The following is a 144,179-nucleotide window of genomic DNA, read 5'->3' on the forward strand; positions in this document are numbered from 1 at the left end:
CAAAACCAACTGTGGAATAGACAAGACCTACACCTTCCTCAGTGAAAGGGACTCAAAACCCCATATTTCCCGCAGAGGAATAGATCTGACTAGTAAGAATCTTAAAACCTATGTATTGATATGTCTCTGTAAGGGAATCAAGTGTGTCTAGACTGGCTTAAACATGGCAGAGAGAATCAGCTCAAACCCACTATAAAAAGGAATTTCAAAAACAAAACCAAAAAACAGGGAAATTCTTTCCATTTCCTTCAGGGTCTCTGATGAAACCTGGAAATACCCTGTCTACAATGACAGCTGGATGTGGCATAAGGCTGGACACTTGAAACTGAGAGGATTGGTGAGATTGGGCAAGCAAATGCAGACCCTTTAAAGCAAAAATGCATGGCCCCCATTCCATGGGTCCCAACTCTCCAGGTTGAAGGGAATATTACTACAGCTATAACATGTACGGGAAACCTAGAGAATGGACACACCGTGAATACAAAAGGTTTCTAAAACTCAACGAGTAGTCCCTCTCCTGGTGCTCCGGTTTGACTTTCCAACTGCTTTACTATCAATCTCCCAACTTGGAGAGACAGACCCTTTAACCTCCTGGTTCACACAGGTTGCCAATTTTGCAGAGGATAGAAGGGAAGAGGGAGAACCAATGAGAGAGTAGCTGTTAGGCATTTCGACGGGCACATATCACTCTAATTTCCCAGCAGGAAGAAGAATTAACCAGAGTCTCAGCCACCCACCGGGAACCAGTATAGGTCCTGAACCAAAATTTTGGACTTGCGTACAGCTCACAAAAAACGAGTTGGATAATGGAGCTCAGGGCCACAGCAATTCACAAACTGGCAGAGTAATAAAGGACAACTATCGTCCAAAAATCTGTTGATGGAAGGCAACGAGGCAGACTTGAAAGCCAGGCAGAATAGCAGGAAACAGATTTCAAGAGGTACGTTGGAATCGCCTTTAAAGCACAGGAAGAGGGGCACAACTTCGACAGTGACGCAGTTGGCCAAAAAGGGCGTATGCGTTTTCTCCTGAATATATTCAGGAGAAAACTCATACGCCCTTTTTGGCCAAACAAGCAAGCGGGCAATGCAAATCTGCACTACAAATAAGTATCACTTCCCACCGGTCAAAAGGGACATCCACAAAATGTGTAAAAAACAGAAAGGCAAGACTGGCCCTGGAGAACAGGGAGCCTTGTTATGCTGATGGGCGGGATGTAAATTGCCAACTGCCTCACTGGAGGAGTGCATTGCGTTCCCTAAAACAAGTAAACAACTGAGCTACAGAGCCAAGGGCACTTCCAGTCTAGGGAATATACATTGGGATACCTGAAAATCAATAAGACAGAGCCACCCCCAAATTTAGGGCTGCACTGCTTACAAGAACCTCAACTTGGGTACACCTTAAATATCCCAGGAATTATAAAAGTGGTTCAAAAAACTGTGGTATTTATGTCCGATGGAATATCCCTCAGCCATGAAATCAATGTCATAAGACCAGGAGCAGCAAAGTGAGTGGATTCAGGTACGATGATTCTAAGTGAAATATGTCACACAGAAAAAGAAACTTATCATAAGATATGACTTATGAAGATCCTGTAAACATGGCTACACATGAACTGAGTTAGGAAAGAGAACAGAGTCTCACATTTAGAAAACACTCTTATGCCTGCTTAAGGGGAAAGGAGAGGTGGGGTGATGCATAAAACCAGAGTTTGATATAAGCACAGATACCATTTCCAAAACCAACTGTGGAATAGACAAGACCTACACCTTCCTCAGTGAAAGGGACTCAAAACCCCATATTGCCCGCAGAGGAATAGATCTGACTAGTAAGAATCTTAAAACCTATGTATTGATATGTCTCTGTAAGGGAATCAAGTGTGTCTAGACTGGCATAAACATGGCAGAGAGAATCAGCTCAAACCCACTATAAAAAGGAATTTCAAAAACAAAACCAAAAAACAGGGAACTTCTTTACATTTCCTTCAGGGTCTCTGATGAAACCTGGAAAAACCCTGTCTACAATGACAGCTGGATGTGGCATAAGGCTGGACACTTGTGACTGAGAGGATTGGTGAGATTGGGTGAGCAAATGCAGACCCTTTAAAGCAAAAATGCATGGCCCCCATTCCATGGGTCCCAACTCTCCAGGTTGAAGGGAATATTACTACAGATATAACATGTACGGGAAACCTAGAGAATGGACACACTGTGAATACAAAAGGTTTCTAAAACTCAACGAGTAGTCCCTCTCCCGGTGCTCCGGTTGGACTTTCCAACTGCTTTACTATCAATCTCCCAACTTGGAGAGACAGCCCCTTAAACCTCCTGGTTCGCACAGGTTGCCAATTTGGCAGAGGATGGAAGGGAAGAGGGAGAACCAATGAGAGAGTTGATGTTAGGCATTTGGACGGGCACATGTCACTCTAATTTCCCGGCAGGAAGAAGAATTAACCAGAGTCTCAGCCACCCACCGGGAACCAGTATAGGTCCTGAACCAAAATTTTGGACTTGCGTACAGCTCACAAAAAACGAGTTGCAAAATGGAGCTCAGGGCCACAGCAATTCACAAACTGGCAGAGTAATAAAGGACAACTATCGTCCAAAAATATGTTGAGGGAAGGCAACTAGGCAGAGTTGAAAGCCAGGCAGAATAGCAGGAAACAGATTTCAAGAGGTACGTTGGAATCGCCTTGAAAGCACAGGAAGACGGGCACAACTTCGACAATGACGCAGTTGGCCAAAAACGGCGTATGCGTTTTCTCCTGAATATATTCAGGAGAAAACGCATACGCCCTTTTTGGCCAAACAAGCAAGCGGGGAATGCAAATCTGCACTGCAAAGAAGTATCACTTCCCACCGGTCAAAAGGGACATCCACAAAATGTGTAAAAACCAGAAAGGCAAGACTGGCCCTGGAGAAGAGGGTGCCTTTTTATGCTGATGGGCGGGATGTAAATTGCCAACTGCCTCACTGGAGGAGTGCATTGCGTTCCCTAAAACAAGTAAACAACAGAGCTACAGAGCCAAGGGCACTTCCAGTCTAGGGAATATACATTGGGAAAACTGAAAATCAATAAGACAGAGCCACCCCCAAATTTAGGGCTGCACTGCTTACAAGAACCTCAACTTGGGTACACCTTAAATATCCCAGGAAATATAAAAATGGTTCAAAAAACTGTGGTATTTATGTCCGATGGAATATCCCTCAGCCATGAAATCAGTGTCATAAGACCAGGAGCAGCAAAGTGAGTGGATTCAGGTACGGTGATTCAAAGTGAAATAAGTCACACAGAAAAAGAAACTTATCATAAGATATGACTTATGAAGATCTTGTAAACATGGCTACACATGAACTGAGTTAGGAAAGAGACCAGAGGCTCACATTTAGAAAACAATCTTATGCCTGCTTAAGGGGAAAGGAGAGGTGGGGTGATGCATAAAACCAGAGTTTGATATAAGCACAGGTACCATTTCCAAAACCAACTGTGGAATAGACAAGACCTATACCTTCCTCAGTGAAAGGGACTCAAAACCCCATATTTCCCGCAGAGGAATAGATCTGACTAGTAAGAATCTTAAAACCTATGTATTGATATGTCTCTGTAAGGGAATCAAGTGTGTCTAGACTGGCATAAACATGGCAGAGAGAATCAGCTCAAACCCACTATAAAAAGGAATTTCAAAAACAAAACCAAAAAACAGGGAAATTCTTTACATTTCCTTCAGGGTCTCTGATGAAACCTGGAAAAACCCTGTCTACAATGACAGCTGGATGTGGCATAAGGCTGGACACTTGGGACTGAGAGGATTGGTGAGATTGGGTGAGCAAATGCAGACCCTTTAAAGCAAAAATGCATGGCCCCCATTCCATGGGTCCCAAATCTCCAGGTTGAAGGGAATATTACTACAGCTATAACATGTACGGGAAACCTAGAGAATGGACACAATGTGAATACAAAAGGTTTCTAAAAGTCAACGAGAAGTCCCTCTCCTGGTGCTCCGGTTTGACTTTCCAACTGCTTTACTATCAATCTCCCAACTTGGAGAGACAGCCCCTTTAACCTCCTGGTTCGCACAGGTTGCCAATTTGGCAGAGGATGTAAGGGAAGAGGGAGAACCAATGAGAGAGTTGATGTTAGGCATTTGGACGGGCACATGTCACTCTAATTTCCCGGCAGGAAGAAGAATTAACCAGAGTCTCAGCCACCCACCGGGAACCAGTATTGGTCCTGAACCAAAATTTTGGACTTGCGTACAGCTCACAAAAAACGAGTTGGAAAATGGAGCTCAGGGCCACAGCAATTCACAAACTGGCAGAGTAATAAAGGACAACTATCGTCCAAAAATCTGTTGAGGTAAGGCAACGACGCAGACTTGAAAGCCAGGCAGAATTGCAGGAAACAGATTTCAAGAGGTACGTTGGAATCGCCTTGAAAGCACAGGAAGAGGGGCACAACTTCGACAATGACGCAGTTGTCCAAAAAGGGCGTATGAGTTTTCCCCTGAATATATTCAGGAGAAAACGCATACGCCATTTTTGGCCAAACAAGCAAGCGGCAATGCAAATCTGCACTGCAAAGAAGTATCACTTCCCACCTGTCAAAAGGGACATCCACAAAATGTGTAAAAACCAGAAAGGCAAGACAGGCCCTGGAGAACCGGGAGCCTTGTTATGCTGATGGGCGGGATGTAAATTGCCAACTGCTTCACTGGAGGAGTGCATTGCGTTCCCTAAAACAAGTAAACAACAGAGCTACAGAGCCAAGGGCACTTCGAGCCTAGGGAATATACATTGGGAAAACTGAAAATCAATAAGACAGAGCCACCCCCAAATTTAGGGCTGCACTGCTTACAAGAACCTCAACTTGGGTACACCTTAAATATCCCAGGAAATATAAAAATGGTTCAAAAAACTGTGGTATTTATGTCCGATGGAATATCCCTCAGCCATGAAATCAATGTCATAAGACCAGGAGCAGCAAAGTGAGTGGATTCAGGTACGATGATTCTAAGTGAAATAAGTCACACAGAAAAAGAAATTTATCACAAGATATCACTTATGAAGATCCTGTAAACATGGCTACACATGAACTGAGTTAGGAAAGAGACCAGAGTCTCACATTTAGAAAACACTCTTATGCCTGCTTAAGGGGAAAGGTGAGGTGGGGTGATGCATAAAACAAGAGTTTGATATAAGCACAGGTACCATTTCCAAAACCAACTGTGGAATAGACAAGACCTACACCTTCCTCAGTGAAAGGGACTCAAAACCCCATATTTCCCGCAGAGGAATAGATCTGACTAGTAAGAATCTTAAAACCTATGTATTGATATGTCTCTGTAAGGGAATCAAGTGTGTCTAGACTGGCATAAACGTGGCAGAGAGAATCAGCTCAAACCCACTATAAAAAGGAATTTCAAAAACAAAACCGAAAAACAGGGAACTTCTTTACATTTCCTTCAGGGTCTCTGATGAAACCTGGAAAAACCCTGTCTACAATGACAGCTGGATGTGGCATAAGGCTGGACACTTGAAACTGAGAGGATTGGTGAGATTGGGCGAGCAAATGCAGACCCTTTAAAGCAAAAATGCATGGCCCCCATTCCATGAGTCCCAACTCTCCAGGTTGAAGGGAATATTACTACAGCTATAACATGTACGGGAAACCTATAGAATGGACACACTGTGAATATAAAAGGTTTCTAAAAGTCAACGAGTAGTCCCTCTCCTGGTGCTCCGGTTTGACTTTCCAACTGCTTTAGTATCAATCTCCCAACTTGGAGAGACAGCCCCTTTAACCTCCTGGTTCGCACAGGTTGCCAATTTGGCAGAGGATGGAAGGGAAGAGGGAGAACCAATGAGAGAGTTACTGTTAGGCATTTGGACGGGCACATGTCACTCTAATTTCCCGGCAGGAAGAAGAATTAACCAGAGTCTCAGCCACCCACCGGGAACCAGTATAGGTCCTGAACCAAAATTTTGGACTTGCGTACACCTCACAAAAAACGAGTTGGAAAATGGAGCTCAGGGCCACAGCAATTCACAAACTGGCAGAGTAATAAAGGACAACTATCGTCCAAAAATCTGTTGAGGGAAGGCAACGAGGCAGACTTGAAAGCCATGCAGAATAGCAGGAAACAGATTTCAAGAGGTACGTTGGAATCGCCTTTAAAGCACAGGAAGAGGGGCACAACTTCGACAGTGACGCAGTTGGCCAAAAAGGGCGTATGCGTTTTCTCCTGAATATATTCAGGAGAAAACGCATACGCCTTTTTTGGCCAAACAAGCAAGCGGGCAATGCAAATCTGCACTACAAAGAAGTATCACTTCCCACCGGTCAAAAGGGACATCCACAAAATGTGTAAAAAGCAGAAAGGCAAGACTGGCCCTGGAGAACAGGGAGCCTTGTTATGCTGATGGGCTGGATGTAAATTGCCAACTGCCTCACTGGAGGAGTGCATTGCGTTCCCTAAAACAAGTAAACAACCGACCTACAGAGCCAAGGGCACTTCCAGTCTAGGGAATATACATTGGGAAAACTGAAAATCAATAAGACAGAGCCACCCCCAAATTTAGGGCTGCACTGCTTACAAGAACCTCAACTTGGGTACACCTTAAATATCCCAGGAAATATAAAAATGGTTCAAAAATCTGTGGTATTTATGTCCGATGGAATATCCCTCAGCCATGAAATCAATGTCATAAGACCAGGAGCAGCAAAGTGAGTGGATTCAGGTACGATGATTCAAAGTGAAATAAGTCACACAGAAAAAGAAACTTATCATAAGATATCACTTATGAAGATCCTGTAAACATGGCTACACATGAACTGAGTTAGGAAAGAGACCAGAGGCTCACATTTAGAAAACACTCTTATGCCTGCTTAAGGGGTAAGGAGAGGTGGGGTGATGCATAAAACCAGAGTTTGATATAAGCACAGGTACCATTTCCAAAACCAACTGTGGAATAGACAAGACCTACACCTTCCTCAGTGAAAGGGACTCAAAACCCCATATTTCCCGCAGAGGAATAGATCTGACTAGTAAGAATCTTAAAACCTATGTATTGATATGTCTCTGTAAGGGAATCAAGTGTGTCTAGACTGGCATAAACATGGCAGAGAGAATCAGCTCAAACCCACTATAAAAAGGAATTTCAAAAACAAAACCAAAAAACAGGGAAATTCTTTACATTTCCTTCAGGGTCTCTGATGAAACCTGGAAAAACCCTGTCTACAATGACAGCTGGATGTGGCATAAGGCTGGACACTTGGGACTGAGAGGATTGGTGAGATTGGGTGAGCAAATGCAGACCCTTTAAAGCAAAAATGCATGGCCCCCATTCCATGGGTCCCAACTCTCCAGGTTGAAGGGAATATTACTACAGCTATAACATGTACGGGAAACCTAGAGAATGGACACACTGTGAATACAAAAGGTTTCTAAAAGTCAACGAGTAGTCCCTCTCCTGGTGCTCCGGTTTGACTTTCCAACTGCTTTACTATCAATCTCCCAACTTGGAGAGACAGCCCCTTTAACCTCCTGGTTCGCACAGGTTGCCAATTTGGCAGAGGATGGAAGGGAAGAGGGAGAACCAATGAGAGAGTTGATGTTAGGCATTTGGACGGGCACTTGTCACTCTAATTTCCCGGCAGGAAGAAGAATTAACCAGAGTCTCAGCCACCCACCGGGAACCAGTATTGGTCCTGAACCAAAATTTTGGACTTGCGTACAGCTCACAAAAAACGAGTTGGAAAATCGAGCTCAGGGCCACAGCAATTCACAAACTGGCAGAGTAATAAAGGACAACTATCGTCCAAAAATCTGTTGAGGTAAGGCAACGACGCAGACTTGAAAGCCAGGCAGAATTGCAGGAAACAGATTTCAAGAGGTACGTTGGAATCGCCTTGAAAGCACAGGAAGAGGGGCACAACTTCGACAATGACGCAGTTGGCCAAAAAGGGCGTATGAGTTTTCCCCTGAATATATTCAGGAGAAAACGCATACGCCCTTTTTGGCCAAACAAGCAAGCGGGCAATGCAAATCTGCACTGCAAAGAAGTATCATTTCCCACCTGTCAAAAGGGACATCCACAAAATGTGTAAAAACCAGAAAGGCAAGACAGGCCCTGGAGAACAGGGAGCCTTGTTATGCTGATGGGCGGGATGTAAATTGCCAACTGCTTCACTGGAGGAGTGCATTGCGTTCCCTAAAACAAGTAAACAACAGAGCTACAGAGCCAAGGGCACTTCGAGTCTAGGGAATATACATTGGGAAAACTGAAAATCAATAAGACAGAGCCACCCCCAAATTTAGGGCTGCACTGCTTACAAGAACCTCAACTTGGGTACACCTTAAATATCCCAGGAAATATAAAAATGGTTCAAAAAACTGTGGTATTTATGTCCGATGGAGTATCCCTCAGCCATGAAATCAATGTCATAAGACCAGGAGCAGCAAAGTGAGTGGATTCAGGTACGATGATTCTAAGTGAAATAAGTCACACAGAAAAAGAAACTTATCATAAGATATCACTTATGAAGTTCCTGTAAACATGGCTACACATGAACTGAGTTAGGAAAGAGACCAGAGTCTCACATTTAGAAAACACTCTTATGCCTGCTTAAGGGGAAAGGTGAGGTGCGGTGATGCATAAAACAAGAGTTTGATATAAGCACAGGTACCATTTCCAAAACCAACTGTGGAATAGACAAGACCTACACCTTCCTCAGTGAAAGGGACTCAAAACCCCATATTTCCCGCAGAGGAATAGATCTGACTAGGAAGAATCTTAAAACCTATGTATTGATATGTCTCTGTAAGGGAATCAAGTGTGTCTAGACTGGCATAAACATGGCAGAGAGAATCAGCTCAAACCCACTATAAAAAGGAATTTCAAAAACAAAACCAAAAAACAGGGAACTTCTTTACATTTCCTTCAGGGTCTCTGATGAAACCTGGAAAAACCCTGTCTACAATGACAGCTGGATGTGGCATAAGGCTGGACACTTGAAACTGAGAGGATTGGTGAGATTGGGCGAGGAAATGCAGACCCTTTAAAGCAAAAATGCATGGCCCCCATTCCATGAGTCCCAACTCTCCAGGTTGAAGGGAATGTTACTACAGCTATAACATGTACGGGAAACCTATAGAATGGACACACTGTGAATATAAAAGCTTTCTAAAAGTCAACGAGTAGTCCCTCTCCTGGTGCTCCGGTTTGACTTTCCAACTGCTTTACTATCAATCTCCCAACTTGGAGAGACAGCCCCTTTAAACTCCTGGTTCGCACAGGTTGCCAATTTGGCAGAGGTTGGAAGGGAAGAGGGAGAACCAATGAGAGAGTTACTGTTAGGCATTTGGACGGGCACATGTCACTCTAATTTCCCGGCAGGAAGAAGAATTATCCAGAGTCTCAGCCACCCACCGGGAACCAGTATAGGTCCTGAACCTAAATTTTGGACTTGCGTACAGCTCACAAAAAACGAGTTGGAAAATGGAGCTCAGGGCCACAGCAATTCACAAACTGGCAGAGTAATAAAGGACAACTATCGTCCAAAAATCTGTTGAGGGAAGGCAACGAGGCAGACTTGAAAGCCATGCAGAATAGCAGGAAACAGATTTCAAGAGGTACGTTGGAATCGCCTTTAAAGCACAGGAAGAGGGGCACAACTTCGACAGTGACGCAGTTGGCCAAAAAGGGCGTATGCGTTTTCTCCTGAATATATTCAGGAGAAAACTCATACGCCCTTTTTGGCCAAACAAGCAAGCGGGCAATGCAAATCTGCACTACAAAGAAGTATCACTTCCCACCGGTCAAAAGGGACATCCACAAAATGTGTAAAAAGCAGAAAGGCAAGACTGGCCCTGGAGAACAGGGAGCCTTGTTATGCTGATGGGCTGCATGTAAACTGCCAACTGCCTCACTGGAGGAGTGCATTGCATTCCCTAAAACAAGTAAACAACCGAGCTACAGAGCCAAGGGCACTTCCAGTCTAGGGAATATACATTGGGAAAACTGAAAATCAATAAGACAGAGCCACCCCCAAATTTAGGGCTGCACTGCTTACAAGAACCTCAACTTGGGTACACCTTAAATATCCCAGGAAATATAAAAATGGTTCAAAAATCTGTGGTATTTATGTCCGATGGAATATCCCTCAGCCATGAAATCAATGTCATAAGACCAGGAGCAGCAAAGTGAGTGGATTCAGGTACGATGATTCAAAGTGAAATAAGTCACACAGAAAAAGAAACTTATCATAAGATATGACTTATGAAGATCCTGTAAACATGGCTACACATGAACTGAGTTAGGAAAGAGACCAGAGGCTCACATTTAGAAAACACTCTTATGCCTGCTTAAGGGGAAAGGAGAGGTGGGGTGATGCATAAAACCAGAGTTTGATATAAGCACAGGTACCATTTCCAAAACCAACTGTGGAATAGACAAGACCTATACCTTCCTCAGTGAAAGGGACTCAAAACCCCATATTTCCCGCAGAGGAATAGATCTGACTAGTAAGAATCTTAAAACCTATGTATTGATATGTCTCTGTAAGGGAATCAAGTGTGTCTAGACTGGCATAAACATGGCAGAGAGAATCAGCTCAAACCCACTATAAAAAGGAATTTCAAAAACAAAACCAAAAAACAGGGAAATTCTTTCCATTTCCTTCAGGGTCTCTGATGAAACCTGGAAAAACCCTGTCTACAATGACAGCTGGATGTGGCATAAGGCTGGACACTTGGGACTGAGAGGATTGGTGAGATTGGGTGAGCAAATGCAGACCCTTTAAAGCAAAAATGCATGGACCCCATTCCATGGGTCCCAACTCTCCAGGTTGAAGGGAATATTACTACAGCTATAACATGTACGGGAAACCTAGAGAATGGACACACTGTGAATACAAAAGGTTTCTAAAAGTCAACGAGTAGTCCCTCTCCTGGTGCTCCGGTTTGACTTTCCAACTGCTTTACTATCAATCTCCCAACTTGGAGAGACAGCCCCTTTAACCTCCTGGTTCGCACAGGTTGCCAATTTGGCAGAGGATGGAAGGGAAGAGGGAGAACCAATGAGAGAGTTGATGTTAGGCATTTGGACGGGCACATGTCACTCTCATTTCCCGGCAGGAAGAAGAATTAACCAGAGTCTCAGCCACCCACCGGGAACCAGTATTGGTCCTGAACCAAAATTTGGACTTGCGTACAGCTCACAAAAAACGAGTTGGAAAATGGAGCTCAGGGCCACAGCAATTCACAAACTGGCAGAGTAATAAAGGACAACTATCGTCCAAAAATCTGTTGAGGTAAGGCAACGACGCAGACTTGAAAGCCAGGCAGAATTGCAGGAAACAGATATCAAGAGGTATGTTGGAATCGCCTTGAAAGCACAGGAAGAGGGGCAAAACTTCGACAATGACGCAGTTGGCCAAAAAGGGCGTATGAGTTTTCCCCTGAATATATTCAGGAGAAAACGCATACGCCCTTTTTGGCCAAACAAGCAAGCGGGCAATGCAAATCTGCACTGCAAAGAAGTATCACTTCCCACCTGTCAAAAGGGACATCCACAAAATGTGTAAAAACCAGAAAGGCAAGAGAGGCCCTGGAGAACAGGGAGCCTTGTTATGCTGATGGGCGGGATGTAAATTGCCAACTGCTTCACTGGAGGAGTGCATTGCGTTCCCTAAAACAAGTAAACAACAGAGCTACAGAGCCAAGGGCACTTCGAGTCTAGGGAATATACATTGGGAAAACTGAAAATCAATAAGAGAGAGCCACCCCCAAATTTAGGGCTGCACTGCTTACAAGAACCTCAACTTGGGTACACCTTAAATATCCCAGGAAATATAAAAATGGTTCAAAAAACTGTGGTATTTATGTCCGATGGAATATCCCTCAGCCATGAAATCAATGTCATAAGACCAGGAGCAGCAAAGTGAGTGGATTCAGGTACGATGATTCTAAGTGAAATAAGTCACACAGAAAAAGAAACTTATCATAAGATATCACTTATGAAGATCCTGTAAACATGGCTACACATGAACTGAGTTAGGAAAGAGACCAGAGTCTCACATTTAGAAAACACTCTTATGCCTGCTTAAGGGGAAAGGTGAGGTGGGGTGATGCATAAAACAAGAGTTTGATATAAGCACAGGTACAATTTCCAAAACCAACTGTGGAATAGACAAGACCTACACCTTCCTCAGTGAAAGGGACTCAAAACCCCATATTTCCCGCAGAGGAATAGATCTGACTAGTAAGAATCTTAAAACCTATGTATTGATATGTCTCTGTAAGGGAATCAAGTGTGTCTAGACTGGCATAAACATGGCAGAGAGAATCAGCTCAAACCCACTATAAAAAGGAATTTCAAAAACAAAACCAAAAAACAGGGAAATTCTTTACATTTCCTTCAGGGTCTCTGATGAAACCTGGAAAAACCCTGTCTACAATGACAGCTGGATGTGGCATAAGGCTGGACACTTGAAACTGAGAGGATTGGTGAGATTGGGCGAGCAAATGCAGACCCTTTAAAGCAAAAATGCATGGCCCCCATTCCATGGGTCCCAACTCTCCAGGTTGAAGGGAATATTACTACAGCTATAACATGTACGGGAAACCTAGAGAATGGACACACTGTGAATACAAAAGTTTTCTAAAACTCAACGAGTAGTCCCTCTCCTGGTGCTCCGGTTTGACTTTCCAACTGCTTTACTATCAATCTCCCAACTTGGAGAGACAGCCCCTTTAACCTCCTGGTTCGCACAGGTTGCCAATTTGGCAGAGGATGGAAGGGAAGAGGGAGAACCAATGAGAGAGTTACTGTTAGGCATTTGGACGGGCACATGTCACTCTAATTTCCCGGCAGGAAGAAGAATTAACCAGAGTCTCAGCCACCCACCGGGAACCAGTATAGGTCCTGAACCAAAATTTTGGACTTCGTACAGCTCACAAAAACCGAGTTGGAAAATGGAGCTCAGGGCCACAGCAATTCACAAACTGGCAGAGTAATAAAGGACAACTATCGTCCAAAAATCTGTTGAGGGAAGGCAACGAGGCAGACTTGAAAGCCAGGCAGAATAGCAGGAAATAGATTTCAAGAGGTACGTTGGAATCACCTTTAAAGCACAGGAAGAGGGGCACAACTTCGACAATGACGCAGTTGGCCAAAAAGGGCGTGAATATATTCAGGAGAAAACGCATACGCCCTTTTTGGCCAAACAAGCAAGCAGGCAAAGCAAATCTGCACTACAAAGAAGTATCACTTCCCACCGGTCAAAAGGGACATCCACAAAATGTGTAAAAACCAGAAAGGCAAGACAGGCCCTGGAGAACAGGGAGCCTTGTTATGCTGATGGGCGGGATGTAAATTGCCAGCTGCCTCACTGGAGGAGTGCATTGAGTTCCCTAAAACAAGTACACAACAGAGCTACAGAGCCAAGGGCACTTCGAGTCTAGGGAATATACATTGGGAAAACTGAAAATCAATAAGACAGAGCCACCCCCAAATTTAGGGCTGCACTGCTTACGAGAACCTCAACTTGGGTACACCTTAAATATCCCAGGAAATATAAAAATGGTTCAAAAAACTGTGGTATTTATGTCCGATGGAATATCCCTCAGCCATGAAATCAATGTCATAAGACCAGGAGCAGCAAAGTGAGTGGACTCAGGTACGATGATTCTAAGTGAAATAAGTCACACAGAAAAAGAAACTTATCATAAGATATGACTTATGAAGATCCTGTAAACATGGCTACACATGAACTGAGTTAGGAAAGAGACCAGAGTCTCACATTTAGAAAACACTCTTATGCCTGCTTAAGGGGAAAGGAGAGGTGGGGTGATGCATAAAACCAGAGTTTGATATAAGCACAGGTACCATTTCTAAAACCGACTGTGGAATAGACAAGACCTACACCTTCCTCAGTGAAAGGGACTCAAAACCCCATATTACCCGCAGAGGAATAGATCAGACTCTTAAGAATCTTAAAACCTATGTATTGATATGTCTCTGTAAGGGAATCAAGTGTGTCTAGACTGGCATAAACATGGCAGAGAGAATCAGCTCAAACCCACTATAAAAAGGAATTTCCAAAAAAAACCAAAAAACAGGGAAATTCTTTACATTTCCTTCAGGGTCTCTGATGAAACCTGGAAAAACCCTGTCTACAATGACAGCTGGATGTGGCATAAGGCTGGACACTTGGGACTGAGAGGATTGGTGAGATTGGGTGAGCAAATGCAGACCCTTTAATGCAAAAATGCATGGCCCCCATTCCATGGGTCCCAACTCTCCAGGTTGAAGGGAATATTACTACAGCTATAACATGTACGGGAAACCTAGAGAATGGACACACTGTGAATACAAAAGGTTTCTAAAACTCAACGCGTAGTCCCTCTCCTGGTGCTCTGGTTTGACTTTCCAACTGCTTTACTATCAATCTCCCAACTTGGAGAGACAGCCCCTTTAACCTCCTGGTTCGCACAGGTGGCCAATTTGGCAGAGGATGGAAGGGAAGAGGGAGAACCAATGAGAGAGTTACTGTTAGGCATTTGGACGGGCACATGTCACTGTAATTTCCCGGCAGGAAGAAGAATTAACCAGAGTCTCAGCAACCCACCGGGAACCAGTATAGGTCCTGAACCAAAATTTTGGACTAGCGTACAGCTCACAAAAACCGAGTTGGAAAATGGAGCTCAGGGCCACAGCAATTCAAAAACTGGCAGAGTAATAAAGGCCAACTATCCTCCAAAAATCTGTTGAGGGAAGGCAACGAGGCAGACTTGAAAGCCAGGCAGAATAGCAAGAAACAGATTTCAAGAGGTACGTTGGAATCGCCTTTAAAGCACAGGAAGAGGGGCACAACTTCGACAATGACGCAGTTGGCCAAAAAGGGTGTATGCGTTTTCTCCTGAATATATTCAGGAGAAAATGCGTACTCCCTTTTTGGCCAAACAAGCAAGCAGGCAAAGCAAATCTGCACAACAAAGAAGTATCAATTCCCACCGGTCAAAAGGGACATCCACAAAATTTGTAAAAACCAGAAAGGCAAGACAGGCCCTGGAGAACAGGGAGCCTTGTTATGCTGATTGGCGGGATGTAAATTGCCAGCTGCCTCACTGGAGGAGTGCATTGCGTTCCCTAAAACAAGTAAACAACAGAGCTACAGAGCCAAAGGCACGTCCAGTCTAGGGAATATACATTGGGAAAACTGAAAATCAATAAGACAGAGCCACCCCCAAATTTAGGGCTACACTGCTTCCAAGAACCTCAACTTGGGTACACCTTAAATATCCCAGGAAATATAAAAATGGTTCAAAAAACTGTGGTATTTATGTCCGATGGAATATCCCTCAGCCATGAAATCAATGTCATAAGACCAGGAGCAGCAAAGTGAGTGGATTCTGGTACGATGATTCTAAGTGAAATAAGTCACACAGAAAAAGAAACTTATCATAAGATATGACTTATGAAGATCCTGTAAACATGGCTACACATGAACTGAGTTAGGAAAGAGAACAGAGTCTCACATTTACAAAACACTCTTATGCCTGCTTAAGGGGAAAGGAGAGGTGGGGTGATGCATAAAACCAGAGTTTGATATAAGCACAGGTACCATTTCTAAAACCAACTGTGGAATAGACAAGACCTACACCTTCCTCAGTGAAAGGGACTCAAAACCCCATATTTCCCGCAGAGGAATAGATCTGACTCTTAAGAATCTTAAAACCTATGTATTGATATGTCTCTGTAAGGGAAGCAAGTGTGTCTAGACTGGCATAAACATGGCAGCGAGAATCAGCTCAAACCCACTATAAAAAGGAATTTCAAAAACAAAACCAAAAAACAGGGACATTCTTTACATTTCCTTCAGGGTCTCTGATGAAACCTGGAATGACCCTCTCTACAATGAAAGCTGGATGTGGCATAAGGCTGGACACTTTGGACTTTGAGGATTGGTGAGATTGGCTGAGCACATTCAGATCCTTTAAAGCAAAAATGCATGGCCCCCATTCCATGGTTCCCAACTCTCCATGTTGAAGGGAATATTACTACAGCTATAACATGTACGGGAAACCTAGAGAATGGACACACTGTGAATACAAAAGGTTTCTAAAACTCAACGAGTAGTCCCTCTCCTGGTGCTCCGGTTTGACATTCCAACTGCTTTACTATCAATCTCCCAACTTGGAGAGACATCCCCTTTAACCTCCTGGTTCGCACAAGTTGCCAATTTGGCAGAGGATGGAAGGGAAGAGGGAGAACCAATGAGAGAGTTACTGTTAGGCATTTGGACGGGCACATGTCACTCTAATTTCCTGGCAGGAAGAAGAATTAACCAGAGTCTCAGCCACCCACCGGGAACCAGTATAGGTCCTGAACCAAAATTTTGGACTTGCGAACAGCTCACAAAAACCGAGTTGGAATATGGAGCTCAGGGCCACAGCAATTCACATACTGGCAGAGTAATAAAGGACAACTATCGTCCAAAAATCTGTTGAGGGAAGGCAACGAGGCAGACTTGAAAGCCAGGCAGAATAGCAAGAAACAGATTTCAAGAGGTACGTTGGAATCGCCTTTAAAGCACAGGAAGAGGGGCACAACTTCGACAATGACGCAGTTGGCCAAAAAGGGTGTATGCGTTTTCTCCTGAATATATTCAGGAGAAACGCATACGCCCTTTTTGGCCAAACAAGCAAGCGGGCAATGCAAATCTGCACAACAAAGAAGTATCACTTCCCACCGGTCAAAAGGGACATCCACAAAATGTGTAAAAACCAGAAAGGCAAGACAGGCCCTGGAGAAGAGGGAGCCTTGTTATGCTGATGGGCGGGATGTAAATTGCCAGCTGCCTCACTGGAGGAGTGCATTGCGTTCCCTAAAACAAGTAAACAACAGAGCTACAGAGCCAAGGGAACTTCCAGTCTAGGGAATATACATAGGGAAAACTGAAAATCAATAAGACAGAGCCACCCCCAAATTTAGGGCTGCACTGCTTACAAGAACCTCAACTTGGGTACACCTTAATTATCCCAGGAATTATAAAAATGGTTCAAAAAACTGTGGTATTTATGTCCGATGGAATATCCCTCAGCCATGAAATCAGTATCATAAGACCAGGAGCAGCAAAGTGAGTGGATTCAGGTACGATGATTCTAATTGAAATAAGTCACACAGAAAAAGAAACTTATCATAAGATATCACTTATGTAGATCCTGTAAACATGGCTACACATGAACTGAGTTAGGAAATAGAACAGAGTCTCACATTTAGAAAACACTCTTATGCCTGCTTAAGGAGAAAGGAGAGGTGGGGTGATGCATAAAACCAGAGTTTGATATAAGCACAGGTACCATTTCTAAAACCAACTGTGGAATAGACAAGACCTACACCTTCCTCAGTGAAAGGGACTCAAAACCCCATATTTCCCGCTGAGTAATAGATCTGACTCTTAAGAATCTTAAAACCTATGTATTGATATGTCTCTGTAAGGGAATCAAGTGTGTCTAGACTGGCATAAACATGGCAGCGAGAATCAGCTCAAACCCACTATAAAAAGGAATTTCAAAAACAATTCCAAAAAACAGGGAAATTCTTTACATTTCCTTCAGGGTCTCTGATGAACCCTGGGAAAACACTATCTACAATGACAGCTGGATGTGGCATAAGGCTGGACACTTGTGACTGAGAGGATTGGTGAGATTGGGTGAGCACATTCAGACCCTTTAAAGCAAAAATGCATGGCCCCCTTTCCATGGGTCCCAACTCTCCATGTTGAAGGGAATATTACTACAGCTATAACATGTACGGGAAACCTAGAGAATGGACACACTGTGAATACAAAAGGTTTCTAAAACTCAACGAGTAGTCCCTCTCCTGGTGCTCCGGTTTGACATTCCAACTGCTTTACTATCAATCTCCCAACTTGGAGAGACAGCCCCTTTAACCTCCTGGTTCGCACAAGTTGCCAATTTGGCAGAGGATGGAAGGGAAGAGGGAGAACCAATGAGAGAGTTACTGTTAGGCATTTGGATGGGCACATGTCACTCTAATTTCCTGGCAGGAAGAAGAATTAACCAGAGTCTCAGCCACCCACCGGGAACCAGTATAGGTCCTGAACCAAAATTTTGGACTTGCGTACAGCTCACAAAAACCGAGTTGGAATATGGAGCTCAGGGCCACAGCAATTCACAAACTGGCAGAGTAATAAAGGACAACTATCGTCCAAAAATCTGTTGAGGGAAGGCAACGAGGCAGACTTGAAAGCCAGGCAGAATAGCAGGAAACAGATTTCAAGTGGTAAGTTGGAATCGCCTTTAAAGCACAGGAAGAGGGGCACAACTTCGACAATGACGCAGTTGGCCAAAAAGGGTGTATGCGTTTTCTCCTGAATATATTCAGGAGAAAACGCATACTCCCTTTTTGGCCAAACAAGCAAGCAGGCAAAGCAAATCTGCACTACAAAGAAGTATCAATTCCCACCGGTCAAAAGGGACATCTACAAAATGTGTAAAAACCAGAAAGGCAAGACAGGCCCTGGAGAACAGGGAGACTTGTTATGCTGATGGGCGGGATGTAAATTGCCAGCTGCCTCACTGGAGGAGTGCATTGCGTTCCCTAAAACAAGTAAACAACAGAGCTACAGAGCCAAGGGCACTTCAAGTCTAGGGAATATACATTGGGAAAACTGAAAATCAATAAGAGAGAGCCACCCCCAAATTTAGGGCTGCACTGCTTACAAGAACCTCAACTTGGGTACACCTTAAATATCCCAGGAAATATAAAAATGGTTCAAAAAACTGTGGTATTTATGTACGATGGAATATCCCTCAGCCATGAAATCAATGTCATAAGACCAGGAGCAGCAAAGTGAGTGGTTTCAGGTACGATGATTCTAAGTGAAATAAATCACACAGAAAAAGAAACTTATCATAAGATATCACTTATGAAGATCCTGTAAACATGGCTACACATGAACTGAGTTAGGAAAGAGAACAGAGTCTCACATTTAGAAAACACTCTTATGCCTGCTTAAGGGGAAAGGAGAGGTGGGGTGATGCATAAAACCAGAGTTTGATATAAGCACAGGTACCATTTCCAAAACCGACTGTGGAATAGACAAGACCTACACCTTCCTCAGTGAAAGGGACTCAAAACCCCATATTTCCCGCAGAGGAATAGATCTGACTCTTAAGAATCTTAAAACCTATGTATTGATATGTCTCTGTAAGGGAATCAAGTGTGTCTAGACTGGCATAAACATGGCAGAGAGAATCAGCTCAAACCCACTATAAAAAGGAATTTCCAAAAAAAACCAAAAAACAGGGAAATTCTTTACATTTCCTTCAGGGTCTCTGATGAAACCTGGAAAAACCCTGTCTACAATGACAGCTGGATGTGGCATAAGGCTGGACACTTGGGACTGAGAGGATTGGTGAGATTGGGTGAGCAAATGCAGACCCTTTAAAGCAAAAATGCATGGCCCCCATTCCATGGGTCCCAACTCTCCAGGTTGAAGGGAATATTACTACAGCTATAACATGTACGGGAAACCTAGAGAATGGACACACTGTGAATACAAAAGGTTTCTAAAACTCAACGCGTAGTCCCTCTCCTGGTGCTCTGGTTTGACTTTCCAACTGCTTTACTATCAATCTCCCAACTTGGAGAGACAGCCCCTTTAACCTCCTGGTTCGCACAGGTTGCCAATTTGGCAGAGGATGGAAGGGAAGAGGGAGAACCAATGAGAGAGTTACTGTTAGGCATTTGGACGGGCACATGTCACTCTAATTTCCCGGCAGGAAGAAGAATTAACCAGAGTCTCAGCCACCCACCGGGAACCAGTATATGTCCTGAACCAAAATTTTGGACTTGCGTACAGCTCACAAAAATCGAGTTGGAAAATGGAGCTCAGGGCCACAGCAATTCACAAACTGGCAGAGTAATAAAGGACAACTATCGTCCAAAAATCTGTTGAGGGAAGGCAACGAGGCAGACTTGAAAGCCATGCAGAATAGCAGGAAACAGATTTCAAGAGGTACGTTGGAATCGCCTTTAAAGCACAGGAAGAGGGGCACAACTTCGACAGTGACGCAGTTGGCCAAAAAGGGCGTATGCGTTTTCTCCTGAATATATTCAGGAGAAAACTCATACGCCCTTTTTGGCCAAACAAGCAAGCGGGCAATGCAAATCTGCACTACAAAGAAGTATCACTTCCCACCGGTCAAAAGGGACATCCACAAAATGTGTAAAAAGCAGAAAGGCAAGACTGGCCCTGGAGAACAGGGAGCCTTGTTATGCTGATGGGCTGGATGTAAATTGCCAACTGCCTCACTGGAGGAGTGCATTGCGTTCCCTAAAACAAGTAAACAACCGAGCTACAGAGCCAAGGGCACTTCCAGTCTAGGGAATATACATTGGGAAAACTGAAAATCAATAAGACAGAGCCACCCCCAAATTTAGGGCTGCACTGCTTACAAGAACCTCAACTTGGGTACACCTTAAATATCCCAGGAAATATAAAAATGGTTCAAAAATCTGTGGTATTTATGTCCGATGGAATATCCCTCAGCCATGAAATCAATGTCATAAGACCAGGAGCAGCAAAGTGAGTGGATTCAGGTACGATGATTCAAAGTGAAATAAGTCACACAGAAAAAGAAAATTATCATAAGATATCACTTATGAAGATCCTGTAAACATGGCTACACATGAACTGAGTTAGGAAAGAGACCAGAGGCTCACATTTAGAAAACACTCTTATGCCTGCTTAAGGGGAAAGGAGAGGTGGGGTGATGCATAAAACCAGAGTTTGATATAAGCACAGGTACCATTTCCAAAACCAACTGTGGAATAGACAAGACCTACACCTTCCTCAGTGAAAGGGACTCAAAACCCCATATTTCCCGCAGTGGAATAGATCTGACTAGTAAGAATCTTAAAACCTATGTATTGATATGTCTCTGTAAGGGAATCAAGTGTGTCTAGACAGGCATAAACATGGCAGAGAGAATCAGCTCATACCCACTATAAAAAGGAATTTCAAAACAAAACCAAAAAACAGGGAAATTCTTTACATTTCCTTCAGGGTCTCTGATGAAACCTGGAAAAACCCTGTCTACAATGACAGCTGGATGTGGCATAAGGCTGGACACTTGGGACTGAGAGGATTGGTGCGATTGGGTGAGCAAATGCAGACCCTTTAAAGCAAAAATGCATGGCCCCCATTCCATGGGTCCCAACTCTCCAGGTTAAAGGGAATATTACTACAGCTATAACATGTACGGGAAACCTAGAGAATGGACACACTGTGAATACAAAAGGTTTCTAAAACTCAACGAGTAGTCCCTCTCCTGGTGCTCCGGTTTGACTTTCCAACTGCTTTACTATCAATCTCCCAACTTGGAGAGACAGCCCCTTTAACCTCCTGGTTCGCACAGGTTGCCAATTTGGCAGAGGATATAAGGGAAGAGGGAGAACCAATGAGAGAGTTGATGTTAGGCATTTGGACGGGCACATGTCACTCTAATTTCCCGGCAGGAAGAAGGATTAACCAGAGTCTCAGCCACCCACCGGGAACCAGTATTGGTCCTGAACCAAAATTTTGGACTTGCGTACAGCTCACAAAAAACGAGTTGGAAAATGGAGCTCAGGGCCACAGCAATTCACAAACTGGCAGAGTAATAAAGGACAACTATCGTCCAAAAATCTGTTGAGGTAAGGCAACGACGCAGACTTGAAAGCCAGGCAGAATTGCAGGAAACAGATTTCAAGAGGTACGTTGGAATCGCCTTGAAAGCACAGGAAGGGGCACAACTTCGACAATGACGCAGTTGGCCAAAAACGGCGTATGCGTTTTCCCCTGAATATATTCAGGAGAAAACGCATACGCCCTTTTTGGCCAAACAAGCAAGCGGGCAATGCAAATCTGCACTGCAAAGAAGTATCACTTCCCACCGGTCAAAAGGGACATCCAAAAAATGTGTAAAAACCAGAAAGGCAAGACAGGCCCTGGAGAACAGGGAGCCTTGTTATGCTGATGGGCGGGATGTAAATTGCCAACTGCCTCACTGGAGGAGTGCATTGCGTTCCCTAAAACAAGTAAACAACAGAGCTACAGAGCCAAGGGCACTTCCAGTCTAGGGAATATACATTGGGAAAACTGAAAATCAATAAGACAGAGCCACCCCCAAATTTAGGGCTCCACTGCTTACAAGAACCTCAACTTGGGTACACCTTAAATATCCCTGGAAATATAAAAATGGTTCAAAAAACTGTGGTATTTATGTCCGATGGAATATCCCTCAGCCATGAAATCAATGTCATAAGACCAGGAGCAGCAAAGTGAGTGGATTCAGGTACGATGATTCTAAGTGAAATAAGTCACACAGAAAAAGAAACTTATCATAAGATATCACTTATGAAGATCCTGTAAACATGGCTACACATGAACTGAGTTAGGAAAGAGACCAGAGTCTCACATTTAGAAAACACTCTTATGCCTGCTTAAGGGGAAAGGTGAGGTGGGGTGATGCATAAAACAAGAGTTTGATATAAGCACAGGTACCATTTCCAAAACCAACTGTGGAATAGACAAGACCTACACCTTCCTCAGTGAAAGGGACTCAAAACCCCATATTTCCCGCAGAGGAATAGATCTGACTAGTAAGAATCTTAAAACCTATGTATTGATATGTCTCTGTAAGGGAATCAAGTGTGTCTAGACTGGCATAAACATGGCAGAGAGAATCAGCTCAAACCCACTATAAAAAGGATTTTCAAAAACAAAACCAAAAAACAGGGAACTTCTTTACATTTCCTTCAGGGTCTCTGATGAAACCTGGAAAAACCCTGTCTACAATGACAGCTGGATGTGGCATAAGGCTGGACACTTGGGACTGAGAGGATTGGTGAGATTGGGTGAGCAAATGCAGAACCTTTAAAGCAAAAATGCATGGCCCCCATTCCATGGGTCCCAACTCTCCAGGTTGAAGGGAATATTACTACAGCTATAACATGTACGGGAAACCTAGAGAATGGACACACTGTGAATACAAAAGGTTTCTAAAACTCAACGAGTAGTCCCTCTCCTGGTGCTCCGGTTTGACTTTCCAACTGCTTTACTATCAATCTCCCAACTTGGAGAGACAGCCCCTTTAACCTCCTGGTTCGCACAGGTTGCCAATTTGGCAGAGGATGGAAGGGAATAGGGAGAACCAATGAGAGAGTTGATGTTAGGCATTTGGACGGGCACATGTCACTCTAATTTCCCGGCAGGAAGAAGAATTAACCAGAGTCTCAGCCACCCACCGGGAACCAGTATAGGTCCTGAACCAAAATTTTGGACTTGCGTACAGCTCACAAAAAACGAGTTGGAAAATGGAGCTCAGGGCCACAGCAATTCACAAACTGGCAGAGTAATAAAGGACAACTATCGTCCAAAAATCTGTTGAGGGAAGGCAACGAGGCAGACTTGAAAGCCAGGCAGAATAGCAGGAAACAGATTTCAAGAGGTACGTTGGAATCGCCTTTAAAGCACAGGAAGAGGGGCACAACTTCGACAATGACGCAGTTGGCCAAAAAGGGCGTATGCGTTTTCTCCTGAATATATTCAGGAGAAAACGCATACGCCCTTTTTGGCCAAACAAGCAAGCGGGCAATGCAAATCTGCACTACAAAGAAGTATCACTTCCCACCGGTCAAAAGGGACATCCACAAAATGTGTAAAAAACAGAAAGGCAAGACTGGCCCTGGAGAACAGGGAGCCTTGTTATGCTGATGGTCGGGATGTAAATTGCCAACTGCCTCACTGGAGGAGTGCACTGCGTTCCCTAAAACAAGTAAACAACAGAGCTACAGAGCCAAGGGCACTTCCAGTCTAGGGAATATACATTGGGAAAACTGAAAATCAATAAGACAGGGCCACCCCCAAATTTAGGGCAGCACTGCTTACAAGAACCTCAACTTGGGTACACCTTAAATATCCCAGGAAATATAAAAATGGTTCAAAAAACTGTGGTATTTATGTCCGATGGAATATCCCTCAGCCATGAAATCAATGTCATAAGACCAGGAGCAGCAAAGTGAGTGGATTCAGGTACGATGATTCTAAGTGAAATAAGTCACACAGAAAAAGAAACTTATCATAAGATATGACATATGAAGATCCTGTGAACATGGCTACACATGAACTGAGTTAGGAAAGAGAACAGAGTCTCACATTTAGAAAACACTCTTATGCCTGCTTAAGGGGAAAGGAGAGGTGGGGTGATGCATAAAACCAGAGTTTGATATAAGCACAGGTACCATTTCCAAAACCAGCTGTGGAATAGACAAGACCTACACCTTCCTCAGTGAAAGGGACTCAAAACCCCATATTTCCCGCAGAGGAAGAGATATGACTAGTAAGAATCTTAAAACCTATGTATTGATAAGTCTCTGTAAGGGAATCAAGTGTGTCTAGACTGGCATAAACATGGCAGAGAGAATCAGCTCAAACCCAGTATAAAAAGGAATTTCAAAAACAAATCCAAAAAACAGGGAAATTCTTTACATTTCCTTCAGGGTCTCTGATGAAACCTGGAAAAACCCTGTCTACAATGACAGCTGGATGTGGCATAGGGCTGGACACTTGGGACTGAGAGGATTGGTGAGATTGGGTGAGCAAATGCAGACCCTTTAAAGCAAAAATGCATGGGTCCCAACTCTCCAGGTTGAAGGGAATATTACTACAGCTATAACATGTACGGGAAACCTAGAGAATGGACACACTGTGAATACAAAAGGTTTCTAAAACTCAACGAGTAGTCCCTCTCCTGGTGCTCCGGTTTGACTTTCCAACTGCTTTACTATCAATCTCCCATCATGAAGAGACAGCCCCTTTAACCTCCTGGTTCGCACAGGTTGCCAATTTGGCAGAGGATGGAAGGGAAGAGGGAGAACCAATGAGAGAGTAGCTGTTAGGCATTTGGACGGGCACATGTCACTCTAATTTCCCGGCAGGAAGAAGAATTAACCAGAGTCTCAGCCACCCACCGGGAACCAGTATAGGTCCTGAACCAAAATTTTGGACTTGCGTACAGCTCACAAAAAACGAGTTGGAAAATGGAGCTCAGGGCCACAGCAATTCACAAACTGGCAGAGTAATAAAGGACAACTATCGTCCAAAAATCTGTTGAGGGAAGGCAACGAGGCAGACTTGAAAGCCAGGCAGAATAGCAGGAAACAGATTTCAAGAGGTACGTTGGAATCGCCTTGAAAGCACAGGAAGAGGGGCACAACTTCGACAATGACTCAGTTGGCCAAAAAGGGCGTATGCATTTTCTCCTGAATATATTCAGGAGAAAACGCATACGCCCTTTTTGGCCAAACAAGCAAGCGGGCAATGCAAATCTGCACTACAAAGAAGTATCACTTCCCACCGGTCAAAAGGGACATCCACAAAATGTGTAAAAACCAGAAAGGCAAGACTGGCCCTGGAGAACAGGGAGCCTTGTTATGCTGATGGTCGGGATGTAAATTGCCAACTGCCTCACTGGAGGAGTGCACTGCGTTCCCTAAAACAAGTAAACAACAGAGCTACAGAGCCAAGGGCACTTCCAGTCTAGGGAATATACATTGGGAAAACTGAAAATCAATAAGACAGGGCCACCCCCAAATTTAGGGCAGCACTGCTTACAAGAACCTCAACTTGGGTACACCTTAAATATCCCAGGAAATATAAAAATGGTTCAAAAAACTGTGGTATTTATGTCCGATGGAATATCCCTCAGCCATGAAATCAATGTCATAAGACCAGGAGCAGCAAAGTGAGTGGATTCAGGTACGATGATTCTAAGTGAAATAAGTCACACAGAAAAAGAAACTTATCATAAGATATGACTTATGAAGATCCTGTAAACATGGCTACACATGAACTGAGTTAGGAAAGAGACCAGAGTCTCACATTTAGAAAACTCTCTTATGCCTGCTTAAGGGGAAAGGAGAGGTGGGGTGATGCATAAAACCAGAGTTTGATATAAGCACAGGTACCATTTCCAAAACCAACTGTGGAATAGACAAGACCTACACCTTCCTCAGTGAAAGGGACTCAAAACCCCATATTTCCCCCAGAGGAATAGATCTGACTAGTAAGAATCTTAAAATCTATGTATTGATATGTCTCTGTAAGGGAATCAAGTGTGTCTAGACTGGCATAAACATGGCAGAGAGAATGAGCTCAAACCCACTATAAAAAGGAATTTCAAAAACAAAACCAAAAAACAGGGAAATTCTTTCCATTTCCTTCAGGGTCTCTGATGAAACCTGGAAAAACCCTGTCTACAATGACAGCTGGATGTGGAATAGGGCTGGACACTTGGGACTGAGAGGATTGGTGAGATTGGGTGAGCAAATGCAGGCCCTTTAAAGCAAAAATGCATGGCCCCCATTCCATGGTTCCCAACTCTCCAGGTTGAAGGGAATATTACTACAGCTATAACATGTACGGGAAACCTAGAGAATGGACACACTGTGAATACAAAAGGTTTCTAAAACTCAACGAGTAGTCCCTCTCCTGGTGCTCCGGTTTGACTTTCCAACTGCTTTACTATCAGTCTCCCAACTTGGAGAGACAGCCCCTTTAACCTCCTGGTTCGCACAGGTTGCCAATTTGGCAGAGGATGGAAGGGAAGAGGGAGAACCAATGAGAGAGTAGCTGTTAGGCATTTGGACGGGCACATGTCACTCTAATTTCCCGGCAGGAAGAAAAATTAACCAGAGTCTCAGCCACCCACCGGGAACCAGTATAGGTCCTGAACCAAAATTTTGGACTTGCGTACAGCTCACAAAAAACGAGTTGGAAAATGGAGCTCAGGGCCACAGCAATTCACAAACTGGCAGAGTAATAAAGGACAACTATCGTCCAAAAATCTGTTGAGGGAAGGCAACGAAGCAGACTTGAAAGCCAGGCAGAATAGCAGGAAACAGATTTCAAGAGGTTCGTTGGAATCACCTTTAAATCACAGGAAGAGGGGCACAACTTCGACAATGACGCAGTTGGCCAAAAAGGGCGTATGCGTTTTCTCCTGAATATATTCAGGAGAAAACGCATACGCCCTTTTTGGCCAAACAAGCAAGCGGGCAATGCAAATCTGCACTACAAAGAAGTATCACTTCCCACAGGTCAAAAGGGACATCCACAAAATATGTAAAAACCAGAAAGGCAAGACAGGCCCTGGAGAACAGGGAGCCTTGTTATGCTGATGGGCGGGATGTAAATTGCCAACTGCCTCACTGGAGGAGTGCATTGCGTTCCCTAAAACAAGTAAACAACAGAGCTACAGAGCCAAGGGCACTTCCAGTCTAGGGAATATACATTGGGAAAACTGAAAATCAATAAGACAGAGCCACCCCCAAATTTAGGGCTGCACTGCTTACAAGAACCTCAACTTGGGTACACCTTAAATATCCCAGGAAATATAAAAATGGTTCAAAAAACTGTGGTATTTATGTCCGATGGAATATCCCTCAGCCATGAAATCAATGTCATAAGACCAGGAGCAGCAAAGTGAGTGGATTCAGGTACGATTATTCTAAGTGAAATAAGTCACACAGAAAAAGAAACTTATCATAAGATATGACTTATGAAGATCCTGTAAACATGGCTACACATGAACTGAGTTAGGAAAGAGACCAGAGTCTCACATTTAGAAAACACTCTTATGCCTGCTTAAGGGGAAAGGAGAGGTGGGGTGATGCATAAAACCAGAGTTTGATATAAGCACAGGTACCATTTCCAAAACCAACTGTGGAATAGACAAGACCTACACCTTCCTCAGTGAAAGGGACTCAAAACCCCATATTTCCCGCAGAGGAATAGATCTGACTAGTAAGAATCTTAAAACCTATGTATTGATATGTCTCTGTAAGGGAATCAAGTGTGTCTAGACTGGCATAAACATGGCAGAGAGAATCAGCTCAAACCCACTCTAAAAAGGAATTTCAAAAACAAAACCAAAAAACAGGGAAATTCTTTCCATTTCCTTCAGGGTCTCTGATGAAACCTGGAAAAACCCTGTCTACAATGACAGCTGGATGTGGCATAAGGCTGGACACTTGGGACTGAGAGGATTGGTGAGATTGGGTGAGCAAATGCAGACCCTTTAAAGCAAAAATGCATGGCCCCCATTCCATGGATCCCAACTCTCCAGGTTGAAGGGAATATTACTACAGCTATAACATGTACGGGATACCTAGAGAATGGACACACTGTGAATACAAAAGGTTTTAAAACACAACGAGTAGTCCCTCTCCTGGTGCTCCGGTTAGACTTTCCAACTGCTTTACTATCAATCTCCCAACTTGGAGAGACAGTCCCTTTAACCTCCTGGTTCGCACAGGTTGCCAATTTGGCAGAGGATGGAAGGGAAGAGGGAGAACCAATGAGAGAGTAGCTGTTAGGCATTTGGACGGGCACATGTCACTCTAATTTCCCGGCAGGAAGAAGAATAAACCAGAGTCTCAGCCACCCACCGGGAACCAGTATAGGTCCTGAACCAAAATTTTGGACTTGCGTACAGCTCACAAAAAACGAGTTGGAAAATGGAGCTCAGGGCCACAGCAATTCACAAACTGGCAGAGTAATAAAGGACAACTATCGTCCAAAAATCTGTTGAGGGAAGGCAACGAGGCAGACTTGAAAGCAAGGCAGAATAGCAGGAAACAGATTTCAAGAGGTTCGTTGGAATCACCTTTAAATCACAGGAAGAGGGGCACAACTTCGACAGTGACACAGTTGGCCAAAAAGGGCATATGCGTTTTCTCCTGAATATATTCAGGAGAAAACGCATACGCCCTTTTAGGCCAAGCAAGCAAGCGGGCAATGCAAATCTGCAGTACAAAGAAGTATCACTTCCCACCGGTCAAAAGGGACATCCACAAAATGTGTAAAAACCAGAAAGGCAAGACAGGCCCTGGAGAACAGGGATCATTGTTATGCTGATGGGCGGGATGTAAATTGTCAGCTGCCTCACTGGAGGAGTGCATTGCGTTCCCTAAAACAAGTAAACAACAGAGCTACAGAGCCAAGGGCACTTCCAGTCTAGGGAATATACATTGGGAAAACTGAAAATCAATAAGACAGAGCCACCCCCAAATTTAGGGCTGCACTGCTTACAAGAACCTCAACTTGGGTACACCTTAAATATCCCAGGAAATATAAAAATGGTTCAAAAAACTGTGGTATTTATGTCCGATGGAATATCCCTCAGCCATGAAATCAATGTCATAAGACCAGGAGCAGCAAAGTGAGTGGATTCAGGTACGATGATTCTAAGTGAAATAAGTCACACAGAAAAAGAATCTTATCATAAGATATGACTTATGAAGATCCTGTAAACATGGCTACACATGAACTGAGTTAGGAAAGAGACCAGAGTCTCACATTTAGAAAACACTCTTATGCCTGCTTAAGGGGAAAGGAGAGGTGGGGTGATGCATAAAACCAGAGTTTGATATAAGCACAGGTACCATTTCCAAAACCAACTGTGGAATAGACAAGACCTACACCTTCCTCAGTGAAAGGGACTCAAAACCCCATATTTCCCGCAGAGGAATAGATCTGACTAGTAAGAATCTTAAAACCTATGTATTGATATGTCTCTGTAAGGGAATCAAGTGTGTCTAGACTGGCATAAACATGGCAGAGAGAATCAGCTCAAACCCACTATAAAAAGGAATTTCAAAAACAAAACCAAAAAACAGGGAAATTCTTTCCATTTCCTTCAGGGTCTCTGATGAAACCTGGAAAAACCCTGTCTACAATGACAGCTGGATGTGGCATAAGGCTGGACACTTGGGACTGAGAGGATTGGTGAGATTGGGTGAGCAAATGCAGACCCTTTAAAGCAAAAATGCATGGCCCCCATTCCATGGGTCCCAAGTCTCCAGGTTGAAGGGAATATTACTACAGCTATACCATGTACGGGAAACCTAGAGAATGGACACACTGTGAATACAAAAGGTTTCTAAAACTCAACGCGTAGTCCCTCTCCTGGTGCTCCGGTGTGACTTTCCAACTGCTTTACTATCAATCTCCCAACTTGGAGAGACAGCCCCTTTAACCTCCTGGTTCGCACAGGTTGCCAATTTGGTAGAGGATGGAAGGGAAGAGGGAGAACCAATGAGAGAGTAGCTGTTAGGCATTTGGACGGGCACATGTCACTCTAATTTCCCGGCAGGAAGAAGAATTAACCAGAGTCTCAGCCACCCACCGGGAACCAGTATAGGTCCTGAACCAAAATTTTGGACTTGCGTACAGCTCACAAAAATCGAGTTGGAAAATGGAGCTCAGGGCCACAGCAATTCACAAACTGGCAGAGTAATAAAGGACAACTATCGTCCAAAAATCTGTTGAGGGAAGGCAACGAGGCAGACTTGAAAGCCAGGCAGAATAGCAGGAAACAGATTTCAAGAGGTTCGTTGGAATCACCTTTAAATCACAGGAAGAGGGGCACAACTTCGACAGTGACACAGTTGGCCAAAAAGGGCGTATGCGTTTTCTCCTGAATATATTCAGGAGAAAACGCATACGCCCTTTTTGGCCAAACAAGCAAGCGGGCAATGCAAATCTGCACTACAAAGAAGTATCACTTCCCACCGGTCAAAAGGGACATCCACAAAATGTGTAAAAACCAGAAAGGCAAGACAGGCCCTGGAGAACCGGGAGCCTTGTTATGCTGATGGGCGGGATGTAAATTGTCAGCTGCCTCACTGGAGGAGTGCATTGCGTTCCCTAAAACAAGTAAACAACAGAGCTACAGAGCAAAGGGCACTTCCAGTCTAGGGAATATACATTGGGAAAACTGAAAATCAATAAGACAGAGCCACCCCCAAATTTAGGGCTGCACTGCTTACAAGAACCTCTACTTGGGTACACCTTAAATATCCCAGGAAATATAAAAATGGTTCAAAAAACTGTGGTATTTATGTCCGATGGAATATCCCTCAGCCTTGAAATCAATGTCATAAGACCAGGAGCAGCAAAGTGAGTGGATTCAGGTACGATGATTCTAAGTGAAATAAGTCACACAGGAAAAGAATCTTATCATAAGATATGACTTATGAAGATCCTGTAAACATGGCTACACATGAACTGAGTTAGGAAAGAGACCAGAGTCTCACATTTAGAAAACACTCTTATGCCTGCTTAAGGTGAAAGGAGAGGTTGGGTGATGCATAAAACCAGAGTTTGATATAAGCACAGGTACCATTTCCAAAACCAACTGTGGAATACACAAGACCTACACCTTCCTCAGTGAAAGGGACTCAAAACCCCATATTTCCCGCAGAGGAAGAGATCTGACTAGTAAGAATCTTAAAACCTATGTATTGATATGTCTCTGTAAGGGAATCAAGTGTGTCTAGACTGGCATACACTTGGCAGAGAGAATCAGCTCAAACCCACTCTAAAAAGAAATTTCAAGAACAAAACCAAAAAACAGGGAAATTCTTTACATTTCCTTCAGGGTTTCTGATGAAACCTGGAAAAACCCTGTCTACAATGACAGCTGGATGTGGCATAAGGCTGGACACTTGGGACTGAGAGGATTGGTGAGATTGGGTGAGCAAATGCAGACCCTTTAAAGCAAAAATGTATGGCCCCCATTCCATGGGTCCCAACTCTCCAGGTTGAAGGGAATATTACTACAGCTATAACATGTACGGGAAACCTAGAGAATGGACACACTGTGAATACAAAAGGTTTCTAAAACACAACGAGTAGTCCCTCTCCTGGTGCTCCGGTTTGACTTTCCAACTGCTTTACTATCAATCTCCCAACTTGGAGAGACAGCCCCTTTAACCTCCTGGTTCGCACAGGTTGCCAATTTGGCAGAGGATGGAAGGGAAGAGGGAGAACCAATGAGAGAGTTACTGTTAGGCATTTGGACGGGCACATGTCACTCTAATTTCCCGGCAGGAAGAAGAATTAACCAGAGTCTCAGCCACCCACCGGGAACCAGTATAGGTCCTGAACCAAAATTTTGGACTTGCGTACAGCTCACAAAAAACGAGTTGGAAAATGGAGCTCAGGGCCACAGCAATTCACAAACTGGCAGAGTAATAAAGGACAACTATCGTCCAAAAATCTGTTGAGGGAAGGCAACGAGGCAGACTTGAAAGCCATGCAGAATAGCAGGAAACAGATTTCAAGAGGTACGTTGGAATCGCCTTTAAAGCACAGGAAGAGGGGCACAACTTCGACAGTGACGCAGTTGGCCAAAAAGGGCGTATGCGTTTTCTCCTGAATATATTCAGGAGAAAAGGCATACGCCTTTTTTGGCCAAACAAGCAAGCGGGCAATGCAAATCTGCACTACAAAGAAGTATCCCTTCCCACCGCTCAAAAGGGACATCCACAAAATGTGTAAAAACCAGAAAGGCAAGACAGGCCCTGGAGAACAGGGAGCCTTGTTATGCTGATGGGCGGGATGTAAATTGCCAACTGCCTCACTGGAGGAGTGCAATGCGTTCCCTAAAACAAGTAAACAACAGAGCTACAGAGCCAAGGGCACTTCCAGTCTAGGGAATATACATTGGGAAAACTGAAAATCAATAAGACAGAGCCACCCCCAAATTTAGGGCTGCACTGCTTACAAGAACCTCAACTTGGGTACACCTTAAATATCCCAGGAAATATAAAAATGGTTCAAAAAACTGTGGTATTTTTGTCCGATGGAATATCCCTCAGCCATGAAATCAATGTCATAAGACCAGGAGCAGCAAAGTGAGTGGATTCAGGTACGATAATTCTAAGTGAAATAAGTCACACAGAAAAAGAAACTTATCATAAGATATGACTTATGAAGATCCTGTAAACATGGCTACACATGAACTGTGTTAGGAAAGAGAACAGAGTCTCACATTTAGAAAACACTCTTATGCCTGCTTAAGGGGAAAGGAGAGGTGGGGTGATGCATAAAACCAGAGTTTGATGTAAGCACAGGTACCATTTCCAAAACCAACTGTGGAATAGACAAGACCTACACCTTCCTCAGTGAAAGAGACTCAAAACACCATATTTCCCGCAGAGGAATAGATCTGACTAGTAAGAATCTTAAAACCTATGTATTGATATGTCTCTGTAAGGGAATCAAGTGTGTCTAGACTGGCATAAACATGGCAGAGAGAATCAGCTCAAACCCACTATAAAAATGAATTTCAAAAACAAAACCAAAAAACAGGGAAATTCTTTACATTTCCTTCATGGTCTCTGATGAAACCTGGAAAAACCCTGTCTACAATGACAGCTGGATGTGGCATAAGGCTGGACACTTGGGACTGAGAGGATTGGTGAGATTGGGTGAGCAAATGCAGACCCTTTAAAGCAAAAATGCATGGCCCCCATTCCATGGGTCCCAACTCTCCAGGTTGAAGGGAATATTACTACAGCTATAACATGTACGGGAAACCTAGAGAATGGACACACTGTGAATACAAAATGTTTCTAAAACTCAACGAGTAGTCCCTCTCCTGGTGGTCTGGTTTGACTTTCCAACTGCTTTACTATCAATCTCCCAACTTGGAGAGACAGCCCCTTTAACCTCCAGGTTCGCACAGGTTGCCAATTTGGCAGAGGATGGAAGGGAAGAGGGAGAACCCATGAGAGAGTTACTGTTAGGCATTTGGACGGGCACATGTCACTCTAATTTCCCGGCAGGAAGAAGAATTAACCAGAGTCTCAGCCACCCCCCGGGAAACAGTATAGGTCCTGAACCAAAATTTTGGACTTGCGTACAGCTCACAAAAAACGAGTTGGAAAATGGAGCTCAGGGCCACAGCAATTCACAAACTGGCAGAGTAATAAAGGACAACTATCGTCCAAAAATCTGTTGAGGGAAGGCAGCGAGGCAGACTTGAAAGCCAGGCAGAATAGCAGGAAACAGATTTCAAGAGGTACGTTGGAATCGCCTTTAAAGCACAGGAAGAGGGGCACAACTTCGACAATGACACAGTTGGCCAAAAAGGGCGTATGCGTTTTCTCCTGAATATATTCAGGAGAAAACGCATACGCCCTTTTTGGCCAAACAAGCAAGCGGGCAATGCAAATCTGCACTACAAAGAAGTATCCCTTCCCACCGGTCAAAAGGGACATCCACAAAATGTGTAAAAACCAGAAAGGCAAGACAGGCCCTGGAGAACAGGGAGCCTTGTTATGCTGATGGGCGGGATGTAAATTGCCAACTGCCTCACTGGAGGAGTGCATTGCGTTCCCTAAAAAAGTAAACAACAGAGCTACAGAGCCAAGGGCACTTCCAGTCTAGGGAATATACATTGGGTAAACTGAAAATCAATAAGACAGAGCCACCCCCAAATTTAGGGCTGCACTGCTTACAAGAACCTCAACTTGGGTACACCTTAAATATCCCAGGAAATATAAAAATGGTTCAAAAAACTGTGGTATTTATGTCCGATGGAATATCTCTCAGCCATGAAATCAATGTCATAAGACCAGGAGCAGCAAAGTGAGTGGATTCATGTACGATGATTCTAAGTGAAATAAGTCACACAGAAAAAGAAACTTATCATAAGATATGACTTATGAAGATCCTGTAAACATGGCTACACATGAACTGAGTTAGGAAATAGACCAGAGGCTCACATTTAGAAAACACTCTTAAGCCTGCTTAAGGGGAAAGGAGAGGTGGGGTGATGCATAAAACCAGAGTTTGATATAAGCACAGGTACCATTTCCAAAACCAACTGTTGTATAGACAAGACCTACACCTTCCTCAGTGAAAGGGACTCAAAAACCCATATTTCCCACAGAGGAATAGATCTGACTAGTAAGAATCTTAAAACCTATGTATTGATATGTCTCTGTAAGGGAATCAAGTGTGTCTAGACTGGCATAAACATGGCAGAGAGAATCAGCTCAAACCCACTATAAAAAGGAATTTCAAAAACAAAACCAAAAAACAGGGAAATACTTTTCATTTCCTTCAGGGTCTCTGATGAAACCTGGAAAAACCCTGTCTACAATGACAGCTGGATGTGGCATAAGGCTGGACACTTGGGACTGAGAGGATTGGTGAGATTGGGTGAGCAAATGCAGACCCTTTAAAGCAAAAATGCATGGCCCCCATTCCATGGGTCCCAACTCTCCAGGTTGAAGGGAATATTACTACAGCTATAACATGTACGGGAAACCTAGAGAATGGACACACTGTGAATACAAAAGGTTTCTAAAACTCAACGCGTTGTCCCTTTCCTGGTGCTCCGGTTTGACTTTCCAACTGCTTTACTATCAATCTCCCAACCTGGAGAGACAGCCCCTTTAACCTCCTGGTTCGCACAGGTTGCCAATTTGGCAGAGGATGGAAGGGAAGAGGGAGAACCAATGAGAGAGTTGATGTTAGGCATTTGGACGGGCACATGTCACTCTAATTTCCCGGCAGGAAGAAGAATTAACCAGAGTCTCAGCCACCCACCGGGAACCAGTATAGGTCCTGAACCAAAATTTTGGACTTGCGTACAGCCCACAAAAAACGAGTTGGAAAATGGAGCTCAGGGCCACAGCAATTCACAAACTGGCAGAGTAATAAAGGACAACTATCGTCCAAAAATCTGTTGAGGGAAGGCAACGAGGCAGACTTGAAAGCCAGGCAGAATAGCAGGAAACAGATTTCAAGAGGTACGTTGGAATCGCCTTGAAAGCACAGGAAGATGGGCACAACTTCGACAATGACGCAGTTGGCCAAAAAGGGCGTATGCATTTTCTCCTGAATATATTCAGGAGAAAACGCATACGCCCTTTTTGGCCAAACAAGCAAGCGGGCAATGCAAATCTGCACTACAAAGAAGGATCCCTTCCCACCGGTCAAAAGGGACATCCACAAAATGTGTAAAAACCAGAAAGGCAAGACTGGCCCTGGAGAACAGGGAGCCTTGTTATGCTGATGGTCGGGATGTAAATTGCCAACTGCCTCACTGGAGGAGTGCATTGCGTTCCCTAAAACAAGTAAACAACAGAGCTACAGAGCCAAGGGCACTTCCAGTCTAGGGAAAATACATTGGGAAAACTGAAAATCAATAAGACAGAGCCACCCCCAAATTTAGGGCTGCACTGCTTACAAGAACCTCAACTTGGGTACACCTTAAATATCCCAGGAAATATAAAAATGGTTCAAAAATCTGTGGTATTTATGTACGATGGAATATCCCTCAGCCATGAAATCAATGTCATAAGACCAGGAGCAGCAAAGTGAGTGGATTCAGGTACGATGATTCTAAGTGAAATAAGTCACACAGAAAAAGAAACTTATCATAAGATATGACTTATGAAGATCCTGTAAACATGGCTACACATGAACTGAGTTAGGAAAGAGACCAGAGTCTCACATTTAGAAAACACTCTTATGCCTGCTTAAGGGGAAAGGAGAGGTGGGGTGATGCATAAAACCAGAGTTTGATATAAGCACAGGTACCATTTCCAAAACCAATTGTGGAATAGACAAGACCTACACCTTCCTCAGTGAAAGGGACTCAAAACCCCATATTTCCCGCAGAGGAATAGATCTGACTAGTAAGAATCTTAAAACCTATGTATTGATATGTCTCTGTAAGGGAATCAAGTGTGTCTAGACTGGCATAAACATGGCAGAGAGAATCAGCTCAAACCCACTATAAAAAGGAATTTCAAAAACGAAACTGAAAAACAGGGAAATTCTTTACATTTCCTTCAGGGTCTCTGATGAAACCTGGAAAAACCCTGTCTACAATGACAGCTGGATGTGGCATAAGGATGGACACTTGGGACTGAGAGGATTGGTGAGATTGGGTGAGCAAATGCAGACCCTTTAAAGCAAAAATGCATGGCCCCCATTCCATGGGTCCCAAGTCTCCAGGTTGAAGGGAATATTACTACAGCTATAACATGTACGGGAAACCTAGAGAATGGACACACTGTGAATACAAAAGTTTTCTAAAACTCAACGCGTAGTCCCTCTCCTGGTGCTCCGGTTTGACTTTCCAACTGCTTTACTATCAATCTCCCAACTTGGAAAGACATCCCCTTTAACCTCCTTGTTCGCACAGGTTGCCAAATTGGCAGAGGATGGAAGGGAAGAGGGTGAACCAATGAGAGACTAGCTGTTACGCATTTGGACGGGCACATGTCACTCTAATTTCCCGGCAGGACGAAGAATTAACAAAAGTCTCAGCCACCCACCGGGAACCAGTAGAGGTCCTGAACCAAAATTTTGGACTTGCGTTCAGCTCACAAAAAACGAGTTGAAAAATGGAGCTCAGGGGCACAGCAATTCACAAACTGGCAGAGTAATAAAGGACAACTATCGTCCAAAAATCTGCTGAGGGAAGGCAACGAGGCGGTCTTGAAAGCGAGGAAGAATAGCAGGAAACAGATTTCAAGAGGTAGGTAGGAATCGCCTTTAAAGCACAGGAAGACGGGCACAACTTCGACAACGACGCACTTGGCCAAAAAGGGCGTATGCGTTTTCACCTGAATATATTCAGGAGAAAACGCATACGCCTTTTTTGGCCAAGCAAGCAAGCGGGCAATGCAAATCTGCACTACAAAGAAGTATCACTTCCCACGGGTCAAAAAGGATATCCAAAAAATATGTAAAAACCAGAAAGGCAAGACAGGCCCTGGAGAAGAGGGAGCCTTGTTATGCTGATGGGCGGGATGTAAACGGCCAACTGCCTCACTGGAGGAGTGCATTGTGTTCCCTAAAACAAGTAAACAACAGAGCTACAGAGCCAAGGGCACTTCCAGTCTCGGGAATATACCTTGGGAAAACTGAAAATCAATAAGACAGAGCCACCCCCAAATTTAGGGCTGCACTGCTTACAAGAACCTGAACTTGGGTACACCTTAAATATCCCAGGAAATATAAAAATGGATCAAAAAATTGTGGTACTTATGTACGATGTAATATCCCACAGCCATGAAATCAATGTCATAAGACCAGGAGCAGCAAAGTGAGTGGATTCAGGTACGATGATTCTAAGTGAAATAAGTCACACAGAAAAAGAAACATATCATAAGATATCACTATGAAGATCCTGTAAACATGGCTACACATGAACTGAGTTAAGAAAAGAACAGAGTCTCACATTTAGAAAACACTGTTGTGCCCGCTTAAGGGGGAAGGAGAGGTGGGGTGATGCAAAAAACCAGAGTTTGATGTAAGCATGGGTACCGTTTCTAAAACCAAATTTGGAATAGACAAGATCTACACCTTCCTCAGTGAAAGGGACTCAAAACCCCATATTTCCCGCAGAGGAATAGATATGACTAGTAAGAATCTTAAAACCTATGTATTGATATGTCTCCGTAAGGGAATCAAGTGTTTCTATACTGGCATAAACATGGCAGCGAGAATCAGCTCAAACCCACTATAAAAAGGAATTTCAAAAACAAAACCAAAAAACATGGAAATTCTTAACAATTCCTTCAGGGTCTCTGATGAAACCTGGAATGACCCTGTCTACAATGACAGCTGGCAGTGGCATAAGGCTGGACACTTGGGACTGAGAGGATTGGTGAGATTGGGTGAGCAAATGCAGACCCTTTAAAGCAAAAATGCATGGCCCCCATTCCATGGGTCCCAACTCTCCAGGTTGAAGGGAATATTACTACAGCTATAACATGTACGGGAAACCTAGAGAATGGACACACTGTGAATACAAAAGTTTTCTAAAACTCAACGAATAGTCCCTCTCCTGGTCCTCCGGTTTGACTTTCCAACTGCTTTACTATCAATCTCCCAACTTGGAAAGACAGCCCCTTTAACCTCCTGGTTTGCACATGTTGCCAATTTGGCAGAGGATGGAAGGGAAGAGGGAGAACCAATGAGAGAGTAGCTGTTAGGCATTTGGACGGGCACATGTCACTCTAATTTCCCGGCAGGAAGAAGAATTAACCAAAGTCTCAGCCACCCACCCAGAAGCAGTAGAGGTCCTTAACCAAAATTTTGGACTTGCGTTCAGCTCACAAAAAACGAGTTGAAACATGGAGCTCAGGGGCACAGCAATTCACAAACTGGCAGTGTAATAAAGGACAACTATCGTCCAAAAATCTGTTGAGGGAAGGCAACGAGATGGATTTGAAAGCCAGTCAGAATAGCACGAAACAGATTTCAAGAAATACGTTGGAATCGCCTTTAAAGCACAGGAAGAGGGGCACATTTTCGACAATGATGCACTTGGGCAAAAAGGGCGTATGCGTTATCTCCTGAATATATTCAGGAGAAAACGCATACACCCTTTTTGGCCAAGAAAGCAAGCGGGCAATGCAAATCTGCACTACAAAGAAGTATCACTTCCCACCGGTCAAAAGGGACATCCACAAATGTGTAAAAACCAGAAAGGCAAGACAGGCCCTGGAGAACACGGAGCCTTGCTATGCTAATGGGTGGGATGTAAATTGCCAACTGCCTCACTGGAAGAGTGCATTGTGTTCCCTAAAACAAGTAAACAACAGAGCTACAGAGCTAAGGGCACTTCCAGTCTAGGGAATATACCTTGGGAAAACTGAAAATCCATAAGACAGAGCCACCCCCAAATTTAGGGCTGCACTGCTTACAAGAACCTCAACTTGGGTACACCTTAAATATCCCAGGAAATATAAAAATGGATCAAAAAATTGTGGTACTTATGTACGATGGAATATCCCTCAGCCATGAAATCAATGTCATAAGACCAGGAGCAGCAAAGTGAGTGGATTCAGGTACGATGATTCTAAGTGAAATACGTCACACAGACAAAGAAACTAATCATAAGATATCACTTGTGAAGATCCTGTAAACATGGCTACACATGAACTGAGTTAGTAAAGAGAACAGAGTCTCACATTTAGAAAACACTCTTATGCCTGCTTAAGGGGGAAGGAGAGGTGGGGTGATGCATAAAACCAGAGTTTGATATAAGCACTGGTACCGTTTCTAAAACCAACTTTGGTATAGACAAGACCTACACCTTCCTCAGTGAAAGGACTCAAAACCCCATATTTCACGCAGAGTAGTAGATCTGACTAGTAAGAATCTTAAAACCTATGTATTGCTATGTCTCCGTAAGGGAATCAAGTGTGTCTAGACTGGCATAAACATGGCAGAAGAATCAGCTCAATCCCACTAAAAAAAGGAATTTCAAAAACAAATCAAAAAAACAGGGAAATCCTTTACATTTCCTTCAGGGTCTCTGACGAAACCTGGAATGCCCGTATCTACAGTGACAGCTGGATGTGGCATAAGGCAGGACACTTGGGACTGAGAGGATTGGTGAGATTGCGTGAGCAAATGCAGACCATTTAAAGCGGAAATGCATGGCCCCCATTCCATGGGTCCCAACTCTCCAGGTTGAAGGGAATATTACTACAGCTATAACATGTACGGGAAACCTAGAGAATGGACACACTGTGAATACAAAAGGTTTCTAAAACTCAACGAATAGTCCCTCTCCTGGTGCTCCGGTTTGACTTTGCAACTGCTTTACTATGAATCCACCAACTTGGAAAGACAGCCCCTTTAACCTCCTGGTTCGCACAGGTTGCCAATTTGGCAGAGGATGGAAGGGAAGAGGGAGAACCAATGAAAGACTAGCTGTTAGGCATTTGGACGGGCACATGTCACTCTAATTTCCCGGCCGGAAGAAGAATTAACCAGAGTCTCAGCCACCCACCAGGATCCAGTATAGGTCCTGAACCAAAATTTTGGACTTGCGTACAGCTCACAAAAAACGAGTTGGAAAATGGAGCTCAGGGCCACAGCAATTCACAAACTGGCAGAGTAATAAAGGACAACTATCGTCCAAAAATCTGTTGAGGGAAGGCAACGAGGCAGACTTGAAAGCCAGGCAGAATAGCAGGAAACAGATTTCAAGAGGTACGTTGGAATCGCCTTTAAAGCACAGGAAGAGGGGCACAACTTCGACAGTGACGCAGTTGGCCAAAAAGGGCGTATGCGTTTTCTCCTGAATATATTCAGGAGAAAACGCATACGCCCTTTTTGGCCAAACAAGAAAGCGGGCAATGCAAATCTGCACTACAAAGAAGTATCCCTTCCCACTGGTCAAAAGGGACATCCACAAAATGTGTAAAAACCAGAAAGGCAAGACTGGCCCTGGAGAACAGGGAGCCTTGTTATGCTGATGGGCGGGATGTAAATTGCCAACTGCCTCACTGGAGGAGTGCATTGCGTTCCCTAAAACAAGTAAACAACAGAGTACAGAGCCAAGGGCACTTCCAGTCTAGGGAATATACTTTGGGTAAACTGAAAATCAATAAGACAGAGCCACCCCCAAATTTAGGGCTGCACTGCTTACAAGAACCTCAACTTGGGTACACCTTAAATATCCCAGGAAATATAAAAATGGTTCAAAAAACTGTGGTATTTATGTCCGATGGAATATCCCTCAGCCATGAAATCAATGTCTTAAGACCAGGAGCAGCAAAGTGAGTGGATTCAGGTACGATGATTCTAAGTGAAATAAGTCACACAGAAAAAGAAACTTATCATAAGATATCACTTTTGAGGATCCTGTAAACATGGCTACACATGAACTGAGTTAGGAAAGAGACCAGAGTCTCACATTTAGAAAACACTCTTATGCCTGCTTAAGGGGAAAGGAGAGGTGGGGTGATGCATAAAACCAGAGTTTGATATAAGCATAGGTACCATTTCCAAAACCAACTGTGGAATAGACAAGACCTACACCTTCCTCAGTGAAAGGGACTCAAAACCCCATATTTCCCGCAGAGGAATAGATCTGACTAGTAAGAATCTTAAAACCTATGTATTGATATGTCTCTGTAAGGGAATCAAGTGTGTCTAGACTGGCATAAACATGGCAGAGAGAATCAGCTCAAACCCACTATAAAAAGGAATTTCAAAAACAAAACCAAAAAACAGGGAAATTCTTTCCATTTCCTTCAGGGTCTCTGATGAAACCTGGAAAAACCCTGTCTACAATGACAGCTGGATGTGGCATAAGGCTGGACCCTTGGGACTGAGAGGATTGGTGAGATTGGGTGAGCAAATGCAGACCCTTTAAAGCAAAAATGCATGGCCCCCATTCCATGAGTCCCAACTCTCCAGGTTGAAGGGAATATTACTACAGCTATAACATGTACGGGAAACCTAGAAAATGGACACACTGTGAATACAAAAGGTATCTAAAACTCAACGAGTAGTCCCTCTCCTGGTGCTCCGGTTTGACTTTCCAACTGATTTACTATCAAACACCCAACTTGGAGAGACAGCCCCTTTAACCTCCTGGTTCGCACAGGTTGCCAATTTGGCAGAGGATGGAAGGGAAGAGGGAGAACCAATGAGAGAGTTACTGTTAGGCATTTGGACGGGCACATGTCACTCTAATTTCCCGGCAGGAAGAAGAATTAACCAGAGTTTCACCCACCCACCGGGAACCAGTATAGGTCTTGAACCAAAATTTTGGACTTGCGTACAGCTCACAAAAAACGAGTTGGAAAATGGAGCTCAGGGCCACAGCAATTCACAAACTGGCAGAGTAATAAAGGACAACTATCGTCCAAAAATCTGTTGAGGGAAGTCAACGAGACAGACTTGAAAGCCAGGCAGAATAGCAGGAAACAGATTTCAAGAGGTACGTAGGAATCGCCTTTAAAGCACAGGAAGAGGGGCACAACTTCGACAATGACGCAGTTGGCCAAAAAGTGCGTATGCGTTTTCTCCTGAATATATTCAGGAGAAAACGCATACGCCCTTTTTGGACAAACAAGCAAGCGGGCAATGCAAATCTGCACTACAAAGAAGTATCACTTCCCACCGGTCAAAAGGGACATCCACAAAATGTGTAAAAACCAGAAAGGCAAGACTGGCCCTGGAGAACAGGGAGCCTTGTTATGCTGATGGGCGGGATGTAAATTGCCAACTGCCTCACTGGAGGAGTGCATTGCGTTCCCTAAAACAAGTAAACAACAGAGCTATAGAGCCAAGGGCACTTCCAGTCTAGGGAATATACATTGGGAAAACTGAAAATCAATAAGACAGAGCCACCCCCAAATTTAGGGCTGCACTGCTTACAAGAACCTCAACTTGGGTACACCTTAAATATCCCAGGAAATATAAAAATGGTTCAAAAAACTGTGGTATTTATGTCCGATGGAATATCCCTCAGCCATGAAATCAATGTCATAAGACCAGGAGCAGCAAAGTGAGTGGATTCAGGTACGATGATTCTAAGTGAAATAAGTCACACAGAAAAAGAAACTTATCATAAGATATGACTTATGAAGATCCTGTAAACATGGCTACACATGAACTGAGTTAGGAAAGAGACCAGAGTCTCACATTTAGAAAACACTCTTATGCCTGCTTAAGGGGAAACGAGAGGTGGGGTGATTCATAAAACCAGAGTTTGATATAAGCACAGGTACCATTTCCAAAACAACCTGTGGAATAGACAAGACCTACACCTTCCTCATGAAAGGGACTCAAAACACCATATTTCCTGCAGAGGAATAGATCTGACTAGTAAGAATCTTAAAACCTATGTATTGATATGTCTCTGTAAGGGAATCAAGTGTGTCTAGACTGGCATAAACATGGCAGAGAGAATCAGCTCAAACCCACTATAAAAAGGAATTTCAAAAACAAAACCAAAAAACAGAGAAATTCTTTACATTTCCTTCAGGGTCTCTGATTAAACCTGGAAAAACCCTGTCTACAATGACAGCTGGATGTGGCATAAGGCTGGACACTTGGGACTGAGAGGATTGGTGAGATTGGGTGAGCAAATGCAGACCCTTTAAAGCAAAAATGCATGGCCCCCATTCCATGGGTCCCAAATCTCCAGGTTGAAGGGAATATTACTACAGCTATAACATGTACGGGAAACCTAGAGAATGGACACACTGTGAATACAAAAGGTTTCTAAAACTCAACGCGTAGTCCCTCTCCTGGTGCTCCGGTTTGACTTTCCAACTGCTTTACTATCAATCTCCCAACTTGGAGAGACAGCCCCTTTAACCTCCTGGTTCGCACAGGTTGCCAATTTGGCGGAGGATGGAAGGGAAGAGGGAGAACCAATGAGAGAGTTACTGTTAGGCATTTGGACGGGCACATGTCACTCTAATTTCCCGGCAGGAAGAAGAATTAACCAGAGTCTCAGCCACCCACCGGGAACCAGTATAGTTCCTGAACCAAAATTTTGGACTTGCGTACAGCTCACAAAAAACGAGTTGGAAAATGGAGCTCAGGGCCACAGCAATTCACAAACTGGCAGAGTAATAAAGGACAACTATCGTCCAAAAATCTGTTGAGGGAAGGCAACGAGGCAGACTTGAAAGCCAGGCAGAATAGCAGGAAACAGATTTCAAGAGGTACGTTGGAATCGCCTTGAAAGCACAGGAAGAGGGGCACAACTTCGACAATGAGGCAGTTGGCCAAAAAGGGCGTATGCGTTTTCTCCTGAATATTCAGGAGAAAACGCATATGCCCTTTTTGGCCAAACAAGCAAGCGGGCAATGCAAATCTGCACTACAAAGAAGTATCACTTCCCACCGGTCAAAAGGGACATCCACAAAATGTGTAAAAACCAGAAAGGCAAGACAGGCCCTGGAGAACAGGGAGCCTTGTTATGCCGATGGGCGGGATGTAAATTGCCAACTGCCTCACTGGAGGAGTGCATTGTGTTCCCTAAAACAAGTAAACAACAGAGCTACTGAGCCAAGGGCACTTCCAGTCTAGGGAATATACATTGGGAAAACTGAAAATCAATAAGAACGAGCCACCCCCAAATTTAGGGCTGAACTGCTTACAAGAACCTCGACTTGGGTACACCTTAAATATCCCAGGAAATATAAAAATGGTACAAAAAACTGTGGTATTTATGTCCGATGGAATATCCCTCAGCCATGAAATCAATGTCATAAGACCAGGAGCAGCAAAGTGAGTGGATTCAGGTACGATGATTCTAAGTGAAATAAGTCACACAGAAAAAGAAACTTATCATAAGTTATCACTTATGAAGATCCTGTAAACATGGCTACACATGAACTGAGTTAGGAAAGAGACCAGAGTCTCACATTTAGAAAACACTCTTATGCCTGCTTAAGGGGAAAGGAGAGGTGGGGTGATTCATAAAACCAGAGTTTGATATAAGCACAGGTACCATTTCCAAATCCAACTGTGGAATAGACAAGACCTACATCTTCCTCATGAAAGGGACTCAAAACCCCATATTTCCCGCAGAGGAATAGATCTGACTAGTAAGAATCTTAAAACCTATGTATTGATATGTCTCTGTAAGGGAATCAATTGTGTCTAGACTGGCATAAACATGGCAGAGAGAATCAGCTCAAACCCACTATAAAAAGGAATTTCAAAACAAAACCAAAAAACAGGGAAATTCTTTACATTTCCTTCAGGGTCTCTGATGAAACCTGGAAAAACCCTGTCTACAATGACAGCTGGATGTGGCATAAGGCTGGACACTTGGGACTGAGAGGATTGGTGAGATTGGGTGAGCAAATGCAGACCCTTTAAAGCAAAAATGCATGGCCCCCATTCCTTGGGTCCCAACTCTCCAGGTTGAAGGGAATATTACTACAGCTATAACATGTACGGAAACCTAGAGAATGGACACACTGTGAATACAAAAGGTTTCTAAAACTCAACGATTAGTCCCTCTCCTGGTGCTCCGGTTTGACTTTCCAACTGCTTTACTATCAATCTCCCAACTTGGAGAGACAGCCCCTTTAACCTCCTGGTTCGCACAGGTTGCCAATTTGGCAGAGGATGGAAGGGAAGAGGGAGAACCAATGAGAGAGTTACTGTTAGGCATTTGGACGGGCACATGTCACTCTAATTTCCCGACAGGAAGAAGAATTAACCAGAGTCTCAGCGACCCACTGGGAACAAGTATAGGTCCTGAACCAAAATTTTGGACTTGCGTACAGCTCACAAAAAACGAGTTGGAAAATGGAGCTCAGGGCCACAGCAATTCACAAACTGGCAGAGTAATAAAGGACAACTATCGTCCAAAAATCTGTTGAGGGAAGGCAACGAGGCAGACTTGAAAGCCAGGCAGAATAGCAGGAAACAGATTTCAAGAGGTACGTTGGAATCGCCTTGAAAGCACAGGAAGAGGGGCACAACTTCGACAATGACGCAGTTGGCCAAAAAGGGCGTATGCGTTTTCTCCTGAATATATTCAGGAGAAAACGCATACGCCCTTTTTGGCCAAACAAGCAAGCGGGCAATGCAAATCTGCACTACAAAGAAGTATCACTTCCCACCGGTCAAAAGGGACATCCACAAAATATGTAAAAACCAGAAAGGCAAGACTGGCCCTGGAGAACAGGGAGCCTTGTTATGCTGATGGGCGGGATGTAAATTGCCAACTGCCTCACTGGAGGAGTGCATTGCGTTCCCTAAAACAAGTAAACAACAGAGCTACAGAGCCAAGGGCACTTCCAGTCTAGGGAATATACATTGGGAAAACTGAAAATCAATAAGACAGAGCAACCCCCAAATTTAGGGCTGCACTGCTTACAAGAACCTCAACTTGGGTACACCTTAAATATCCCAGGAAATATAAAAATGGTTCAAAAAACTGTGGTATTTATGTCCGATGGAATATCCCTCAGCCATGAAATCAATGTCATAAGACCAGGAGCAGCAAAGTGAGTGGATTCAGGTACGATGATTCTAAGTGAAATAAGTCACACAGAAAAAGAAACTTATCATAAGATATGACTTATAAAGATCCTGTAAACATGGCTACACATGAACTGAGTTAGGAAAGAGACCAGAGGCTCACATTTAGAAAACACTCTTATGCCTGCTTAAGGGGAAAGGAGAGGTGGGGTGATTCATAAAACCAGAGTTTGATATAAGCACAGGTACCATTTCCAAAACCAACTGTGGAATAGACAAGACCTACACCTACCTCAGTGAAAGGGACTCAAAACCCCATATTTCCCACAGAGGAATAGATCTGACTAGTAAGAATCTTAAAACCTATGTATTGATATGTCTCTGTAAGGGAATCAAGGGTGTCTAGACTGGCATAAACATGGCAGAGAGAATCAGCTCAAACCCACTATAAAAAGGAATTTCAAAAACAAAACCAAAAAACAGGGAAATTCTTTACATTTCCTTCAGGGTCTCTGATGAAACCTGGAAAAACCCTGTCTACAATGACAGCTGGATGTGGCATAAGGCTGGACACTTGGGACTGAGAGGATTGGTGAGATTGGGTGAGCAAATGCAGACCCTTTAAAGCAAAAATGCATGGCCCCCATTCCTTGGGTCGCAACTCTCCAGGTTGAAGGGAATATTACTACAGCTATAACATGTACGGGAAACCTAGAGAATGGACACACTGTGAATACAAAAGGTTTCTAAAACTCAACGAGTAGTCCCTCTCCTGGTGCTCCGGTTTGACTTTCCAACTGCTTTACTATCAATCTCCGAACTTGGAGAGACAGCCCCTTTAACCTCCTGGTTCGCACAGGTTGCCAATTTGGCAGAGGATGGAAGGGAAGAGGGAGAACCAATGAGAGAGTAGCTGTTAGGCATTTGGACGGGCACATGTCACTCTAATTTCCCGGCAGGAAGAAGAATTAACCAGAGTCTCAGCGACCCACTGGGAACAAGTATAGGTCCTGAACCAAAATTTTGGACTTGCGTACAGCTCACAAAAAACGAGTTGGAAAATGGAGCTCAGGGCCACAGCAATTCACAAACTGGCAGAGTAATAAAGGACAACTATCGTCCAAAAATCTGTTGAGGGAAGGCAACGAGGCAGACTTGAAAGCCAGGCAGAATAGTGGGAAACAGATTTCAAGAGGTACGTTGGAATCACCTTGAAAGCACAGGAAGAGGGGCACAACTTCGACAATGACGCAGTTGGCCAAAAAGGGCGTATGCGTTTTCTCCTGAATATATTCAGGAGAAAACGCATACGCCCTTTTTGGCCAAACAAGGAAGCGGGCAATGCAAATCTGCACTGCAAAGATTTATCACTTCCCACCGGTCAAAAGGGACATCCACAAAATGTGTAAAAACCAGAAAGGCAAGACTGGCCCTGGAGAACAGGGAGCCTTGTTATGCTGATGGGCGGGATGTAAATTGCCAACTGCCTCACTGGAGGAGTGCATTGCGTTCCCTAAAACAAGTAAACAACAGAGCTAAAGAGCCAAGGGCACTTCCAGTCTAGGGAATATACATTGGGAAAACTGAAAATCAATAAGACAGAGCCACCCCAAATTTAGGGCTGCACTGCTTACAAGAACCTCAACTTGGGTACACCTTAAATATCCCAGGAAATATAAAAATTGTTCAAAAAACTGTGGTATTTATGTCCGATGGAATATCCCTCAGCCATGAAATCAATGTCATAAGACCAGGAGCAGCAAAGTGAGTGGATTCAGGTACGATGATTCTAAGTGAAATTAGTCACACAGAAAAAGAAACTTATCATAAGATATCACTTATGAAGATCCTGTAAACATGGCTACACATGAACTGAGTTAGGAAAGAGACCAGAGGCTCACATTTAGAAAACACTCTTATGCCTGCTTAAGGGGAAAGGAGAGGTGGGGTGATTCATAAAACCAGAGTTTGATATAAGCACAGGTACCATTTCCAAAACCAACTGTGGAATAGACAAGACCTACACCTTCCTCAGTGAAAGGGACTCAAAACCCCATATTTCCCACAGAGGAATAGATCTGACTAGTAAGAATCTTAAAACCTATGTATTGATATGTCTCTGTAAGGGAATCAAGGGTGTCTAGACTGGCATAAACATGGCAGAGAGAATCAGCTCAAACCCACTATAAAAAGGAATTTCAAAAACAAAACCAAAAAACAGGGAAATTCTTTACATTTCCTTCAGGGTCTCTGATGAAACCTGGAAAAACCCTGTCTACAATGACAGCTGGATGTGGCATAAGGCTGGACACTTGGGACTGAGAGGATTGGTGAGATTGGGTGAGCAAATGCAGACCCTTTAAAGCAAAAATGCATGGCCCCCATTCCTTGGGTCGCAACTCTCCAGGTTGAAGGGAATATTACTACAGCTATAACATGTACGGGAAACCTAGAGAATGGACACACTGTGAATACAAAAGGTTTCTAAAACTCAACGAGTAGTCCCTCTCCTGGTGCTCCGGTTTGACTTTCCAACTGCTTTACTATCAATCTCCGAACTTGGAGAGACAGCCCCTTTAACCTCCTGGTTCGCACTGGTTGCCAATTTGGCAGAGGATGGAAGGGAAGAGGGAGAACCAATGAGAGAGTAGCTGTTAGGCATTTGGACGGGCACATGTCACTCTAATTTCCCGGCAGGAAGAAGAATTAACCAGAGTCTCAGCCACCCACCGGGAACCAGTATAGGTCCTGAACCAAAATTTTGGACTTGCGTACAGCTCACAAAAAACGAGTTGGAAAATGGAGCTCAGGGCCACAGCAATTCACAAACTGGCAGAGCAATAAAGGACAACTATCGTCCAAAAATCTGTTGAGGGAAGGCAACGAGGCAGACTTGAAAGCCAGGCAGAAGAGCAGGAAACAGATTTCAAGAGGTACGTTGGAATCGCCTTGAAAGCACACAAAGAGGGGCACAACTTCGACAATGACGCAGTTGGCCAAAAAGGGCGTATGCGTTTTCTCATGAATATATTCAGGAGAAAACGCATACGCCCTTTTTGGCCAAACAAGCAAGCGGGCAATGCAAATCTGCACTACAAAGAAGTATCACTTCCCACCGGTCAAAAGGGACATCCACAAAATGTGTAAAAACCAGAAAGGCAAGACTGGCCCTGGAGAACAGGGAGCCTTGTTATGCTGATGGGCGGGATGTAAATTGCCAACGGCCTCACTGGAGGAGTGCATTGTGTTCCCTAAAACAAGTAAACAACAGAGCTACTGAGCCAAGGGCACTTCCAGTCTAGGGAATATACATTAGGAAAACTGAAAATCAATAAGAACGAGCCACCCCCAAATTTAGGGCTGCACTGCTTACAAGAACCTCAACTTGGGTACACCTTAAATATCCCAGGAAATATAAAAATGGTACAAAAAACTGTGGTATTTATGTCCGATGGAATATCCCTCAGCCATGAAATCAATGTCATAAGACCAGGAGCAGCAAAGTGAGTGGATTCAGGTACGATGATTCTAAGTGAAATAAGTCACACAGAAAAAGAAACTTATCATAAGTTATCACTTATGAAGATCCTGTAAACATGGCTACACATGAACTGAGTTAGGAAAGAGACCAGAGTCTCACATTTAGAAAACACTCTTATGCCTGCTTAAGGGGAAAGGAGAGGTGGGGTGATTCATAAAACCAGAGTTTGATATAAGCAGAGGTACCATTTCCAAATCCAACTGTGGAATAGACAAGACCTACACCTTCCTCAGTGAAAGGGACTCAAAACCCCATATTTCCCGCAGAGGAATAGATCTGACTAGTAAGAATCTTAAAACCTATGTATTGATATGTCTCTGTAAGGGAATCAATTGTGTCTAGACTGGCATAAACATGGCAGAGAGAATCAGCTCAAACCCACTATAAAAAGGAATTTCAAAAACAAAACCAAAAAACAGGGAAATTCTTTACATTTCCTTCAGGGTCTCTGATGAAACCTGGAAAAACCCTGTCTACAATGACAGCTGGATGTGGCATAAGGCTGGACACTTGGGACTGAGAGGATTGGTGAGATTGGGTGAGCAAATGCAGACCCTTTAAAGCAAAAATGCATGGACCCCATTCCATGGGTCCCTACTCTCCAGGTTGAAGGGAATATTACTACAGCTATTACATGTACGGGAAACCTAGAGAATGGACACACTGTGAATACAAAAGGTTTCTAAAACTCAACGAGTAGTCCCTCTCCTGGTGCTCCGGTTTGACTTTCCAACTGCTTTACTATCAATCTCCCAACTTGGAGAGACAGCCCCTTTAACCTCCTGGTTCGCACAGGTTGCCAATTTGGCAGAGGATGGAAGGGAAGAGGGAGAATCAATGTGAGAGTAGCTGTTAGGCATTTGGACGGGCACATGTCACTCTAATTTCCCGGCAGGAAGAAGAATTAACCAGAGTCTCAGAGACCCACTGGGAACAAGTATAGGTCCTGAACCAAAATTTTGGACTTGCGTACAGCTCACAAAAAACGAGTTGGAAAATGGAGCTCAGGGCCACAGCAATTCACAAACTGGCAGAGTAATAAAGGACAACTATCGTCCAAAAATCTGTTGAGGGAAGGCAACGAGGCAGACTTGAAAGCCAGGCAGAATAGTGGGAAACAGATTTCAAGAGGTACGTTGGAATCACCTTGAAAGCACAGGAAGAGGGGCACAACTTCGACAATGACGCAGTTGGCCAAAAAGGGCGTATGCGTTTTCTCCTGAATATATTCAGGAGAAAACGCATACGCCCTTTTTGGCCAAACAAGGAAGCGGGCAATGCAAATCTGCACTACAAAGATTTATCACTTCCCACCGGTCAAAAGGGACATCCACAAAATGTGTAAAAACCAGAAAGGCAAGACTGGCCCTGGAGAACAGGGAGCCTTGTTATGCTGATGGGCGGGATGTAAATTGCCAACTGCCTCACTGGAGGAGTGCATTGCGTTCCCTAAAACAAGTAAACAACAGAGCTAAAGAGCCAAGGGCACTTCCAGTCTAGGGAATATACATTGGGAAAACTGAAAATCAATAAGACAGAGCCACCCCAAATTTAGGGCTGCACTGCTTACAAGAACCTCAACTTGGGTACACCTTAAATATCCCAGGAAATATAAAAATTGTTCAAAAAACTGTGGTATTTATGTCCGATGGAATATCCCTCAGCCATGAAATCAATGTCATAAGACCAGGAGCAGCAAAGTGAGTGGATTCAGGTACGATGATTCTAAGTGAAATTAGTCACACAGAAAAAGAAACTTATCATAAGATATCACTTATGAAGATCCTGTAAACATGGCTACACATGAACTGAGTTAGGAAAGAGACCAGAGTCTCACATTTAGAAAACACTCTTATGCCTGCTTAAGGGGAAAGGAGAGGAGGGGTGATTCATAAAACCAGAGTTTGATATAAGCACAGGTACCATTTCCAAAACCAACTGTGGAATAGACAAGACCTACACCTTCCTCAGTGAAAGGGACTCAAAACCCCATATTTCCCGCAGAGGAATAGATCTGACTAGTAAGAATCTTAAAACCTATGTATTGATATGTCTCTGTAAGGGAATCAAGTGTGTCTAGACTGGCATAAACATGGCAGCGAGAATCAGCTCCAACCCACTAAAAAAAGGAATTTCAAAAACAAAACCAAAAAACAGGGAAAATCTTTACATTTCCTTCAGGGTGTCTGATGAAACCTGGAATGACCCTATCTACAAAGACAGCTGGATGTGGCATAAGGCTGGACACTTTGGACTGAGAGGATTGGTGAGATTGGGTGAGCAAATGCAGACCCATTAAAGCAAAAATGCATGGCCCCCATTCCATGGGTCCCAACTCTCCAGGTTGAAGGTAATATTACTACAGCTATAACATGTACGGGAAACCTAGAGAATGGACACACTATGAATACAAAAGGTTTCTAAAACTCAACGCGTAGTCCCTCTCCTGGTGCTCCGGTTTGACTTTCCAACTGCTTTACTATCAATCTCCCAACTTGGAGAGACAGCCCCTTTAACCTCCTGGTTCGCACAGGTTGCCAATTTGGCAGAGGATGGAAGGGAAGAGGGAGAACCAATGAGAGAGTAGCTGTTAGGCATTTGGACGGGCACATGTCACTCTAATTTCCCGTCAGGAAGAAGAATTAACCAGAGTCTCAGCCACCCACCGGGAACCAGTATAGATCCTGAACCAAAATTTTGGACTTGCGTACAGCTCACAAAAAACGAGTTGGAAAATGGAGCTCAGGGCCACAGCAATTCACAAACTGGCAGAGTAATAAAGGACAACTATCGTCCAAAAATCTGTTGAGGGAAGGCAACGAGGCAGACTTGAAAACCAGGCAGAAGAGCAGGAAACAGATTTCAAGAGGTACGTTGGAATCGCCATTAAAGCACAGGAAGAGGGGCACAACTTCGACAATGACGCAGTTGGCCAAAAAGGGCGTATGCGTTTTCTCCTGAATATATTCAGGAGAAAACGCATACGCCCTTTTTGGCCAAACAAGGAAGCGGGCAATGCAAATCTGCACTACAAAGAAGTATCACTTCCCACCGGTCAAAAGGGACATCCACAAAATGTGTAAAAACCAGAAAGGCAAGACAGGCCCTGGAGAACAGGGAGCCTTGTTATGCTGATAGGCGGGATGTAAATTGCCAACAGCCTCACTGGAGGAGTGCATTGCGTTCCCTAAAACAAGTAAACAACAGAGCTACAGAGCCAAGGGCACTTCTAGTCTAGCGAATATACATTGGGAAAACTGAAAATCAATAAGAAAGAGCCACCCCCAAATTTAGGGCTGCACTGCTTACAAGAACCTCAACTTGGGTACACCTTAAATATCCCAGGAAATATAAAAATGGTTCAATAAACTGTCGTATTTATGTCCGATGAAATATCCCTCAGCCATGAAATCAATGTCATAAGACCAGGATCAGCAAAGTGAGTGGATTCAGGTACGATGATTCTAAGTGAAATAAGTCACACAGAAAAAGAAACTTATCATAAGATATCACTTATGAAGATCCTGTAAACATGACTACACATGAACTGACTTAGGAAAGAGAACACAGTCTCACATTTAGAAAACACTCTTATGCCTGCTTAAGGGGAAAGGAGAGGTGGGGTGATACATAAAACCAGAGTTTGATATAAGCACAGGTACCATTTCCAAAACCAACTGTGGAATAGACAAGACCTACACCTTCCTCAGTGAAAGGGACTCAAAACCCCATATTTCCCACAGAGGAATAGATCTGACTAGTAAGAATCTTAAAACCTATGTATTGATATGTCTCTGTAAGGGAATCAAGTGTGTCTAGACTGGCATAAACATGGCAGAGAGAATCAGCTCAAACCCACTATAAAAAGGAATTTCAAAAACAAAACCAAAAAACAGGGAAATTCTTTACATTTCCTTCATGGTCTCTGATGAAACCTGGAAAAACCCTGCTTACAATGACAGCTCTAAGTGGCATAAGGCTGGACAGTTGGGACTGAGAGGATTGGTGAGATTGGGTGAGCAAATGCCGACCGTTTAAAGCAAAAATGCATGGCCCCCATTCCATGGGTCCCAACTCTCCATGTTGAAGGGAATATTATTACGGCTATAACATGTACGGGAAACCTAGAGAATGGACACACTGTGAATACAAAAGGTTTCTAAAACTCAACGCGTAGTCCCTCTCCTGGTGCTCCGGTTTGACTTTCCAACTGCTTTACTATCAATCTCCCAACTTGGTGAGATAGCCCCTTTAACCTCCTGGTTCGCACAGGTTGCCAATTTGGCAGAGGATGGAAGGGAAGAGGGAGATCCAATGAGAGAGTAGCTGTTAGGCATTTGGACGGGCACATGTCACTCTAATTTCCCGGCAGGAAGAAGAATTAACCAGAGTCTCAGCCACCCAACGGGAACCAGTATAGGTCCTGAACCAAAATTTGGGACTTGCGTACAGCTCACAAAAAACGAGTTGAAAAATGGAGCTCAGGGGCACAGCAATTCACAAACTGGCAGAGTAATAAAGGACAACTATCGTCCAAAAATCTGTTGAGGGAAGGCAACGAGGCGGACTTGAAAGCCAGGCAGAATAGCAGGAAACAGATTTCAAGAGGTACGTTGGAATCGCCTTTAAAGCACAGGAAGAGGGGCACAACTTCGACAATGACGCAGTTGGCCAAAAAGGGCGTATGCGTTTTCTCCTGAATATATTCAGGAGAAAACGCATACGCCCTTTTTGGCCTAACAAGCAAGCGGGCAATGCAAATCTGCACTACAAAGAAGTATCACTTCCCACCGGTCAAAAGGGACATCCACAAAATGTGTAAAAACCAGAAAGGCAAGACACGCCCTGGAGAACAGGGAGCAATGTTATGCTGATGGGTGGGATGTAAATTGCCAACTGCCTCACTGGAGGAGTGCATTGCGTTCCCTAAAACAAGTAAACAACAGAGCTACAGAGCCAAGGGCACGCCCAGTCTAGAGAATATACCTTGGGAAAACTGAAAATCAATAAGACAGAGCCACCCCCAAATTTAGGGCTGCACTGCTTACGAGAACCTCAACTTGGGTACACCTTAAATATCCCAGGAAATATAAAAATGGTTCAAAAAACTGTGGTATTTATGTCCGATGGAATATCCCTCAGCCATGAAATCAATGTCATAAGACCAGGAGCAGCAAAGTGAGTGGATTCAGGTACGATGATTCTAAGTGAAATAAGTCACACAGAAAAAGAAACTTATCATAAGATATCACTTATGAAGATCCTGTAAACATGGCTACACATGAACTGAGTTAGGAAAGAGAACAGAGTCTCACATTTAGAAAAAACTCTTATGCCGGCTTAAGGGGAAAGGAGAGGTGGGGTGATGCATAAAACCAGAGTTTGATATAAGCACAGGTACCATTTCTAAAACCAACTGTGGAATAGACAAGACCTACACCTTCCTCAGTGAAAGGGACTCAAAACCCCATATTTCCCGCAGAGGAATAGATCTGACTAGTAAGAATCTTAAAACCTATGTATTGATATGTCTCTGTAAGGGAATCAAGTGTGTCTAGACTGGCATAAACATGGCAGCGAGAATCAGCTCCAACCCACTAAAAAAAGGAATTTCAAAAACAAAACCAAAAAACAGGGAAAATCTTTACATTTCCTTCAGGGTGTCTGATGAAACCTGGAATGACCCTATCTACAAAGACAGCTGGTTGTGGCATAAGGCTGGACACTTTGGACTGAGAGGATTGGTGAGATTGGGTGAGCAAATGCAGACCCTTTAAAGCAAAAATGCATGGCCCCCATTCCATGGGTCCCAACTCTCCAGGTTGAAGGTAATATTACTACAGCTATAACATGTACGGGAAACCTAGAGAATGGACACACTATGAATACAAAAGGTTTCTAAAACTCAACGCGTAGTCCCTCTCCTGGTGCTCCGGTTTGACTTTCCAACTGCTTTACTATCAATCTCACAACTTGGAGAGACAGCCCCTTTAACCTCCTGGTTCGCACAGGTTGCCAATTTGGCAGAGGATGGAAGGGAAGAGGGAGAACCAATGAGAGAGTAGCTGTTAGGCATTTGGACGGGCACATGTCACTCTAATTTCCCGTCAGGAAGAAGAATTAACCAGAGTCTCAGCCACCCACCGGGAACCAGTATAGATCCTGAACCAAAATTTTGGACTTGCGTACAGCTCACAAAAAACGAGTTGGAAAATGGAGCTCAGGGCCACAGCAATTCACAAACTGGCAGAGTAATAAAGGACAACTATCGTCCAAAAATCTGTTGAGGGAAGGCAACGAGGCAGACTTGAAAGCCAGGCAGAAGAGCAGGAAACAGATTTCAAGAGGTACGTTGGAATCGCCATTAAAGCACAGGAAGAGGGGCACAACTTCGACAATGACGCAGTTGGCCAAAAAGGGCGTATGCGTTTTCTCCTGAATATATTCAGGAGAAAACGCATACGCCCTTTTTGGCCAAACAAGGAAGCGGGCAATGCAAATCTGCACTACAAAGAAGTATCACTTCCCACCGGTCAAGAGGGACATCCACAAAATGTGTAAAAACCAGAAAGGCAAGACAGGCCCTGGAGAACAGGGAGCCTTGTTATGCTGATGGGCGGGATGTAAATTGCCAACAGCCTCACTGGAGGAGTGCATTGCGTTCCCTAAAACAAGTAAACAACAGAGCTACAGAGCCAAGGGCACTTCCAGTCTAGCGAATATACATTGGGAAAACTGAAAATCAATAAGACAGAGCCACCCCCAAATTTAGGGCTGCACTGCTTACAAGAACCTCAACTTGGGTACACCTTAAATATCCCAGGAAATATAAAAATGGTTCAAAAAACTGTGGTATTTATGTCCGATGGAATATCCCTCAGCCATGAAATCAATGTCATAAGACCAGGAGCAGCAAAGTGAGTGGATTCAGGTACGATGATTCTAAGTGAAATAAGTCACACAGAAAAAGAAACTTATCATAAGATATGACTTATGAAGATCCTGTAAACATGGCTACACATGAACTGAGTTAGGAAAGAGAACAGAGTCTCACATTTAGAAAACACTCTTATGCCTGCTTAAGGGGAAAGGAGACGTGGGGTGATTCATAAAACCAGAGTTTGATATAAGCACAGGTACCATTTCCAAAACCAACTGTGGAATAGACAAGACCTACACCTTCCTCAGTGAAAGGGACTCAAAACCCCATATTTCATGCAGAGGAATAGATCTGACTAGTAAGAATCTTAAAACCTATGTATTGATATGTCTCTGTAAGGGAATCAAGTGTGTCTAGACTGGCATAAACATGGCAGAGAGAATTAGCTCAAACCCACTATAAAAAGGATTTTCAAAAACAAAACCAAAAAACAGGGAAATTCTTTCCATTTCCTTCAGGGTCTCTGATGAAACCTGGAAAAACCCTGTCTACAATGACAGCTGGATGTGGCATAAGGCTGGACACATGGGACTGAGAGGATTGGTGAGATTGGGTGAGCAAATGCAGACCTTTAAAGCAAAAATGCATGGCCCCCATTCCATGGGTCCCAACTCTCCAGGTTGAAGGGAATATTACTACAGCTATAACATGTATGGGAAACCTAGAGAATGGACACACTGTGAATACAAAAGGTTTCTACAACTCAACGAGTAGTCCCTCTCCTGGTGCTCCGGTTTGATTTTCCAACTTCTTTACTATCAATCTCCCAACTTGGAGAGACAGCCCCTTTAACCTCCTGGTTCGCACAGGTTGCCAAATTGGCAGAGGATGGAAGGGAAGAGGGAGAACCAATGAGAGAGTTACTGTTAGGCATTTGGACGGGCACATGTCACTCTAATTTCCCGGCAGGAAGAAGAATTAACCAGAGTCTCAGCCAACCACCGGGAACCAGTATTGGTCCTGAACCAAAATTTTGGACTTGCGTTCAGCTCACAAAAAACGAGTTGGAAAATGGAGCTCAGGGCCACAGCAATTCACAAACTGGCAGAGTAATAAAGGACAACTATCGTCCAAAAATCTGTTGAGGGAAGGCAAAGAGGCAGACTTGAAAGCCAGGCAGAATAGCAGGAAACAGATTTCAAGAGGTACGTTGGAATCACCTTTAAAGCACAGGAAGAGGGGCACAACTTCGACAATGACGCAGTTGGCCAAAGAGGGCGTATGCGTTTTCTCCTGAATATATTCAGGAGAAAATGCATACGCCCTTTTTGGCCAAACAAGCAAGCGGACAATGCAAATCTGCACTACAAAGAAGTATCACTTCCCACCGGTCAAAAGGGACATCCACAAAATGTGTAAAAACCAGAAAGGCAAGACAGGCCCTGGAGAACAGGGAGCCTTGTTATGCTGATGGGAGGGATGTAAATTACCAACTGCCTCACTGGAGGAGTGCATTGCATTCCCTAAAACAAGTAATCAACAGAGCTACAGAGCCAAGGGCACTTCCAGTATAGGGAATATACCTTGGGAAAACTGAAAATCAATAAGACAGAGCCAGCCCCAAATTTAGGGCTGCACTGCTTACAAGAACCTCAACTTGGCTACAGCTTAAATATCCCAGGAAATATAAAAATGGTTCAAAAAAATTGAGGTATTTATGTACGATGGAATATCCCTCAGCCATGAAATCAATGTCATAAGACCAGGAGCAGCAAAGTGAGTGGATTCAGGTACGATGATTCTAAGTGAAATAAGTCACACAGAAAAAGAAACTTATCATAAGATATCACTTAGGATGATCCTGTAAACATGGTTACACATGAACTGAGTAAGGAAAGAGAACAGAGTCTCACATTTAGAAAACTCTCTTATGCCTGCTTAAGGGGAAAGGAGAGGTAGGGTGATGCATAAAACCAGAGTTTGATATAAGCACAGGTACCATTTCCAAAACCAACTGTGGAATAGACAAGACCTACACCTTCCTCAGTGAAAGGGACTCAAAATCCCATATTTCCCGCAGAGGATTAGATCTGACTAGTAAGAATCTTAAAACCTATGTATTGATATGTCTCTGTAAGGGAATCAAGTGTGTCTAGACTGGCATAAACATGGCAGTGAGAATCAGCTCAAACCCACTATAAAAAGGAATTTCAAAAACAAAACCAAAAAACAGGGAAATTCTTTACATTTCCTTCAGGGTCTCTGATGAAACCTGGAAAAACCCTGTCTACAATGACAGCTGGATGTGGCATAAGGCTGGACACCTGGGACTGAGAGGATTGGTGAGATTGGGTGAGCAATTGCAGACCTTTAAAGCAAAAATGCATGGCCCCCATTCCATGGGTCCCAACTCTCCAGGTTGAAGGGAATATTACTACAGCTATAACAGGTACGGGAAACCTGGAGAATGGACACACTGTGAATACAAAAGGTTTCTAAAACTCAACGAGTAGTCCCTCTCCTGGTGCTCCGGTTTGACTTTCCAACTTCTTTACTATCAATCTCCCAACTTGGAGAGACATCCCCTTTAACCTCCTGGTTCGCACAGGTTGCCAAATTGGCAGAGAATGGAAGGGAAGAGGGAGAACCAATGAGAGAGTTACTGTTAGGCATTTGGACGGGCACATGTTACTCTAATTTCCCGGCAGGAAGAAGAATTAACCAGAGTCTCAGCCAACCACCGGGAACCAGTACAGGTCCTGAACCAAAATTTTGGACTTGCGTACAGCTCACATAAAACGAGTTGAAAAATGGAGCTCTGGGGCACAGCAATTCACAAACTGGCAGAGTAATAAAGGACAACTATCGTCCAAAAATCTGTGTAGGGAATGCAACGAGGCAGACTTGAAAGCGAGGCAGAATAGCAGGAAACAGATTTCAAGAGGTACGTTGGAATCGCCTTTAAAGCACAGGAAGAGGGGCACAACTTGGACAATGACGCAGTTGGCCAACAAGGGCGTATGCGTTTTCTCCTGAATATATTCAGGAGAAAACGCATATGCCCTTGTTGGCCAAGCAAGCAAGCGGGCAATGCAAATCTGCACTACAAAGAAGTATCACTTCCCACCGGTCAAAAGGGACATCCACAAAATGTGTAAAAACTAGAAACGCAAGACAGGCCCTGGAGAACAGGGAGCCTTGTTATGCTGATGGGCAGGATGTAAATTGCAAACAGCGTCACTGGAGGAGTGCATTGCATTCCCTAAAACAAGTAATCAACAGAGCTACAGAGCCAAGGGCACTTCCAGTCTAGGGAATATACCTTGGGAAAACTGAAAATCAATAAGACAGAGCCAGCCCCAAATTTAGGGCTGCACTGCTCACAAGAACCTCAACTTGGCTACAGCTTAAATATCCCAGGAAATATAAAAATGGTTCAAAAAATTGAGGTATTTATGTACGATGGAATATCCCTCAGCCATGAAATCAATGTCATAAGACCAGGAGCAGCAAAGTGAGTGGATTCAGGTACGATGATTCTAAGTGAAATAATTCACACAGAAAAAGAACCTTATCATAAGATATCACTTAGGATGATCCTGTAAACATGGTTACACATGAACTGAGTTAGGAAGAGAACAGAGTCTCACATTTAGAAAACACTCTTATGCCTGCTTAAGGGGAAAGGAGAGGTTCGGTGATGCATAAAACCAGAGTTTGATATAAGCACAGGTACCATTTCTATAACCAACTGTGGAATTGACAAGACCTACACCTTCCTCAGTGAAAGGGACTCAAAACCCCATATTTCCCGCAGAGGAATAGATCTGACTAGTAAGAATCTTAATACCTATGTATTGATATGTCTCCGTAAGGGAAACAAGTGTGTTTAGACTGGCATAATCATGGCAGCGAGAATCAGCTCAAACCCACTATAAAAAGAATTTCAAAAACAAACCAAAAAACAGGGAAATTCTTTACATTTCCTTCAGGGTCTCTGATGAAACCTGGAATGACCCTATCTACAATGACAGCTGGATGTGGCATAAGGCTGGACACTTGGGACTGAGAGGATTGGTGAGATTGGGTGAGCAAATGCAGACCCTTTAAAGCCATAATGCATGGCCCCCATTCCATGGGTCCCAACTCTCCTGGTTGAAGGGAATATTACTACAGCTATAACATGTACGTGAAACCTAGAGAATGGACACACTGTGAATACAAAAGGTTTCTAAAACTCAACGAGTAGTCCCTCTCCTGGTGCTCCGGGTGACTTTCCAACTGCTTTACTATCAATCTCCCAACTTGGAGAGACAGCCCCTTTAAGCTCCTGGTTCGCACAGTTTGCCAATTTGGCAGAGGATGGAAGGGAAGAGGGAGGACCAATGAGAGAGTAGCTGTTAGGCATTTGGACGGACACATGTCAGTCTAATTTCCCGGCAGGAAGATGAATTAACCAAATTCTCAGCCACACACCGGTAAACAGTAGAGGTCCTGAACCAAAATTTTGGACTTGCGTTCAGCTCAAAAAAAACGAGTTGAAAAATGGAGCTCAGGGGCACAGCAATTCACAAACTGGCAGAGTAATAAAGGACAACTATCGTCCAAAAATCTGTTGAGGTAAGGCAACGAGGCAGACTTGAAAGCGAGGCATAACAGCAGGAAACAGATTTCAAGAGGTACGTTGGAATCGCCTTTAAAGCACAGGAAGAGGGCCACAACTTCGACAATGACGCACTTGGCCAAAAAGGGCGTACGCGTTTCACCTGAATATATTCAGGAGAAAATGCATACACCATTTTTGGCCAAGCAAGCAACCGGGCAATGCAAATCTGCACTACAAAGAAGTATCACTTCCCACCTGTCAAAAGGGACATCCACAAAATGTGTAAAAACCAGAAAGGCAAGACAGGCCTTGGAGAACAGGGAGCCTTGTTATGCTGATGGGCGGGATGTAAATTGCCAACTGACTCAATGGAGGAGTGCATTGTGTTCCCAAAAACAAGGAACCAACACAGCTACAGAGCCAAGGGCACTTCCAGTCTAGGGAATATACCTTGGGAAAACTGAAAATCAATAAGACACAGCCACCCCCAAATTGAGGGCTGCACTGCTTACAAGAACCTCAATCTGGGTACAAATTAAATATCCCAGGAAATATGAACATGGTTCAAAAAATTGTGGTACTTATGTACGATGGAATATCCCTCAGCCATGAAATCAATGTCAAAAGATCAGGAGCAGCAAAGTGAGTGGATTCAGGTACGATGATTCTAAGTGAAATAAGTCACACAGAAAAAGAAACTTATCCTAAGATATCACTTAGGAAGATCCTGTAAACATGGCTACACATGAACTGAGTAAGGAAAGAGAACAGAGTCTCACATTTAGAAAACTCTCTTATGCCTGCTTAAGGGGGAAGGAGAGGTGGGGTGATGCATAAAACCAGAGGTTGATATAAGCACGGGTACCGTTTCTAAAATCAACTTTGGAATAGGCAAGACCTACACCTTCCTCAGTGAAAGGGACTCAAAACCCCATATTACCCGCAGAGGAATAGATCTGACTAGTAAGAATCTTAAATCCTATGTATTGATATGTCTCTGTAAGGGAATCAAGTGTGTCTAGACTGGCATAAACATGGCAGCGAGAATCAGCTCAAACCCACTATAAAAAGGAATTTCAAAAACAAAACCAAAAAACAGGGAAATTCTTTACATTTCCTTCATGGTCTCTGATGAAACCTGGAAAAACCCTGCTTACAATGACAGCTCTAAGTGGCATAAGGCTGGACAGTTGGGACTGAGAGGATTGGTGAGATTGGGTGAGCAAATGCCGACCGTTTAAAGCAAAAATGCATGGCCCCCATTCCATGGGTCCCAACTCTCCATGTTGAAGGGAATATTATTACGGCTATAACATGTACGGGAAACCTAGAGAATGGACACACTGTGAATACAAAAGGTTTCTAAAACTCAACGCGTAGTCCCTCTCCTGGTGCTCCGGTTTGACTTTCCAACTGCTTTACTATCAATCTCCCAACTTGGTGAGATAGCCCCTTTAACCTCCTGGTTCGCACAGGTTGCCAATTTGGCAGAGGATGGAAGGGAAGAGGGAGATCCAATGAGAGAGTAGCTGTTAGGCATTTGGACGGGCACATGTCACTCTAATTTCCCGGCAGGAAGAAGAATTAACCAGAGTCTCAGCCACCCAACGGGAACCAGTATAGGTCCTGAACCAAAATTTGGGACTTGCGTACAGCTCACAAAAAACGAGTTGAAAAATGGAGCTCAGGGGCACAGCAATTCACAAACTGGCAGAGTAATAAAGGACAACTATCGTCCAAAAATCTGTTGAGGGAAGGCAACGAGGCGGACTTGAAAGCCAGGCAGAATAGCAGGAAACAGATTTCAAGAGGTACGTTGGAATCGCCTTTAAAGCACAGGAAGAGGGGCACAACTTCGACAATGACGCAGTTGGCCAAAAAGGGCGTATGCGTTTTCTCCTGAATATATTCAGGAGAAAACGCATACGCCCTTTTTGGCCTAACAAGCAAGCGGGCAATGCAAATCTGCACTACAAAGAAGTATCACTTCCCACCGGTCAAAAGGGACATCCACAAAATGTGTAAAAACCAGAAAGGCAAGACACGCCCTGGAGAACAGGGAGCAATGTTATGCTGATGGGTGGGATGTAAATTGCCAACTGCCTCACTGGAGGAGTGCATTGCGTTCCCTAAAACAAGTAAACAACAGAGCTACAGAGCCAAGGGCACGCCCAGTCTAGAGAATATACCTTGGGAAAACTGAAAATCAATAAGACAGAGCCACCCCCAAATTTAGGGCTGCACTGCTTACGAGAACCTCAACTTGGGTACACCTTAAATATCCCAGGAAATATAAAAATGGTTCAAAAAACTGTGGTATTTATGTCCGATAGAATATCCCTCAGCCATGAAATCAATGTCATAAGACCAGGAGCAGCAAAGTGAGTGGATTCAGGTACGATGATTCTAAGTGAAATAAGTCACACAGAAAAAGAAACTTATCATAAGATATCACTTATGAAGATCCTGTAAACATGGCTACACATGAACTGAGTTAGGAAAGAGAACAGAGTCTCACATTTAGAAAAAACTCTTATGCCGGCTTAAGGGGAAAGGAGAGGTGGGGTGATGCATAAAACCAGAGTTTGATATAAGCACAGGTACCATTTCTAAAACCAACTGTGGAATAGACAAGACCTACACCTTCCTCAGTGAAAGGGACTCAAAACCCCATATTTCCCGCAGAGGAATAGATCTGACTAGTAAGAATCTTAAAACCTATGTATTGATATGTCTCTGTAAGGGAATCAAGTGTGTCTAGACTGGCATAAACATGGCAGCGAGAATCAGCTCCAACCCACTAAAAAAAGGAATTTCAAAAACAAAACCAAAAAACAGGGAAAATCTTTACATTTCCTTCAGGGTGTCTGATGAAACCTGGAATGACCCTATCTACAAAGACAGCTGGTTGTGGCATAAGGCTGGACACTTTGGACTGAGAGGATTGGTGAGATTGGGTGAGCAAATGCAGACCCTTTAAAGCAAAAATGCATGGCCCCCATTCCATGGGTCCCAACTCTCCAGGTTGAAGGTAATATTACTACAGCTATAACATGTACGGGAAACCTAGAGAATGGACACACTATGAATACAAAAGGTTTCTAAAACTCAACGCGTAGTCCGTCTCCTGGTGCTCCGGTTTGACTTTCCAACTGCTTTACTATCAATCTCACAACTTGGAGAGACAGCCCCTTTAACCTCCTGGTTCGCACAGGTTGCCAATTTGGCAGAGGATGGAAGGGAAGAGGGAGAACCAATGAGAGAGTAGCTGTTAGGCATTTGGACGGGCACATGTCACTCTAATTTCCCGTCAGGAAGAAGAATTAACCAGAGTCTCAGCCACCCACCGGGAACCAGTATAGATCCTGAACCAAAATTTTGGACTTGCGTACAGCTCACAAAAAACGAGTTGGAAAATGGAGCTCAGGGCCACAGCAATTCACAAACTGGCAGAGTAATAAAGGACAACTATCGTCCAAAAATCTGTTGAGGGAAGGCAACGAGGCAGACTTGAAAGCCAGGCAGAAGAGCAGGAAACAGATTTCAAGAGGTACGTTGGAATCGCCATTAAAGCACAGGAAGAGGGGCACAACTTCGACAATGACGCAGTTGGCCAAAAAGGGCGTATGCGTTTTCTCCTGAATATATTCAGGAGAAAACGCATACGCCCTTTTTGGCCAAACAAGGAAGCGGGCAATGCAAATCTGCACTACAAAGAAGTATCACTTCCCACCGGTCAAGAGGGACATCCACAAAATGTGTAAAAACCAGAAAGGCAAGACAGGCCCTGGAGAACAGGGAGCCTTGTTATGCTGATGGGCGGGATGTAAATTGCCAACAGCCTCACTGGAGGAGTGCATTGCGTTCCCTAAAACAAGTAAACAACAGAGCTACAGAGCCAAGGGCACTTCCAGTCTAGCGAATATACATTGGGAAAACTGAAAATCAATAAGACAGAGCCACCCCCAAATTTAGGGCTGCACTGCTTACAAGAACCTCAACTTGGGTACACCTTAAATATCCCAGGAAATATAAAAATGGTTCAAAAAACTGTGGTATTTATGTCCGATGGAATATCCCTCAGCCATGAAATCAATGTCATAAGACCAGGAGCAGCAAAGTGAGTGGATTCAGGTACGATGATTCTAAGTGAAATAAGTCACACAGAAAAAGAAACTTATCATAAGATATGACTTATGAAGATCCTGTAAACATGGCTACACATGAACTGAGTTAGGAAAGAGAACAGAGTCTCACATTTAGAAAACACTCTTATGCCTGCTTAAGGGGAAAGGAGACGTGGGGTGATTCATAAAACCAGAGTTTGATATAAGCACAGGTACCATTTCCAAAACCAACTGTGGAATAGACAAGACCTACACCTTCCTCAGTGAAAGGGACTCAAAACCCCATATTTCATGCAGAGGAATAGATCTGACTAGTAAGAATCTTAAAACCTATGTATTGATATGTCTCTGTAAGGGAATCAAGTGTGTCTAGACTGGCATAAACATGGCAGAGAGAATTAGCTCAAACCCACTATAAAAAGGATTTTCAAAAACAAAACCAAAAAACAGGGAAATTCTTTCCATTTCCTTCAGGGTCTCTGATGAAACCTGGAAAAACCCTGTCTACAATGACAGCTGGATGTGGCATAAGGCTGGACACATGGGACTGAGAGGATTGGTGAGATTGGGTGAGCAAATGCAGACCTTTAAAGCAAAAATGCATGGCCCCCATTCCATGGGTCCCAACTCTCCAGGTTGAAGGGAATATTACTACAGCTATAACATGTATGGGAAACCTAGAGAATGGACACACTGTGAATACAAAAGGTTTCTACAACTCAACGAGTAGTCCCTCTCCTGGTGCTCCGGTTTGATTTTCCAACTTCTTTACTATCAATCTCCCAACTTGGAGAGACAGCCCCTTTAACCTCCTGGTTCGCACAGGTTGCCAAATTGGCAGAGGATGGAAGGGAAGAGGGAGAACCAATGAGAGAGTTACTGTTAGGCATTTGGACGGGCACATGTCACTCTAATTTCCCGGCAGGAAGAAGAATTAACCAGAGTCTCAGCCAACCACCGGGAACCAGTATTGGTCCTGAACCAAAATTTTGGACTTGCGTTCAGCTCACAAAAAACGAGTTGGAAAATGGAGCTCAGGGCCACAGCAATTCACAAACTGGCAGAGTAATAAAGGACAACTATCGTCCAAAAATCTGTTGAGGGAAGGCAAAGAGGCAGACTTGAAAGCCAGGCAGAATAGCAGGAAACAGATTTCAAGAGGTACGTTGGAATCACCTTTAAAGCACAGGAAGAGGGGCACAACTTCGACAATGACGCAGTTGGCCAAAGAGGGCGTATGCGTTTTCTCCTGAATATATTCAGGAGAAAATGCATACGCCCTTTTTGGCCAAACAAGCAAGCGGACAATGCAAATCTGCACTACAAAGAAGTATCACTTCCCACCGGTCAAAAGGGACATCCACAAAATGTGTAAAAACCAGAAAGGCAAGACAGGCCCTGGAGAACAGGGAGCCTTGTTATGCTGATGGGCGGGATGTAAATTACCAACTGCCTCACTGGAGGAGTGCATTGCGTTCCCTAAAACAAGTAATCAACAGAGCTACAGAGCCAAGGGCACTTCCAGTATAGGGAATATACCTTGGGAAAACTGAAAATCAATAAGACAGAGCCAGCCCCAAATTTAGGGCTGCACTGCTTACAAGAACCTCAACTTGGCTACAGCTTAAATATCCCAGGAAATATAAAAATGGTTCAAAAAAATTGAGGTATTTATGTACGATGGAATATCCCTCAGCCATGAAATCAATGTCATAAGACCAGGAGCAGCAAAGTGAGTGGATTCAGGTACGATGATTCTAAGTGAAATAAGTCACACAGAAAAAGAAACTTATCATAAGATATCACTTAGGATGATCCTGTAAACATGGTTACACATGAACTGAGTAAGGAAAGAGAACAGAGTCTCACATTTAGAAAACTCTCTTATGCCTGCTTAAGGGGAAAGGAGAGGTAGGGTGATGCATAAAACCAGAGTTTGATATAAGCACAGGTACCATTTCCAAAACCAACTGTGGAATAGACAAGACCTACACCTTCCTCAGTGAAAGGGACTCAAAATCCCATATTTCCCGCAGAGGATTAGATCTGACTAGTAAGAATCTTAAAACCTATGTATTGATATGTCTCTGTAAGGGAATCAAGTGTGTCTAGACTGGCATAAACATGGCAGTGAGAATCAGCTCAAACCCACTATAAAAAGGAATTTCAAAAACAAAACCAAAAAACAGGGAAATTCTTTACATTTCCTTCAGGGTCTCTGATGAAACCTGGAAAAACCCTGTCTACAATGACAGCTGGATGTGGCATAAGGCTGGACACCTGGGACTGAGAGGATTGGTGAGATTGGGTGAGCAATTGCAGACCTTTAAAGCAAAAATGCATGGCCCCCATTCCATGGGTCCCAACTCTCCAGGTTGAAGGGAATATTACTACAGCTATAACAGGTACGGGAAACATGGAGAATGGACACACTGTGAATACAAAAGGTTTCTAAAACTCAACGAGTAGTCCCTCTCCTGGTGCTCCGGTTTGACTTTCCAACTTCTTTACTATCAATCTCCCAACTTGGAGAGACATCCCCTTTAACCTCCTGGTTCGCACAGGTTGCCAAATTGGCAGAGAATGGAAGGGAAGAGGGAGAACCAATGAGAGAGTTACTGTTAGGCATTTGGACGGGCACATGTTACTCTAATTTCCCGGCAGGAAGAAGAATTAACCAGAGTCTCAGCCAACCACCGGGAACCAGTACAGGTCCTGAACCAAAATTTTGGACTTGCGTACAGCTCACATAAAACGAGTTGAAAAATGGAGCTCTGGGGCACAGCAATTCACAAACTGGCAGAGTAATAAAGGACAACTATCGTCCAAAAATCTGTGTAGGGAATGCAACGAGGCAGACTTGAAAGCGAGGCAGAATAGCAGGAAACAGATTTCAAGAGGTACGTTGGAATCGCCTTTAAAGCACAGGAAGAGGGGCACAACTTGGACAATGACGCAGTTGGCCAACAAGGGCGTATGCGTTTTCTCCTGAATATATTCAGGAGAAAACGCATATGCACTTGTTGGCCGAGCAAGCAAGCGGGCAATGCAAATCTGCACTACAAAGAAGTATCACTTCCCACCGGTCAAAAGGGACATCCACAAAATGTGTAAAAACTAGAAACGCAAGACAGGCCCTGGAGAACAGGGAGCCTTGTTATGCTGATGGGCAGGATGTAAATTGCAAACAGCGTCACTGGAGGAGTGCATTGCATTCCCTAAAACAAGTAATCAACAGAGCTACAGAGCCAAGGGCACTTCCAGTCTAGGGAATATACCTTGGGAAAACTGAAAATCAATAAGACAGAGCCAGCCCCAAATTTAGGGCTGCACTGCTCACAAGAACCTCAACTTGGCTACAGCTTAAATATCCCAGGAAATATAAAAATGGTTCAAAAAATTGAGGTATTTATGTACGATGGAATATCCCTCAGCCATGAAATCAATGTCATAAGACCAGGAGCAGCAAAGTGAGTGGATTCAGGTACGATGATTCTAAGTGAAATAATTCACACAGAAAAAGAACCTTATCATAAGATATCACTTAGGATGATCCTGTAAACATGGTTACACATGAACTGAGTTAGGAAGAGAACAGAGTCTCACATTTAGAAAACACTCTTATGCCTGCTTAAGGGGAAAGGAGAGGTTCGGTGATGCATAAAACCAGAGTTTGATATAAGCACAGGTACCATTTCTATAACCAACTGTGGAATTGACAAGACCTACACCTTCCTCAGTGAAAGGGACTCAAAACCCCATATTTCCCGCAGAGGAATAGATCTGACTAGTAAGAATCTTAATACCTATGTATTGATATGTCTCCGTAAGGGAAACAAGTGTGTTTAGACTGGCATAATCATGGCAGCGAGAATCAGCTCAAACCCACTATAAAAAGAATTTCAAAAACAAACCAAAAAACAGGGAAATTCTTTACATTTCCTTCAGGGTCTCTGATGAAACCTGGAATGACCCTATCTACAATGACAGCTGGATGTGGCATAAGGCTGGACACTTGGGACTGAGAGGATTGGTGAGATTGGGTGAGCAAATGCAGACCCTTTAAAGCCATAATGCATGGCCCCCATTCCATGGGTCCCAACTCTCCTGGTTGAAGGGAATATTACTACAGCTATAACATGTACGTGAAACCTAGAGAATGGACACACTGTGAATACAAAAGGTTTCTAAAACTCAACGAGTAGTCCCTCTCCTGGTGCTCCGGGTGACTTTCCAACTGCTTTACTATCAATCTCCCAACTTGGAGAGACAGCCCCTTTAAGCTCCTGGTTCGCACAGTTTGCCAATTTGGCAGAGGATGGAAGGGAAGAGGGAGGACCAATGAGAGAGTAGCTGTTAGGCATTTGGACGGACACATGTCAGTCTAATTTCCCGGCAGGAAGATGAATTAACCAAATTCTCAGCCACACACCGGTAAACAGTAGAGGTCCTGAACCAAAATTTTGGACTTGCGTTCAGCTCAAAAAAAACGAGTTGAAAAATGGAGCTCAGGGGCACAGCAATTCACAAACTGGCAGAGTAATAAAGGACAACTATCGTCCAAAAATCTGTTGAGGTAAGGCAACGAGGCAGACTTGAAAGCGAGGCATAACAGCAGGAAACAGATTTCAAGAGGTACGTTGGAATCGCCTTTAAAGCACAGGAAGAGGGCCACAACTTCGACAATGACGCACTTGGCCAAAAAGGGCGTACGCGTTTCACCTGAATATATTCAGGAGAAAATGCATACACCATTTTTGGCCAAGCAAGCAACCGGGCAATGCAAATCTGCACTACAAAGAAGTATCACTTCCCACCTGTCAAAAGGGACATCCACAAAATGTGTAAAAACCAGAAAGGCAAGACAGGCCTTGGAGAACAGGGAGCCTTGTTATGCTGATGGGCGGGATGTAAATTGCCAACTGACTCAATGGAGGAGTGCATTGTGTTCCCAAAAACAAGGAACCAACACAGCTACAGAGCCAAGGGCACTTCCAGTCTAGGGAATATACCTTGGGAAAACTGAAAATCAATAAGACACAGCCACCCCCAAATTGAGGGCTGCACTGCTTACAAGAACCTCAATCTGGGTACAAATTAAATATCCCAGGAAATATGAACATGGTTCAAAAAATTGTGGTACTTATGTACGATGGAATATCCCTCAGCCATGAAATCAATGTCAAAAGATCAGGAGCAGCAAAGTGAGTGGATTCAGGTACGATGATTCTAAGTGAAATAAGTCACACAGAAAAAGAAACTTATCCTAAGATATCACTTAGGAAGATCCTGTAAACATGGCTACACATGAACTGAGTAAGGAAAGAGAACAGAGTCTCACATTTAGAAAACTCTCTTATGCCTGCTTAAGGGGGAAGGAGAGGTGGGGTGATGCATAAAACCAGAGGTTGATATAAGCACGGGTACCGTTTCTAAAATCAACTTTGGAATAGGCAAGACCTACACCTTCCTCAGTGAAAGGGACTCAAAACCCCATATTACCCGCAGAGGAATAGATCTGACTAGTAAGAATCTTAAATCCTATGTATTGATATGTCTCTGTAAGGGAATCAAGTTTGTCTAGACTGGCATAAACATGGCAGCGAGAATCAGCTCAAAGCCACTATAAAAAGGAATTTCTAAAACACAACCAAAAACCAGGGAAATTCTTTACAATTCCTTCAGGTTATCTGAAGAAACCTGGAATGACCCTATCTACAATGACAGCTGGAAGTGGCATAAGGCTGGACACTTGGGACTGAGAGGATTGGTGAGATTGGGTGAGCAAATGCAGACCCTTTAAAGCAATAATGCATGGTCCCCATTCCATGGGTCGCAACTCTCCAGGTTGTAGGGAATATTACTACAGGTATAACATATATGGGAAACCTAGAAAATGGACACACTGTGAATACAAAAGGTTTCTAAAACTCAACGAATAGTACCTCTCCTGGTGCTCCGGTTTGACTTTCCAAATGCTTTACTATCAATCTCCAAACTTGGAGAAACAGCCCCTTTAAGCTCCTGGTTTGCACAGGTTGCCAATTTGCCAAAGGATAGAAGGGAAGAGGGAGAACCAATGAGAGACTAGCTGTTAGGCATTTGGACGGGGACATGTCACTCTAAATTCCCGGCAGGAAGACGAATTAACCAAAGACTTAGCGGCCCACCGGGAAACAGTATAGGTCCTGAACCAAAATTTTAGACTTGCGTTCAGCTCACAAAAAACGAGTTGAAAAATGGAGCTCAGGGGCACAGCAATTCACAAACTGGCAGAGTAATAAAGGACTACTATGGTCCAAAAATCTGTTGAGGGAAGGCAACGAGGCGGACTTAAAAGCGAGGCAGAATGGCAGGTAACAAATTTCAAGAGGTACATTGGAATCGCCTTTAAAGCACAGGAAGAGGGGCACAACTTCGACAATGACGCACTTGGCCAAAAAGGGCGTATGCGTTTTCTCCTGAATATATTCAGGAGAAAACACATACGCCCTTTTTGGCCAAGCAAGCAAGCGGGCAATGCAAATCTGCACTACAAAGAAGTATCACTTCCCACTGGTCAAAAGGGACATCCACAATATGTGTAAAAACCAGAAAGGCAAGACAGGCCCTGGAGAACTGGGAGCCTTGTTATGCTGATGGGCGGGATGTAAATTGCCCACTGCCTCACTGGAGGATTGCATGGTGTTCCCGAAAACAAGTAAACAACACAGCTACAGAGCCAAGGACACTTCCAGTCTAGGGAATATACCTTGGGAAAACTGAGAATAAATAAGACAGAGCCACCCCCAAATTTAAGGCTGCACTGCTTACAAGAACCTCAACTTGGGTACACCTTAAATATCCCAGGAAATATAAAAATGGTTCTAAAAATTGTGGTACTTACGTACGATGGAATATCCCTCAGCCATGAAATCAATGTCATAAGACCAGGAGCAGCAAAGTGAGTGGATTCAGGTACGATGATTCTAAGTGAAATAAGTCACACAGAAAAAGAAACATCATAAGATATCACTTATGAAGATACTGTAAACATGGCTACACATGAACTGAGTTAGGAAAGAGAACAGAGTCTCACATTTAGAAAACACTCTTATGCCTGCTTAAGGGGGAAGGAGAGGTGGGGTGATGCATAAAACCAGAGTTTGATATAAGCACAGGTACCGTTTCTAAAACCTACTGTGGATTAGACAATACCAACACCTTCCTCAGTGAAAGGTACTCAAAACACCATATTTCCCACAGAGGAATAGATATGACTAGTAAGAATCTTACAACCTATGTATTGATATGTCTCCGTAAGGCAAACAAGTGTGTCTAGACTGGAATAAACATGGCAGCGAGAATCAGCTCAAAGCCACTATAAAAAGGAATTTCAAAAACAAAACCAAAAAACAGGGAAATTCTTTACAATTCCTTTAGGGTCTCTGATGAAACCTGGAATGACCCTATCTACAATGAGAGCTCCATGTGGATTAAGCGAGGAAACTTGGGACTGAGAGGATTTGTGAGATTGGGTGAGCAAATGCAGACCGTTCAAAGCAATAATGCATGGCCCCCATTCCAAGGGACCCAACTCTCCAAATTGAAGTTTATATTACTACAGCTATAACAAGTACGGGAAACCTAGAGAATGGACACACTGTGAATACAAAAGGTTTCTAAAACTCAATGAATAGACCCTCTCCTGGTGCTCCGGTTTGACTTTCCAACTGCTTTACTATCAATCTCCCAACTTGGAGAGACAGCCCCTTTAACCTCCTGGTTCGCACAGGTTTCCAATTTGGCAGAGGATGGAAGGGAAGAGGGAGCACCAATGAGAGACTAGCTGTTAGGCATTTGGACGGGCACATGTCACTCTAATTTCCCGGCAGTAAGAAGAATTAACCAAAGTCTCAGCCACCCACCGGGAACCAGTATAGGTCCTGAACCAAAATTTTGGACTTGCTTTCAGCTCACAAAAATCGAGATGAAAAATGGAGCTCAGGGGCACAGCTATTCACAAACTGGCAGAGTAATAAAGGAAAACTATCGTCCAAAAATCTATTGAGGGAAGGCAACGAGGCGGACTCGAAAGAGAGGCAGAATAGCAAAAAACAGATTTCAAGAGTTACGTTGGAATCGCCTGTAAAGCACGCCTGTAAAGAGTGCATTGTGTTCCCTAAAACAAGTAAACAACAGAGCTACAGAGCCAAGGGCACTTCCAGTCTAGGGAATATACCTTGGGATCATGAAAATCAATAAGAGAGAGCCACCCCCAAAATTACGGCTGCACAGTTTTCAAGAACCTCAACTTGGGTACACCTTAAATATCCCAGGAAATATAAAAATGGTTCTAAAAATTGTGGTACTTACGTATGATGGAATATCCCACAGCCATGAAACCAATGTCACAAGACCAGTAGCAGAAAAGTGACAGGATTCAGGTACGATGATTCTAAGTGAAATAAGTCACACAGAAAAAGAAACTTATCATAAGATATCACTTATGTAGGTCCTGTAAACATGGCTACATACGAACTGTGTAAAGAAAGAGAATAGAGTCTCACATTTATAAAAGATTTTTACGCCTGCTTAAGGGGGAAGGAGAGGTGGGTTGATGCATAAAACCAGTTTGATATAACCACAGGTACCGTTCCAAAAACCAACTGTGGTATAGACAAGACCTACAGCTTCCTTAGGGAAAGGGACTCAAAACCCCATATATCCCGCAGAGGAATGGATCTGACTTGTAAGAATCTTAAAACGTATGTATTTCTATGTCTCCATAAGGGAATCAAGTGTGTCTAGACTGGTATAAGCATGGCAGCGTGAATCAGCTCAAACCCTCTATAAAAAGGAATTTCAAAAACAAAACCAAAAAACAGGGAAATTCTTTACAATTCCTTCAGGGTCTCTCATGAAACCTGGAATGACCCTATCTACAATGACAGCTGGATGTGGCATAAGGCTGGACACTTGGGACTGAGAGGATTCGTGAGATTGGGTGAACAAATGCAGACCCTTCAAAGCAATAATGCATGGCCCCCATTCCATGGGACCCAACTCTCCAGATTGAAGGTTATATTACTACAGCTATAACATGTACGGGAAACCTACAGAATGGACACACTGTGAATACAAAAGTTTTGTAAAACTCAATGAATACTCCCTCTCCTGGTGCTCCAGTTTGACTTTCCAACTGCTTTACTATCAATCTCCCAACTTGGAGAGACAGCCCCTTTAACCTCCTAATTCGCACAGGTTGCCAATTTGGCAGAGTATGGAAGGGAAGAGGGAGAACCAATGAGAGAGCATCTGTTAGACATTTGGACGGGCACATGTGACTCTAATTTCCCGGCAGGAAGAAGAATTAACCAAATTCTCAGCCACCCAACAGGAACGAGTAGAGGTCCTGATCCAAAATTTTGGACTTGCGTACAGCTCACAAAAAACGAGTTGAAAAATGGAGCTCAGGGGCACAGCAATTCACAATCTGGCAGAGTAATAAAGGACAACTATCGTCCAAAAATCTGTTGAGGGAAGGCAACGAGGCGGACTTGAAAGCGATGCACAATAGCAGGAAACAGACTTCAAGAGGTACGTTGGAATCTCCTGTAAAGCACAGGAAGAGGGGCACAACTTCGACAATGACGCACTGGGCCAAAAAGTGTGTATACATTTTCCCCTGAATATATTCAGGAGAAAACGCATACGACCTCTTTGTCCAAGCAAGCAAGCAGGCAATGCCAATCTGCACTACAAAGAAGTACCACTTACCTCCTGTCAAAAGGGACATCCACAAAATGTGTAAAAACCAGAAAGGAAAGAAAGGCCCTGGAGAACAGAGAGCATTGTTATGCTGATGGGCGGGATGTAAATTGCCAACTGCCTCACTGGAGGAGTGCATTGTGTTCCCTAAAACAAGTAAACAACACAGCTACAGAGCCATGGGCACTTCCAGTCTAGGGAATATACCTTGGGATAACAGAAAATCAGTAAGACAGAGCGGCCCCCAAATATAGGGCTGCACTGCTTACAAGAACCTCAACTTGGGTACACCTTAAATATCCCAGGAAATATAAAAATGGTTCAAAAAATTGTGGTACATACGTACGATGGAATATCCCTCAGCCATTAAATCAATGTGAAAAGACCAGGAGCAGCAAAGTGAGTGGATTCAGGTACGATGATTCTAAGTGAAATAAGTCACACAGAAAAAGAAACTTATCATAAGATATCATTTATGAAGATCCTGTAAACATGGCTACACATGAACTGAGTTAAGAAAGAGAACATAGTCACACATTTAGAAAACACTCTTATGCCTGCTAAAGGGGGAAGGAGAGGTGGGGTGATGCATAAAACCAGAGTTTGATATAAGCAGAGGTACCGTTTGTATAACCAACTTTAGAATAGACAAGACCTACACCTTCCTCAGTGATAGGGATTCAAAACCCCATATTACCCGCAGAGGAATAGATCTGACTAGTAAGAATCTTAAATCCTATGTATAGATATGTCTCTGTAAGGGAATCAAGTGTGTCTAGACTGGCATAAAAACGGCAGAGAGAATCAGCTCAAAGCCACTATAAAAAGGAATTTCTAAAACACAACCAAAAACCAGGGAAATTCTTTACAATTCCTTCAGGTTTTCTGATGAAACCTGGAATGACCTATCTACAATGACAGATGGAAGTGGCATAAGGCTGGACACTTGGGACTGAGAGGATTGGTGAGATTGGGTGAGCAAATGCAGACCCTTTAAAGCAATAATGCAAGGTCCCGATTCCATGGGTCGCAACTCTCCAGGTTGAAGGGAATATTACTACAGCTATAACATGTATGGGAAACCAAGAAAATGGACACACTGTGAATACAAAAGGTTTCTAAAACTCAACGAATAGTCCCTCTCCTGGTGCTCCGGTTTGACTTTCCAACTGCTTTACTATCAATCTCCAAACTTGGAGAAACAGCCCCTTTAAGCTCCTGGTTTGCACAGGTTGCCACTTTGCCAAAGGATAGAAGGGAAGAGGGAGAACCAATGAGAGACTACCTGTTAGGCATTTGGACGGGGACATGTCACTCTAAATTCCCGGCAGGAAGAAGAATTAACCAAAGACTCAGCCACCCACCGGGAACCAGTATAGGTCCTGAACCAAAATTTTGGACTTGCGTACAGCTCACAAAAAACGAGTTTGAAAATGGAGCTCAGGGGAACAGCAATTCACAAAACGGCAGAGTAAAAAAGGACAACTATCTTGCTAAAATCTGTTGAGGGAAGGGAACGAGGCGGACTTAAAGTGAGGCAGAAGAACAGGAAACAGATTTCAAGAGGTACGTTGGAATCACCTTTAAAGCACAGGAAGAGGGGCACAACTTGGAGAATGATGCACTTGGCCAAAAAGGGTGTATGCGTTTCCTCCTGAATATATTCAGGAGAAAACGCATACACCCTTTTTGGCCAAGCAAGCAAGCGGGCAATGCAAATCTGCACTACAAAGATGTATGACTTTCCACCGGTCAAAAGGGACATCCACAAAATGTGTAAAAACTAAAAAGGCATGACAGGCCGTGGAGAACAGGGAGCCATGTTATGCTGATGGGCTGGATGTAAATAGCCAACTGCCTCACTGGGGGAGTGCATTGTGTTCCCTAAAACAAGTAAACAACAGAGCTACAGAGCCAAGGGCACTTCCTGTCTAGGGAATATACCTTTGGAGAACTGAATATCAATAAGACAGAGCCACGCCCAAATTTAAGGCTGCACTGCTTACAAGAACCTCAACTTGGGTACACCTTAAATATCCCAAGAAATATAAAAATGGTTCAATAAACTGTGGTATTTATGTCTGATGGAATATCCCTCAGCCATGAAATCAATGTCATAAGACCAGGAGCAGCAAAGTGAGTGGATTCAGGTACGATGATTCTAAGTGAAATAAGTCACACAGAAAAAGAAACTTATCATAAGATATCACTTTTGAAGATCCTGTAAACCTGGCTACACATGAACTGAGTTAGGAAAGAGAACAGAGTCTCACATTTAGAAAACACTCTTATGCCTGCTGAAGGGGAAAGGAGAGGTGGGGTGATGCATAAAACCAGAGTTTGATATAAGCACAGGTACCATTTCCAAAACCAACTGTGGAATAGACAAGACCTACACCTTCCTCAGTGAAAGGGACTCAAAACCCCATATTTCCCGCAGAGGAATAGATCTGACTAGTAAGAATATTAAAACCTATGTATTGTTATGTCTCTGTAAGGGAATCAAGTGTGTCTAGACTGGCATAAACATGGCAGCGAGAATCAGCTCAAACCCACTATAAAAAGGAATTTCAAAAACAAAACCAAAAAACAGGGAAATTCTTTACAATTCCTTCAGGGTCTCTCATGAAACCTGGAATGACCCTATCTACAATGACAGCTGGATGTGGCATAATGCTGGACACTTGGGACTGAGAGGATTGGTGAGATTGGGTGAGCAAATGCAGACCCTTCAAAGCAATAATGCATGGCCCCCATTCCATGTGACCCAACTCTCCTGATTGAAGGTTATATTACTACAGCTATAACATGTACGGGAAACCTAGAAAATGGACACACTGTGAATTCAAAAGGTTTCTAAAACTCAATGAATGGTCCCTCTCCTGGTGCTCCGGTTTGACTTTCCAACTGCTTTACTATCAATCTCCCAACTTGGAGAGCCTGCCCCTTTAACCTCCTGGTTCGCACAGGTTGCCAATTTGGCAGAGGATGGAAGGGAAGAGGGAGAACCAATGAGAGAGCATCTGTTAGACATTTGGACGGGCACATGTCACTCTAATTTCCCGGCACGAAGAAAAATTAACCAAAGTCTTAGCCACCCACCAGGAACCAGTAGAGGTCGTGATCCAAATTTTTGGACTTGCGTTCAGTTCACAAAAAACGAGTTGAAAAATGGAGCTCAGGGGCACAGCAATTCACAAACTGGCAGAGTAATAAAGGACAACTATCTTCCAAAAATCTTTTGAGGGAAGCCAACGATGCTGTCATGAATGCGAGGCAGAATAGCAGGAAACAGATTTCAAGAGGTACATTGGAATCGCCTTTAAGGTACAGGCAGAGGAGAACTACTTCATCAGTGATGTAATTGTCCAAAAGGGCATATGCGTTTTCTTCTGAATATATTCAAGAAAAAATGCATACGCCCTTTTTGGCCAAGCAAGCCAGCAAGTAATGCAAATCTGCACTACAAGAACCATCACTTCCCACTGGTCAAAAGGGACATCCGAAAAATGTGTAAAAAACAGAAAGGCAAGACTGGCCCTGGAGAACAGGGAGTCTTGTTAGGCTAATGGGCAGGACGTAAATTTATAAATGCCTCTCTGGTGGAGTGCATTGTGTTCCCTAAAACAAATAAAAAACAGAGCTACAGAGCCAATGGCAGTTCCAGTCTAGGGAATATACATTTGGAAAAATGAAAATCAGTAAGACAGAGCCACCCCCAAATTTAGGGCTGCACTGCTTACAAGAACCTCAACATGGGGACACCTTAAATATCCCAGGAAATATAAAAATGTTTCAAAAAACTGTGGTATTTATGTACGATGGAATATCCCTCAGCCATGAAATCAATGTCATAAGACCAGGAGCAGCAAAGTGAGTGGATTCAGGTACAATGATTCTAAGTGAAATAAGTCACCCAGAAAAAGAAACTTCTCATAAGATATCACTTATGAAGATCCTGTAAACATGGCTACAAATGAACTGAGTTAGGAAAGAGAACAGAGTCTCACATTTAGAAAACACTCTTTTGCCTGCTTAAGGGGAAAGGAGAGGTGGGGCGATCCATAAAACCAGAGTTTGATATAAGCACAGGTACCATTTCTAAAACCAACTGTGGAATAGACAAGACCTACACCTTCCTCAGTGAAAGGGACTCAAAACCCCATATTTCCCGCAGAGCAATAGATCTGACTAGTAAGAATCTTAAAACCTATGTATTGATATGTCTCTGTAAGGGAATCAAGTGTGTCTAGACTGGCATAAACATGGCAGTGAGCATCAGCTCAAACCCACTATAAAAAGGAATTTCAAAAACAAAACCAAAAAACAGGGAAATTCTTTACATTTCCTTCAGGGTCTCTGATGAAACCTGGAATGACCCTATCTACAATGACAGCTGGATGTGGCATAAGGCTGGACACTTGGGACTGAGAGGATTGGAGAGATTGGGTGAGCAAATGCAGACCATTATAGCAAAAATTCATGGCCCCCATTCCAATGGACCCAACTCTCCAGATTGAAGGTTATATTACTACAGCTATAACATGTACGGGAAACCTAGAGAATGGACACACTGTGAATTCAAAAGGTTTCTAAAACTGAATGAATAGTCCCTCTCCTGGTGCTCCTGTTTGACTTTCCAACTGCTTTACTATCTATCTCCCAACTTGGAGAGCCAGCCCCTTTAACCTCCTGGTTCGCACAGGTTGCCAATTTGGCAGAGGATGGAAGGGAAGAGGGAGAACCAATGAGAGAGCAGCTGTTAGACATTTGGACGGGCACATGTCACTCTAATTTCCCGGTAGGAAGAAGACTTAACCAGAGTCTCAGCCACCCACCGGGAACCAGTATAGGTCCTGAACCAAAATTTTGCACTTGCGTACAGCTCACAAAAACGAGTTGGAAATGGAGCTCAGGGCCCCAGCAATTCACAAACTGGCAGAGTAATAAAGGACAACTATCGTCCAAAAATCTGTTGAGGGAAGGCAACAAGGCAGACTTGAAAGCCAGGCAGAATAGCAGGATACAGATTTCAAGAGGTACGTTGGAATCGCCTTTAAAGCACAGGAAGAGGGGCACAACTTCGACAGTAACGCAGGTGGCCAAAAAGGGCGTATGCGTTTTCTCCTGAATATATTCAGGAGAAAACGCATACGCCCTTTTTGGCCAAACAAGCAAGCGGGCAATGCAAATCTGCACTACAAAGAAGTATCACTTCCCACGGGTCAAAAGGGACATCCACAAAATGTGTAAAAACCAGAACGGCAAGACAGGCCCTGGAGAACAGGGAGCCTTGTTATGCTGATGGGTGGGATGTAAATTGCCAACTGCCTCACTGGAGGAGTGCATTGTGTTCCCTAAAACAAGTAAACAACAGAGCTACAGAGCCAAGGGCACTTCCAGTCTAGGGAATATACATTGGGAAAACCGAAAATCAATAAGACAGAGCCACCCCGAAATTTAGGGCTGCACTGCTTACAAGAACCTCAACTTGGGTACACCTTAAATATCTCAGGAAATATAAAAATGGTTCAATAAACTGTGGTATTTATGTCTGATGGAATATCCCTCAGCCATGAAATCAATGTCATAAGACCAGGAGCAGCAAAGTGAGTGGATTCAGGTACGATGATTCTAAGTGAAATAAGTCACACAGAAAAAGAAACTTATCATAAGATATCACTTTTGAAGATCCTGTAAACCTGGCTACACATGAACTGAGTTAGGAAAGAGAACAGAGTCTCACATTTAGAAAACACTCTTATGCCTGCTGAAGGGGAAAGGAGAGGTGGGGTGATGCATAAAACCAGAGTTTGATATAAGCACAGGTACCATTTCCAAAACCAACTGTGGAATAGACAAGACCTACACCTTCCTCAGTGAAAGGGACTCAAAACCCCATATTTCCCGCAGAGGAATAGATCTGACTAGTAAGAATCTTAAAACCTATGTATTGTTATGTCTCTGTAAGGGAATCAAGTGTGTCTAGACTGGCATAAACATGGCAGCGAGAATCAGCTCAAACCCACTATAAAAAGGAATTTCAAAAACAAAACCAAAAAACAGGGAAATTCTTTACATTTCCTTCAGGGTCTCTGATGAAACCTGGAAAAACACTGTCTACAATGACAGCTGGAGGTGGCATAAGGCTGGACACTTGGGACTGAGAGGATTGGTGAGATTGGGTGAGCAAATGCAAACCATTTAAAGCAAAAATGCATGGCCCCCATTCCATGGGTCCCAACTCTCCAGGTTGAAGGGAATATTACTACAGCTATAACATGTACGGGAAACCTAGAGAATGGACACACTGTGAATACAAAAGGTTTCTAAAACTCAACGAGTAGTCCCTCTCCTGGTGCTCCGGATTGACTTTCCAACTGCTTTACTATCAATCTCCCAACATGGAGAGACAGCCCCTTTAACCTCCTGGTTCGCACATGTTGTCAATTTGGCAGAGGATGGAAGGCAAGAGGGAGAACCAATGAGAGAGTTACTGTTAGGCATTTGGACGGGCACATGTCACTCTAATTTCCCGGCAGGAAGAAGAATTAACCAGAGTCTCAGCCACCCTCCGGGAACCAGTATAGGTCCTGAACCAAAATTTTGGACTTGCGTACAGCTCACAAAAACGAGTTGGAAATGGAGCTCAGGGCCCCAGCAATTCACAAACTGGCAGAGTAATAAAGGACAACTATCGTCCAAAAATCTGTTGAGGGAAGGCAACAAGGCAGACTTGAAAGCTAGCAGAATAGCAGGAAACAGATTTCAAGAGGTACGTTGGAATCGCCTTTAAAGCACAGGAAGAGGGGCACAACTTCGACAATGACGCAGTTGGCCAAAAAGGGCGTATGCGTTTTCTCCTGAATATATTCAGGAGAAAACGCATACGCCATTTTTGGCCAAACAAGCAAGCGGGCAATGCAAATCTGCACTACAAAGAAGTATCACTTCCCACCGGTCAAAAGGGACATCCACAAAATGTGTAAAAACCAGAAAGGCAAGACAGGCCCTGGAGAACAGGGAGCCTTGTTATGCTGATGGGCGGGATGTAAATTGCCAGCTGTCTCACTGGAGGAGTGCATTGCGTTCCCTAAAACAAGTAAACAACAGAGCTACAGAGCCAAGGGCACTTCCAGTCTAGGGAATATACATTGGGAAAACTGAAAATCAATAAGACAGAGCCACCCCCAAATTTAGGGCTGCACTGCTTACAAGAACCTCATCTTGGGTGCACTTTAATATCCCAGGAAATATAAAAATGGTTCAAAAAACTGTGGTATTTATGTCCGATGCAATATCCCTCAGCCATGTAATCAATGTCATAAGACCAGGAGCAGCAAATTGAGTGGATTCAGGTACGATGACTCTAAGTGAAATAAGTCACACAGATAAAGAAACTTATCATTAGATATGACTTATGAAGATCCTGTAAACCTGGCTACACATGAACTGGGTTAGGCAAGAGAACAGAGTCTCACATTTAGAAAACACTCTTATGCCTGCTGAAGGGGAAAGGAGAGGTGGGGTGATGCATAAAACCAGAGTTTGATATAAGCACAGGTACCATTTCCAAAACCAACTGTGGAATAGTCAACACCTACACCTTCCTCAGTGAAAGGGACTCAAAACCCCATATTTCCCGCAGAGGAATAGATCTGACTAGTAAGAATCTTAAAACATATGTATTGATATGTCTCTGTAAGGGAATCAAGTGTGTCTAGACTGGCATAAACATGGCAGAGAGAATCAGCTCAAACCCACTATAAAAAGGAATTTCAAAAACAAAACCATAAAACAGGGAAATTCTTTACATTTCCTTCAGGGTCTCTGATGAAACCTGGGAAAACCCTGTCTACAATGACAGCTGGATGTGGCATAAGGCTGGACACTTGGGACTGAGAGGATTGGTGAGATTGGGTGAGCAAATGCAGACCCTTTAAAGCAAAAATGCATGGTCCCCATTCCATGGGTCCCAACTCTCCAGGTTGAAGGGAATATTACTACAGCTATAACATGTACGGGAAACCTAGAGAATGGACAAACAGTGAATACAAAAGGTTTCTAAAACTCAACGCGTAGTCAGCCTCCTGGTGCTCCGGTTTGACTTTCCAACTATTTTACTATCAATCTCCCAACTTGGAGAGACAGCCCCTTTAACCTCCTGTTTCGCACAGGTTGCCAATTTGGCAGAGGATGGAAGGGAAGAGGGAGAACCAATGAGAGAGTTACTGTTAGGCATTTGGACGGGCACATGTCACTCTAATTTCCCGGCAGGAAGAAAAATTAACCAGAGTCTCAGCCACCCACCGGGAACCAGTATAGGTCCTGAACCAAAATTTTGGACTTGCGTACAGCTCACAAAAAACGAGTTGGAAAATGGAGCTCAGGGCCACAGCAATTCACAAACTGGCAGAGTAATAAAGGACAACTCTCGTCCAAAAATCTGTTGAGGGAAGGGAACGAGGCAGACTTGAAAGCCAGGCAGAATAGCATGAAACAGATTTCAAGAGGTACGTTGGAATCGCCTTTAAAGCACAGGAAGAGGGGCAGAACTTCGACAATGATGCAGTTGGCCAAAAAGGGCGTATGCGTTTTCTCCTGAATATATTCAGGAGAAAACGCATACGCCCTTTTTGGCCAAACAAGCAAGCGGGCAATGCAAATCTGCACTACAAAGAAGTATCACTTCCCACCGGTCATAAGAGACATCCACAAAATGTGTAAAAACCAGAAAGGCAAGACAGGCCCCGGAGAACAGGGAGCCTTGTTATGCTGATGGGCGGGATGTAAATTGCCAACTGCCTCCCTGGTGGAGTGCATTGCATTCCCTAAAACAAGTAAACAACAGAGCTACAGAGCCAAGGGCACTTCCAGTCTAGGGAATATACATTGGGAAAACTGAATATCAATAAGACAGGGCCACCCCCAAATTTAGGGCTGCACGGCTTAAAAGAACCTCAACTTGGGTACACCTTAAATAGCCCAGGAAATAAAAAAATGGTTCAAAAAACTTTGGTATTTATGTCCGATGCAATATCCCTCAGCCATGAAATCAATGTCATAAGACCAGGAGCAGCAAAGTGAGTGGATTCAGGTACGATGATTCTAAGTGAAATAAGTCACACAGAAAAAGAAACTTATCATAAGATATGACTTATGAAGATCCTGTAAACATGGCTACACATGAACTGAGTTAGGAAAGAGAACAGAGTCTCACATTTAGAAAACACTCTTATGCCTGCTTAAGGGGAAAGGAGAGGTGGGGTGATGCATAAAACCAGAGTTTGATATAAGCACAGGTACCATTTCCAAAACCAACTGTGGAATAGACAAGACTTACACCTTCCTCAGTGAAAGGGACTCAAAACCCCATATTTCCCGCAGTGGAATAGATCTGACTAGTAAGAATCTTAAAACCTATGTATTGATATGTCTCTGTAAGGGAATCAAGTGGGTGTAGACTGGCATAAACATGGCAGAGAGAATCAGCTCAAACCCACTCTAAAAAGGAATTTCAAAAACAAAACCAAAAATCAGGGAAATTCTGTACATTTCCTTCAGGGTCTCTGATGAAACCTGGATAAACCATGTCTACAATGACAGCTGGATGTGGCATAAGGCTGGACACTTGGGACTGAGAGGATTGGTGAGATTGGGTGAGCAAATGCAGACCCTTTAAAGCGAAAATGCATGGTCCCCATTCCATGGGTCCCAACTCTCCATGTTGAAGGGAATATTACTACAGCTATAACATGTACGGGAAACCTAGAGAATGGACACACTGTGAATACAAAAGGTTTCTAAAACTCAACGAGTAGTCCCTCTCCTGGTGCTCCGGTTTGACTTTCCAACTGCTTTACTATCAATCTCCCAACTTGGAGAGACAGCCCCTTTTACCTCCTGGTTCGCACAGGTTGCCAATTTGGCAGAGAATGGAAGGGAAGAGGGAGAACCAATGAGAGAGTTACTGTTAGGCATTTGGACGGGCACATGTCACTCTAATTTCCCGGCAGGAAGAAGAATTAACCAGAGTCTCAGCCACCCACCGGGAACCAGTATAGGTCCTGAACCAAAATTTTGGACTTGCGTACAGCTCACAAAAAACGAGTTGGAAAATGGAGCTCAGGGCCACAGCAATTCACAAACTGGCAGAGTAATAAAGGACAACTATCGTCCAAAAATCTGTTGAGGGAAGGCAACGAGGCAGACTTGAAAGCCAGGCAGAATAGCAGGAAACAGATTTGAAGAGGTACGTTGGAATCGCCTTTAAAGCACACAAAGAGGGGCACAACTTCGACAATGACGCAGTAGGCCAAAAAGGGCGTATGTGTTTTCTCCTGAATATATTCAGGAGAAAACGCATACACATTTTTGGCCAAACAAGCAAGCGGGCAATGCAAATCTGCACTGCAAAGAAGTATCACTTCCCACCGGTCAAAAGGGACATCCACAAAATGTGTAAAAACCAGAAAGGCAAAACAGGCCCTGGAGAACAGGGAGCCTTGTTATGCTGATGGGCGGGATGTAAATTGCCAACTGCCTCACTGGAGGAGTGCATTGCGTTCCCTAAAACAAGTAAACAACAGAGCTACAGAGCCAAGGGCACTTCCAGTCTAGGGAATATACATTGGGAAAACTGAAAATCAATAAGACAGAGCCACCCCTAAATTTAGGGCTGTACTGCTTACAAGAACCTCAACTTGGGTACACCTTAAATATCCCAGGAAATACAAAAATGGTTCAAAAAACTGTGGTATTTATGTCCGATGGAATATCCCTCAGCCATGAAATCAATGTCATAAGACCAGGAGCAGCAAAGTGAGTGGATTCAGGTACGATGATTCTAAGTGAAATAAGTCACACAGAAAAAGAAACTTATCATAAGATATCACTTATGAAGATCCTGTAAACATGGCTACACATGAACTGAGTTAGGAAAGAGAACTGAGTCTCACATTTAGAAAACACTCTTATGCCTGCTTAAGGGGAAAGGAGAGGTGGTGTGATTCATAAAACCAGAGTTTGATATAAGCACAGGTACCATTTCCAAAACCAACTGTGGAATAGACAACACCTACACCTTTCTCAGTGAAAGGGACTCAAAACCCCATATTTCCCGCAGAGGAATAGATCTGACTAGTAAGAATCTTAAAACCTATGTATTGATATGTCTCTGTAAGGGAATCAAGTGTGTCTAGACTGGCATAAACACGGCAGAGAGAATCAGCTCAAACCCACTATAAAAAGGAATTTCAAAAACAAAACCAAAAAACAGGGAAATTCTTTACATTTCCTTCATGGTCTCTGATGAAACCTGGAAAAACCCTGTCTACAATGACAGCTGGATGTGGCATAAGGCTGGACACTTGGGACTGAGAGGATTGGTGAGATTGGGTGAGCAAATGCAGACCCTTTAAAGCAAAAATGCATGGCCCCCATTCCATGGGTCCCAACTCTCCAGGTTGAAGGGAATATTACTACAGCTATAACATGTACGGGAAACCTAGAGAATGGACACACTGTGAATACAAAAGGTTTCTAAAACTCAACGAGTAGTCCCTCTCCTGGTGCTCCGGTTTGAGTTTCCAACTGCTTTACTATCAATCTCCCAACTTGGAGAGACAGCCCCTTTAACCTCCTGGTTCGCACAGGTTGCCAATTTGGCAGAGGATGGAAGGGAAGAGGGAGAACCAATGAGAGAGTAGCTGTTAGGCATTTGGACGGGCACATGTCACTCTAATTTCCCGGCAGGAAGAAGAATTAACCAGAGTCTCAGCCACCCACCGGGAACCAGTATAGGTCCTGAACCAAAATTTTGGACTTGCGTACAGCTCACAAAAAACGAGTTGGAAAATGGAGCTCAGGGCCACAGCAATTCACAAACTGGCAGAGAAATAAAGGACAACTATCGTCCAAAAATCTGTTGAGGGAAGGCAACGAGGCAGACTTGAAAGCCAGGCATAATAGCAGGAAACAGATTTCAAGAGGTACGTTGGATTCGCCTTTAAAGCACAGGAAGAGGGGCACAACTTCGACAATGACGCAGTTGGCCAAAAAGGGCGTATGCGTTTTCTCCTGAATATATTCAGGAGAAAACGCATACACATTTTTGGCCAAACAAGCAAGCGGGCAATGCAAATCTGCACTACAAAGAAGTATCACTTCCCACCGGTCAAAAGGGACATCCACAAAATGTGTAAAAACCAGAAAGGCAAGACAGGCCCTGTAGAACAGGGGGCCTTGTTATGCTGATGGGCGGGATGTAAATTGCCAACTGCCTCACTGGAGGAGTGCATTGCGTTCCCTAAAACAAGTAAACAACAGAGCTACAGAGCCAAGGGCACTTCCAGTCTAGGGAACATACATTGGGAAAATTGAAAATCAATAAGACAGAGCCACCCCCAAATTCAGGGCTGCACTGCTTACAAGAACCTCAACTTGGGTACACCTTAAATATCCCAGGAAATATAAAATTGGTTCAAAAAACTGTAGTATTTATGTCCGATGGAATATCCCTCAGCCATGAAATCAATGTCATAAGACCAGGAGCAGCAAAGTGAGTGGATTCAGGTACGATGATTCTAAGTGAAATAAGTCACACAGAAAAAGAAACTTATCATAAGATATGACTTATGAAGATCCTGTAAACATGGCTACACATGAACTGAGTTAGGAAAGAGAACAGAGTCTCACATTTAGAAAACACTCTTATGCCTGCTTAAGGGGAAAGGAGAGGTGGGGTGATGCATAAAACCAGAGTTTGATATAAACACAGGTACCATTTCCAAAACCAACTGTGGAATAGACAAGACCTACACCTTCCTCAGTGAAAGGGACTCAAAACCCCATATTTCCCGCAGAGGAATAGATCTGACTAGTAAGAATCTCAAAACCTATGTATTGATATGTCTCTGTAAGGGAATCAAGTGTGTCTAGACTGGCATAAACATGGCAGAGAGAATCAGCTCTAACCCACTCTAAAAAGGAATTTCAAATACAAAACCACAAAACAGGGAAATTCTTTACATTTCCTTCAGGGTCTCTGATGAAACCTGGAAAAACCCTGTCTACAATGACAGCTGGATGTGGCATAAGGCTGGACACTTGGGACTGAGAGGATTGGTGAGATTGGGTGAGCAAATGCAGACCCTTTAAAGCAAAAATGCATGGCCCCCATTCCATGGGTCCCAACTCTCCAGGTTGAAGGGAATATTACTACAGCTATAACATGTACGGGAAACCTAGAGAATGGACACACTGTGAATACAAAAGGTTTCTAAAACTCAACGAGTAGTCCCTCTCCTGGTGCTCCGGTTTGACTTTCCAACTGCTTTACTATCAATCTCCCAACTTGGAGAGACAGCCCCTTTAACCTCCTGGTTCGCACAGGTTGCCAATTTGGCAGAGGATGGAAGGGAAGAGGGAGAACCAATGAGAGAGTTACTGTTAGGCATTTGGACGGGCACATGTCACTCTAATTTCCCGGCAGGAAGAAGAATTAACCAGAGTCTCAGCCACCCACCGGGAACCAGTATAGGTACTGAACCAAAATTTTGGACTTGCGTACAGCTCACAAAAAACGAGTTGGAAAATGGAGCTCAGGGCCACAGCAATTCACAAACTGGCAGAGTAATAAAGGACAACTATCGTCCAAAAATCTGTTGAGGGAAGGCAACGAGGCAGACTTGAAAGCCAGGCAGAATAGCAGGAAACAGATTTCAAGAGGTACGTTGGAATCGCCTTTAAAGCACAGGAAGAGGGGCACAACTTCGACAATGACGCAGTTGGACAAAAAGGGCGTATGTGTTTTCTCCTGAATATATTCAGGAGAAAACGCATACACATTTTTGGCCAAACAAGCAAGCAGGCAATGCAAATCTGCACTGCAAAGAAGTATCACTTCCCACCGGTCAAAAGGGGCATCCACAAAATGTGTAAAAACCAGAAAGGCAAGACAGGCCCTGGAGAACAGGGAGCCTTGTTATGCTGATGGGCGGGATGTAAATTGCCAACTGCCTCACTGGAGGAGTGCATTGCGTTCCCTAAAACAAGTAAACAACAGAGCTACAGAGACAAGGGCACTTCCAGTCTAGGGAATATACATTGGGAAAACTGAAAATCAATAAGACAGAGCCACCCCCAAATTTAGGGCTGCACTGCTTACAAGAACCTCAACTTGGGTACACCTTAAATATCCCAGGAAATACAAAAATGGTTCAAAAAACTGTGGTATTTATGTCCGATGGAATATCCCTCAGCCATGAAATCAATGTCATAAGACCAGGAGCAGCAAAGTGAGTGGATTCAGGTACGATGATTCTAAGTGAAATAAGTCACACAGAAAAAGAAACTTATCATAAGATATCACTTATGAAGATCCTGTAAACATGGCTACACATGAACTGAGTTAGGAAAGAGAACTGAGTCTCACATTTAGAAAACACTCTTATGCCTGCTTAAGGGGAAAGGAGAGGTGGTGTGATTCATAAAACCAGAGTTTGATATAAGCACAGGTACCATTTCCAAAACCAACTGTGGAATAGACAAGACCTACACCTTCCTCAGTGAAAGGGACTCAAAACCCCATATTTCCCGCAGAGGAATAGATCTGACTAGTAAGAATCTTAAAACCTATGTATTGATATGTCTCTGTAAGGGAATCAAGTGTGTCTAGACTGGCATAAACACGGCAGAGAGAATCAGCTCAAACCCACTATAAAAAGGAATTTCAAAAACAAAACCAAAAAACAGGGAAATTCTTTACATTTCCTTCAGGGTCTCTGATGAAACCTGGAAAAACCCTGTCTACAATGACAGCTGGATGTGGCATAAGGCTGGACACTTGGGACTGAGAGGATTGGTGAGATTGGGTGAGCAAATGCAGACCCTTTAAAGCAAAAATGCATGGCCCCCATTCCATGGGTCCCAACTCTCCATGTTGAAGGGAATATTACTACAGCTATTACATGTACGGGAAACCTGGAGAATGGACACACTGTGAATACAAAAGGTTTCTAAAACTCAACGAGTAGTCCCTCTCCTGGTGCTCCGGTTTGAGTTTCCAACTGCTTTACTATCAATCTCCCAACTTGGAGAGACAGCCCCTTTAACCTCCTGGTTCGCACAGGTTGCCAATTTGGCAGAGGATGGAAGGGAAGAGGGAGAACCAATGAGAAAGTAGCTGTTAGGCATTTGGACGGGCACATGTCACTCTAATTTCCCGGCAGGAAGAAGAATTAACCAGAGTCTCAGCCACCCACCGGGAACCAGTATAGGTCCTGAACCAAAATTTTGGACTTGCGTACAGCTCACAAAAAACGAGTTGGAAAATGGAGCTCAGGGCCACAGCAATTCACAAACTGGCAGAGTAATAAAGGACAACTATCGTCCAAAAATCTGTTGAGGGAAGGCAACGAGGCAGACTTGAAAGCCAGGCATAATAGCAGGAAACAGATTTCAAGAGGTACGTTGGATTCGCCTTTAAAGCACAGGAAGAGGGGCACAACTTCGACAATGACGCAGTTGGCCAAAAAGGGCGTATGCGTTTTCTCCTGAATATATTCAGGAGAAAACGCATACACATTTTTGGCCAAACAAGCAAGCGGGCAATGCAAATCTGCACTACGAAGAAGTATCACTTCCCACCGGTCAAAAGGGACATCCACAAAATGTGTAAAAACCAGAAAGGCAAGACAGGCCCTGGAGAACAGGGAGCCTTGTTATGCTGATGGGCGGGATGTAAATTGCCAACTGCCTCACTGGAGGAGTGCATTGCATTCCCTAAAACAAGTAAACAACAGAGCTACAGAGCCAAGGGCACTTCCAGTCTAGGGAACATACATTGGGAAAATTGAAAATCAATAAGACAGAGCCACCCCCAAATTTAGGGCTGCACTGATTACAAGAACCTCAACTTGGGTACACCTTAAATATCCCAGGAAATATAAAATTGGTTCAAAAAACTGTAGTATTTATGTCCGATGGAATATCCCTCAGCCATGAAATCAATGTCATAAGACCAGGAGCAGCAAAGTGAGTGGATTCAGGTACGATGATTCTAAGTGAAATAAGTCACACAGAAAAAGAAACTTATCATAAGATATGACTTATGAAGATCCTGTAAACATGGCTACACATGAACTGAGTTAGGAAAGAGAACAGAGTCTCACATTTAGAAAACACTCTTATGCCTGCTTAAGGGGAAAGGAGAGGTGGGGTGATGCATAAAACCAGAGTTTGATATAAACACAGGTACTATTTCCAAAACCAACTGTGGAATAGACAAGACCTACACCTTCCTCAGTGAAAGGGACTCAAAACCCCATATTTCCCGCAGAGGAATAGATCTGACTAGTAAGAATCTCAAAACCTATGTATTGATATGTCTCTGTAAGGGAATCAAGTGTGTCTAGACTGGCATAAACATGGCAGAGAGAATCAGCTCTAACCCACTCTAAAAAGGAATTTCAAATACAAAACCAAAAAACAGGGAAATTCTTTACATTTCCTTCAGGGTCTCTGATGAAACCTGGAAAAACCCTGTCTACAATGACAGCTGGATGTGGCATAAGGCTGGACACTTGGGACTGAGAGGATTGGTGAGATTGGGTGAGCAAATGCAGACCCTTTAAAGCAAAAATGCATGGCCCCCATTCCATGGGTCCCAACTCTCCAGGTTGAAGGGAATATTACTACAGCTATAACATGTACGGGAAACCTAGAGAATGGACACACTGTGAATACAAAAGGTTTCTAAAACTCAACGAGTAGTCCCTCTCCTGGTGCTCCGGTTTGACTTTCCAACTGCTTTACTATCAATCTCCCAACTTGGAGAGACAGCCCCTTTAACCTCCTGGTTCGCACAGGTTGCCAATTTGGCAGAGGATGGAAGGGAAGAGGGAGAACCAATGAGAGAGCATCTGTTAGGCATTTCGACGGGCACATTTCACTCTAATTTCCCGGCACGAAGAAAAATTAACCAAATTCTCAGCCACACACCAGGAACCAGTAGAGGTCGTGATCCTAAATTTTGGACTTTCGTTCAGTTCACAAAAAACGTGTTGAATAATGGAGCTCAGGGGCACAGCAATTCACAAACTGGCAGAGTAATAAAGGACAACTATCGTCCAAAAATCTTTTGAGGGAAGCCAACGAGGCTGTCATGAATGCGAGGCAGAATAGCAGGAAACAGATTTCAAGAGGTACATTGGAATCGCCTTTAAAGTACAGGCAGAGGAGAACTACTTCATCAGTGAGGTACTTGTCCAAAAGGGCATATGCGTTTTCTTCTGAATATATTCAAGAAAAAATGCATACGCCCTTTTTGGCCAAGCAAGCCAGCAAGTAATGCAAATCTGCACTACAAGAACGATCACTTCCCACTGGTCAAAAGGGACATCCGAAAAATGTGTAAAAACCAGAAAGGCAAGACAGGCCCTGGAGAACAGGGAGTCTTGTTAGGCTAATGGGCAGGATGTAAATTTCTAAATGCCTCTCTGGGGGAGTGCATTGTGTTCCCTAAAACAAATAAAAAACAGAGCTACAGAGCCAATGGCTGTTCCTGTCTAGGGAATATACATTTGGAAAAATGAAAATCAGTAAGACAGAGCCACCCCAAAATTTAGGGCTGCAGTGCTTACACGAACCTCAACTTGGGTACACCTTAAATGTCCCAGGAAAGAAAAAAAATGGTTCAAGAAATTGTGGTACTTACGTACGATTGAATATCCCTTAGCCATGAAATCAATGTCATAAGGCCAGTAGCAGCAAAATGAGTGGATTCAGGTACAATGATGCTAAGTGAAATAAGTCACATTGAAAAAGAAACTTATCATAAGATATCACTTACAAAGGTCCTTTAACCATGGCTACACATGAACTGAGTTAGGAAAGATAGCAGAGTAACAAATCTTATCATATGTTGTCACTCATAGGGTGAATGTACACAAGGCTAAACATGAACTGGATTACAAACACTACAGAGTCACACATTTAGAAAACAATCTTCTGCCTGCTTAACGGGAAAGCCGAGGTGGGGTGATGCATAAAACCACAGTTTTAAATTAACACAGATACCGTTACCTAAACCATGTATGTAATAGGCAACACCTACTCCCCACACAATGAACTGGACTCAACACCCCCTATTCATTGCAGAGGAATATATCTGACTCTAAGAATTTTAAAACATATGTATTCTCATGTCTCCATAAAGAAAGCATATGTGTGTATAATTGCATGAACACAGCACTGAAATTCAGCTAAACCCCCTTATAAAAATAAGTTTCAAAAGCAAAATGCAAAAACCGCGAAACAGAGAGAAATCTTAAAAATTACGTTCAGGGCCTGTGATCCAACCTGGATTGACCACCTTTACACCCACAGCTGGATGAGACATAAGACTGGACACTTGGGGCTGACAAGATTGCTGAGGTTGTGTGAGCAAAAGAACGCCACTTAGAGCAATACTGTGTGCTACCCATTCTAGTGGTCCCAACTCTCCCGGTTTAAGGGAATCTTCCTACAGTTAAAACATGCATGGGAAACCCAGTGGATGGTACACTGTGGAATTGGGAAAGTTTCCTAAAAGGTACCTCATTTTTCCTTTCGTAGTGCTCGGCTACACCATTCCATCTGCATTACTAAAAATCTCCCCACTTGGAGTGTCAGTGCCTTTACCCTCCTTTTATGCACAGTTTGCAAATTGTGCAGAGGATGAACAGGAAGATGGGAAGCAAATGAGAGTTTAGCTGTAGGTGTTTGGATGGGCACATATCACTCTACTTTCCCATCAGGAAGAAGCATTAACCAAAGGCTCAGCCTGAAGCCCTGGAACCGGACTAGGGCCTAAAGCCATCCTGCGGTATTGCAGCCAGCTCACAAATAGGCGGTTTGAAAAATGGATATCAGGGGCACAGCAATTCACAAACTTGCAGAGTTATAAAGGACAACTATCATCCAGAAATATATTGAGGTAAGGCCGTGAAGAGGATTTGAATGCAAGGCACAATTGAAGGAAACAGATTTCAAGAGGTACATTGGAGTCATCTTTAAAGCACATGAAAAGCGACAGAACTCCAACAATGTTGCCCTTGGCAGGAAAGGGAGTATGTGTATTTTCTTGAATATATTCGGGAAAAAATGCATACGCCCTTTTTGGCCAAGCAAGCCATCAGGCATTGAAAATCCACACTACATAGAAGTGTCCCTTACCTCCAGTCAAAAGGGCCATCCACAAATAGTGTAAAAACCACAAATGCAGGACAGGCCATGGAGAAAAGGGAGCCTGGTTACACCGATGGACAGGATGTAAATTGCCAACAGCCTCTCTGGAGAACTGTATGTTGTTTTCTAAAACAGAGCTACAGAGCATAGCACACTTCCACTCATGGGCGTGTATTTTGGGAAAACTAAAAATCCGCAACACACAGCCAGCGCAAAGTTTAGCGCTGCTCTGTTTACAAGAACCTCGAATTCGGTACACTTTAAATATCCCAGGAAAGGAAAAAAAATGGATATAGATGTCATGGTACTTATATAGAATGGAATGTCACTCAGACATAAAATCAATGTCATAAGGCCAATAGCAGCATAATGAGTGGCTTTAGGTACGATAATGCTAAGTGAAATGAGCCACAAAGAAACAAAAACTTATTGTAATATATCACTTATAGAGGGAATGTAAACATGGCTACACATGAACTGAATTTCAAAAGAGAACAGAGTTACACATTTAGAAAACACACTTATGCCTCCTTAAGGGGAAAGGTGACGTGGGGTGATGTGTAAAAGCAGAGTTTGAAATTAGCACAGATACCATTCCATATACCAAATATGTAATAGACAAGACCTACTCCTTTCTCAATGAACTGGACACAAAACATCCTATTCACTGAAGAGGAATTTATCTGACTGGTAACAATCTTGAAACCTATGTATTTATATGTGTCCATAATGGAATCAAGTGTATGTAGATTGGCATAAACACAGATCAATGGAACAGGACAGAAAGCCCAGAGAGAAACCTACATAGCTATGGCTATCTCATCTATGACAAAGGAGCTAAGGATATACAATGGAGAAAAGACAGTCTCTTCAGTAATTGGTGCTGGGAAAACTGGACCCCTACACATAAAAGAATGAAATTAGAACACTCCATAACACCATACACAAAAATAAACTCTAAATGGATTAGAGATCTAAATATAAGACCAGACACTATAAAACACTTAGAGGAAACCATAGGCAGAACACTCTATGACATAAATCGCAGCAAGATCCTTTTTGACTCACCTTCTAGAGAAATGGAAATAAAAACAGAAATCAACAAATGGGACCTAATGAAACTTAAAAGCTTTTACACGGTACAGGAAAACATAAACAAGATGCAAAAACAACCCTCAGAATGGGAGAAAATATTTTCAAATGAAGCAATTGACAAAGGATTAATCTCCAAACTTTACAAGCACCTCATGTAGCTCAATATCACAAAAACAAACAACCCAATCCAAAAACGGCCAGAAGACCTAAATAGACATTTCTCCAAAGAAGATATACAGATTACCAAGAAACACATGAAAGGATGCTGAACATCACTAATCATTAGAGAAATGCAAATCATAACTATCGTGAGGTATCACCACACAGCAGTCAGAGTGGCAATCATCAAAAAAATCTACAAAACAATAAATGCTGGAGAGGCCTTTATTGGAGAAAAGGGAACACACTTGCACGGTGGGTGGGAATGTAAATTGATATGGGCACTAAGGAGAACAGTACGGAGGGTCCTCTAAATAACTAACAATAGAGGTACCATACGACACAGCAATCCAACTACTGGGCATTTGTCTTGCGAAAACCATAATTCAAAAAGAGTTATGTACAAAAAAGTTCATTGCAGCTCTATTTACAATAGCTTGGACATGGAAGCAACCTAAGTGTCCATCGACAGATGAATGGATAAAGAAGATCTGGCACATATATACAATGGAATATTACTCAGCCATAAAAAGAAGCCAAACTGAGTTATTTGTACTGAGGTGGATGGACTTAGAATCTGTTCTACACAGTGAAGTAAGTCAGAAAGTGAAAAACAAATACTGTATGTTAACAGAGATATACGGGATCTAATGAAGAAAAACAAAAATATTTTGAAGAACCTAGTGGCAGGACAAGATTAAGGACACAGACGAGAGAAAGGACTTGAGGACACCGGAAGGGGGATGTGTAAGCTGAGACGAAGTGACAGAGTGGCATGGACATAAATACATTACCAAATGTAACACCGATAGCTACTGAGAATCTGCCACATAGAACGGGGAGATCAGCTCGGTGCTTTGTGACCACATAAAGGGGTGGGATATGGAATGTGGGAGGGAGATGCAAGAGGGAGGGGATCTGGTGATATTTGTATACATATAGCTGATTCACTTTGTTATACAGCAGAAACTAACACTCCATTGTAAAACAATTATACTCCAATAAACGTGTAAAAGGAAAAAAATAATAGAAAGCCCAGGGATAAACCTACACACCTATGATCAACTAATCTATGACAAAGGAGGCAAGACTATACAATGGAGATAAGCCAGTCTCTTCAATCATTGGTGCTGGGAAATATGGACAGCTACATGTAAAAGAATGAAATTAGAACACTCCCCAACACCATACATAAAAATATGTTCAAAATGGATTAGAGACCTTAATGTAAGACCGGACAGTATAAAACTCTGAGAGGAAAACTTACGAAGGATACTCTGACGTAAATCACAGCAAGATCTTTTTTGATCCACCTCCTATAGTAATGAAATAAAAAAGAAAACTAAACAGATGGGACCTAATGAAATGTAAAAGCTTTTGCAAAGCAAAGGAAACTACAAACAAGACGAAAAGACAACCCTCAGAATGGCAGAACATATTTGCCAATGAATCAATGGACAAATGATTAATCTCCAATATATATAAACAGCTCATGCAGCTCAATATTACTAAAACAAACAACCCCATACAAAAATGGAAGAAGATCTAAATAGACATTTCTTCCAAGAAGACATAGAGATGGCCAGTACGCACATGAAAATCTGCTCAACGTCACTAATTATTAGAGAAATGGAAATCGAAACTACAATGAGGTATCACGTCACACCTGTTAGAATGGGCATCATCAGAAAATCTACAAACAACAAATGCTGGAGAGGGTGTGGAGAAAAGGAACCGTCTTCCACTATTGCTGGGAATGTAAATCGATATAGTCTCTATGGAGAACAGTATGGAGGTTCCTTAAAAAACTAAAAATAGGGGCCTCCCTGGTGGCGCAGTGGTTGAGAGTCCGCCTGCCGATGCAGGGGATACGGGTTCGTGCCCCGGTCTGGGAGGATCCCACATGCCGCGGAGCGGCTGGGCCCGTGGGCCATGGCCGCTGGGCCTGCGCGTCTAGAGCCTGTGCTCCGCAACGGGAGAGGCCACAGCAGTGAGAGGCCCACATACCGCAAAAAGAAAAAAAAAAAAAAAAAAAAAAAAAAAAAAAAAAAAAAACTAAAAATAGAATTACCCTATAATCCAGCAATCCCACTACTGGGCATATACCCAGAGAAAACCATAAATCAAAAAGACACATTCACCACAATGTTCATTGCAGCACTATTTACAATAGCCAGGTAATGAAAGCAACCTAAGTGCCCATAGAGAGATGAATGGATAAAGATGTGGTACATATATACAATGGAATATTACTCAGCCATACATCGGAATGAAATTGGGTCATTTGTAGAGACCTGGATGGATCTAGAGACTGTCATACAGAGTGAAGTAAGTCAGAAAGAGAAAAACAAATATTGTATGTTAATGCATATATGGGGAACCTAGAAAAATGGTACAGATGAACCGGTTTGCAGGGCAGAGATAGAGACACAGATGTAGAGAACAAACATATGGACACCAAGGGGGGAACGCCATGTGAGGGTGGTGGTGGGATGAATTGGGAGACTGGGATTCACATGTGCACACATAAGTATAAAATAGATATCCAGTAAGAACCTGCTGTATAAAAGAAATAAATAAATTTTAAAAAAATTAAAAATAAATAACATTTAATAAAATAAACCAAAAAAACGTTTTTCCCTTCACATAGACGTCTTTATATTAATGCATTATTTCCATGTTTATATCTCCAAATTTAAAAAAAAAGAGGAATAAATAAAATCTACCTTGAACCAAAAAGAAAAAAAGAAAAAAAAAAAAAAAAAAAAAACAGAACCCACCAGTTATACAGAGGAAAATCGTATCAGGGCACTTGCTCCAGTTGTAAAACATTCTTAAGTTGGTCAGAGGTGGGAAATCGTCTCCCATGCAGTGAGCAGCGCTCCCCCCCCCAACAAGGAACATCCTCATTGCAAAGCTGGGGGACTGTGTCGAGGCGTCTGTGAGTAAATGTGAGCTGAGCCCCAGTCCTGCTGCAGCTGAACTCTTCCCACCCTATCCAGGTAAAACAGCTGAATATGTACAAGAACTTACAAGCCTAGAGGAAGGGCTGTGGAGCCACACCAGCGACAGCACGCAGGCCGACTTGGTGCCTGCTGGCCAGCCAGGATGGTCCTGGCCCCAGATGCTCTTCTGGAAGCTTTCCATTTCCCTACCTGAGATACCCCTCCTGCCACGGCCCCCACTGCTTTTTTACTTCCTCACCTCTGCCTGGGGAGAAATTCCAGCGGCAGGTATGGGTGACACATCCTCTTCTTTAGCAGGTGGCAGCCTGGCAACTCCTGCAGAAAGTCCAGCAGAGCCCCACTCACACTGGGCCACCCACAAAGCCATGGCCCCTCACTCCCTCCCACCACCCCAGCCCCGACACTGCTGACGGGGCAGAGAATATGGCGTCAGGCACAGCTACAGGGGCTCTTGCTGACTGGAGAGGAGTTTATATTGACCTTAACCCAGGCACACCTGGGGAGGGCTGGCAGGCAGTGTCAGGCTGCCCAAATCAGCCAATCCTCACCCCTCAGGGGATCACAGTTGCAGAAAATGAACCTTGCTAAACAGGCCACGGCCAAGGAACAGGTGTGGGCTCTTGAGAGTCAGGCTAGACAAGGGGCTTCAGCTGCGGCTTTTTTTCTCATCATTTTATCTGGTCCATGAGTGGAAAACAACTTCAAGAAGACCCTATACTAATGAGAGGAACCCAGGAGTCAGGGAGAGGAGTGATGGTGGGTGGAGACAGAGGCCTGGTGCCCTGGCTGCAGTGGAAGTGTCTGGAAGACCAGGCCGAGAGAGGCTGCACAGAGTGATAGCCAGGGTCACAGACCTGTCAGGGCTGCTGTTTGTTAGTTCAAGTCCTGCTCTGAGGCGTTCTGTGTCAGCTGTGAGCGACAGGTGAGATGGGGTTTCTCTGCAAGGTGGGCTATGTGCACAGTTCTTGTGTGTCCAGCCCTGCTTGGGTACCTGCCCAGGGGAGCTCCGTATCCTTGGAAGGGCCTGGATATGAGAGCCCAATGGGCTGCTGGGTAACTGCACAGGTGAGCTCCATACCCTGGGAGGGACATGACCATGAGGGCCCCGTGGGCTGTGGGGTGGTGGGTGCAGCCCAGGTGAGCTCCATATCCTGGGATTGGCCTGACCACGAGAGTCCCATTGGCTGCTGGAGACCTGGTAAAGGATATCAGGACAGTCAGTGAAGCCACCGAGGAGATACATCCAGTAGCTCCTATTTCCTACACCCTGCTGGTCATTCTACCATCCACCAGGCCATGGCATTCTGTATTAGACTTCAATGATGCCTTTTTCTGTATTCCATTCATCTCAGAGTCACAAGGATTTTTGGCTTGTGAGTGGCAGGACACAATATGCAACCAAAGCAATAATGCTGGGCCATCCTTCCCCAGTGGTTCAAAAATACCCACACCATCATTGGGGAAATGTCCTCTAAAGACCTAAAAGTTCTACCTCTGTAAAAGGGAACCCTCCTTCAATATGCAGAGGACATTCTGATCCCCAGGCCTACTAAAGACGCCTCTGAACTACCTAGTCAAGAAAGGATAGAAGGTGTCCAAGAAAAAGGCTCAAATATCCCAGGCTAAGGTGACATGCCTGGGCTTCATTGTCACAGATATTCGGAGAAACACATCCCAGGATAGGGAAGAAGCCATTTGCAGCCTTATCTCTTCTAAAACTAGAAGACAGCTTAGGGGTTCCTGGGGAGGCCAAGGTTTTCTGCATCTGGATCCCTAACTACAGTCTAATAGCTGGGCCTCTACATGAAACACTGACACGAAAAGATGATGATCCTTTTGAATAGAATCCAGAAGCAGCCTTTCAAGAATGGAAAGAGCAGTCAATTCAGACCCTTGCCCAGGATCTCCCTAATTTAGCTAAACCCTTGGACCTTTACATACCCAGTCATAGGTTAATCGCCCTTGGAGCCTTAGTGTAAAAACTGGGACCACTTGAAATGGAGCAACAAAAGAATGCCCTTCAGGTATGATAAACTATGGTCACCAAGGGCTTTGCCCACCGACTCATCAGGCCAGGATACTGGGGTATCTAAAAAGCTGAATCAGAAGCCCACAAGGCCAGCTCCCTCCTAAGGGAAAAGGACCCCACGTGGTGATCCTAACCACCCATCATGCCCTGAAGTTGCAGGGGTCGCTCTGTGGACACACTGACCTCGAGTGAGGAGGCCCTCCAACTCCAACCTCCAGAGAGACAATCGGGGGCAACAGGCCCCCAAAATGACTCGTGTGACCATCACTTGACCTGGAGTTTCTCTCAGAAAACAACAAGACTGTGCCCCGAAAGAGCAGACTACTGCTTGCAGGACTTACTGCACCCAGAGGGGCGCTAATAAGCTTGGCGGGGGAAACATATATCATGCTTTCACCATAGAAAGCCCTACAGACACCGCGGTGATGATGGTCAATATGACCGGCTGGACTGCTGGATACTTCTAAAGGCCGTTGACTCAGTGGACGTCATGGTCCTGGATCACCACTGACCCTGGACTGTCTGGGAGTTGTGCGGGCAGGGCTCTGACACATGGTGCTGTTTGTACATTAATTCAGGGACCTAATTAAAGAAAGCACAGACTAGTGGTCAGAGCATCTAGGCTGGCAAAAAACGTCAGCGTAATGTCGCCGAACAAATGTGGGGTGGGGTGAAACCTGCCACCACAGCATCTCTGCACATCTCTTTCCTGGACCCTTAAAGGTCATTAGAATCTATAACACTTCCAATGCTGGTGCTCAGGCGGACGAGAAGTGAGGCAGGAGGCCTTGGGACAATCAACCTCACCTGGAGGCTGGTGGGGAGACGTTTTGACCCTCCCCCCATGTATCAGGGCTCCCACCACAGCATGAAGCAGTCACAAAAGAGGGGTCTGCACCCTCAACACCCCAAGAATGAGGAATGGAACAAAAAGCCGAGGAGGTGTTCATCTCCGGCAACGTTCATTAAAAACTCCTGGGAGATAAAAAGAGAATCTGGGCAATAAAATAAAGTCTAACCTCTTTTTCCTTTGTGCTTTGTCTAATTTCACGTGCTCCTAGGGTTCCGCATGCAGAGGTCCCACACCCGGCACTTCAGACCCGATTTCCTAGTGCAGAATGGCTGGGTCGACACCTCAGCTAGCGGGGTCCCATGCAGACTCCGCGGCATAGAGCCTGAGCTGCAGCCAACCCAGCCCTCGAGAGCTCCATCCCCTCCCTCCCACTGACGCTGCCGGGATCCCTACACAGCAGCCCAGCCCACAGCCCGTGGGGGAGTGCACGCTCTCACCTCTCCTTTCTGTTTTCAAAATAATGTTTCCTTTGCTTCTGAACCAAACTCAGTCTTGATCTGTTGGCTCCAATGACACTGGGCATGGGGACTCCTGTTGGGGTCCACTCTGGAGGATCAGTAACAGAAATTGAGAACATTGTAACTTCAATGAACAGATGTGTGAGCCAAACTGTAGTTAACCTAGAGCAGTGTATAACGCTCGGGTAAAATAAGATGTTTCTAAGACTTACATTTGATATTTCCATCACTTTCCTATAAGCAAGTTCAGTGAAGACGTTTGTCTTATTTGTCAGGTCAACATTAGAGAAATGAAGGGATTTATTTCCATGGATGTACATCGAATACTCTTGGCTGAAGCTTCAATCGTGTTTTCAATGCTTTTCCATTGAAAATGATACCTCTCTTTCAGCTCCCCCATTTCTGAGAAGTATAAAATCTTATAATTTATTATTACCAAAGGGGAAAGGTAGGAGAAGGGATAAATTAACAGTTTGGGATTAACACATACACACTGCTATGTATAAACTAGATCATCAACAAGGAACTACTGTATAGCACAGGGAACTACACTGAATATTTTGCAATAACCAATAAGGGGAAATAATCTGAAAGAGAATAGATATTTTTATTGACATCATCTATCAATGACAGATAAAATGTAACCTAAGCAAGGCCAATGGTGAGCGCTTCTAACCCTCAAGATTTCAATCATCTAAAGTTTGGGCTCTGCCTATTTCCCAAGGCCCTTAATGGACATGCGTGTAGCCGTAGCTTAAAAATTCCCCAGTTTGGGGTTCGGGGAGGCACTGATTTGGAAAAATCCCTGGTGTTCTCCTTACATGCACGGGACCCTTCCTACAGCTAAAACATGCCTGTCACACCTAGAGGATGGTACACCATTTGATCGGAAAGAGTTTGGAAATTACACCTCATCTCCTCATAGCCTGGTGCTTGGGTTCACCCCTCCAGCATCTTTCCTAACAACCTCCTCACTTGGGCATATCAGCACCGTCAACATCCCGTTGCACACAGTTTGGAATTTGTCCAGAGGATGAAGCGGAAGGATGAGAAAAATTTAGAGACAAGTCTTAGGTATTCGGACAGGCACATGCCACTCTAATTTCCAATCCGGAAGACAAATTCATCAAAGGCTAGAATTGCCCACGGAAACAGAATAGGGCTAGAGGAAATCCCGCTGTTTTGTGTCCAGTTTCCATAAACACAAGTTGAATAATGGAACTCAGGGTCACCAAAATTCATGAAACTGAAGAGTTGAAAATATCTATCGTCGAAAAATGTCTTGAGGTAAGTCACAGAAAAGGACTTGTAAGCAAGGGAGAGTGGCAGGAAACATATTTGAACAGGTAGAAAGGACTCCCCGTTAAAGTACAAGAAAGGGGTCTGAACATCGCCAATGATGCTGTTGGCCAAAAAGGGCGTATGCATTTTTCCTGAATATATTCAAGTAAAGGCCATACACACTTTTTATCCAACCAAACAGGTGGACACTGGAAATCAATACTACAAAATGTATCACTTCACATCAGTCAGAAGGGCCATCCACGTAAAGTGTAAACACCAGAAATGCAGGACAGGGCGAGGAGAAAAGGGAGCCCTCTGAGGCTGATAGTGGAAATGCAATTTGCCAACAGCCACTCTGGAGAAGAGTATTGTGTTTGCTAAAACATCTACAAAATGAGCTACAGAGCATAGGGCACTTGCACTCATGGGCGTACACCTTGGGAAAAACAAAAATCGACAGAAAACAGGCACCCCAACGTTTACCACCTCTCTGTTAAAAAGGGCCTCAACTTGGATATAACCTAAATATCCCTGGAAGGATAAAATGGATAAAAGAGATGGGGTACTTATGTAGAGTGGAATATTACTCATCCAGAAATCAATGAAATAAGGCCAGTTGGAACAACTCTGGAGGAGTTACATACGATCATTCTAAGTGACATATGTCAGAAAGAAAAAGACACATATCATAAGATGTCACTTAAAGGTGGAATCAAAAATGGCTACACATGAAATAAATTACAATACAGAAACATAGTCAAATATGTAGAAAATAGACATAAGGCTGCTAAATGGGAAAGGTGGGGAATGGTGAGGTATTATCCAGGAGGTTGAAATTAGCAAAGATACCATTCCAAGTACCAAATTGAATAACTGACAAGGCCTACACGGTACCTCAAAGAACTGCACTCAGCCCACTCAAGTCACTGGAAAATAATACATATGACTGGTAAGCATCTGAAAAGGAATTTATTGTTGTCTCACAGTACATGAATCAAGTGGATGTACAGGAACAAAAAACAGAGCTTTGAAAATCAGCTGTAACCAATATAAAAATAAATTTAAAAATATTTATAAAAAAAGTGAGACAGACAAAAATTCTTACAACTTTTGTTGAAGGTCTACGATGTAACATGAATTGGACACATGTAGACCCACAGCAGGATGATATATAAGGCTGGAAGCTATGCACGCTAAGAGATGTTAGAGAGGCTTGGTGAGAAAATGCAGACCTTTTAAAGTATTACTGCCTGGTACCCATTCCATGGGTCCCAAATCTGCAGGTTCAAGGGAATCTTCTGACAGTGAAAACATGCCTGGGAAACCGAGATGAATGTACACCATGTGCTCAGGAAAAGGTGTCTACAATGCACCTCATTTTTGATCTCCTGGTGCTGAGGTTCGCCATTCCAGCCACATTACTAACAATCTCCCCACTTAGAGAATCTGCACCTTTAACCTCCTGTTTTACACAGTTTTCAATTTGTGCAGAGGATAAATGGGAAGAGGGGGAACCAATGAGAGGTTAGCTGTAGTAGTTTTGACAGGCACATGCCACTCCATTTTCCCATTAGGAAGAAGAATTAACCAAAGGCTCAGCCTGCCTCCCCAGAACCGGAATAGGGCCGGAAGCAATCCAATGGTTTGGCATACAGCACACAAAAAAAGCGAGTTGCAAAATGCAGCTCAGGAGCAGACAATTCAAAGACCTGCAAAGATATAAATGATAACCAACGTCCAAAAATATATTCAGGTAAGGCAACGAAGAGGATCTGAATGAGAGGCAGAATTGCAGGAAACAGATTTCAAAAGGTAGATTCTACTCACATTTAAATCATATGAAAAGCAGCAGAATTTCTAAAATGATGCAGTTGGGCAAAAGGGTGTATGTGTTTTTTTTCGTGAATATCTTCAGGAAAAAAACACAGACAGAGTTTTTGGCCAACCAAGCAAGAGGGAAATGCATATCCGCACAACAAAGAAGTCTCAATTTCCACTGCTCAGAAAGGCCATCCAAAAAATGTGTACAAACCAGAAATGCAGGAGAGGCCATGGGAAACAGGGAGCCAAGTCACGCTGATGGGTGGGGTATAAATATCCAAGAGCCACTCTGAAGAAGTGTATGCTGTTTCCTAAAACATCTAAAATACAAAGCCCCCGAAGAAAGGGGACTTCAACTCATGGGCATATAACTTGGGAAGACTAAATATCAATAAGACACAGGCAGCCCAAAGTTTAGGGCTGCTCTGCATACAAGAACCTCAACTTTGGTACACCTAAAATATCCCAGGAAAAACAGAAATGCATAAAGAACTTGTGGTATTTTGTACAACAGAATATCACTCAGACGTGAAATCAATGTATATAAGGCCAGTAGCAGCATAATGAGTGGATTTAAGTATGATGATTCTAAGGGAAATTAGACACACAGAAAAAGAATCTTATCATAAGATATCACTTATAGAGGAAATGTCAATATCACAACACATGAACTGAATTAGGAAAGAGAACAGAGTCTCACATTTAGAAAAAAAAATCTTATGCCTGCTTCAGGAGAAAGGAGAGGTGGGGTCATGCATAAAACCAGAGTTTGATATTAACACAGGTACAATTCCATTAACCAAATACAGAATAGACAAGACCTACAACTTCCTCAGTGAACGGGACTCAACACCCCTATTTCCCGCATAGGTATATATCTGACTAGTAAGAATCTTAAAACCTATGTATTAATATGTCTTCGTAAGGGAACCAATTGTGTCTAGACCGGCATAAACAAGTCAGTGATAATCAGCTCAACCCCATTATAAACATGAATTTCAAAAACAAAACCAAAAACAGCGAACTTCTTACGCAATTCCTTCAAAGGTTCTGATGAAACCTGGAATGACCCTATCGGCAAAGACAGCTGGATGAGACATAAGGCTGGAGACTTGGGACTGAGAGGACTGGTGAGATTGGGAGAGAAAATGCAGACCCTTAAAGTAGTAATGCATGCAACCGTTCCATGGTTCCCAAATCTCCAGGTAGAAGGGAATATCACTACAGTTATAACATGTATGGGAAACCTAGAGAATGGACAACCTGTCATGGCAAAAGGTTTCTAAAACTCTCCTAATTTTTCTTCTCCTTGTATTCCAGTTTGGTATTCCAACTGCTTTACTATCAATCTCGCAACTTATCAGAGTCAGCCCCTATAACCTCCTGGTTCACACAGTTTGCTAATTGTGCAGAGGATGAAATGGAAGAGGGAGAACCTATCAGAGAGTAGATGTAGGCATTTGGACGGGCACATGTCACTCTAATTTCCTGTCAGGAAGAAGAATTAACCAAAGCCTCAGCCACCCACAGGGAACCAATATAGCCACCCCTGGAACCAGTATAGGTCCTGAAGCAAAATTGTGCATTTGCGGCCAGCTCTCAAAAATGGGATTTGAAAATTGGGACTCAGGGGCACAGCAATTCACCAACCTGCAGAGTTATAAAGGACTACTCTCTTCCAAAATCTGTTGAGGGAAGGTAAAGAAGGGGACTTGAAAATGAGGCAGAATTGCACAAAACATATTTCAAGAGGTAAATTGGAATCGCCTTTAAAGCACAGGAAAAGCATCACAACTTGGACAGTGATGCCCTTGGCCAAAAAGGGCGTATGCCTTTTCTCCTGAATATATTCAGGAGAAAACGCATACGCCCTTTCTGGCCAATTAAGCAAGGCACACAATGCAAATCCACACTACAAAGAATTGTCGCTTCCCACCGGTCAAAAGGGACATCCGAATATCTGTAAAAACCAGAAAGGCAAGAGAAAGTTGACAAGGGCATGAAGCAATGTGATCCCAATGGTTATGGAGGAATGTGATGACAAGCGCATGGAGCATTGTGATGACAAGATTATGTAGCATTTTGCTGACAAAGGCAAGGAGCAATGTGATGACAAGGTTCATGGAGCACTGTGATGACAAGCGTCACGGAGCATTGTGATTACAGGGATCATGGAGCATTGGGATGACAAGGGCACGGATCACTGTGATGACAAGTGTCATGGAGCATTTTGATGACAAGAGTCCCAGATCGTTGTGTTGTCAGGGTTCATGGAGCGTTGTGATGACAGTGGTCATGGAGCATTGTGATGACAGGAGTCATGAAGCATTGTGATGAGAAGGTGATGGAGCATTGGGCTGAAAATGCTCATGGAGTATTGTGATGAAAGGGGTCATGGAGCATTGTGATGACAAGGTACTGGAGCACTGTGATGAGAAGACCATGGAGCCTTGTGATGACAAGTCTCATGGAGCATTCTGATGAAAAGGGGCATGGAGCATTGTGATTACAGGAGTCTTGGAGCATTGTGATGACAAGGACATGAAGCATTAGGATGAGAAGGCCATGGAGCATTCTGATGACATGCATCATGGAGCTTTGTGATGACAAGGGCATGGAGCATTGTGATTACAGGGGTCTTGGAACATTGTGATGAAAAGAGCATGGATCATTCTTATGAAAAATACATGGAGCCTTGGCATGACAGGTTTCAAGGAGCATACAGACAACAAGTGTCAGGGAGCATTTTGATGACCAGTGTATTGAGCACTGTGATGACAAAGGTCATGGACCATTGTGACGATAAGGACATGGAGTATTGTGATGACAAGCACATGGAGCTTGCTATGACAGGGGTCATGGAGCATTGCGATGACAAGTGCATTGAGAATTGTGATGACAAAGCATGTAACACTTTGATGAGAAGTGTCATGGATCATAGTGATGCCAGGAACGTGGAGAATTGTGATGACAGGGACATGGAGCAGTGTGATGACCAGGGCATGGAGCATTGTGATGGCAAGACCGTGGAGCATTGTGATGAGAAGACCATGGATAATTTTGATGACAAGCCTCATGGAGCACTGTAATGACAAGGGGTGTGGAGCATTGTGATGACAGGGGTCATGGAGCATTTTTATGACAGGGGTAATGGAGCATTGTGATGAGAAGTGCATGGAGCCTTGGTCTGAAATATTTCATGGATTATTGTGATGAGAGTGGGCATGGAGCATTGTGATGACAAGGGCACGGAACACAGTGATACATGTGTCATGGAGGATTGTAATGACAAGGGCATGGAGCATTGTGATGAAAAGGGCATCGAGTAGTGTGATGACAAGTGTCATGGAGCTTTTTGATGACAATTGCATGGATCAATGTGATGAGAGAGTCCATGGAGCATTGTGGTTGCAATGGCATGGAGCATTGTGATGCCAAGGGTCTTGGAGCTTTGTGATGAAAAAGGTCATGGAGCATTTTGATGACAAGGGTGTGGTGCATTGTGATGAGAAGGGCAGGGAGCATTGTGATGACAGGTTCATGGAGCAATTTGATGAAAAGGCTCATGGAACATTTTGATGACAATGGTTATGGAACATTGTGATGTCATGGGTCATGGAGCATTTTGATGAAAACGGTCATGGAGCATTTTGATGACAGGGGTTATGGAGCACTGTGATGTCAGGGGTCATCGAACATTGTGATGATAAGGGCATGTAGCATTGTGATGACAGGAGTCATGGAACACTGTGATGACAGCGGTGAGGGAGTACTGTGATGACTAGTGATGTAACATTGTGATATCAGTGGTGAGAGAGCATTTTGATGAGAAGTGCATGGAGCATTGTGATGACAAGGTATAAGGAGCATTGTGATGACAAGATTGTGGAGCACTGTGAGGACAAGCGCATGGCACATTGTGATGACAAGGGTCATGGAGCATTGTGCTGACAAGCCCATGGAGCATTGTGATGACGAGGGTCATGGAGCATTGTGTTGAGAAAGGCATAGAGCATTGTGATGACATGGGTCAAAGAGCATTGTGATGAAAACTTCATGGAGCACTGTGGTTAAAAAGTCATAGAGACTGTTGATGACGAAGGCATGGACCATTGTGATGACAAAGGTCATGAAGCATTGTGATGACTGGAGTCACGGAGCATTGTGATGACTGGAGTCACGGAGCATTGTGATGACAAGGGCATGGAGCATTGGCCTAATAAGTTTCATGGATTATTGCGATGACAGTTGGAATGGCGCACTGGGATGGCAAGGGAATGGAGAATTGTGATGACAAGGTCATGCAGTATTATGAAGACAGGTGTCAGGGAGCATTGTGATGACATATGTAATGGCCCATTGTGATGACAGTGGCATGGAGCATTGTGATGCCAAGTGTCATGGAGGATTATGATGACAAAGATAATGGAGCATTGTGATGACAATGGCTTGGAGTATTGTGATGACAAGGGTCAGGGAGCATTGTGCCGACAAGTACATGGAGAATTGTGATGACAAGGGTCATGGAGCATTCTGATGACAATCTTGTGGAGTATTTTGATGACAATGGCATGGAGCGTTGTGATGAAAATGGCATGGGACATTGTGATGAAAAAGGCATGGAGCCTTTTGGTGACAGGGTTCAAGGAGCATTCTGACTTGGAGCATTGTGATGACAAGTGTATTGAGCATTGTGATGACAAAGGTCATGGAGCATTCTGACAATAAGGGCATGGAGTATTGAGATGACAGGCGTCATGGAGAGTTGTGATGACAAGTGTTATGGAACATTGTGATCACAAGAGTTTGGAGCATTGTGATGACAGAGGTCATGGATCATTTTGATTTCAAGGAGCATGGAGCATTGTGATGACAAGGGCATGAAGCAATGTGATCCCAAGTTTCATGGAGGATCGTGATGACAATGGTAATGGAGTATGGTGATGACAAGTGCATGGAGTATTGTGATGACAAGAGCATATAACATTGTGATGAGAAGTGCCATGGAGCACTGTGATGACAAGGACGTGTCCAATTGTGAGGACAAGGGACATTGAGCTGCGAGATGACCAGGGCATGGAGCATTCTGATGGCAAAACCGTGGAGCATTGTGATGAGAAGACCTTGAGTAATTGTGATGACGAGCATCATGGAGCACTGTAATGAAAAGGGGCATGAAGCACTGTGATGACTGGTGTCAGGGAGCATTGAGATGACAGGGGTCATGGAGCATTGTGATAACAAGAGCATGTAATGTTGTGATGAGAAGTGTCATGTAGCATCGTGATGACAAGGACGAGGAGAATTGTGATGACAAGGGACATGGAGCATTGTGATAACTAGGACATGGTGCAATGTGATGACAGGGGTCATGGAGCATTATTATGACAAGGGCCATGGTGCATTCTCACATAAGATATCACTTATGAAGGGAATGTAAACATGGCTACATATGAACTGTATTAGGAAACAGAACAGAGTCTCAGATTTAGAAAACACTCTTATGCTTGCTTAAGGGGAAAGGAGAGGTGCGGAGATGCACAAACCCAGAGTTTGATATTAGCACAGGTACCGTTCCATAATCCAAATACAGAATAGACAAGAACTACTCCTTCCGTAGTGAACGGGACTCAAAACCCCTATTTCCAGCAGAGGAATAGATCTCACTAGTAAGAATCTTAAAATCAGTGTATTTATATGTCTCTCTAAGGGAATCGATTTTGTCTAGACTGGCAAAAACAAGTCAGGGATAATCAGCTCAACCCCATTATAAAACGGAATTTGAAAAACAAAAAAAAATAAAAAAAAACAGCGATATTCTTACACAATTCCTTCAAGGGCTCTGATGCAACCTGGAATGACAGTATCTACAACAACAGCTGGAAGAGACATAAGGCTGAACACATGGGACTGAGGGGATGGGTGAGATTGGTGGCGAAAATGAAGTCCCTTTAAAGCCATAATGAGTGCCACCCATTCGATGGGTGCCAACTCTCCAGGTTGAAGGTAATATTACTACAGCTATAAAATGTACGGAAAACCTAGAGAGTGGACACACAGTGAATACAGTGAAAGGTTTCTAAAACTCAACGAACAGTCCCTCTCCTGGTGCTCCGGTTTGACTTTCCAAATGCTTTACTATCAATCTCCCAAATTGGAGAGACAGCCCCTTTAACCTCCTGGTTTACCACTGGTTGCCAATTTGGCTGAGGATGAAAGGGAAGAGAGAGGACCAATGAGAGAGTAGCTTTTAGGCATTTGGACGGGCACATGTCACTCTAATTTCCCGGTAGGAAGAAGAATTACCCAAAGTCTCAGCCACCCACCGGGAACCAGTATAGTTCCTGAACGAAAATTTTGGACGTGCGTTCAGCTCACAAAAAAACGAGTTGAAAAATTGAGTTCAAGGGCACAGCAATTCACAAACTGGCAGATTAATAAAGGACAACTATCATCCAAAAATCTGTTGAGGGAAGGCAACGAGGCCAACTTGAAAGCGAGGCAGAATAGCAGGAAACAGATTTCAAGAGGTATGTAGGAATTGCCTGTAAAGCACAGGAAGAGGGGCAAAACTTCGACAAAGATGCACTTGCCCAAAAAGGGTGTATGTGTTTTCTCCTGAATATATTCAGGAGAAAACGCATACGCCCATTTTGGCCAAGCAAGCAAGCGGGCAATGCAAATCTGCACTACAAAGAAGTACCTCTTCACACCGGTCAAAAGGGACATCCACAAAATGTGTAAAAACCAGAGGGCAAGACAGGCCCTGGAGAACAGGAGCCTTGTTATGCTGACGGGCGGGATGTAAATTGCCAACTGCCTCACTGGAGGAGTGCATTGTGTTCCCTAAAACAAGTAAACAACACAGCTACAGAGCCAAGGGCATTTCCAGTCTAGGGAATATACCTTGGGAAACCCTAAAATCAATATGGCAGAGCCACCACCGAATTAAGGGCTGCACTGCTTGCAAGAACCTCAACTTGGGTACATCTTAAATATCCCAGTAATATAAAAATGGTTCAAAAAATTGTGCTACTTATGTAGGATGGAATATCCCTCAGCCATGAAATCAAAGTCATAAGACCAGTAGCAGCAAAGTGAGTGGATTCAGGTACGATGATTCTAAGTGAAATAAGTCACACAGAAAAAGAAACTTATCATGAAATATTACTTATGAAGAACTTGTAAACATGGCTACACATGCACTGAGTTAGGAAAGACAACAGAGTCTCACATTTAGAAAACAGTCTTATGCCTGCTTCACGGGGAAAGAGAGGTGGGGAGATGCATAAAACCAGAGTTTGATATAAGAACAGCTTCCATTCCAAAACCCAATTATGGAATAGACAAGACCGACACCTTCCAGTGAAAGGGACTCAAAACACCATATTTCCCACACAGGAATAGATCTCACTAGTAAGAATATTAAAACCTATGTATTGATATGTCTCCATAAGGGAATCAAGTGTGTCTAGACAGGCATAAACATGGCATCGAGAATCAGCTTAAACCCACTATAAAGAGTAATTTCAAAAACAAATCAAAAAAACAGGGAAATCCTTTACAATTCCTTCAGGGTCTCTGATGAAACCTGGAATGCCCATACCTACAATGACACCTGGATGTGGCATAAGGCAGGACACTTGGGACTGAGAGCATTGGTGAGATTGGGTGAGCAAATGCATACCCTTTAAAGCAATAATGCAAGGCCCCCATTCCATGGGTCCCAACTCTCCTGGTTGAAGGGAATATTACTAAAGCTATAACATGTACGGGAAACCTAGAGAATGAACACACTGTGAATATGAAAGGTTTCTAAAACTCAACGAATAGTCCCTCGCCTGGTGTTCCTGTTTGACTTTCCAACTGCTTTACTATCTATCTCCCAACTTGGAGAGACAGCCCCTTTAAGCTCCTGGTTCGCACACGTTGCCAATTTGGCAGAGAATGAAAGGGAAGAGGAAGAACCAATGAGAGAGTAGCTGTTAGGCATTTGGAAGGGCACATGTCACTCTAATTTCCCGGCAGGAAGAAGAATTAACCAAAGTCTCAGCCACCCACCGGGAACCAGTATATGTCCTGAACCAATATTTTGGACTTGCATTCAGCTCACAAAAAACGAATGGAAAAATGGAGCTCAGGGGCACAGAAATTCATAAACTGGCAGAGTAATAAAGGACAACTATCTTCAAAAAGTCTGCTGAGTGAAGACAACGAGGCCAACTTGAATGCGAGGCAGAATAGCAGGAAACAGATTTCAAGAGGTACGTAGGAATCGCCTGTAAAGCACAGGAAGAGGGGCACAACTTCGACAATGATGCACTTGGCCAAAAAATGCGTATGCATTTTCTCTTGAATGTATTCAGGAGAAAACGCATACGCCCTTTTTGGCTAAGCAAGCAAGCGGGCAATGCAAATCTGCACTACAAAGCAGTATCTCTTCCCACCGTTCAAAAGGGACATCAAAAAATGTGTAAAAAGCAGAAAGGCAAGACAGGCACTGGAGAACAGGAGCCTTGATTTGCTGATGGGCGGGATGTAAATTGCCAACTGCCTCACTGGAGGAGTGCATTGTGTTCCCTAAAACAAGTAAACAACAGAGCTATAGAGCCAAGGACATTTCCAGTCTACGGAATATACCTTGGGAAAACTGAAAATCAATATTTCACAGCCATCCCCAAATTCAGGGCTGCACTGCTTACAAGAACCTCAACTTGGGTACACCTTAAATATCCCAGGAAATATAAAATTGGTTCAAAAAATTGTGGTAGTTACGTACTATGGAATATCCCTCAGCCATGATATCAATGTCATAACACCAGTAGCAGCAAAGTGAGTGGACTCACGTATGATGATTCTAAGTGAAATAAATCACACAGAAAAAGAAACTTATCATAAGATATCACTTATGAAGATCTTGTAAACATGGTATACATGAACTGGGTTAGGATGGAGAACAGAGTCTCACATCGAGAATACACTCTTATGCCTGCTTAAGGGGGAAGGAGATGTGGGGTGATGCATAAAACCAGAGTTTGATATAAGACCTGGTACCGTTCCAAAAACCAACTATGGAATAGACAAGACCTACACCTTTCTCAGTGAAAGGGACTCAAAAACCCATATTTCCCGCAGAGGAATAGATCTCACTAGTAAGAATCTTAAAACCTATGTATTGATATGTCACCATTAGGGAATCAAGTGCGTCTAGACAGGCATAAACATGGCTGCGAGAATCTGCTTAAACACACAATAGAAAGGAATTTCAAAAAGAAATTAAAAAAAACAGGGAAATACTTTACAATTCCTTCGGGGTCTATGATGAAACCTGGAAGGACCCTATCTACAATGACAGCTGGATGTGGCATAAGGCTGGACACTTGGGACTGAGAGGATTGTTGAGATTGGGTGAGCAAATGCAGACCCTTTAAAGCAATAATGCATGGCCCCCATTCGATGGTTCACAGCTCTCCAGGTTGAAGGGAATATCACTACATCTATAACATGTACGGGAAACCTAGAGAATGGACACACTGTGAATACGAATGGTTTCTAAAACTCAGCGAATTGTCCCTCTCCTTGTGCTTCGGTTTGACTTTCCAACGGCTTTACTATCAATCTCCCAACTTGGAGAGACAGCCCCTTTAACCTCGTTGTTCGCACAGGTTGCCAAGTTGGCAGAGGATTGAAGGGAAGAGGGAGCACCAATGAGAGCCTAGCTGTTATGCATTTGGACGGGCACATTTCACTCTAATTTCCCGGAAGGAAGAAGAATTAACCAAAGTCTCAGCCACCCACCGGGAACCAGTATAGTTTCTGAACCAAAATTTTGGACTTGCGTTCAGCTCACAAAAAAAGAGATGAAAAATGGAGCTCAGGGGCACAGCAATTCACAAACTGGCAGAGTAATAAAGGAAAACTATCGTCCAAAAATCTGTTCAGGAAAGGCAACGAGGCGGACTCGAAAGCGAGGCAGAATAGCAGGAAACAGATTTCAAGAGGTACGTTGGAATCGCCTGTAAAGCACAGGAAGAGGGGCACAACTTCGAGAATGATGCACTTGGGCAAAAAGGGCGTATGGGTTTTCTCCTGAATATATTCAGGAGAAAATGCATACACCTTTTTGGCCAAGCAAGCAAGCGGGCAATGCAAATCTGCACTACAAAGAAGTATCATTTCCCACTGGGAAAAATGGACATCCAGAAAATGTGTAAAAATCAGAAAGGCAAGACAGGCCCTGGAGAACAGGGAGCCATGTTGTGCTGATGGGCGGGATGTAAATTGCCAACTCCATCACTGGAAGAGTGCATTGTGTTCCCTAAAAAAATTAAACAACAGAGCTACAGAGGCAAGCACACTTCTTGTCTAGGGAATATACCTTGGAATCCCTGAAAATCAATAAGAGAGAGCAACCCCCAAATTTAGGGCTGCACTGCCTTCAAGAACCTCAACTTGGGTACACCTTAAATATCCCAGGAAATATAAAAATGGTTCAAGAAATTGTGGTACTTACGTACGATGGAATATCCCTCAGCCATGAAACCAGTGTCACAAGTCCAGTAGCAGAAAAGTGACTGGATTCAGGTACGATGATTCTAAGTGAAATAAGTCACACAGAAAAAGAAGCTTATCATAAGATATTACTTATGAAGATCCTGTAAACATGGCTACACATGAACTGAGTTAGGAAAGAGAACAGAGTCTCACATTTAGAAAACACTCTTATGCCTGCTAAAGGGGGAAGGAGAGGTGGGTTGATGCATAAAACCAGTTTGATATAACCACAGGTACCGTTCCAAAAACCAACTGTGATATAGACAAGACCTACAGCTTCCTCAGGGAAAGGGACTCAAAACCGCATATATCCCGCAGAGGAATGTATCTGACTTGTAAGAATCTTAAAACCTATGTATTGCTATGTCTCCATAAGGGAATCAAGTGTGTCTAGACTGGCATAAACATGGCAGCGTGAATCAGCTCAAACCCACTATAAAACGGAATTTCAAAAAGAAAACCAAAAATCAGGGAAATTCTTTACAATTCCTTCAGGGTCTCTGATGAAACCTGTAATGACCATATCTACAATGACAGCTGGATGTGGCATAAGGCTGGACACTTGGGACTGAGAGGATTGGTGAGATTGGGTGAGCAAATGCAGACCCTTCAAATCAATAATGCATGGCCCCCATTCCATGGGTCCCAACTCTCCATGTTGAAGGGAATATTACTACAGCTATAACATGTACGGGAAACCTAGAGAATGGACACTCTGTGAATACAAAAGGTTTCTAAAACTCAACGAGTAGTCCCTCTCCTGGTGCTCCGGTTTGACATTCCAACTGCTTTACAATCAATCTCCCAACTTGGAGAGACAGCCCCTTTAACCTCCTGGTTCGCACAGGTTGCCAATTTGGCAAACTATGGAAGGGAAGAAGGAGAACCAATGAGAGAGCAGCTGTTAGACATTTGGACGGGCACATGTCATTCTAATTTCCCGGCAGGATGAAGAATTAACCAAAGTCTCAGCCACCCACGAGGAACCAGTAGAGGTCCTGATACAAAATTTTGGACTTGCGTACAGCTCACAAAAAATGAGTTGAAAAATGGAGCTCAGGGGCATAGCAATTCACAAACTGGCAGAGTAATAAAGGACAACGATCGTCCAAAAATCTTTTGAGGGAAGGCAATGAGGCGGACTTGAAAGCGAGGCAGAATAACACTAAACAGATTTCAAGATGTATGTTGGAATCGCCTGTAAAGCACAGGAAGAGGGGCACAACTGCGACAATGACGCACTGGGACAAAAAGGATGAATATATTTTCCCCTGAATATTTTCAGGAGAAAACACATACACCCTTTTTGGCTAAGCAAGCAAGCAGGCAATGCAAATCTGCACTACAAAGAAGTATCACTTACCTCCTGTCAAAAGGGATATCCACAAAATGTGTAAAAACAGAAAGGCAAAACAGGCCCTGGAGAACAGGGAACTTTTTCTGCTGATGGGCGGGATGTAAACTGCCAACTGCCTCACTGGAGGAGTGCATTGTGTTCCCTAAAACAAGTAAACAACAGAGCTACAGAGCCAAGGGGACTTCCAGTCTAGGGAATATACCTTGGGAAACCTGAAAATCAATAAGACAGAGCCACCCCCAAATTTAGGGCTGCACTGCTTACAAGAACCTCAACTTGGGTACACGTTAAATTTCCCAGGATATATAAAAATGGTTCAAAAAACTGTGGTATTTATGTCCGATGGAATATCCCTCAGGCATGAAATCAATGTCATAAGACCAGGAGCAGCAAAGTGAGTGGATTCAGGTACGATGATTCTAAGTGAAATAAGTCACACAGAAAAAGAAACTTATCATAAGATATCACTTATGAAGATCCTGTAAATATGGCGACACATGAACTGAGTTAGGAAAGAGAACAGAGTCTCACATTTAGAAAACACTCTTATGCCTGATTAAGGGGAAAGGAGAGGTGGGGTGATGCATAAAACCAGAGTTTGATATAAGACAGGTACCATTTATAAAACCAACTGTGGAATAGACAAGACCTACACCTTCCTCAGTGAAAGGGACTCAAAACCCCATATTTCCCGCAGAGGAATAGATCTGACTAATAAGAATCTTAAAACCTATGTATTGATATGTCTCTGTAAGGGAATCAAGTGTGTCTAGACTGGCATAAACATGGCAGAGAGAATCAGCTCAAACCCACTATAAAAAGGAATTTCAAAAACAAAACCAAAAAACAGGGAAATTCTTTACATTTCCTTCAGGGTCTCTGATGAAACCTGGAGTGACCCTATCTACAATGACCGGTGGATGTTGCATAATGCTATACACTTGGGACTGAGAGGATTGGTGATATTGGGTGAGGAAATGCAGACCCTTTAAAGCAAAAATGCATGGCCCCCATTCCATGGGTCCCAACTCTCCATGTTGAAGGGAATATTACTACAGCTATAACATGTACGGGAAACCTAGAGAATGGACACACTGTGAATTCAAAAGGTTTCTAAAACTCAACGAGTAGTCCCTCTCCTGGTGCTCCGGTTTGACTTTCCAACTGCTTTACTACCAATCTCCCAACTTGGAGAGACAGCCCCTTTACCCTCCTGGTTCGCACAGGTTGCCAATTTGGCAGAAGATGGAAGGGAAGAGGGAGAACCAATGAGAGAGTTACTGTTAGGCATTTGGACGGGCACATGTCACTCTAATTTCCTGGCAGGAAGAAGAATTAACCAGAGTCTCAGCCACCCACCGGGAACCAGTATAGCTCCTGAACCAAAATTTTAGACTTGCGTACAGTTCACAAAAAACGAGTTGGAAAATGGAGCTCAGGGCCACAGCAATTCACAAACTGGCAGAGTAATAAAGGAAAACTATCGTCCAAAAATCTGTTGAGGGAAGGCAACGAGGCAGACTTGAAAGCCAGGCAGAATAGCAGGAAACAGATTTCAAGAGGTATGTTGGAATCGACTTTAAAGCACAGGAAGAGGGGCACAACTTCGACAATGACGCAGTTGGCCAAAAAGGGCGTATGCGTTTTCTCCTGAATATATTCAGGAGAAAACGCATACGCCCTTTTTGGCCAAACAAGCCAGCGGGCAATGCAAATCTGCACTACAAAGAAGTATCACTTCCCACTGGTCAAAAGGGACATCCACAAAATGTGTAAAAACCAGAAAGGCAAGACAGGCCCAGGAGAACAGGGAGCATTGTTATGCTGATGGGCGGGATGTAAATTGCCAACTGCCTCACTGGAGGAGGGCATTTCGTTCCCTCAAACGAGTAAACAACAGAGCTACAGAGCCCAGGGCACATCCAATCAAGGGAATATACCTTGGGAAAACTGAAAATCAATAAGACAGAGCCACCCCCAAATATAGGGGGGAACTGCTTTAAGAACCTGAACTTGAGTACACCTTAAATATCCCAGGAAATATAAAAATGGTTCAAAAACTGTGGTATGTATGTACGATGGAATATCTCTCAGCCATGAAATCAATGTCATAAGACCAGGAGAAGCAAAGTGAGTGGATTCAGGTACGATGATTCTAAGTGAAATAAGTCACACAGAAAAAGAAACTTATCATAAGATATGACTTATGAAGATCCTGTAAACATGGCTACACATGAACAGAGTTAGGAAAGAGAACAGAGTCTCACATTTAGAAAACACTCTTATGCCTGCTTAAGGGGAAAGGAGAGGTGGGGTGATGCATAAAACCAGAGTTTGATATAAGCACAGGTACCATTTCTATAAAGAACTGTGGAATAGGCAAGACCTACACCTTCCTCAGTGAAAGGGACTCAAAACACCATATTTCCCGCAGAGGAATAGATGTGACTAGTAAGAATCTTAAAACCTATGTATTGATATGTCTCTGTAAGGGAAACAAGTGTGCCTAGACTGGCATAAACATGGCAGTGAGGATCAGCTCAAACCCATTATAAAAAGGAATTTCAAAAACAAAACCAAAAAACAGGGAAATTCTTTACATTTCCTTCAGGGTCTCTGATGAATCCTGGAATGACCCTATCTACAATGACAGCTGGATGTGGCATAAGGCTGGACACTTGGGACTGAGAGGATTGGTGAGATTGGGTGAGCAAATGCAGACCCTTTAAAGCAAAAATGCATGGCCCCCATTCCATGGGTCCCAACTCTCCAGGTTGAAGGGAATATTACTACAGGTATAACATGTACGGGAAACCTAGAGAATGGACACACTGTGAATACAAAAGGTTTCTAAAACTCAAAGAGTAGTCCCTCTCCTGGTGCCCCGATGTGACTTTCCAACTGCTTTACTATCAATCTCCCAAGTTGGAGAGACAGCCCCTTTAACCTCCTGGTTCGCACAGGTTGCCAATTTGGCAGAGGATGGAAGGGAAGAGGGAGAACCAATGAGAGAGTTACTGTTAGGCATTTGGACGGGCACATGTCACTCTAATTTCCCGGCAGGAAGAAGAATTAACCAGAGTCTCAGCCACCCACCGGGAACCAGGATAGGTCCTGAACCAAAATTTTGGACTTGCGTACAACTCACAAAAAACGAGTTGGAAAATGGAGCTTAGGGGCACAGCAATTCACAAACTGGCAGAGTAATAAAAGTCAACTATCGTCCAAAAATCTGTTGAGGGAAGGCAACGAGGCAGACTTGAAATCCAGGCAGAATAGCAGGAAACAGATTTCAAGAGGTACGTTGGAATCGCCTTTAAAGCACAGGAAGAGGGGCACAACTTCGACAATGACGCACTTGGCCAAAAAGGGCGAATGCGTTTTCTCCTGAATATATTCAGGAGAAAACGCATACGCCCTTTTTGGCCAAACAAGCAAGCGGGCAATGCAAATCTGCACTACAAAGAAGTATCACTACCCACCGGTCAAAAGGGACATCCACAAAATGTGTAAAAACCAGAAAGGCAAGACAGGCCCTGGAGAACAGGGAGCCTTGTTATGCTGATGGGCAGGATGTAAATTGCCAACTGCCTCACTGGAGGAGTGCATTGCGTTCCCTAAAAGAAGTAATCAACAGAGCTACAGAGCCAAGGGCACATCCTGTCTAGGGAATATACTTTGGGAAAATTGAAATTCAATAGACAGAGCCACCCCCAAATTTAGGGCTGCACTGCTTACAAGAACCTCAACTTGGGTACACCATAAATATCCCAGGAAATATAAAAATTTTTCCAAAAACTGTGATATTTATGTACGATGGAATATCCCTCAGCCATGAAATCAATGTCATAAGACCAGGAGCAGCAAAGTGAGTGGATTCAGGTACGATGATTCTAACTGAAATAAGTCACACAGAAAAAGAAACTTATCATAAGATATCACTTATGAAGATCCTGTAAACATGGCTACACATGAACTGAGTTAGGAAAGAGAACAGAGTCTCACATTTAGAAAACACTCTTATGCCTGCTTAAGGGGAAAGGAGAGGTGGGGTGATGCATAAAACCAGAGTTTGATATAAGCACAGGTACCATTTCTAAAACCAACTGTGGAATAGACAAGACCTACACCTTCCTCAGTGAAAGGGACGCAAAACCCCATATTTCCCGCAGAGGAATAGATCTGACTAGTAAGAATCTTAAAACCTATGTATTGATATGTCTCTGTAAGGGAATCAAGTGTGTCTAGACTGGCATAAACATGGCAGCGAGAATCAGCTCAAGCCCACTATAAAAAGGAATTTCAAAAACAAACCAAAAACAGGGAAATTCTTTACATTTCCTTCAGGGTCTCTGATGAATCCTGGAATGACCCTATCTACAATGACAGCTGGATGTGGCATAAGGCTGGACACTTGGGACTGAGAGGATTGGTGAGATTGGGTGAGCAAATGCAGACCCTTTAAAGCAAAAATGCATTGCCCCCATTCCATGGGTCCCAACTCTCCATGTTGAAGGGAATATTACTACAGCTATAACATGTACGAGAAACCTAGAGAATGGACACACTGTGAATACAAAAGGTTTCTAAAACTCAACGAATAGTCCCTCTCCTGGTGCTCCGGTTTGACTTTCCAACTGCTTTACTATCAGTCTCCCCAATTGGAGAGACAGCCCCTTTAACCTCCTGGTTCGCACAGGTTTGCAATTTGGCAGAGGATGGAAGGGAAGAGGGAGACCAAATGAGAGAGTTACTGTTAGGCATTTGGACGGGCACATGTCACTCTAATTTCCCGGCAGGAAGAAGAATTAACAAGAGTCTCAGCCACCCACCGGGAATCAGTATAGGTCCTGAACCAAAATTTTGGACTTGCGTACAGCTCACAAAAAACGAGTTGTAAAATGGAGCTCAGGGCCACAGCAATTCACAAATTGGCAGAGTAATAAAGGACAACTCTCGTCCAAAAATCTGTTGAGGGAAGGCAACGAGGCAGACTTGAAAGCCAGGCAGAATAGCAGGAAACAGATTTCAAGAGGTACGTTGGAATCGCCTTTAAAGCACAGGAAGAGGGGCACAACTTAGACATTGACGCAGTTGGCCAAAAAGGGCGTATGCGTTTTCTCCTGAATATATTCAGGAGAAAACGCATACGCCCTTTTTGGCCAAACAAGCAAGCGGGCAATGCAAATCTGCACTGCAAAGAAGTATCACTTCCCACAGGTCAAAAGGGACATCCACAAAATGTGTAAAAACCAGAAAGGCAAGACAGGCCCTGGAGAACAGGGAGCCTTGTTATGCTGATGGGCGGGATGTAAATTGCCAACTGTCTCACTGGAGGAGTGCATTGCGTTCCCTAAAACAAGTAAACAACAGAGCTACAGAGCCAACGGCACTTCCTGTCTAGGGAATATACATTGGGAAAACTGAAAATCAATAAGACAGAGCCACCCCCAAATTTAGGGCTGCACTGCTTACAAGAACCTCAACTTGGGGACACCTTAAATATCCCAGGAAATATAAAAATGGTTCCAAAATCTGTGGTATTTATGTCCGATGGAATATCCCTCAGCCATGAAATCAATGTCATAAGACCAGGAGCAGCAAAGTGAGTGGATTCAGGTACGATGATTCTAAGTGAAATAAGTCACACAGAAAAAGAAACTTCTCGTAAGATATCACTTATGAAGATCCTGTAAACATGGCTACACATGAACTGAGTTAGGAAAGAGAACAGAGTCTCACCTTTAGAAAACACTCTTATGCCTGCTGAAGGGGAAAGGAGAGGTGGGGTGATGCATAAAACTAGAGTTTGATATAAGCAGAGGTACCATTTCCAAAACCAACTGTGGAATAGACAAGACCTACACCTTCCTCAGTGAAAGGGACTCAGAATCCCATATTTCCCGCAGAGGAATAGATCTGACTAGTAAGAATCTAAAAACCTATGTACTGATATGTCTCTGTAAGGGAATCAAGTGTGTCTAGACTGGCATAAACATGGCAGCGAGAATCAGCTCAAACCCACTATAAAAAGGAATTTCAAAAACAAAACCACAAAACAGGGAAATTCTTTACATTTCCTTCAGAGTCTCTGATGAAACCTGGAATGACCCAATCTACAATGACAGCTGAAAGTGGCATAAGGCTGGACACTTGGGACTGAGAGGATTGGTGAGATTGGGTGAGCAAATGCAGACCCTTTAAAGCAAAAATGCATGGCCCCCATTCCATGGGTCCCAACTCTCCATGTTGAAGGGAATATTACTACAGCTATAACATGTACGGGAAACCTAGAGAATGGACACACTGTGAATACAAAAGGTTTCTAAAACTCAACGAGTAGTCCCTCTCCTGGTGCTCCGGTTTGACTTTCCAACTGCTTTACTATCAATCTCCCAACTTGGAGAGACAGCCCCTTTAACCTCCTGGTTCGCACAGGTTGCCAATTTGGCAGAGGATGGAAGGGAAGAGGGAGAACCAATGAGAGAGTAGCTGTTAGGCATTTGGACGGGCACATGTCACTCTAATTTCCCGGCAGGAAGAAGAATTAACCAGAGTCTCAGCCACCCACCGGGAACCAGTATAGGTCCTGAACCAAAATTTTGGACTTGCGTACAGCTCACAAAAAACGAGTTGAAAAATGGTGCTAAGGGGCACAGCAATTCACAAATTGGCAGAGTAATAAAGGACAACTATCGTCCAAAAATCTGTTGAGGGAAGGCAACGAGGCGGACTTGAAAGCGAGGCAGAATAGCAGGAAACAGATTTCAAGAGGTACGTTGGAATCACCTTTAAAGCACAGGAAGAGGGGCACAACTTCGACAATGACGTACTTGGCCTAAAAGGGCGTATGCGTTTTCTCCTGAATATATTCAGGAGAAAACGCATACGCCCTTTTAGGCCAAGCAAGCAAGCGGGCAATGCAAATATGCACTACAAAGAAGTATCACTTCCAACCGTTCAAAGGGGACATCCACAAAATGTGTAAAAACCAGAAAGGCAAGACAGGCCCTGGAGAACAGGGAGCCTTGTTATGCTGATGGGCGGGATGTACAATTGCCAACTGCCTCACTGGAGAAGTGCATTGCGTTCCCTAAAACAAGTGAAGAACAGAGCTACAGAGCCAAGGGCCCGTCCAGTCTAGGGAATATACCTTGGGAATACTGAAAATCAATAAGACAGAGCCACCCCCTAATTTAGGGCTGCACTGCTTACAAGAACCTCAACTTGGGTACACCTTAAATATCCCAGGAAATATAAAAATGGTTCAAAAAACTGTGGTATTTATGTACGATGGAATATCCCTCAGCCATGATATCAATGTCATAAGACCAGGAGCAGCAAAGTGAGTGGATTCAGGTACGATGATTCTAAGTGAAATAAGTAACACAGGAAAAGAAACTTATCATAAGATATCACTTATGAAGATCCTGTAAACATGGCTAAACATGAACTGAGTTAGGAAAGAGAACAGAGTCTCAAATTTAGAAAACACTCTTATGCCTGCTTAAGGGGAAAGGAGAGGTGGGGTGATGCATAAAACCAGAGTTTGATATAAGCACAGGTACCATTTCTAAAACCAACTGTGGAATAGACAAGACCTACACATTCCTCAGTGAAAGGGACTCAAAACGCCATATTTCCCGCAGAGGAATAGATCTGACTAGTAAGAAACTTAAAACCTATGTATTGATATGTCTCTGTAAGGGAATCAAGTGTGTATAGACTGGCATAAACATGGCAGCGAGAATCAGCTCAAACCCACTATAAAAAGGAATTTCAAAAACAAAACCAAAAAACAGGGAAATTCTTTACATTTCCTTCAGGGTCTCTGATGAAACCTGGAATGACCCTATCTACAATGACAGCTGGATGTGGCATAAGGCTGGACACTTGGGACTGAGAGGATAGGTGAGATTGGGTGAGCAAATGCAGACACTTTAAAGCAAAAATGCTTGGCCCCCTTTCCATGGGTACCAACACTCCATGTTGAAGGGAATATTACTACAGCTATAACAGGTACGGGAAACCTAGAGAATGGACACACAGTGAATACAAAAGGTTTGCATAACTCAACGAGTAGTCCCTCTCCTGGTGCTCCGGTTTGACTTTCCAACTGCTTTACTATCAATCTCCCAACTTGGAGAGACAACCCCTTTAACCTCCTGGTTCGCACAGGTTGCCAATTTGGCAGAGGTTGGAAGGGAAGAGGGAGAACCAGTGAGAGAGTAGCTGTTAGACATTAGGACGGGCACATGTCACTCAAATTTCCCGGCAGGAAGAAGAATTAACCAGAGTCTCAGCCACCCACCGGGAACCAGTATAGGTCCTGAACCAAAATTTTGGACTTGCGTACCGCTCACAAAAAACGAGTTGAAAAATGGAGCACAGGGGCACAGCAATTCACAAACTGGCAGAGTAATAAAGGACAACTATCGTCCAAAAATCTGTTGAGGGAAGGCAACGATGGGGACTTGAAAGCAAGGCAGAATAGCAGGAAACAGATTTCAAGAGGTACGTTGGAATCGCCTTTAAAGCACAGGAAGAGGGGCACAACTCCGACAATGACGCACTTGGCCAAAAGGTGCGTATGCGTTTTCTCCTGAATATATTCAGGAGAAAACGCATACGCCTTTTTAGGCCAAGCAAGCAAGCGGGCAATGCAAATCTGCACTACAAAGAAGTATCACTTCCCAACGGTCAAAAGGGACATCCACAAAATGTGTAAAAACCAGAAAGGCAAGACAGGCCCTGGAGAACAGGGAGCCTTGTTGTGCTGATGGGCGGGATGTAAATTGCCAACTGCCTCACTGGAGGAGTGCATTGCGTTCCCTAAAACAAGTAATCAAGAGAGCTACAGAGCCAAGGGCACATCCCGTCTAGGGAATATACCTTGGGAAAACTGAAAATCAATAAGACAGAGCCACCCCGAAATTTATGGCTGCACTGCTTACAAGAACCTCAACTTGGTTACACCTTAAATATCCCAGGAAATATAAAAACGGGTTAAAAAACTGTGGTATTTATGTACGATGGAATATCCCTCAGCCATGAAATCAATGTCATAAGACCAGGAGCAGCAAAGTGAGTGGATTCAGGTACGATGATTCTAACTGAAATAAGTCACACAGAAAAAGAAACTTCTCGTAAGATATCACTTATGAAGATACTGTAAACATGGCTACACATGAACTGAGTTAGGAAAGAGAACAGAGTCTCACATTTAGAAAACACGCTTATGCCTGCTTAAGGGGAAAGGAGAGGTGGGGTGATGCATAAAACCAGAGTTTGATATAAGCACAGGTACCATTTCTAAAACCAACTGTGGAATAGACAAGACCTACACCTTCCTCAGTGAAAGGGACTCAAAACCCCATATTTCCCGCAGAGGAATAGATCTGACTAGTAAGAATCTTAAAACCTATGTATTGATATGTCTCTGTAAGTGAATGAAGTGTGTCTAGACTGTCATAAAGATGGCAGTGAGAATCAGCTCAAACCCACTATAAAAAGGAATTTCAAAAACAAAACCAAAAAACAGGGAAATTCTTTACATTTCCTTCAGGGTCTCTGATGAAACCTGGAATGACCCTATCTACAATGACAGCTGGATGTGGCATAAGGCTGCACACTTGGGACTGAGAGGATTGGTGAGATGGGGTGAGCAAATGCAGACCCTTTAAAGCAAAAATGCATGGCCCCCATTCCATGGGTCCCAACTCTCCATGTTGAAGGGAATATTACTACAGCTATAACATTTACGGGAAACCTAGAGTATGGACACACTGTGAATACAAAAGGTTTCTAAAACTCAATGCGTAGTCCCTCTCCTGGTGCTCCGGTTTGACTTTCCATCTGCTTTACTATCAATCTCCCAACTTGGAGAGACAGCCCCTTTAACCTCCTGGTTCGCACAGGTTGCCAATTTGGCAGAGGATGGAAGGGAAGAGGGAGAACCAACGAGAGAGTAGCTGTTAGACATTTGGACCGGCACATGTCTCTCTAATTTCCCGGCAGGAAGAAGAATTAACCAGAGTCTCATCCACCCACCGGGAACCAGTATAGGTCCTGAACCAAAATTTTGGACTTGCGTAAAGCTCACAAAAAACGAGTTGAAAAATGGAGCTCAGGGGCACAGCAATTTACAAACTGGCAGAGTAATAAAGGACAACTGTCGTCCAAAAATCTGTTGAGGGAAGGCAACGAGGCGGACTTGAAAGCGAGGCAGAATAGCAGGAAACAGATTTCAACAGGTACGTTGGAATCGCCTTTAAAGCACAGGAAGAGGGGCACAACTTCGACAATGACGCACTTGGCCAAAAAGGGCGTATGAGTTTTCTCCTGAATATATTCAGGAGAAAACACATACGCCCTTTTTGGCCAAGCAAGCAAGCGGGCAATGCAAATCTCCACTGCAAAGAAGTATCACTACCCAACGGTCAAAAGGGATATCCACAAAATGTGTAAAAACCAGAAAGGCAAGACAGGCCCTGGAGAACAGGGAGCCTTGTTATGCTGATGGGCGGGATGTAAATTGCCAACTGCCTCACTGGAGGAGTGCATTGCGCTCCCTAAAACAAGTAATCAACAGAGCTACAGAGCCAAGGGCACATCCAGTCTAGGGAATATACCTTGGGAAAACTGAAAATCAATAAGACAGAGCCACCCCCAAATTTAGGGCTGCACTGCTTACAAGAACCTCAACTTGGCTACACCTTAAATATCCCAGGAAATATAAAAATGGTTCAAAATACTGTGGTATTTATGTACGATGGAATATCCCTCAGCCATGAAATCAATGTCATAAAACCAGGAGCAGCAAAGTGAGTGGATTCAGGTACGATGATTCTAAGTGAAATAAGTCACACAGAAAAAGAAACTTATCATAAGATATCACTTATGAAGATCCTGTAAACATGGCTACACATGAACTGAGTTAGGAAAGAGAACAGAGTCTCACATTTAGAAAACACTCTTATGCCTGCTTAAGGGGAAAGGATAGGTGGGGTGATGCATAAAACTAGAGTTTGATATAAGCACAGGTACCATTTCTAAAACCAACTGTGGAATAGACAAGACCTACAACTTCCTCAGTGACAGGGACTCAAAACCACATATTTCCCGCAGAGGAATAGATCTGACTAGTAAGAATCTTAAAACCTTTGTATTGATATGTCTCTGTAAGGGAATCAAGTGTGTCTAGAGTGGCATAAACATGGCAGCGAGAATCAGCTCAAACCCACTATAAAAATGAATTTCAAAAACAAAACCAAAAAACAGGGAAATTCTTTACATTTCCTTCAGGGTCTCTGATGAAACCTGGAATGACCCTATCTACAATGACAGCTGGATGTGGCATAAGGCTGGACACTATGGACTGTGAGGATTGGTGAGATTGGGTGAGCAAATGCAGACACTTTAAAGCAAAAATGCATGGCCCCCATTCCATGGGTCCCAACTCTCCAGGTTGAAGGGAATATTACTACAGGTATAACATGTACGGGAAACCTAGAGAATGGACACACTGTGAATACAAAAGGTTTCTAAAACTCAACGAGTAGTCCCTCTCCTGGTGCTCCGGTTTGACTTTCCAACTGCTTTACTATCAATCTCCCAACTTGTTGAGACAAACCCTTTAACCTCCTGGTTCGCACAGGTTGCCAATTTGGCAGAGGATGGAAGGGAAGAGGGAGAACCAATGAGAGAGTTACTGTTAGGCATTTGGACGGGCACATGTCACTCTAATTTCCCGGCAGGAACAAGAATTAATCAGAGTCTCAGCCACACACCGGGAACCAGTATAGGTCCTGCACCAAAATTTTGGAATTGTGTACAGCTCACAAAAAACGAGTTGAAAAATGGAGCACAGGGGCACAGCAATTCACAAACTGGCAGAGTAATAAAGGACAACTATCGTCCAAAAATCTGTTGAGGGAAGGCATCGATGGGGACTTGAAAGCAAGGCAGAATAGCAGGAAACAGATTTCAAGAGGTACGTTGGAATCGCCTTTAAAGCACAGGAAGAGGGGCACAACTCCGACAATGACGCACTTGGCCAAAAGGTGCGTATGCGTTTTCTCCTGAATATATTCAGGAGAAAACGCATACGCCTTTTTAGGCCAAGCAAGCAAGCGGGCAATGCAAATCTGCACTACAAAGAAGTATCACTTCCCAACGGTCAAAAGGGACATCCACAGAATGTGTAAAAACCAGAAAGGCAAGACAGGCCCTGGAGAACAGGGAGCCTTGTTGTGCTGATGGGCGGGATGTAAATTGCCAACTGCCTCACTGGAGGAGTGCATTGCGTTCCCTAAAACAAGTAATCAACAGAGCTACAGAGCCAAGGGCACATCCCGTCTAGGGAATATACCTTGGGAAAACTGAAAATCAATAAGACAGAGCCACCCCGAAATTTATGGCTGCACTGCTTACAAGAACCTCAACTTGGTTACACCTTAAATATCCCAGGAAATATAAAAAAGGGTTAAAAAACTGTGGTATTTATGTACGATGGAATATCCCTCAGCCATGAAATCAATGTCATAAGACCAGGAGCAGCAAAGTGAGTGGATTCAGGTACGATGATTCTAAGTGAAATAAGTCACACAGAAAAAGAAACTTCTCGTAAGATATCACTTATGAAGATCCTGTAAACATGGCTACACATGAACTGAGTTAGGAAAGAGAACAGAGTCTCACATTTAGAAAACACGCTTATGCCTGCTTAAGGGGAAAGGAGAGGTGGGGTGATGCATAAAACCAGAGTTTGATATAAGCACAGGTACCATTTCTAAAACCAACTGTGGAATAGACAAGACCTACACCTTCCTCAGTGAAAGGGACTCAAAACCCCATATTTCCCGCAGAGGAATAGATCTGACTAGTAAGAATCTTAAAACCTATGTATTGATATGTCTCTGTAAGTGAATGAAGTGTGTCTAGACTGTCATAAAGATGGCAGTGAGAATCAGCTCAAACCCACTATAAAAAGGAATTTCAAAAACAAAACCAAAAAACAGGGAAATTCTTTACATTTCCTTCAGGGTCTCTGATGAAACCTGGAATGACCCTATCTACAATGACAGCTGGATGTGGCATAAGGCTGGACACTTGGGACTGAGAGGATTGGTGAGATGGGGTGAGCAAATGCAGACCCTTTAAAGCAAAAATGCATGGCCCCCATTCCATGGGTCCCAACTCTCCATGTTGAAGGGAATATTACTACAGCTATAACATTTACGGGAAACCTAGAGTATGGACACACTGTGAATACAAAAGGTTTCTAAAACTCAACGAGTAGTCCCTCTCCTGGTGCTCCGGTTTGACTTTCCATCTGCTTTACTATCAATCTCCCAACTTGGAGAGACAGCCCCTTTAACCTCCTGGTTCGCACAGGTTGCCAATTTGGCAGAGGATGGAAGGGAAGAGGGAGAACCAATGAGAGAGTAGCTGTTAGACATTTGGACCGGCACATGTCTCTCTAATTTCCCGGCAGGAAGAAGAATTAACCAGAGTCTCATCCACCCACCGGGAACCAGTATAGGTCCTGAACCAAAATTTTGGACTTGCGTAAAGCTCACAAAAAACGAGTTGAAAAATGGAGCTCAGGGGCACAGCAATTTACAAACTGGCAGAGTAATAAAGGACAACTGTCGTCCAAAAATCTGTTGAGGGAAGGCAACGAGGCGGACTTGAAAGCGAGGCAGAATAGCAGGAAACAGATTTCAACAGGTACGTTGGAATTGCCTTTAAAGCACAGGAAGAGGGGCACAACTTGGACAATGTCGCAGTTGGCCAAAAAGGGCGTATGCGTTTTCTCCTGAATATATTCAGGAGAAAACGCATACGCCCTTTTTGGCCAAGCAAGCAAGCGGGCAATGCAAATAGCACTACAAAGAAGTATCACTTCCCACCGGTCCAAAGGGACATCCACAAAATATGTAAAAACCAGAAAGGCAAGACAGGGCCTGGAGAACAGGGAGCCTTGTTATGCTGATGGGCGGGATGTAAATTGCCAACTGCCTCACTGGAGGAGTGCATTGCGTTCCCTAAAACAAGTAAACAACAGAGCTATAGAGCGAAGGACACTTCCAGTCTAGGGAATATACCTTGGGAAAACTGAAAATCAATAAGACAGAGCCACCCCCAAATTTAGGGCTGCACTGCTTACAAGAACCTCAACTTGGGTACACCTTAAATATCCCAGGAAATATAAAAATGGTTCAAAAAACTGTGGTATTTATGTCCGATGGAATATCCCTCAGCCATGAAATCAATGTCATAAGACCAGGAGCAGCAAAGTGAGTGGATTCAGGTACGATGATTCTAAGTGAAATAAGTCACACAGAAAAATAAACTTATCATAAGATATCACTTATGAAGATACTGTAAACATGGCTACACATGAACTGAGTTAGGAAAGAGAACAGAGTCTCACATTGAGAAAACACTCTTATGCCTGCTTAAGGGGAAAGGAGATGTGGGGTGATGCATAAAACCAGAGTTTGATATAAGCACAATACCATTTCTAAAACCAACTGTGGAATAGACAAGACCTACACCTTCCTCAGTGAAAGGGACTCAAAACCCCATATTTCCCGCAGAGGAATAGATATGACTAGTAAGAATCTTAAAACCTATGTATCGATATGTCTCTGTAAGGGAATCAAGTGTGTCTAGACTGGCATAAACATGGCAGCGAGAATCAGCTCAAACCCACTATAAAAAGGAATTTCAAAAACAAAACCAAAAAACAGGGAAATTCTTTACATTTACTTCAGGGTCCCTGATGAAACCTGGAATGACCCTATCTACAATGACAGCTGGATGTGGCATAAGGCTGGACACTTGGGACTGAGAGGATTGGTGAGATTGGGTGAGCAAATGCAGACCCTTTAAAGCAAAAAATGCATGGCCCCCATTCCATTGGTCCCAACTCTCCATGTTGAAGGGAATATTACTACAGCTATAACATGTACGGGAAACCTAGAGAATGGACACACTGTGAATACAAAAGGTTTCTAAAACTCAACGAGTAGTCCCTCTCCTGGTGCTCCGGTTTGACTTTCCAACTGCTTTACTATCAATCTCCCAACATGGAGAGACAACCCCTTTAACCTCCTGGTTCGCACAGGTTGCCAATTTGGCAGAGGATGGAAGGGAAGAGGGAGAACCAATGAGAGAGTAGCTGTTAGGCATTTGGACGGGCACATGTCACTCTAATTTCCCGGCAGGAAGAAGAATTAACCAGAGTCTCTGCCACCCAAGGAAACCATTATAGGTCCTGAACCAAAATTTTGGAATTGTGTACAGCTCACAAAAAACGAGTTGAAAAATGGAGCTCAGGGGCACAGCAATTCACAAACTGGCAGAGTAATAAAGGACAACTGTCGTCCAAAAATCTGTTGAGGGAAGGCAACGAGGCGGACTTGAAAGCGAGGCAGAATAGCAGGAAACAGATTTCAAGAGGTACGTTGGAATCGCCTTTAAAGCACAGGAAGAGGGGCACAACTTCGACAATGACGCACTTGGCCAAAAAGGGCGTATGAGTTTTCTCCTGAATATATTCAGGAGAAAACACATACGCCCTTTTTGGCCAAGCAAGCAAGCGGGCAATGCAAATCTGCACTGCAAAGAAGTATCACTTACCACCGGTCAAAAGGGACATCCACAAAATGTGTAAAAACCAGAAAGGCAAGACAGGCCCTGCAGAACAGGGAGCCTTGTTATGCTGATGGGCGGGATGTAAATTGCCAACTGCCTCACTGGAGGAGTGCATTGCGTTCCCTAAAACAAGTAATCAACAGAGCTACAGAGCCAAGGGCACATCCAGTCTAGGGAATGTACCTTGGGAAAACTGAAAATCAATAAGACAGAGCCACCCCCAAATTTAGGGCTGCACTGCTTACAAGAACCTCAACTTGGGTACACCTTAAATATCCCAGGAAATATAAAAATGGTTCAAAATACTGTGGTATTTATGTACGATGGAATATCCCTCAGCCATGAAATCAATGTCATAAAACCAGGAGCAGCAAAGTGAGTGGATTCAGGTACGATGATTCTAAGTGAAATAAGTCACACAGAAAAAGAAACTTATCATAAGATATCACTTATGAAGATCCTGTAAACATGGCTACACATGAACTGAGTTAGGAAAGAGAACAGAGTCTCACATTTAGAAAACACTCTTTTGCCTGCTTAAGGGGAAAGGAGAGGTGGGGTGATTCATAAAACCAGAGTTTGATATAAGCACAGGTACCATTTCCAAAACCAACTGTGGAATAGACAAGACCTACACCTTCCACAGTGAAAGGGACTCAAAACCCCATATTTCCCGCAGAGGAATAGATCTGACTAGTAAGAATCTTAAAACCTATGTATTGATATGTCTCTGTAAGGGAATCAAGTGTGTCTAGACTGGCATAAACATGGCAGAGAGAATCAGCTCAAACCCACTATAAAAAGGAATTTCAAAAACAAAACCAAAAAACAGGGAAATTCTTTACATTTCCTTCAGGGTCTCTGATGAAACCTGGAATGACCCTATCTACAATGACAGCTGGATGTGGCATAAGGCTGGACACTACGGACTGAGAGGATTGGTGAGATTGGGTGAGCAAATGCAGACTCTTTAAAGCAAAAATGCACTGCCCCCATTCCAAGGGTCCCAACTCTCCATGTTGAAGGGAATATTACTACAGCTATAACATGTACGGGAAACCTAGAGAATGGACACACTGTGAATACAAAAGGTTTCTAAAACTCAACGAGTAGTCCCTCTCCTGGTGCTCCGGTTTGACTTTCCAACTGCTTTACTATCAATCTCCCAACTTGTTGAGACAACCCCTTTAACCTCCTGGTTCGCACAGGTTGCCAATTTGGCAGAGGATGGAAGGGAAGAGGGAGAACCAATGAGAGAGTTACTGTTAGGCATTTGGACGGGCACATGTCACTCTAATTTCCCAGCAGGAAGAAGAATTAACCAGAGTCTCAGCCACCCACCGGGAACCAGTATAGGTCCTGAACCAAAATTTTGGACTTGCGTAAAGCTCACAAAAAACGAGTTGAAAAATGGAGCTCAGGGGCACAGCAATTTACAAACTGGCAGAGTAATAAAGGACAACTGTCGTCCAAAAATCTGTTGAGGGAAGGCAACGAGGCGGACTTGAAAGCGAGGCAGAATAGCAGGAAACAGATTTCAACAGGTACGTTGGAATCGCCTTTAAAGCACAGGAAGAGGGGCAAAACTTCGACAATGATGCACTTGGCCAAAAAGGGTGTATGCGTTTTCTCCTGAATATATTCAGGAGAAAACAGATACGCCCTTTTTGGCAAAGCAAGCAAGCGGGCAATGCAAATCTGCACTGCAAAGTATTATCATTTCCACCGGTCAAAAGGGACATCCACAAAATGTGTAAAAACCAGAAAGGCAAGACAGGCCCTGGAGAACAGGGAGCCTTGTTATGCTGATGGGCGGGATGTAAATTGCCAACTGCCTCACTGGAGGAGTGCATTGCGTTCCCTAAAACAAGTATTCAACAGAGCTACAGAGCCAAGGGCACATCCAGTCTAGGGAATATACCTTGGGAAAACTGAAAATCAATAAGACAGAGCCACCCCCAAATTTAGGGCTGCACTGCTTACAAGAACCTCAACTTGGGTACACCTTAAATATCCCAGGAAATATAAAAATGGTTCAAAATACTGTGGTATTTATGTACGATGGAATATCCCTCAGCCATGAAATCAATGTCATAAAACCAGGAGCAGCAAAGGGAGTGGATTCATGTACGATGATTCTAAGTGAAATAAGTCACACAGAAAAAGAAACTTATCATAAGATATCACTTATGAAGATCCTGTAAACATGGCTACACATGAACTGAGTTAGGAAAGAGAACAGAGTCTCACATTTAGAAAACACTCTTATGCCTGCTTAAGGGGAAAGGATAGGTGGGGTGATGCATAAAACTAGAGTTTGATATAAGCACAGGTACAATTTCTAAAACCAACTGTGGAATAGACAAGACCTACAACTTCCTCAGTGACAGGGACTCAAAACCACATATTTCCCGCAGAGGAATAGATCTGACTAGTAAGAATCTTAAAACCTTAGTATTGATATGTCTCTGTAAGGGAATCAAGTGTGTCTAGAGTGGCATAAACATGGCAGCGAGAATCAGCTCAAACGCACTATAAAAAGGAATTTCAAAAAAAAAACCAAAAAACAGGGAAATTCTTTCCATTTCCTTCAGGGTCTCTGATGAAACCTGGAATGACCCTATCTACAATGACAGCTGGATGTGGCATAAGGCTGGACACTATGGACTGAGAGGATTGGTGAGATTGGGTGAGCAAATGCAGACACTTTAAAGCAAAAATGCATGGCCCCCATTCCATGGGTCCCAACTCTCCAGGTTGAAGGGAATATTACTACAGCTATAACATGTACGGGAAACCTAGAGAATGGACACACGGTGAATACAAAAGGTTTCTAAAACTCAACGAGTAGTCCCTCTCCTGGTGCTCCGGTTTGACTTTCCAACTGCTTTACTATCAATCTCCCAACTTGTTGAGACAACCCCTTTAACCTCCTGGTTCGCACAGGTTGCCAATTTGGCAGAGGATGGAAGGGAAGAGGGAGAACCAATGAGAGAGTTACTGTTAGGCATTTGGACGGGCACATGTCACTCTAATTTCCCGGCAGGAACAAGAATTAACCAGAGTCTCAGCCACACACCGGGAACCAGTATAGGTCCTGCACCAAAATTTTGGAATTGTGTACAGCTCACAAAAAACGAGTTGAAAAAAGGAGCTCAGGGGCACAGCAATTCACAAACTGGCAGAGTAATAAAGGACAACTGTCGTCCAAAAATCTGTTGAGGGAAGGCAACGAGGCGGACTGGAAAGCGAGGCAGAATAGCAGGAAACAGATTTCAAGAGGTACGTTGGAATCGCCTTTAAAGCACAGGAGGAGGGGCAAAACTTCGAGAATGACGCACTTGGCCAAAAAGGGCGAATGCGTTTTCTCCTGAATATATTCAGGAGAAAACGCATATGCCCTTTTTGGCCAAGCAAGCAAGCGGGCAATGCAAATAGCACTACAAAGAAGTATCACTTCCCACCGGTCAAAAGGGACATCCACAAAATATGTAAAAACCAGAAAGGCAAGACAGGGCCTGGAGAACAGGGAGCCTTGTTATGCTGATGGGCGGGATGTAAATTGCCAACTGCCTCACTGGAGGAGTGTATTGCGTTCCCTAAAACAAGTAAACAACAGAGCTACAGAGCGAAGGGCACTTCCAGTCTAGGAAATATACCTTGGGAAAACTGAAAATCAATAAGACAGAGCCACCCCCAAATTTAGGGCTGCACTGCTTACAAGAACCTCAACTTGGGTACACCTTAAATATCCCAGGAAATATAAAAATGGTTCAAAAAACTGTGGTATTTATGTACGATGGAATATCCCTCAGCCATGAAATCAATGTCATAAGACCAGGAGCAGCAAAGTGAGTGGATTCAGGTACGATGATTCTAAGTGAAATAAGTCACACAGAAAAAGAAACTTATCATAAGATATCACTTATGAAGATCCTGTAAACATGGCTACACATGAACTGAGTTAGGAAAGAGAACAGAGTCTCACATTTAGAAAACACTCTTATGCCTGCTGAAGGGGAAAGGAGAGGTAGGGTGATGCATAAAACCAGAGTTTGATATAAGCACAGGTACCATTTCTAAAACCAACTGTGGAATAGACAAGACCTACACCTTCCTCAGTGAAAGGGTCTCAAATCCCCATATTTCCCGCAGAGGAATAGATCTGACTAGTAAGAATCTTAAAACCTATGTATCGATATGTCTCTGTAAGGGAATCAAGTGTGTCTAGACTGGCATAAACATGGCAGCGAGAATCAGCTCAAACCCACTATAAAAAGGAATTTCAAAAACAAAACCAAAAAACAGGGAAATTCTTTACATTTCCTTCAGGGTCCCTGATGAAACCTGGAATGACCCTATCTACAATGACAGCTGGATGTGACATAAGGCTGGACACTTGGGACTGAGAGGATTGGTGAGATTGGGTGAGCAAATGCAGACCCTTTAAAGCAAAAATGCATGGCCCCCATTCCATGGGTCCCAACTCTCCATGTTGAAGGGAATATTACTACAGCTATAACATGTACGGGAAACCTAGAGAATGGACACACTGTGAATACAAAAGGTTTCTAAAACTCAACGAGTAGTCCCTCTCCTGGTGCTCCGGTTTGACTTTCCAACTGCTTTACTATCAATCTCCCAACATGGAGAGACAACCCCTTTAACCTCCTGGTTCGCACAGGTTGCCAATTTGGCAGAGGATGGAAGGGAAGAGGGAGAACCAATGAGAGAGTAGCTGTTAGGCATTTGGAGGGGCACATGTCACTCTAATTTCCCGGCAGGAAGAAGAATTAACCAGAGTCTCAGCCACCCACCGGGAACCAGTATAGGTCCTGAACCAAAATTTTGGAATTGTGTACAGCTCACAAAAAACGAGTTGAATAATGGAGCTCAGGGGCACAACATTTCACAAACTGGCAGAGTAATAAGGGACAACTGTCGTCCAAAAATCTGTTGAGGGAAGGCAACGAGGGGGACTTGAAAGCGAGGCAGAATAGCAGGAAACAGATTTCAACAGGTACGTTGGAATCGCCTTTAAAGCACAGGAAGAGGGGCACAACTTCGACAATGGCGCACTTGGCCAAAAAGTGTGTATGCGTTTTCTCCTGAATATATTGAGGAGAAAACACATACGCCCTTTTTGGCCAAGCAAGCAAGCGGGCAATGCAAATCTGCACTGCAAAGAAGTATCACTTCCCACCGGTCAAAAGGGACATCCACAAAATGTGTAAAAACCAGAAAGGCAAGACAGGCCCTGGAGAACAGGGAGCCTTGTTATGCTGATGGGCGGGATGTAAATTGCCAACTGCCTCACTGGAGGAGTGCATTGCGTTCCCTAAAAGAAGTAATCAACAGAGCTACAGAGCCAAGGGCACATCCAGTCTAGGGAATATACCTTGGGAAAACTGAAAATCAATAAGGCAGAGCCACCCCCTAATTTAGGGCTGCACTGCTTACAAGAACCTCAACTTGGGTACACCTTAAATATCCCAGGAAATATAAAAATGGTTCAAAATACTGTGGTATTTATGTACGATGGAATATCCCTCAGCCATGAAATCAATGTCATAAAACCAGGAGCAGCAAAGTGAGTGCATTCAGGTACGATGATTCTAAGTGAAATAAGTCACACAGAAAAAGAAACTTATCATAAGATATCACTTATGAAGATCCTGTAAACATGGCTACACATGAACTGAGTTAGGAAAGAGAACAGAGTCTCACATTTAGAAAACACTCTTATGCCTGCTTAAGGGGAAAGGAGAGGTGGGGTGATGCATAAAACCAGAGTTTGATATAAGCACAGGTACCATTTCTAAAACCAACTGTGGAATAGACAAGACCTACACCTTCCTCAGTGACAGGGACTCAAAACCCCATATTTCCCGCAGAGGAATAGATCTGACTAGTAAGAATCTTAAAACCTATGTATTGATATGTCTCTGTAAGGGAATCAAGTGTGTCTAGACTGGCATAAACATGGCAGCGAGAATCAGCTCAAACCCACTATAAAAAGGAATTTCAAAAACAAAACCAAAAAACAGGGAAATTCTTTACATTTCCTTCAGGGTCTCTGATGAAACCTGGAATGACCCTATCTACAATGACAGCTGGATGTGGCATAAGGCTGGACACTACGGACTGAGAGGATTGGTGAGATTGGGTGAGCAAATGCAGACACTTTAAAGCAAAAATGCATGGCCCCCATTTCATGGGTCCAAACTCTCCATGTTGAAGGGAATATTACTACAGCTATAACATGTACGGGAAACCTAGAGTATGGACACACTGTGAATACAAAAGGTTTTTAAACTCAACGAGTAGTCCCTCTCCTGGTGCTCCGGTTTGACTTTCCAACTGCTTTACTATCAATCTCCCAACTTGTTGACACAACCCCTTTAACCTCCTGGTTCGCACAGGTTGCCAATTTGGCAGATGATGGAAGGGAAGAGGGAGAACCAATGAGAGAGTTACTGTTAGGCATTTGGAAGGGCACATGTCACTCTAATTTCCCGGCAGGAAGAAGAATTAACCAGAGTCTCAGCCACCCACCGGGAACCAGTATAGGTCCTGAACCAAAATTTTGGAATTGCGTACAGCTCACAAAAAACGAGTTGAAAAATGGAGCTCAGGGGCACAGCAATTCACAAACTGGCAGAGTAATAAAGGACAACTGTCGTCCAAAAATCTGTTGAGGGAAGGCAACGAGGCGGACTTGAAAGCGAGGCAGAATAGCAGGAAACAGATTTCAAGAGGTACTTTGGAATCGCCTTTAAAGCACAGGAAGAGGGGCACAACTTCGACAATGACGCACTTGGCCAAAAAGGGCGTATGCGTTTTCTCCTGAATTCAGGAGAAAACGCATATGCCCTTTTTGGCCAAGCAAGCAAGCGGGCAATACAAATCTGCACTGCAAAGAAGTATCACTTCCCACGGGTCAAAAGGGACATCCACAAAATGTGTAAAAACCAGAAAGGCAAGACAGGCCTTGGAGAACAGGGAGCCTTGTTATGCTGATGGGTGGGATGTAAATTGCCAACTGCCTCACTGGAGGAGTGCATTGCGTTCCCTAAAACAAGTAAACAACAGAGCTACAGAGCCAAGGGCACTTCCAGTCTATGGAATATACCTTGGGAACACTGAAAATCAATAAGACAGAGCCACCCCGAAATTTAGGGCTGCACTGCTTACAAGAACCTCAACTTGCGTACACCATAATATCCCATTAAATATAAAAATGGTTCAAAAAACTGTGGTATTTATGTACGATGGAATATCCCTCAGCCATGAAATCAATGTCATAAGACCAGGAGCAGCAAAGTGAGTGGATTCAGGTACGATGATTCTAAGTGAAATAAGTCACACAGAAAAAGAAACTTATCATAAGATATCAGTTATGAAGATCCTGTAAACATGGCTACACATGAAGTGAGTTAGGAAAGAGAACAGAGTCTCACATTTAGAAAACACTCTTATGACTGCTTAAGGGGAAAGGAGAGGTGGGGTGATGCATAAAACCAGAGTTTGATATAAGCACAGGTACCATTTCTAAAACCAACTGTGGAATAGACAAGACCTACACCTTCCTCAGTGAAAGGGACTCAAAACCCCATATTTCCCGCAGAGGAATAGATCTGACTAGTAAGAATCTTAAAACCTATGTATTGATATGTCTCTGTAAGGGAATCTAGTGTGTCTAGACTGGCATAAACATGGCAGTGAGAATCAGCTCAAACCCAGTATAAATAGGAAATTCAAAAACAATACCAAAAAACAGGGAAATTCTTTACATTTCCTTCAGGGTCTCTGATGAAACCTTGAATGACCCTATCTACAATGACAGCTGGATGTGGCATAAGGCTGGACAGTTGGGACTGAGAGGATTGGTGAGATTGGGTGAGCAAATGCAGACCCTTTAAAGCAAAAATCCATGGCCCCCATTCCATGGGTCCCAACTCTCCATGTTGAAGGAAATATTACTAGAGCTATAACATGTACGGGAAACCTAGAGAATGGACACACAGTGAATACAAAAGGTTCCTAAAACTCAACGAGAAGTCCCTCTCCTGGTGCTCAGGTTTGACTTTCCAACTGCTTTACTATCAATCTCCCAACTTGGAGAGACAACCCCTTTAACCTCCTGGTTCGCACAGGTTGCCAATTTGGCAGAGGAAGGAAGGGAAGAGGGAGAACCAATGAGAGAGTAGCTGTTAGGCATTTGGACGGGCACATGTCACTCTAATTTCCCGGCAGGAAGAAGAATTAACCAGAGTCTCAGCCACCCACCGGGAACCAGTATAGGTCCTGAACCAAAATTTTGGACTTGCGTACAGCAAACAAAAAACGAGTTGGAAAATGGAGCTCAGGGCCACAGCAATTCACAAACTGGCAGAGTAATAAAGGACAACTATCGTCCAAAAATCTGTTGAGGGAAGGCAACGAGGCAGACTTGAAAGCCAGGCAGAATAGCAGGAAACAGATTTCAAGAGGTACGTTGGAATCGCCTTTAAAGCACAGGAAGAGGGACACAACTTCGACAATGACGCAGTTGGCCAAAAAGGGCGTATGCGTTTTCTCCTGAATATATTCAGGAGAAAACGCATACGCCCTTTTTAGCCAAACAAGCAAGCAGGCAATGCAAATCAGCACTACAAAGAAGTATCACTTCCCACCGGTCAAAAGGGACATCCACAAAATGTGTAAAAACCAGAAAGGCAAGACAGGCCCTGGAGAACAGGGAGCCTTGTTATGCTGATGGGCGGGATGTAAATTGCCAACTGCCTCACTGGAGGAGTGCATTGCGTTCCCTAAAACAAGTAAACAACAGAGCTACAGAGCCAAGGGCACTTCCAGTCTAGGGAATATACATTGGAAAAACTGAAAATCAATAAGACAGAGCCACCCCCAAATTTAGGGCTGCACTGCTTACAGGAACCTCAACTTGGGTACACCTTAAATATCCCAGGAATTATAAAAATGGTTCAAAACACTGTGGTATTTATGTCCGACGGAATATCCCTCAGCCATGAAATCAATGTCATAAGACCAGGAGCAGCAAAGTGAGTGGATTCAGGTACGATGATTCTAAGTGAAATAAGTCACACAGAAAAAGAAACTTATCATAAGATATGACTTATGAAGATCCTGTAAACATGGCTACACATGAACTGAGTTAGGAAAGAGAACAGAGTCTCACATTTAGAAAACACTCCTTTGCCTGCTTAAGGGGAAAGGAGAGGTGGGGGGATGCATAAAACCAGAGTTTGATATAAGCACAGGAACCATTTCCAAAACCAACTGTGGAATAGACAAGACCTACACCTTCCTCAGTGAAAGGGACTCAAAACCCCATATTTCCCGCAGAGGAATAGATCTGAGTAGTAAGAATCTTAAAACCTATGTATTGATATGTCTCTGTAAGGGAATCAAGTGTGTCTAGACTGGCATAAACATGGCAGAGAGAATGAGCTAAAACCCACTATCAAAAGGAATTTCAAAAACAAAACCAAAAAAACAGGGAAATTCTTTACATTTCCTTCAGGGTTTCTGATGAAACCTGGAAAAACCCTGTCTACAATGACAGCTGGATGTGGCATAAGGCTGAACACTTGGGACTGAGAGGATTGGTGAGATTGGGTGAGCAAATGCAGACCCTTTAATGCCAAAATGCATGGCCCCGTTTCCATGGGTCCCAACTCTCCAGGTTGAAGGGAATATTACTACAGCTATAACATGTACGGGAAACCTAGAGAATGGAAACACTGTGAATAGAAAAGGTTTCTAAAACTCAACGAGTAGTCCCTCTCCTGGTGCTCCGGTTTGAGTTTCCAACTGCTTTACTATCAATCTCCCAATTTGGAGAGACAGCCCCTTTAACGTCCTGGTTCGCACAGGTTGCCAATTTGGCAGAGGATGGAATGGAAGAGGGAGAACCAATGAGAGAGTTACTGTTAGGCATTTGGACGGGCACATGTCACTCTAATTTCCCGGCAGGAAGAAGAATTAACCAGAGTCTCAGCCACCCACCGGGAACCAGTATAGGTCCTGAACCAAAATTTTGGACTTGCGTACAGCTCACAAAAAACGAGTTGGAAAATGGAGCTCAGGGCCACAGCAATTCACAAACTGGCAGAGTAATAAAGGACAACTATCGTCCAAAAATCTGTTGAGGGAAGGCAACGAGGCAGACTTGAAAGCCAGGCAGAATAGCAGGAAACAGATTTCAAGAGGTACGTTGGAATCGCCTTTAAAGCACAGGAAGAGGGGCACAATTTCGACAATGACGCAGTTGGCCAAAAAGGGCGTATGCGTTTTCTCCTGAATATATTCAGGAGAAAACGCATACGCCATTTTTGGCCAAACAAGCAAGCGGGCAATGCAAATCTGCACTACAAAGAAGTATCACTTCCCACCGGTCAAAAGGGACATCCACAAAATGTGTAAAAACCAGAAAGGCAAGACAGGCCCTGGAGAACAGGGAGCCTTGTTATGCTGATGGGCGGGATATAAATTGCCAACTGCCTCACTGGAGGAGTGCATTGCGTTCCCTAAAACAAGTAAACAACAGAGCAACAGAGCCAAGGGCACTTCCAGTCTAGGGAATATACATTGGGAAAACTGAAAATCAATAAGACAGAGCCACCCCCATATTTAGGGCTGCACTGCTTACAAGAACCTCCACTTGGGTACAACTTAAATATCCCAGGAAATATAAAAATGGTTCAAAAAACTGTGGTATTTATGTCCGATGGAATATCCCTCAGCCATGAAATCAATGTCATAAGACCAGGAGCAGCAAAGTGAGTGGATTCAGGTACGATGATTCTAAGTGAAATAAGTCACACAGAAAAAGAAAGTTATCATAAGATATGACTTATGAAGATCCTGTAAACATGGCTACACATGAACTGAGTTAGGAAAGAGAACAGAGTCTCACATTTAGAAAACACTCCTTTGCCTGCTTAAGGGGAAAGGAGAGGTGGGGGGATGCATAAAACCAGAGTTTGATATAAGCACAGGTACCATTTCCAAAACCAACTGTGGAATAGACAAGACCTACACCTTCCTCAGTGAAAGGGACTCAAAACCCCATATTTCCCGCAGAGGAATAGATCTGACTAGTAAGAATCTTAAAACCTATGTATTGATATGTCTCTGTA

The sequence above is a fragment of the Mesoplodon bidens genome (assembly GCF_964165515.1).
Source record: "Mesoplodon bidens genome assembly, contig: HAP1_SCAFFOLD_59, whole genome shotgun sequence".
In the NCBI taxonomy this organism is placed as follows: Eukaryota; Metazoa; Chordata; class Mammalia; order Artiodactyla; family Ziphiidae; genus Mesoplodon; species Mesoplodon bidens.